A 112,784-nucleotide genomic window follows, 5' to 3' on the forward strand; every position below is an offset into this window, starting at 1 on the left:
TGTGTGTTTAAAAGGCAGAGGTCAATGTCCAACACAGCTGTTGAATTCAAAGCACACTGAAGAGGTCCAGTGGCTCAGAAGAGAGAGGAAATACAAATGCCAGAGGGTTTTTTTTCTCCCTTTTGTGGAATCCATTAATTTCTTGCAATGATATGAAAATGCAGAATGTAATGCAGGTTTTTCTGTTTTTTTAAAATGCAGACATAATGATGGGACAATGAAGCAATTTCCTCATACAGTTTTTAATATTTCCATCACATGTGCAACACAAAAAAGACGAGGTCTGCCAAATACAGAACTCCATATTTGTACAATACATTTTTTTTTTTTAATAACATCAGCGATTACCGTCCCTTTTGCTGCAGGAGATGGTGCTTTCCTGTAAACTGTGTACGAACAATTCTCAATCAAAAGGTCAAAACATTAAAGATTTATACAAAAGTGCATCTCAGGGTCAATGAATGCAAAACATTTACATGACAGAACTGTTTTCAGGATTTTTTTTTTTCCAATGACGCCGCCACAACGGCTTCCAGCTTGAGCAAAAAGCAATGGGACACTGCGAAGCAACAAGAGGAGTACTGTGGGCACTCGCCAGGAGGGCCGGGGACCGACTTTAGTCACTACTGTCCCCGAGACTGACCCCAAAATTGTGTTCAGTCCTAATGGCACCGACTCTCACCGCAAAAAAAAGTAAAAACAAAAACAAAATATGCAGAGATAACAAAACATAGAGAATTATTTTTTCTTTTTCTTTTTTTTCCAGTCATCTCCAGGCTTCAACGAGCAGTAAACATTAACAACAGAAATGTACAAGTTGAGTCAGTGGGCTGGAGATTTCCCTAATGCTCTCGGAGCCACGCGGGAGCTTCACGCTTCTGTTCACGAGCCAACCAGAGGAACTAGCCTTTTCCAAATCTGTGTCACTGCGTTTGCATATATCAGCATCCTGTCCTGTTTTCCTGTTTCCTATATCAACCCTCCCCACCCCCGGGCCTCTTTCATCCCCCCACCTCCCTCCCTCTCCTGAACTCGGGCTGTGCAGATTAGTCGCAACTGCCGTTGTCAGCTGGTCCTCCAACGGACCGACGGACGGATGGACGGACACGCGGACAGGAGCTCAGCCGCTGCTGGTGAATCAAGCTCTCCGTACAATCATGATTGACCGTGTCAGGCTACAGACTGACGCGCGGCGCCGTGGGAGTGACGCTGATGAAAAGAGTCCTCCTGACAATACGCTCAGGTTCCTGCGGCTCTCTGCACTCTCAGAGGCACCCTGTTTCTCCTTTCCCCCCTTTGATTCCCATCTGCTCTGACTGACAGTCATTGATCTTTTTTCTTTTTGTTTGTTTTTTTCCCCCCGTCTTCCTCCTTTTGGGACAGAGATTTCTGGAGCTGTACATTGGCAAATACTGTATAAGATTGCAATATAGCTGTGGTTAAGCAAACACGTAAAGAATTCTATGTACAAACAAGTTGGCTTTTCGTATACTTTTGAAATAATGGTCTGTAAAGAACGGAGGGAGAGGGTCCTTTAATGTTCTTTTCCCCCCGTTTCTTTGATTTTTTTCCCCCCTTTTGCTTTGCTTCTCTTTTTTCTTGCCGTTGGTGGGGTTCCTTGTGGCGTGACTGAATCAAAAGTTCAGTGCAAGACGGTCAGTGGCGAGCTCCACCGACGGTAATTGGTGGCCAGATATTATTCTCTGCATCATGGGATCCTTGTTCTCGGCCGCAGGCGCTGATCTTGCCCACGTTAGCTGCTGTGCTGAGTCAACGTGTGGTTCTGGAGGGACACAAAAAAAAAAAAAAAAAAAACAGGAGGGGAAACATTAGGCGAGCGTACAACAAATGCATCTTTTATGTGTCTTTGTTGTTGACTAAAAAGGAAGTTTCATACCATGGATAAAAAAAATAAAAATAAATGAGCTACACCTTGGAATGTACCCACAGGACGGAAAGGTCTGATTCACGTGTGGCCTTTTGATTATCCTGGCATTTGAACATTATTTATGGTCGGATGTCATTATCCACATCCAGTCAACTGAGCCTGAATGTAACACAAAGGCAAAAGACCGCAAGCTGATAGCGTCCAGTCCCTGGGAAACCCGGCAGCTCGAGCGGCCCGGTCGAGACAAATCAATGACACAACTGGGCCGCTGACAGCCTCAAGAAACAAAAGAAAACATTTTTCCCCCCTTGCCGATTAGCTACCTGCATTCATTGAAGGTCCGGCTAACGCACCCTCGGTGTGTGCTGAATTCCTTTGATTATGTGTCGCCGTTGCGAGCGTGCATCAGAGTCTAATTTGCCGTGACAGGATAACAAGCTGACAACATCGCTGCGTTCTGGCCGCATCTCCCACAATTTAAGCATGCGCGCGCGCGCGCACACACACACACACACACACACACACACACACACGCAGGACGCAGAGAGTGGTTGTAGTGGGGCAGCTGTGCCAGGTTCTTTAAAGGGAGTGTGGACCAGGGGGTGTGTAACTGGTGTCCCTGGTGGGCTGAATCCAGGTCATCTTTTGAAGTGACTGCTAATCCCTTTAATGCAAACTACATGCCCCACTTGCTGCGCTCTGTTTAAAACGCGGCCTTGGACTCTGCAAACTGGCATGGACTAGACACACCTGTCACAGGCGCCTCGCTTTGCTTTGCATGCACGCATAAACACAAGCAGAGTGCACAAACACACATGCGCACATTTGGTGGTGGTCGAAGCACAAACTGAAATATTGTTTTACCCGACCTGACCCTTTTGTTTCTTGTCTTCTTTGCAGCTAAATGAGAGGGTTCACTCAGAATGGATTTATTTCACCACTTTGCAGACAGAGACTGGTGGCATTTTCCAATCCATGTGATGGTTCTGGAGGCAACTGCTCTGACCCAATGGACACCTACTGGTGACACCAGATATCTGCCAACCACGTGTGCGGTTACATCCAAGTCTCTGCACTCAACGACAAGTTTTTAGCCAAACATCCAGTGAATATTCCTCGTCACAGAGTTGTGAGCATGTGATCATGTGACCACTGGCATGTTTGACAAGTTTACAATGTACCAGAACTTCCTGTAATGTGCAGTTGTGACTGGAAGGCACCCTGGCGGAGGCTTCCAGACACTTGGATGGCAGCACACATGCAGCCTGATGTCAGATATGTTCTCTTCTGTTCTTTGAGCATGAGGCCAAAATATGCTTGAATTTCTTCCTGCTTTCTCTCCGTTCAGCCTCGTCACAGCCTGAATGGGAAATGTGCTGCGCAGCAATTTAGTTTGGCTTTCTTTTTTTTCAATTCCGGGGCAACTGTCCCCTTTGACTTTTGACGTTTGACAAATGAAACGAGACCTCGGGTGATCTGGAATGATTACTGCAACCTGAGCGAGAAGGTTTACCAAAGCAGTCACCTTGAGTGCTGCCGCTCCCTGGGGCCGGCCGAGCGGGAGCTAAAAAGGCCGGCGTTACTCCCCCAACCCGGCGTTTATTCCCTCCCTCTTCACCCCTTTTTCAGCTGCCTCCACATAAAGCGTTTAAACACCTCGACAGCTTTCCTTTCGGCTAGGACGATTACTTTCCGACAGGTGGGGTAATAAGCTGTTTGACGGGGAGCAGGAGTGTGACCCCTGGAAGGGTTAGCGCGGGCCCCGCTCCCCCTTCGCTTTCCATTCTTTTTTTTTTCTTTTTTTTTTAAAGAGGCGGCCCTGGACAGCTCCACTGCATCGCCTCGCTCCTCTCCTGCTGAAATAAAGCCCCTTTAAGTGAGTCTGGGAGGAGACTCCCCACGGGACGCTCCCTCCCTCCCTCCCCCTCCTGCCGCTCTCCCTCTCCCTTACCCCGCCTCACCTCTCCCCACCCCGCCAGTCCCTCCTACTACCCCCCCGGTGAAGACATCCTTGGCGTTGCTGCGGAGGGACAGGAGCGCGGCAACCTTATTAATGAATGCGGCCCATTACCCGTCAGCCTGGCTCCTCGGCGACTCCCAGAAGCCCCTGCAGTACGTGACTTCAAATGGCAGGATATTGACACGAGGAGAGCAAAGCACCTAGGACTGTGTGAGCATGTGTGTGTGTGTGTGTGTGTGTGTGTGTGTGTGTGTGTGTGTGTGTGTGTGGAAGAGAGAAACACAGAGGAAAAATTTGTGCTCAACTGTGTGTGCACGCCTTTGTGTGAGTGCACCAGCAACGTTAAGGTGAGTGTGAGAGAATGTGTGTGTGTGTGTGTCTGCGCACGTGTGTGTGTGTGACTGCAGACCCCAAAGGAATGTAGCTCTTTGGATATAATGTAGGGCTCGTAACAGCTATTAGAGGGGAAAATAACCCCTCTGGGGAACAGCTCCCCCCCACCGCATGTCCCAGCTCTGTCTGACACACACACACACACACACACACACACACACACACACACACACACACACACATACATACACACACACACACACACTGCATTCTACCTTTCTTCCTTAAACATGCCAGGAGTTTTCTCACCGAGGGCTTTTCTCAAGGACGGTGTTAAACGACTTCGGCGGCTGTGGCAGCCATGCAGACTAAAGGAAAATAGAGGGAGAGGCAGGGGGGGTAAGAGGGATGGAGGGAGGGTGGGGGAGGTGGGCAGGTGGGGGTGGTGTGTCAGAAGAAAATGAAACTGATACCTTTATCTCTGTGGATATTGAACTCAGCAGAGTAGCTATAAACTGTTCTGTGTGCGAGTGCGCAGGGTGGGAAGGGAGGGTGGTGGTGGTGGTGGGGCTGAAATTCACTTTCCAATCTTCATCCTTGTCAAGGATTTTTTTTTTCTCCCCCCGAAGTAGCTTCTGCAGCGGTGCTGAAAGTTAAATACCTGCAGCTCACCAACAGCAAACGTCGTATTAGTCGAGAAACGCACAAAGCGGCTCGTCGACAAGGAAGCGGCCGGAGTAGCCGGCGGTCCGGCGAGCACGACGCTGACTATGGTGTCACTCCGCAATCACTTCCATTTAGGATCAGGTGCCCGTCCGCTCAGCTCTCATCCCGCCTTCCATTTCCTTCTCTTCTCTCCGACCCTTAATTCCCCCGCCTGTCCCTTCGACCCCCTGCTGGCCGCACTGGCCTGTTGCAGGGCCCCAGCAGCTAGCAGGTAAACCGTAGCAGTCAATTCTTCACTAAATTCAATTTCGCCCTGATCAATAATGCGCACCCACTTCTCCTTTATGAAGACGTGCTGCACCGGCTCGGAGCGAGCCTTCTTCCCCCGGCTGCTGTTCTCCGACTGGCTCCGCGCCACTGTTAAACCGCCGCTTTCATCTGATTACATCACCCCACTGCAACGCCCTGAGGGGTAGCGGGAGAGGGGCGGAGGGGGCGGGGAGCCATCCGGCAGGGGTTCTTGTGTACCCATGCAAACAGGTGCAACACGTCTCGGGAAGGGAGCGCTGCAGCGGAGAGGTGGAGGGTGCAGGAGGGAGAAATAGGGAGTGAAATGTGGCGGCAGCAGAGACGAGGGGAGCTGCGCGGCGGCCAGGGAGTTGATTTATTAACTAATCATTCTTTGCGGCCGTTCGCCGTCGCTCCAGTCTCCATCGATAAGCACCCAGCCTCCGGTGAAGCAACGGAGGTGCATCTCTTGCGTCAGCCCCACCAAAGAAAGGCCGACGGACCGGCAGACACGTCTCCCGCCTTTCATCTGATCCCGCCGCATTAAAAAGGCGATCTCGGCGCATTTGCCGACGTGGCGGAGCAACGGCCGCGGAGCCTAATCGCAACGCTAACAACGCTTGATTAGCATAATGTTAATACCTGCCGAGCACATGTTAGATATTAAGTCCAAGGTGTCCGCTCGTCTTTTTACCTGCGGTTATCCCGCATGTAACATTAAAACCCCGGTTTTATTGAGTGGTTACGGGGCTGATTGAGCAATAATGACTTTTTAAGCCTCTTTTCAAGGCCCCTCAAACAAACAAAGCAGAGAGCAACAGCGAGCGGACCGGCGCGCACTCTGCCTTTCAGCTCTGCGCAAGATTAGCTGCAGCTTTAGGCAAAACCAGGAAGATGTTGAGGTTACATATATTTATGATAATCATGAGCACAAGTCAGTAGCGAGGCAAAAGTGAAATTAATCCGTTACGCATAAAAAATGTAATGGATTACTCAAATGAGAAACTTTTTTTTGGCTTCAGAGACAAGGCGCTCAAGGGTTTGGTTAGGTGGATATTTCTAAACCTATTGCTGCAGTTGATGAAAGCAATGATCAAAACGTCCAAAGGAATGCTCACAACACATCCCTCTCAACTCCGAACGCGAGAATAATCTGTCTTTGTTCAGTTTCTGTCTCCAGGTGCGCGGCTGAGTCTGCGGGGCTGCATCTGGAGCGCAAAAACCACAGAGACCTGATGCGTAGCTGCGCTCATCACTCAAGAATTTAATTAACGCATCACAGAATGCCATCAAACAACGCACAAAACAAAGAGTCTGCCGTGTTTTTGTCTCCTCTCTCCTCGGCCCAAAAAACCAAATGGAAATGGAATATAATTTTTACCCCGTCCCTCCCCCCGTCCCCTCCGGACGGGGTAAGAACGGATGAACGCTGGACGACAGTCAATAGCGTTGCCACGGTGCAACATGGGCTTTTGTTGGAACTCGCCACCATGTGTTTTCCTTTCAGAGCAAACTGCCGCGGAGGAAGACTAAAGTGCTGCAGCGAGCCTTGATGTTCGCTGGTGTGTCGAGCCTTGGTCTGGTATTGACTCGCTTCCCCCCAGTGCATTTCCTACTGTGGACTGGTCCACTGAGGTGGTAATTCTTTCTTGCTCTGACCTCAGGCCAGGCTTACCGCCGGCTAGTTTAGCCGACGAGGAAGCACAATCAGAATGAATAAATAAATAAATAAATAAATAACAGGTCGTTTGGCATTCTTCACAGTCATCACTTACGGGGCCACGGGGAGGCTTGACCCCAAAACGCTGCTGTTGCCACAATTGGCCACCCGGTTTCCTTAGTAACAGACCGTCTTATTTGAAGCCAGGTGCCGGGGGACACACGGTCATAGAGCGATGGCACCAAGCTACGCTAGAGTTGACGACGACGACGACAGCAGCAGCAACACCAACAGCAAATCTCAGATCTCATATATTGTCTTGCAAGCGCATTATTTTATGTTTGGCTTATTTTCACAGTGTAAAAATGAAAGAAAAATCCATAATGTGAAAGGCTTTGATGAAACGTCTCACTACCTCAACCTGGCGTATTCTTCTGAGGTGTAAGCGGAGATGTCGGAGCACCCTTTTTTGTGGGCTGGTGCTTTGTAGCTCCAAATGATACTCATTACCCTGTCTAAGTAGACAAGTGAATGGTGCTCGAAACACACTATGCAGCGATCCCGCTGTTTGACTGAGGTAGCAAAACAACTGCACAACTGCTGTGTTATTATGGGGCCTCATTAAGTGAGGAGAGAGCAGAAGACGGTGAGAGGCAGAGTGGGAAGGCAATAGCGAGAGGGCCAGCGAGGGGGAGGGCCGGGGAGGGAGCAGGAGGGGAGGGAGGAGAAGAAAAAAAACAACAACAGCACAAGAGAGCGATACAAACTGTATTCTGAGGCGATGGCAACACACACGCGCCTTTCCAGCCAAAATGAAGACTATGACTAAAGAACCCAATTAAGGGCTTTCTTAGGGGAGCCATCTTGGGAGGGGGATGGGTCTTCCTGGGACATGAGCCCTGGGCTACATCCTCTAATTAGACAGTGCGAGGGGGGAGGATCTCTGCCTGTCACTGGGAGGGAGATGGGGTCCATGGGGTTCCACATGTCAGTCCCAGAAACAAAACACAATTACTCTCACATTTAACCACTTCAGTCGGGGACAGACTTTGACTGGGGACGCCGCACAGTGGTCCTACACCCCCGCTCCCCACCCCCACAGCGCTGTAAGATCTGCTACCTTGCACGGCGTTTGTGTCTTTTGAAGACTAAATTTTCCTCCCACCCCAGCCTCCTCTTGCCGTCAAAACTTTAGCATCGTTTCAAGGTGAGAAATCACACTGCAATGTTTTCCGATGTCCCACTTGATTGCACATCTTTCTTGCACCAGCTATGATGTCATGGATAGAATCATTAAACCCAAAGGAGTTCAGATACACTCTGGCCCAATCTGCCATCCTTAATCTAGCTGTAAAAACTCACAAATGAAGAATGAAAATGAATCTTAAACACAACCAGGGTCAGGAGTGAGCAGATCTGAGGGACAGAACATGTGCGATGTTTTGGCGATAAAGCCAGAGAGGCCAGACTGAGTTGGGTTGGATGTGTACAGAGGAGGGGCAGTGAATATATTGCTCAAGGAAGATCATAGAGGAGATTTCTGGATGTAGTCATAGAGGACAGGAAGTCAGTTGGTGTGAGAGTCAAATGGAGAAGAACATAGAAAAGAAGAAGGAAAGTAAAGAAGAAGTTGTTTTATTGTCTAACTGAAAGCAGAGACATCTCATACTGACCCTTTAAGAAATAGCACACTGGTCCTGCAATTTAACTATGTCAATTGGCATTCAAAACAAACCTGAGAACCTGAGAAAAAATATTCAGAAAAATATTCACCACACGCAGTAAATTAAATTCCTAGTGGGAAAAAAAATCCTGAGAAGCGCTTAAAATGGCATTTTATCAAAGTTGTGGAAAAGTCACCAGCGAGAAAGTAAAGGAGACATATTTGAGCGCAGAGATCCGCCGACGGATTCGAGCAACAATACGCAACGCATCTCCTCTTTGTTTGGATTTAACTTTCCCTGGTGGCGCAACACAGTAAGAAGAAGACAAAAAAAAAAGCAGCTCAAAGGCTTCTGGGAGTTTTTGTCATGTCTCCCTCCAGACCCTCTGTTTGTATGCACATATCAGACCCTGGGAGAGGCAGACACAAAGCAAATACATAGGGCGCGCGTACACGCACACACACACACACACACACACAAACACACACACAAACACACACACACACACACACACACACACACACACACACACACACACACAGATGTATGGAGACACACACTCGTGCTCAGTGAGAAAGAGACTATCCTCCCAGGATCATTAGGTCTGTCATGCTGTCTAATTCTGATCCACCTACAAAAACTAGAACAGCACTAGCGCGATACATCTCAAGTCATCTGAAGCTGTTTGTGTCCCCGTTTACAGTGTGTACTTACAGTGTTGAACGCAATTATAAATAAGCTTAAATATTAATGATGGCGCCTTACAAGCGCTTCACTCCCCCCTCCCTTCTTTTTTTTCTCCACCTAATTCATTGTTCTTTTATTTTGTAGCGCGGCTTTTGGAGACGGTGACAGAATCGCAGCACCTGGGGTGATGAAGAAGAAAACAAGTTGTCATATGAAAGGCAAAAAAATATACGTACACAACTTTCAAAAGCGTGAGGAGCTGTCACACTTGGCAGATCAAGACATCCGGAGAACATGAGGGCCCCCTGGGGACGAGCACATGAAGCACCGCTTTTTGTGCGACACTTTAGGGACACGGGGCAGTTGGGGCGTTTCTGGGGGCATGTTTTAAAATTCACAAGAAAAAAAGAAAAGAAAAGAGGGAAAGGGTTGGAGGTGGGGGTGGTGGTTGTGGTGGGGGGCGCAGGAGAGGAACTTGCAGTGAACCAGGTCTCTCCGCTGCAGCAGAGTGAACAGCGGCAAGATTCCACGAAAAGGAAAGACGGATTTTCATCTGAAATAATTGTGCATCAAATCTGCAGATTTTCACGCACGGGTTGACGTCATTAATATGCATTACTTTTGCAAGCGTTTCACCCATTTCAGCCTCCATCCCCTCCCTCCCTCCATCCGACTGTCCACTCGCAGCCCTCCCCGTTTCCTGTCAGAGACCGACGGCACGGCGCACGGCGCTATTTACACCTGCTGACCGTGAAGCCAATAAATATGCTTAATTAAAACACTGGAATTGGTCACAGCTTGGCTATAATGGCCATCACACGGGGAGAGAAGAATCTCATTTGTGTGGGGAAGCAGAACAAGATGCAGATGTGCTCTTGTCACTTTCAGCACTCATTAAGGCCAGCCAGCTCCGGCTCCGTCTTTGAAGGAATCCTTTTAAAAGGCGCTCCAATTAAGGCACGTGTCCTGCGGGCGTCTGCCACCGCCGCCGCCGCAGAGTCGTACAGTACCACAAATCTCGCGCTCCTCATAACCGGAGCGACACACGACTTACAATCCCGTGTCACTTTCAAGGCGCGATAATGAAACAGGAAGATTGAAAGGGGAGAGAGTGAGAGAGGGAGAGAGAGAGAGAGAGAGAGAGAGAGAGAGAGAGAGAGAGGGAGAAGAAACACGACAGCTCAGCGAGGGAATCTGGAATGGGAAAATGTCATCTTTGCCGTAGTTTAACTTCAATCTCATTGTCTAGTCTTGGGAGGACGAGGCGGGAATCGCTGGGAGAGGAGCCTCTGATTGCAGAACGCTGCTGCGCCGGAGGAGCTGAACTTGTGCGTTTCTTCCCAGTTGAAGTGCACTCAGAGAAATGTCAGATTTAAGCTGTGGCTAATACTGCACGTCCATCAGTTAATGAATCTGGCTAATTAATCCAGCCCGGCAGTGTCGCGCGCCGCTCAGCTCCTCCACAAGCTACTGTATGTGGAGCCGGGGATGAAAGTTTATTAGGAAGTTTTTTTTTTCCATTGCAGCGAGGCCTTCAGCTGCAAACCTGGAGAAATTCTTTGGTTTTCACGTGAGGGCAGAGCTCCTTTTGAAAAAATGACAGGACTCTGAATCATGTAAATCCATGTCTCCTTGTTGCTGGAGGGCTGGGCAAAAGTTGAGGGTCAGTGCAAATGCTGTTCAGTCAGTCAGTCAGTCAGTCAGTCAGCCAGCCAGCCAGCCAGCCAGCCTGCCTGCCAGCCAGCCTGCCTGCCTGCCTGCCTGCCTGCCTGGCCTTCCCATCAACACCTCATGAAATAGCTAGTCTTTGTTCCATATTTTAATGGGGTGAGGGAGAGGCGAAGGGTGGAGGCTGCGTGTGATTGCGGATGCAAAGTCCTCTGGAGAGTTTTTGAGGGGGAATGGTGGTCCGGGCTTCTTCTCGGCACCTATTTATTTATTTATTTATTTACTTATTTACTTATTTACTTATTTACTTATTTATCTATTTATTTTTTTCCCAGTGTCACTGAAAGAAATGGAGTAGGAGAGACGAAGAGTTGGGGGAAAAGCAAGAAAGATTATTTTCTTTTGGAATCTGGATTCTGGGGCACACAGGCCCAGGAGTCAGTCAATCTGGCCAGTCTGAGGGGGGCGGCCCAGGCAGGGGGTCCTGGGAGGGCTGATTAGACGGATGCTCTCCCATCATCCATCTCGACAGGCTGGCGAAAATTGGCTAGCCCCTCGCAGGGTAGAGTTCACGGGGGGAAGCCGGCGGGGGGAGGACGCCGAGTGGTGCGCTGGATACCTGTCACAGCCTTTGGTCTGTTTCAGGGTCTCAGCAGCAAATTAATAAAATATCCTTCCTGCTTCCCTTTGCCTGCCGCGGCAGCTCTCCCTCTCGCCGCACCTTCTCCCAGCTTGCACTGGCCCTTTGACCCGTCCGACTACTGTGAGAGATGAGGAGCCCAGGCAGCCTGCGAGTGGGCCGGAGCGTCAGGGAGAGGACGGTGCGGCGTGTGTGTGTGTGTGTGGTGGTGGGGGGGGGTGCGGGGTGAGGGGTGGAGGGGGCAAACTCAAAACTGGACAGCCAGAGACCGAGAGAGGGCCTGTTCTCCCCTCGCCGCTGGAAGACGGCTCCACTTCAGACAGACTGACAAACGACTGACCCGTGTCAGGGAGACATTTTGAAGTGCGATGCATGGGAAATGGCAAACAGACAACAACTAGTAAAAAACAAACAAAAAAAACACAAAGAGTTTGATGCAAGGAAGCTAAACTCACTCGTATAAAAGGGGAATTAATGGTGCTTTGTCACAAGCTGGAGTTCAGAAGAGGTGTGTGTGTGTGTGTGTGTGTGTGTGTGTGTGTGTGTGTGTGGGGGGGGGGGGGGTCAACAAAATAAAAACACTGCAAAATATTTAACAGCTCGAGCACAGCCACACGCGGCCGTCTACACTATTGATGATCTCGAAGTGAAAGTGTGTTTGTTCTAACTTCATGAATCCAAATGTCTGTTGGTGTCTGTCGTGTCTGTTTTCCACGTTTGGCAGCGGTACGAGTGCGGCAGAGATTGTGGTAATTACTGGAGATGTCTGAAAAATCAAATATTAACAAGCAGAAACATTGTTGCATTGTTCCAAAAAGTAAAAAAAAATATTAAAAAAAACAGCCTGGCCTGGACAAGGTCAAGATCTCATCTTCCTAAAATCAACTCAAACTTGTTGAAAGTTTGAGTTGGCTACTGTGTTAACACACTACAGGGATGTGTTTTTCACCCAATACAAACTACATGTGTGTTTTGAGTCAGTGCAAGCCAGCACGCCTCTACAGCAGTGGCACAGGTTGAGTATAATAACCGCGTTATCCCCTGAGCTCATTCCTGTTCTCCTACCACAAACCCACTTTCACAAGAAAGTGACACAGGTCTTTCATGTTCTCCTCTTGTCTCTTTACACATGGTGTAATACAATATAATCACGCATGAAATAATACCCCCGGGAGGCAGGGATCACATCCCTCCCCCACCACAAAAAAAGGGTTATAGGACAGAAAAGCAGGATAACATCCTCAGGTTATCTGAGATTGTTTGCAGGAACCTGCAACAACATGGACTGTGCGGAGAAGCAGCGCTACCAGAGACAGGAGAAACATGATAAATCAGAGGCCTTGGCATGAATAAAAAGACCCGTGTTGGCTTTGGTGGAGTGCGAGGCTTACTAAATAACCTTCTCTGTGGTGGAGCAACGGCCTGATGGATTATTTTATTCATGGCTGCGCTGCTCAAATGACCAGCAGATAATGATCCAGCTCACCTTCCTCCTGGCAGGCACACGCCTCTGTGTTTACAACCTGAATCTCAATATGAAAATCGTTGCTGATCAATGGCACGGCCGAGCCCCGGACGCTTCCACTGGCTCCCCGTTAGCACGCAATGCAGCTAATCTGCGTTGCCCCCTCCAACCTGAAGGATGCGGTCAGGAGCTGGCGGTCGCTCTCGCTGCTTTAAGGTGCATTAAAAACAATTTGAGTGATTGGATTGTGTGCTGTGGTTATGAACTACTCGAGCCGCACGTATTATTCAGTTTCAGGAGGCAATAGAGAGGGAGATCTGGATATGAGAGGTGCACAGTGGACCCCCCACCGCCAAAAAAAACCCAAAAAAGAAAGACGCGGAGCGGCTTGAAAACACCATGCGGTAAAATAATATAATACAGTCGGTTTCATTTTTTTTAGGTCCCCCTAAGGAGCGGAGAGAGAGATTGCTAGAAAATGGATTATCTCTGTAACATTGCGAGTTCATAAGTCCAACGACTAACTTTGTTGAAGGGCAGATACGGCATCCCAGAGGACAGAGCTCATATTTAGCCATGAGGCCTCCTTTGTGATTAGGAGGGAAGTTGCAGGCATATTGACTCAACTGTGTTTTTGCCTCGGCACTGCATGTAATTACCTCTTCAAAAACGAACATTCCACTAATCCCCTAATTCCAGATATTTTAGTGCTCGGCTGGTCTAATAAGCAAATCAAATCATATCTGCACATCACAAATGAGCTTTGGAAAATGCACTGAAATAATTCCTTCTGAGTCTCTCATCCCAGCTGGGATGGAGGGGACGGAGCCGGAGTGAGCCGAGCGCTGTTTAGTGTTTGTTAAGCTGTCATGTGTGATTAGCCGCTGCGCTTTCCGCTGGCGGCCTCACCCCTCCCTTCCTCCGCCCTCCCCTCCCCTGCCCTCCCCTCCCTGCCCGAGGCTCACCTGTAGCTCCGTCTGGAAGAAAAACTTCTGTGGGCACTGCGAGCAGTCGTAGATCTTATCCTCCTGGCCGTGGGCAGAGAAGATGTGCTGCTGGAGCTTATTGGCTTGGACAAACACTGCTCGCACAGAGAGGGGACAAGGAGAGAAGCGAGGGAAGACGTCAGTCCAAAAGACTTTCAGAAGTTCAGTATGAAGAGAGAGAGAGAGAGAGAGAGAGAGAGAGAGAGAGAGAGAGAGAGAGAGAGAGAGTGAGAGAGAGTGAGAGAGAGAGAGAGGAGAAAATAATGCTTGTGTCAATTTCTTTTCATCGCTGACCGGACTAAATGAGGAGTGGGTGGGTAGATGGGGGAGGAAGTGGAGGGGGTGGGGGATTGGGGACTGGCCTTTTTTTGTTTTTCATTAAGGGAACAAAAAGCAGGAGAGTAATTGCGTTTGCCTGCCTGAATGAAAATTAAAGATGGAGCAAGTCAAATGGCAAGTAAAATGACTTAATTACAAACAAATGAAAACACCTTCAAATCAAAGATATTGTTATGAGAAATATAATTGAGAAAAGGAAAAACAAAACAAGACAACAACAACAACAACAACAACAACAACAACAACAAGGCAATTTAGACGTTAACCGGGAAAGTAGAGTGGTCACATCCGTGGCACGGGAGTGAGCAAATACATAATGTTTTGGGAATAATGATGCTCCTTATTTAGCGCCACCGTGGGGACAACCAGCCAGGAAATAAACAACCACACACTAAAAAAAATTTGGCATGGCTTCAAGTGCAAAACATGGCCTCCATTAGTCTACATAGCTAATTATATTGACAAAATAAATATTCATGGGGTTGCGCTAGTTATTCATGCAGGCGCATCACATTCGCCGTCATATAATAAACACACAAGTTGCTGGCACTTAAAACATATACCCTACGTTTGTGCTTTAATTAAGCCATAGTCCACGCTGGAAAAGCTAAGGGGGAAGGCAATTGTGTGTGCACCTCGGGTTGGTGTCGGCGAGCGTGTGCGCACCAGTGTGTGTGTGTGTGTGTGTGGGCATTCTCCAAGGAGCACTTCAAACGTGCCGTTTGTTATCCCAGACCCTTGTGCTTTAAGGATGGCTGCCTAATCTCAAAGGTCTGGATGCTTCGGAATAAAAAAAAAAAAAAAGTTAGTGTGTGAGGCCTTCATTTGAATTTCTTACAACTCAAAATAACTTTTCTTCTAATTCGCGCACCGCCGGGCCACGAGGCGAGAAGGGAGGCGGGGGGGAGGGGTGGAGGGAGGAAAGGGGAGAGGGAGAGGAGGGGGAGAGCGCAGCCACAAAAGGTGAGGTTGTCTGTCTGCGACGGTTTTGGCTAAGGGGTGGAGGGGGTGAGGGGTGTGGGGGTGGGCGGGGCCGGCGAAAGCCCCCGTGACGGAGACTCTGCTGCATTAGCGCGTCCCAATTTGAGCTCACCTGGGAGAGCCGTTATTAATTATTGAGCCGCGTACGCTGGAGACAATGCCTGCTGCATTGAATGTCACACTCCTGACCTGGGAAATGAAAGTTTAGATTCAAAGCAGAAGTGCAGCGGCGGCGGCGGCGGCGGCGGCGGCAACGCGCCTGCCCTGCTAATGTCGGGAGGTGGGGGCAGGCGGCGGGGTGGTGGTGGTGGAGGGTGACAGCTGTCTCCGGAAGCACGGCAGCATGTTAACTAGAGATGAACAAACCTCCTCTAATGAACAAACAACAACTCCATGGTCCATTTCTGAAACTAATGACCACAACGAGGCGAGGACAAACATAATTTCAGATAGATGGCTCGGCATTACGCTCCGTTACGACACATTTAGCCTGAAGGTTAAGGCCCCGGCGATCATGCGCATTAGCGCCCTCCGTTACGCTCCGGAAAAAAGGGACGACAATTTTCTTTGGGAGAAATAAAGGAGGGGGGAGCTCATCAACAATGGCTCCGATCCTCGCGGGCTGTTGTGTCTGCACGCGCTGTACGGAAGCAGGTCACTGCAGCCGCGGGAAGCCAGTCATTATGTCTTTTGCTCGAGGAGGAAAAAGTCAATACAGCAAAAATAAAAATGGATTTGAGACTTGGGGGGGCCGTGGAATAATGTACAGTAGGGCCAAACACAAATGGGATGTCAGGTTGACCGTTTCTCTCTGTTTACACGTGTTATCTGCCGCTCCGGCGGGAAGCACGCGCACCTTTAATAAGAGACGCATTTATCAGTTTACTGGCCCTGATATTCATTGATATGCAAGTGAGTGGTGATTTAAAGTGCCAAGGCCTAAAATGCACTAATGGCACCTGCAGGTCTCTTATAAGGACGATAAATAATGGATGAACATTTAAGTCATTTGAATAGAAGCTCAGGAACCTTTTAGCTAATTCATCTACTTGGACATTTTAAAGGGACGGGGTGATATTTATGAGGGCTGCGGATGATTCAGTGCCGGCTTATGTCAGGATTCTAAATCTGATTTTTTAGCCGCTTCTTCTATATGAAGCGGGCAACATGTGCCGGAGGATGCTGGAGGACGCTAGCTTGATATTTGCCGGGACGAGCCATTTATAGTGCGCGCGGGTGCAATGTCCGTTTAGCGGAGGGACGGCGGCTCCGGGAGGGTTAGAATGAGGACACAGAGAAGCCGGCTAAGAAATAATCCAAAACCACATCCAAACAGGATCAGTGGCTGGCCATTGTGTCCCTCCCTGCTGAGACGGAGGGAGAAAAAAGGGTGGAGGGGGCGGAGGTGGAGGGCTGGCGCGGCAGAGGGGAAGGGGAAGGAGGGGCAGGAAGAACTTTGCGGAGTTTGTTGGCTGGCGAGCGCGAGGAGCGGCGAGCGGAGCGCTGAGCTCTGTGCTCGGGCGTCAGGGGTGTCAGGGCTGAGGGGGCTGTGGGGGCCAAGGTCTCCTCGCTGTGGGGGATATTAAGCCCTCTGATTAGATCTCAGGGGCCGCCCATGGCAGACGTCTCCTTTACTACGGGCCTCAGCTCATCTTTATTTTGGCAGGGTGGTGCTCTCTGCAGGCTGCACTGCACCAATACTAAGCTGTTTGTGCAGAGACAGAGAGAGAGAGAGAAAAAAAAAGTTTATCCCCCCTTCCCCCCTCCTTTCTGCTTTTCATTTATTCCACCGCAGCCCTACATGTGTCGGGTTTCGGCTTAATCCGAGCGATCACCACACAGAGGCCTGACCTGTGTCGGCGCGGCCAATGGGTTCAGGACACAGTGAGGTTTTATGCGGCATTATGCAAAATTCACCTTACGAATGTTTTGGAACAGTGTTGTGTGACTCCCTCCAGTGGGTGAACTCTGCACAATGGAGACAACTGCAGTCATTATTTCTTTAGCCTAGCGACACTGTTACAAAGTGTGTATGTGTATGTGTGTTAAAGCGCACAGTTCTTGAAATCAGCCTTTTGTGATGTCACAAAGGGCACGTTTGCGTCTCACAGTTAGGCCCAGCATTCCTCCCTCCTCCTCCCACTTTGAGCAGGAAGCTGACGAGGAATGTTTTTGTGTGTAGGCTGCGAACGAAGGGCAGACTGTAGTTTTCAGGAGATCTACAGAGGGGTTTTTTGGGGGGGGACAACTAATAGTACAAAAAGCTTCCCCACTAGTGTCTGAAAGATGAACATCTGGCCATGAGGGTGATAGAAAAAGTAGCAGTTCCAAAAAGAGTTTAGTAAAGTTCTTTAAAGCTGAGTTGATCCAGCAACCAGAAGGGTCGTGCGACCACTGTGCAGCAGCAGGGTCTCGGACCCACTGTGTGTTGTCGAGTCAGATTTCCCCCACACACGCTTGGCAGCCGCAGAGTGACGCCGACCGACGTGTCGACAACCGTCGCAGTCGGACCGCCGCGCTGGATTTGGTGCAAAACTGTCTGTTTCTTTTTCAACAGAGGGCTAAAAACACAGTTTGCTGGCAATCTGCGGCAAATTGGGTGACAGGCCTGCACTGCTGGAGTGCAGGATGAAAAGCAAAAGTGAAAAGAAAATGGGTGGAATATGGAACCTTTAAGCTGAAACCACAGCGAGCCAATTTTTTTTGACGAGGAAGTCAAACTTCTACCATGAGCAGCAGAGTGTAGCATGTAAACAAAAAGCCAATTAAACTGTATTTGCATGACTGTTGAGAGCATCCCGGAGTTTTATTTTTTTTTTTGGGGGGGGGGGGCAGGGGGGTTTGTACTTCACGCTGTGACATAAGTGAAAGGAAAACACATGCACGCACGCACGCACGCACGCACACACGCACAAACACATGCGCGCGGCACAACTTCCATCAGGCGCACTTTCTTCTGTTTTGTTTGTCTTAAGCACATATTCCCAATCACAATTTCCACACCAGCCCTCACTACAGCTCCTAAGGGTGCAGGCAGACACTTCTAGCTGCAGGCTCCCCCACTTCTGAAACCTGTCAAATCTGTCCTGGGAGAGTCAGCCTCCCTCTCATCATCCAGGGGCTTACGGACCTCTCTCCATTTACCCTCCCCTTCCCAGCACACTTCTCCCTTTCCTCCTCCTCTTCTCCACTTTCATCTCACATCCAAACTTGCCAGTCGCAACCTCCTCGGCTTCCTCCAAGTTTTGTCTCCTTTTCTCGTGTATTTTGTCTCCCCACAGCCGCCGTCTGCGACTCACCCCTCCCCAAAAAGAACCCCCAAACAAACAAAAAAACAAAACAAGCAAACAAAAAAACAAACATTTCCCCCGGCCTGTTTTGCGCTGCGCTCTGTGCTGCGCTCTGTGCTGCGCTCTGCGCTGCCTACGTTGTGGATTGAGGATAATCACGCACGTCAAAGAATGACAAGCCACACCGAGTTTCAGGTCGCGCGGGACGGATCAAAGCCAAACATCCAGTCATTATTTTAACAAAGAGCAACCTTGATAATGGAGGGCACTCGGTGACCTGGTGACTGTGGCCACCTAGTTTGATCAAACTTTAGCTTTAATGTTCACACTCACTATGTCTGTGAAGGCAATCCTTTTAACCTGGAAATTAAGTATTTGGAATAGTGCTGGCCGTGAGATATGAAGTCACTCATAATGATTAGATACTCGCAAAAAACAACGCTGGCTTTGGAAAAGTCCAAGTGTTTGGGAACCACCAATGCCCTAAATATCTTGTACTTGTACCTGATTACAATACCTGTCTGAATTAGCTATTTTTTCAATAGTGATTCTTGACAGAGATGTTGCACCATGACATTAAGTCACATCATGCAATTCTCTTTGGCATTTTCAATTTCATTATTAACGACCATTTCCCTCAAACCTTAGGCGTGTAACCATACAAAAGCTGTTTCTATTTAATTTCATATTACAAAACTTTGAGGCAGCAACAGAGTTTTAGCAGAAGTCATAAAAGAAACTTCTGCATCTCTCCTACATGCATCTAGGATGAGGCCCTGTTACATTAGGACAACTGACTGTATAAACATGATTGTGTCAGGATTATCAATTGCATTTTTTGCAACAAAAAAAAGAAGCACAAAACTCCTTGTATATCATTAAAAGCAATGAACCACAGTATGATGCAATATGGAACGAGGTCAGCGTGCTAATCTCAGACAACTTTGCCAACATTATATGTTTATGTATTTTCTATTCAGTTTCATCCACAGTTTTATCCTGCATGCCATTTAAAACTCCCTGTCGGTCTTTAAGAAACTGCACATATAGCCCTCCTGCAAAAACACTTGATTTTATCTTCCTGCTAAAACTGATGGTCCGTCGTATGTCTCTGACTGAAAGTGGGAAAGGTGCCTGTTCTCAGAGTGGGGGAACAACACTTGGTAGGGCGGTGTAGTCATCTCCCCCTTATGACATCACAAAGGGTGGATTTCAGGACCTCTGTGTTTCCGAAAATACTTTCAGAAAAGGGGTGCGAGCAAAGGAAAGTAAAGTAAAGGACGGACTCCTCACGCCTTAGGTATTCACTGACCAGACTTACTGTTGACATGCTGTAGCGTGAAAACCACTGCAAGGTAAATGTCGCAATACCCCCCCCCCCACCCCCTGCCCCCTCTTTGAGGTCATGCAAAAATCTTTTGCAAAAACACATTAATCTGGCACTGTGCATTAGCGGCTGGCTGATGTACCGCGTCTCCTTCCCCACTCTGTCCTGAGCTCAACTTGGGGAAATGTATTCAAGGACAGCTGTCAGCGCTGCGTCTCCCAGTCCCTCCCTTCCCTCCGAGGACGGCGGCCACAGCCTGCCTGTCCCCTCCGTCCCCAACAGAGGGAGGCCTTTCAGTCGGGCCGCGCTCCCCGCAGCCAGCCCGTGCCCCCCCGCCCCCCCACCACCACCACCGCAGTCCTTCACCCATCTGTCTGTCTGCTCTGCGCACACTGTCCTCAGGGTGTGCTCTGCACCTCCCTTCTCTCCCTCCATCCCTCCCTCCCTCCCTCCCAGCATCCTTCTCTCTCATGCGCCGTGATCGATATGGACGCGGTGGGAGAGGGGGGACCTGTCTGTCAAAGCCGGCGGAGGAAAATGAAGGCTCAGATGAAGGAGGCATGCTCTGTATATTAAATGGCCAGACCCCAGTGAGGGGCGGGAGGGGGCGACTCGGGCTGGGGATATATCAATAGGCCTCTGCTAAAAGAGAGATAAGGAAAAAAAAAAACAAAAAAAAAACAGCAAGGATAGACGAGGAGCAGAGCGGAGGGAAGGGGGGAAGAGCGGAGAAGCGAATAAAGAGGAGAAGCGCGAGGTGGAGGAGAGCGATCTCTGAGTTAATGACGTTAATTAATGTAATAACTACAGGAGACACCTCCCCTTCCCCACCCCTCCCCTCCGCACACCCCGATTGTGACAGTTGGATAAAAGGGGGTTGGTGTTGGGTGGGGGGGGCTTCGCTCAGGAAGTGCAAAAAAAATAGGGGAAATGAGCTGCGGACCTGAAAAAGTGCGAAGAGGAGTAAAGAGCTGAGAAGGAAGAAAGAGCGAAGAGCGGAAGTTAACGACTTTGCAGATTTCATTATAGAGATAGTTAACCCTGTTGACACTGAAGGAGGGCGCTATCCTCTCAGGAGGAGTCCGGTCCTTCCACCTCCACGCACAGAGACAGATGAGATCATTACAGCTATCAGCACCACTGCCATCCACAATTAGCACGTCTCCCTTTTCTCCCCCCTCCGCCCCGACGCCTCCAACCCCCACCCCCCCTCCTCCCCGCCGCTCACACTGTCGCCACCCACCCCACCCCCCTCCCCTTCATTTCACCACACTCCTTTGGCCTTGATTCCGAGCCAATTTGACTAAATAAAAAAAAGCCACATGCAGCAAACTATTCTCAGCTACAGCCCCGGCCGCTTGCTTGACCTTTCCCAACTCATTTAGAACTCATTTGGCTCTTTGTTTGGAAGAAAAAAAAAAGAATTGACACAGAAGCTGCTCCTCCGCCTGCTGAGAGAGGAAATTTATCCAAATTGTTGAAATTATAGATAAATAACAATGACAATGTACGAACCTGTGAAGCAGACTGGACACTTGAAGGTTCCTCCCATGCCCTCGAAGCTGTGCTCGATCAGATGGCACTGAAGCTTCGCAGGGGAGTCGAACGACTGACTGCAGAGCTTGCACTCGTGGTTCAGTCCTTCCTCTGCAGAGGGGAAACAATGAAAAGACAAAACACAAAGAATATCGTGAGAAGCAAAAAAAACCCAAAACAAAACAAATAAAAAAAACTGCCCAAACATGAACAACAAAGCCTCGTTCTGCCTCTTTTGTTCCTTAAATGAATTCTTTCATGTGAAAATTGGGCGACGACTTCTGCCTGCATCTTTCTTGACACAGGCGGGAAGCGGCGTGGCTCGCATGCGAATGGCAGAGCCTCGCACTGCACTTTGAACGTGGCGACTCTTATCATTTTGACGACCTTCGCAACAGAAGCAGCGGGTTCACGTCTGATTTGAGGGAGAATTCAGGGGGAGGGCGTCAGCTGGTGCGCTACTGAATCTCATGCAGGCAGCAGCCACAAAATTCACGCACGTATAAGAAAAATACAAGTACGAAAACCTCATTTTCTGTCTGCAAATCATCTGCTGAAGTCTCCAGTGCGGCGTCATAAAAGACAGAGGAGGGCAGAGTCCCAGCGGCTCCGACTTAGAATCCCCAACACGCCCATGTGCACGGGAGCGACTACAACCTCCGCTCAGGCCAGTGATGGCTTAAATAAATGGCATTTAGACTGCGGGGCCTGCGCACTCATTTGTTTGCAGCACAATGATGTGCTGACTCAGACTCACTCTCGGAGAGCGGGCCCGAGTCCAGCGTGTCGATAAAAGGCCTTTACGCTCTGCCGTGTGCTCCACCACGCTCCTGCCAAAGCCTGACATTAAGTCAGCCGCTGCGACAGAGAGAGGAGCCATCGCACCCAGGACACATCGAGAGGCTTCTGGGGCTGGACAAACGCCCTCCACGTAGGGAGAGGGGGACCGCAAGCTGAGTGTAGGCAAAAGTTGTAAAAATTCACTCCACCGACGTGGAAAAGAAGCAGAGTAATGTCAGCTTCTATCCAACCACCGAGCTCCAGAGGAAGGAGAAAATTCCACCTCTGACTCCTGTCCTCACTGATAACAGCACCTGAAGCCTGGTGTTTGCTCCGCCCAGTGAGAGCCAACTGCAGTTGCTTTGTTGCTTCCAAACAAAGCATTGGTTTCTGTAACTGATACTGGGATGAACAAAAAATATCAGTAAATGGTTTTAATAATGGACCATCAACAGGAATCTGTGACCATTCAACTTTGATCTAGTTCAGATATAATTTTCAGGAACTTGGAGAAACCAGGCAGCAGCAAACGGTTTTGGATAAACGATCCCAGCTCACGTCTTCCCAAACTGCCCCGACTCTGCGCATGTGCTGACGCCTGTCTTTCATTGCGGCTGACTTAACAAGAGAGCGTCTCTGTTTCAGCAGCCGCCGACTGACTGTGAGCATTTCTGACAACTGCAACTCCACGACCCCTGATATTTCCAGGAAGGCGAGAGGAATGGAAACATCCCCCGCTGTGCCAAAAGAAGCAGTCCAAGTGTATACATATTGAACTTTTTACCGCAACATACAACCACATGTGCTTTTACGATCCTCCTGAAACACTCTCAATGTGGCACGTAGGCTGAGGCGGGCCAGGGGTCTCACACTTATAGCATGAAAAACAAACTGCGACATGTGGTTCTGGTGCGACCCGACTCTCTGGTAAAGAAACGTTGCTCTAGTCCACTTGCAGCGGCGGCACCAACCTAAGCTGCACTCGACGACCACGGCTCTGACGGACGAGACGCAGCCTGGCGTGTCGTGCATCTGAGGGGGGCCGTGAAAGTGCGGCCGTGCACTAGGACCACTGAAGCCCCCCCCACTTTGATCACCGTACGGTTGCGCTGTCTGCACGAGGGCGCACGCTACGGCGGAGCCTGCTGCAAGGTTCACTGATCTCCTCTCCTGCCATATGTGCAGCCCTCGTTTGACCCCCAGTGCACAATGTTGTCCCTTTGGAGACCCGGTTTGCTTCATTATGCAGATAACTACGCACCTGCCTGACTGACCTTGCGAGCGTGCATGCGTGTGTTTATGTCTGTGAGCAGGTGCACGGAGGTGGGGGGTGGGGGTGGGGGTGGGGTGGGGTCGGGGGGGGAAGCCGAGGTTTAAATACAGCGGGCTTCAGATGTGTGTTGTGTTTTTTAAAATTATTATTATTTTTGCTAAACAAGGGCCGTTGAGAGTCGGAACACAACAGTGAAAGTTTCTCTACATGGATTGGCCAACATGTATTCTTCGCTGACTGTTCGAAAAAGTTGGTTGGTTTGTGTTGAAAAGTAAACATTCTCAAAAAAAACCCCATTAAATTAGAGTTTGACACCACAAAGCTGGATTGCAGAGACATTGTTTTTTAGATAGCAGGCAATAATGCATTAATGTGGAACTACTTTTCCGAGCCTGTGTGCGTTTTTTTTCATCCCCTCTTTCTCACATACTGCAAAGCTGCAACATTTCCTCTGGTGTGATGGCACGGCACACTGACTGTGAGAACAAGGGAGATTCGAGCCACAAAGGACTGAGAGTCATTGTCACGTTTGTTGCAATTTGCGCAGGTTTATGCAGGAGCTGCCTTTCAGCATACGGTTTAGTGGCACCTAATGGTAAGATACATGTACTGTGCCATTTCTGCTGTGAGGCCTGCGTTGCACAACCAAAGGCTTCTTGCAAAAGTCAGACCCTTGTGTCGACTTACAGGTGTAGTTTTGTAGAACGAGAATCAACTATGTCATATATTTCCATTTAAAAAAAACTTTCTTTAGCAGCTTGTTAAAGTCAAGCGTTGAGTCGACTGGATGTTGATCTCATGTCTTCTTCCTGCATTTTAAAGGCACAGTGTGCAAGAACATCTAATGGTAATAAAGCAGATCACAATCAGTGTTAATGTTAATCCGTGTTCGGATGTCACACTCGATCTCACACCTTTCATGTACCAGCTGTGACATCAAGGTCAAAATCGCAAAAACAATGACTGGCTCGTTAATAAGCATATAAAAGGTTATTATCTGTTAATGAAAGAATATTTTTGTTGCGTCTTTATCTAAGCGAAAACATTAAAGCACTCTGCATTTTCATTTCATTTCATGCCAAATGTTCCGCACTGGGCCTTTAAATTGGATACCTTGCTTTTTTTTTGCCCTTATCACGTCATCTATGAATGGTGTTTAAACTCCACTGTATGTCATTACGCCACATGATTTATTGATTAACGCACAAGCCGGCGCTGGCACAGCGCTGGGTTATTAAGGGGCGCGGGGGCTGGGGGGAGGGGCTACGAGGAGCGCGACAAAGATTTCAGCGATGATGAGTAAATCACGCTCCGCCATCCGCTGCTAATGCAGCCGGCGCAGGCGCTGGGCTGGCGTTCAGCTGGGTAACGGGGGTTGAATCGGGGCTGGCACTCTGTTTTTTAGCAAGAGCCAAGGGAGGAAGTCGGCTCACTCGCCCCTGTAGCCGCCTCATTGGGCTGAGGTCACTTCCTGTCGCTCCCCCTGCCCCTTCCAGGCGGCTGCCCAATCAGCAGGGCCCTGCGTGAGCCCACACCCCTCTCCATGCACCGAGCAGACTTCTGGATATAGTTACAGGGCCACGGGGGACTGTCAGCTCCCTCCCTCCCTGCCTCCCTGCCTCCCTCTGCCCCTCCCCTACCCGCTCCTCCCTCCTCCCCGACTACGTCTCCCAAGTGCTCGCCGCTGCCACCACCCTGTCCCTGTGCTCTCCTAAGAAAATCTTTTAGATGAGAACTGCTCCTGTGCCTGCTCCCTCTAAGCATCCATGACACCGGCATAGTAAGCCCATCTGCATATCCACAGGGCCTTGCGTTCCTGTGGCTCATGGTTTATGTATTTCACAGCTCCTTAAAACACAAACGCCTAATATCTCTCCCATGTGGAGGACAGGAGGGAGGGGAGACGAAGAGAGAGGCAGGAAACCAGTCTCAGAAAGAATGGTCTTTATTTCTCGGCGCTGTTTACTTTTTCATCCGAGCTGAAGTTCATATGCCGTTTCAGGTTGTTTGGGGCGCTGGGGCCTGCAGGTCTGGCTCGTGTGGGTTTGCAGACTCTTTATATTGTGACGACGCAGCCGCTAATGCACGTTAACTTGGTTATACTGAAGGCACTTGGTAAGCTGACTCGTACTTTCATACAGAATTCGATGGAGACGTTTCGGGTTTCTGTGAGTTTTAATGCACAGCAATCGACAGCCGGCCTGCTTTTCAACTCAATTGCAGATTTTTTCCCACCTCCCAAATTAGAAAGAATAAAAAAGAAAATGTTTAAATAGTCAGGTGCACTTCCATCAGGTGGTTGTCGTCACATCGTCAGCATGTGCTAGATCATAACTCAGTCCTTTATTTTCTTGACCAATATGCACATTTGTAGTGTGTTAGGTGCGTCACAAATCTTTTTTTTGCTTCTTAAAATTACTTCGAAATATGCAAAATATAAAGATGAGACCCCAGCAGTGAGGATGGTGCTACAGTAGCTTAACAGAATTAGCTTTTGAAGAAGCGCAGGTAGCTTTTATTGCAATGCTTCATTAAAGAAATCACCACCATCACTGTCTTCTGCACTATTTAAACAACTAAGCTGAGGGGCACTTTAAACTTGGCAAAAGAAGAAAAGAAATCAGGTTCACTTTCAGTGTTTGGCTTTAGACAAGAAAAATCTGATACTTAGATTTACACTCCTCTCTGGGGCATAGTGAATGGTTCTCTGAAGCTCGCTCTTGGAGGGACCCTTGCCGCTTAGGCAGTGAAAGCGGCACACTTTCACAAATGATATTAAGGACATCAATCAAGGCACTTCTTACCCGCAAGTAATGAATAAACAAGAGAAAGGAAAAAAAAATACTGAGAATATCGTGTGGGCACAAATTTCGGTTTGTGTGCAAGAAGGCGTAGACGCAGATGGCATTGAAATTGAGGCCGGTCCAGTCAAAATAGAATGAAAGTTTCCTACCTGCCCCACATTGCCACAAACACACAAATACCTGCTCGGGGGCATGTCATTTATGAGGGCTTTCACCTTTAGTAAGAATCTGCTTTCTGCTCCGCCATCTGCTTGGCAAAATTTAGCAAGATTTGGGAGTTATATGTTAATAAAGCAAGAGAAGATGGTTTTCAGTGGACTTATTACCGAGTGCAATCCACTGCGGGATTGCGGATGGCAGCAGAGTAGACAGCTTCAGGCCTGTAAACAGTAGGTGGGTTTACTTCTCTCTTCTCTCTGCGGGAACTATCCATTAACAGATAATGGGGGGGAAATCAGAGTGATTAAGGCCCAGGGAATTATGGGTGAATACAAATTGACTCCACCTCCGTGTGGTGCGCTCTCTTGAGGTAGAAGCACTGATCATAAGGAACAAACTCATTTCAAAAGTACTATAAGGGCCATTAAGAAGGTTGTGGCGGGCGGGGGTAGGAAAGTGGTAGGTGGGAGCGCAAAGGGATGGACTCCCCCCGGACCAAAACTGATTGGAGAACGAGTGCCTGGGGGGAACATTCCTCATATCTATTTCCTGTCTCCACAGCTTGAGAAGGACAGAGTGAATCAAGTGAAAAATGTATATTAAAAAAAAAAAAAAAAAAAAAATTAAAGTACTAAATTTAATCATTGCACCTTGAAAAATTCACCCCATTCTATCAAACTCTTAACACATTACACTAATAGTTATAAAAACGTAGCGCTGCGAGTGCTCGGCTAATAAAATCAAAGCGACCGGGAAGCCACCACAGCATGGGAGGAGCAGATTTACTCCGGCTCGCCTGTTGGGAGGTGGGGGAATGTTGAAAGAATATTCTGTGTCTGCAGGAGAAAAAAGTGCACGAGAGGGAGATAAGCTAGCGGAGGTAGCGCAGCCCTCATGTCAGGGCTCCGAGATCAGCACTTGCCGTTTGCCAACTTCCACCGGGAGGAGGAGGATCGAGGCGAGATTGTCGGCTGTGACATGTCAGCGGCGGTGATGCCCGTTCCCAGCAAGAGCAAAGGATTCTGGGGGAATGCGTCTCTGGGAGATTGTCAGCCCTGATGCATAGCAATAGCAGCTCTTTGGAGGTGCTAATCAGAGCCGCGGCCGGGCTCATGCTAGGATCAGCCACTCAGCGCCTACATTAAGCGCCTCATAGCTCCCCTGGCTACTGGGCCAGAGGTGCAAACAGCAACCTGACAGGTTTTTGTGTCGAGATAAACATGCGTAACGCCTGAATGGATTTAACAAAAGGTTAGGCCAACTAGAACACCTTTTTTGGGAGTTTTCAAAACAAGGGGGACAAAAGCATAAGGGCGACGCTTCTATCCTCAGAATAAAGGCGGCGTGTTGTTTCCACTTGAGTTACTTGCCAAAAAGCCCCCCGCACATGTTTGAATGAAAAAAAAAATGAAAAACACAGAAAATTTGCAACTCTGCACCAGAAAAGAAGGAAACAGAGCAAGTTCATGGAGGCAGACTTTAGACCTGGTTGTGTGAACATGAAGGCGACAGCCCTTTATGTATCATTCATGTGATGCATTTACAAGCAAACAAACTTGGCTTTGAAGACCATTTTACAATGGCCATTTATTGAATCTTTATATATATGTTGAAATGTCTCTTTCTAAATGTAGTTTCTTTTCATAAATAGGTACAAAAACAACTGCACACTCACACTTTATACTGTGTGCCAAAACAGGAATAAAATAAGTTGTGAAAATATTTTTGCATCAAGTTCAACAGCTCTAAAATATTGTGGAATATTTACTACTTGTCCCACATCTGACCTCATGTACAGTATATTCTGTATTCAAGATGCAACTGTGCAGGTCGGAGAGCAGCTGGAAGAAGCCTAGTAAGAATTAACAGGATCTGTGGATGATTGTTCCATTTTGACTTTGGCCACACTGGCAGTCTTGGTCAAATGGACTGTGTGTAGGTCAAAGAGGCAGTGAACAGAAACAAGATGGAGCTGAGTTCTTGTTAAGGAATGATGTGTAGACGCTGCAGCTACAGGCAGGTATGGAGGTCCACTGGGGACAAACAGTGCAGGTTGCTGGGATGAATTGTATGGGAGCGCCGGACCCCCCCTCCCCACCTCCTCCCGCAGCCACACAAACACCATTCAGTGCCTGTAAATGACTGTAAACATGCCTAATTTTTTGTAAGAAGGAAGTAAAGGTCAAGAGACTCTGTCCTGACTACTTATTGGTCTGAACAAAAGAAAATAAGAGTCATTTCTGGGATTATGTTACAGCTGATGTGTTAAAAACACACACACACACACACACACACACACACACACACACACACACACATACGAACGCACACACAACAAAAAAGACAAACACAGAAGCAGGAAATAAAACGGGCGGAGAAAAACCTTGTGGCAAAAAAAGGAGGAGAAGAGATGAAATGAGGTGTGAATCTAACTGGAATCTCTTTCAAGTCTCAATAGAATAAGTGGCCTGAATGTAAAAAGTTAATTACGGACGCATGCCCGGCTTTTTTTCCTCCCTTTCCTTCTTCCTCTCAGGCCTCACTCTGGCATTGTCAGGCTGAGGTATGCGGCTCTATGGGGTCTGCGGTCCACACAAAGGATCAGGGAAGGCGAGCGATGTGGAGAGGCCCCTCGGCTGAGCTCACGGCATGGAACACTGTACAATTAGCCAGCCCGGCGTTCTGTCGGCTTATAATTATCAGTGCTTGCCTTAATTGACTCCCTTAGCCTGCTTGCAGAGGGACCCCCCGCCCCCTCCACCTCTACCCCCCCCCCCACCCCACCCCACCCCCGACACCCCTCTCCTTCCTCCCCTGCTTGGCGCAGGCCGCCGAGTGCCACGGCGGGCTCTCCAAAGTCATTTAGAAAAGCGCTCATATTTTCGAGACAAAAAAGGGGAACATTTGGTGAGAGAGAATTCATCATCAGGTGTCTAGAGGTTTTCCTTAATAGAAAAGCTGGGTCCCACTGAGCGCGCTCCGTGTAGCGGCCAGCCACGCATGCTCAGGACCAGCAAGCCGCCAATCGCAGCGGGGCAGCGAGACATTAGCATAATTTTATATAACACAGGCACCCGCACTGGAAATTTAATACATCTCAGCAAATACGAGACAGGCATTTTGCATAATTTTTTTTCTTCTCTCTCTCTCTCTCTCTCTCTCTCTCCCTGCCGTTCTGCACCTAGCTCGCCTTCCTCCGTCTGTCTCGCCGTCCGTCGCCGCTCCGCGTCTCGTCTTCCGTCTCCACTGGCCTCCCTCCTTCCCTCTCGCTGCCACTTTCCTCATGTCCCCCCCACCCCCGCCCCCACCCGAGCACCCCTCCTCTCCAACACAGCCATCCCTCTCTTCGCCCCATGGTGCTGCTCTCACTAGGAGAGGGGAAGTTCATTACCTCAGCTAAATCAGAATTAGTCCCTTCATTTTGACGGGGCGAACTTCATTAGAAAGGCCCTTCCTTAATCCAGCGGGGAGAACTGATGAATCTACATGGGGGCAATAATTTGCTTCACACAGCACATTCAGCCACTTCCTCCACACTATTTCCCCCTTCCCTTTTTCTTCTCGCCCTCTGTCTGTCTGCTTTTATGTACTTACAGTTGCATTTTTATTGGATCTTGAGAGGAGAAAAAAAATGTGAGAAAGGAAAACACCTGCATATAATTAACTAATAACAGCAAAAGGAGGTTAAAAAAATGAGTTATGTTGCTTGGAATGTCTATAATATAGCATTGGAAAAAAAAAATCTTCCCAGGCTTCAGGGGCTCTGGAGCAGCCACACAGAAGACTGAGGTGACTATTCTTTAAGCTCTGACAGCACCATGAATATGTCTTGTGTTTTAAGGCACCAAAAAAGCTGAAAAAGAAAGAAATGCACTGGGAGGAATCATTTGTTGCATCTGAAACAATAAAACTCCCTCTAAAAAAAGCACTTCTGGCTTTGGGTATATCGCCGAACCCTACAAAATACATAGTTTTGCAAGTTTTATTGATCTCTGTATTTTAAAGCGGCTACTGCCGCCGCGGCTCAGAGTTAAGCGGAGAGCGAGGAGATGAATGAGGACAGACGGCCCCTGACTGGCGAACCACAGTGCCTGGTGTCAAACAGATGTGCAGCTTGGCAGCTCGGCTCCCCCAGAAAGACGGAGGCCCACGGGTTCCGGGGTGGCGTTCGAGAACCTGCTGCCCTTGCTCGTCCCCGCCGCCACCCCTCCTCACCCCCCTTAGTCCTACCTCCCCGACTCCCCACGCGCCCCCCCCCCCCCCTCCCCCTGCGCCCCCTCCCTCATCACCTCTACACAGGGGTCCCCTGACTGGTAATCTTGTCCCTCGAATGTGAAATCTCCGACAGCGATGCTCCGCGCTTTTACCCCCTGCATCTGCGGCTGATGGGTAAATTGGAATGGCGCGCCCTGCTGGCGCCGGGAGCTCCGAACAGACAGCGGCACACACGCGGGGAGACACACACACACACACACACACACACACACACACACACACACACACACACACGCTGTGGCACCCCTCACGCGCTCCCTCTAATGCAGTGGACATGCACTCTCTCCCCGAGCTGCAATATCCATGCACGGACACACGTTCCACAGGCACACGTGGGAACAAACACACGCCTGTCGTGCACACGTGCGCGCGCACAGAGCTTCAGGTAAACCGCAAACGCCGCCTCATATGCAAGGGCACAGAGAGAGAGACGCAAGGCAAGTGTTTTCTGAGCGTGATCTGTTTGCCCTCATCTGGATAAATATTGAATATCTTATAAGTAAACAGACGGCAGGAACCGAGTCAATATATGTTCAAATTTCCAATGTGCATCATGCGCAATCGCTCAGCTTGGGGCTGTGCGCGAGGAAAAAAAAAACAAAACAACAAAAAAACAAACCGACTGACTTCTGGTGCCGCAGTTCCTGTTATGAGTGCAATATAGGACACGGCGCATTACAATGAGCAACTGTGAGCAAAGGAAAGGCAAAGCTCGGGTAACGGCATGTAAAATAAAAACTGCCATCTGGGTGTTTTTCAGTAAGCACACTTTAAAACATTAATAAGATGCTTTCTGTTTTTTATGTGACCAGGCAACAGGGTGAGATTTCCCAGACGGCAGCTTTGGCTGCGCCGAGCTTTCACTCCGTCTATCTGTCTATTCTCCCCGCTCAGTCGACGCTGCTCCTCGGCAGCGCGCGGGAACGGTTGAGTCCACCCTGGAATGGCGGGGACGTCCTGGAACAGTCGATGGGACCTGGAGGGGCTAAAGATCACTGCTGAAGAAGCCACAGAGGCCTCGCTGTCAAAGGCAGTGCTTTCAAGGGGCCAGGGGTGAGAGGAAGCCAGAGGGAGAGAGTCGGAGACATGACATACATTTCATTACACTTAAACCAACTGTGGGTTCAACTCCGAGCCCTGGATTTCCAGTGGCGTCTCAGAGGATGGAGTAAGTGGAGGTATGAGAGAGGGCTTCTCACAAAGAACACAATGGGTAGGTGGACAAAGGCGGGCGGCTGGACTAATTGCTCGGGGGCTTGCAGGAAGATTTTTTTTTCCTCTCCGCGTCTGTTTCAAGCTCAATTTGGAGGCGCGCTTCATTCTAGTGGACGTTAAATGCCTGAAATTTTAATCTCTTTTAGTCCAGCGGCAATTACAGAGGACCTCATAATTAAGACTTGAGGAAAAAATAATTAATTTCTGCTACATATATGTTTTTTTCCCCCTCGGTACAGTTGCAGAAGAGTTGCAGACCGCGTTGCTCCTGCTGCTTTTCCTGGATTTGCGAAAGGCGGGCACGGTGTCACAAGAGCCTCCTCCCTGCTCTCCTCCTCAGCCCCAGCCTTCACCAACAACTCGCGTTAATTTCTGCCGTAAGCGCAAACCTCAGATGGGCCTGAGAGAGAGAGAGGGGCGGGGGGGGGGGCAAACAGTGCTCATCCCAGACGTGCACCAGAGTGGTCTCCCCTGGTCCTGCAGAAAGACCGCTTGTCCATTAAGACTGTCAGAGGATGCTCTCGGAAACAAGAGGCAGCATCTTGCGTGTGGGGTGGGGGGAGGGGGGAGAGGCGCTAGCGTGCTGAAGTGGAGGGCTGGGCTGAGGTGAAAGGAGAGCCGGCTGAGCGAGGAGGAGCGCCAGGGCCCATCTTGCAGGGAGGGACGTGCCGCCGCATTCTCCTGCCGTCCCTGCGACACTATGGAAAACATGATTCGCCGTCTAACTTACTTTGCTCCTCAAAGAAATGTCTCTTTGAAATTCCTGGGAGTGTTATTAAAGGGGCTATAGAATTACAAAACACTATTATTACCGCTCGCTTGGGGGTAGCCCTCGCTCATTAAGCTTCAAAGATGTCTTAGGTTTTGATTATGCCATCCGCCACGTTCTCTCGTAACAGTGACAAACTCCCGCTATTTTGTTGCCAATCTTCTTCCAGCTGTCACATCATTTACAAAAGATCACAAAAAGGAGAGAAAAAAAACCTTCAAACACACTTGTGATATGCCTTCAAATTCACCAGACATCACTTGATTCCCCCGCTGGATTCGCAGGATTAACTTGAGGAGGAAAACGTCTCGCATTTCCTAACTGGTTGCCGCGTCTGACATCAGAGCGCACGAGATTGCGGCGTACTGGTATTGTCCAGGGGAGGGAACCCTCACTCGAACCGTCAGCGCGTCTCCAATTGGGACGGAGATGATTAAAACGCACCACGGCTGTGACTGACAGACTCCCCGCCGCTTTGTGGAAGATGACATGTCTCCGAGTCACACCGAAAAAAGCGACTCCTCTAATTTTAACTCCCGACGCCGACGCCGACCCCCTCTGTCAAAACTCCACCCCGCCCCTGCGAGAAAAAACATACTAAAAAAAACAACAACACAAAACCCAAAACTCCCAGCCATGCTGAGATTCTTAGCCACAATAAAGGTGATAACAACTAAACAGAGAAATAAGTTTAAAAACAACAACAGGGAGGGTGGAGACGAGGGGTGGTGGTGGTGGTGGGTGGTGGTGGGGGGGTAGCGGTGTAGGGGGGGAGGGTGAGAAGGCGCGAGTTCCCTCAGGTGCGCGCAAACAGCAGGAACCTGTGAGCCTGTGACAACACCTTCAAACATTTCTGTTACTTTCACAGAAATATCTGATGCTGAAGCTCCAACGTGATGCTTCCGCAGCCGCCTCGCCTCGTCCCAGCGCACATTCCACTTGGCAAGTTCTTGGTTACCGAACAGAAGCAGGAGGAGAAGAAGAAGAAGGAGGGAGGAGGGTGGGAGGGTGGGGGGGAGCATCCTCCTCACGGACTGTGTTTGACATTTGTCATGACAGGAATACAGTGAGGGGAGAGGAGAAAAGACAAGTCGAGGGCAGGGAGGGGAAGCGGGAAAATGGAGGAGTGGTGATCGATGCGAGAAAGAAAAAAAAAATTGAGGTTCGGTGCAATTTTAGTTTTAGGAGGTTTTTTGTGTGTGTGTGTTTGTGTTCACGGTAAGCAGGACAAAAGGATGGGGGTTCTCTCCTCGTCGCACACTGCGGTGAGCTCGGGGTTGCGCACTAAATGATTCACGCGCACACACAAAAAAACGGAACCTTTTACATTGGCGTCAGCAATTCAGCCGGGCGCCCTTGTGGGGGAATTCTTTTTTTTGTGTGTTTTTATTGAAGTCTGCGCCGAGCGCGCCCAAAAGCTCTGACAGGGGGCCCCCGAGGGCGCTTGTCTTCACCTCCAAATCATAAGATGGAGAGACGAGGCTCCCTCTGTGCTCTCAATTATACCCCTCAACACCCCCCGCTTCCACCCACACTCACACACACACACAGACACGGGCACGCTCGCACAAACTCTGCCCTCCCCGCCCCAAAAAATAAAACAGAGGCAGAGAAGAAAAGCCTTCGGTAATGCCGTCCCGGCGGAGGGCTCCGTGTGGCTCTGCACTGCTGGAACAGCTGACAGGCTCAATGCGGCGGGTCCATTTCCCTGCGGCCTGTCAGAGTTGGTGCTACAGCATGACGGTTAGCGCGCCTCTGGGGACGCGCCTCCCCTTGCTCGCCCCTACGTAGCCCCTCACATGACAGGGTCCCCCTCCCCCACCCCCAGCCTCCCCGTGACCCATGGCGGCGGCGCGGCTCTGCCCCAATTACCGGCGGCGAATAGGTTGCACCTCGGGGTGACGCGGCCCCTCTCATGTCCCTTTACCTCTCCCCGTCTCCCTAGCGAGCGAGGGAGCGAGGGGGTGGGGAGTGGGGGGCCGGGGAGCCATCTCGGGCTCCCTGGCACCACTCCGAGGTGACTGTGCTGCGGCCAAATGGAGGGATGGCGGCGGATGCAGGAGAGGGGGCCGGGGGGGTTAGCACGGGTGGCGCAAGGAGGGCTTTTTTTCTTTTTTCGGGAGGGGCGTAATTTAATCGGAGGGCACAGCTGCATAAACAGGGGTATTGAGGAATTTTGTGTGGGCTTGATGGAATTGACTTTGCATGAATGGCCCCCTCTTCCCCTTCCCCCCAAAATGGGCCATTTTCCACATGTCTCCGAGAATATGACAACCTCTCCAAAGCCCAAAGCTGGAAGTGGAAGACCAGCCAGGGGGAAGCTTCGTTCTTTTTCCCGAGCTGTGAAATTCTCTTTCTCCTCTCCTGTAACCTCTTCCTCCTCCCCCTCCTCCTCCACCCTTCGCCCCCTTCCTCCATCTCTCCGGCCGTCTTGGCTGAAGACCTCATCCAAGCCCCGCTGCCTGACCTGTCAAAAGCAGCCCCCGTCCTCTGGAAAAAGCCAGAAACAAAATAAACCAACAACTGCTGGCAGGGTCAGAGGGCAGCCGCTCCTGGTGCACTGACTCTTGGCGGGCTCCTCCGATTGGTGTAAAGGGCAGTGAGTAAAAGAGAATCTTTTCAAAGTGAAACCTCCAACTGATGGCTTAGAGCTCTACACCCCACAGTTTGTTTCACTCGCTGCTGTCAGGAGTCCCCCCCCCCCCCCCCCCTTCTTTTTCTTGCCCGGGCCATTTGGAAGGATTAGAAAAAGTGGAGGGGAAGAGAAAACCCGACTGGGCAGCTCGTGTGTGTAACTGGAAGCGTCTGACTGATGGCTCGGCGACCCCTCGGAGAGTGATAAACCTTTGACCTTGACGGCCCCCCGCGGTGACCCCTGACCTCTGGCTTTGTGCCATAGACTCGGTGGGAAAGGTGCAGGCGGGAGAGTGACCACACCCCCACTGTCCAGACAGAAATCTCCCTCATCTGACCTGCCCAGGCAGGAGATCTGGACGATGCACGGGGAAAATATATCACCAGGCAGAGGCACAACAGCTGGTGCTGTGAGTAAATGAGTTTGTGCAGCGCAGCATACAGTTATACTTATTGTAACTCACAGTACTCTCTAAATACTGCTGCTGATATGTATATATGTGTGTTTGTGTATGTATATATGTATGTATATGTATACACACACACACACACACACACACACACACACACACACACACACACACACACACATACTGTATATATATGGAGCTCAAATGGAAAAAAAACTCCCCAGAACTTGTAGGCTGCAAATGTGAGCTGAGAAAGACATTCTGTGTGAAACGAGACACACTATTAGAAACACAAGTATGGATGTCATTAAAGGAGAGGCGTGCGCTGAGACGAGGCACAGTGACACATCAAGCGGCCGTGTTTTATTTCTTCTTTTCTTCCTCTCTTTGTTTCACAGTGGGCACAAGCTCCCAAGGTCGCGTCAGTCTGCGCCAGTCTTTCTAGCAGATCCCATTTCCTCTCCCTAGGCACTTCCCTCATGTTGTTGGCCCAGTGATTCAGTGCCTTGCATTAAGAGCAATTCACCTGCCTCCAGCGTCCCGCCGGCACGGGTCCCCTGGGGAAACCAGGTAGAGCATTAAAAAAAAAAAAAAAATTCCACATATGGTAAAAAGTCGAGCAGCTCGCAGGCAGCTGAGTGTCTGCTGTGGGGATAGAAGCTCCTAAAAGGCCCAGCTGGTACTTGGAAAAGGGCTTCTGCATTACTACACCTCAGTGTCGGTTTGGGCTCCCCTTTGGAAAAGTGTTGGCCAGCGCACATGACCAGCCATTTTAGATTTCTCCCTCTACCCTCCCTCATCCCTCGCTCCCTCCCGCCTTCCAACCGGTTCTGTATCCAATTGAACATTTGGTCCTCCACTGCTGGTTAATCAAATTCCTCCATCTGGCCCCCCTATCCCTGTGGAACACAAAAGGTGCAGCCTGAGCTCGGGTCCAAGTGCATATTGGGAGGGTGGAAGGGGGAGGAGGGGCGTGGGGGGAAGTGGTGGTGGTGGGCGCTGCAGACAGGGACTGCCTACCTAACTTACACAGCCCAGTCAACTAGACCAGGTAGGGGGAGAGCTCGGGCCAGGCCTGATGGTTTTGGGCAACCCAGGAACAGCTTGGGACTAAGTATCAGAGCCCTGCTGTTCGTGCCGAGCTCAGGGACAGCAGCAGGTTCAAGTGACAGTAGGAGGGTTTTACGAGCTAATACCTTCACACACATCATAGACTGCAAAATAGAGTGAAGGCTAAATACTGACGCCAACAGCAGTGGCGCAGCCCTGCCCTGACTCTGACGGTATTTATTCTCTGTGGCAGCAGAGGGCAGTGCACCCGGAGAACGCTGCCCAGCAACAGAGGCAATGCAAAGAAATGTGAAGCGATGCATTTTTTTTTGCCCCAAAAAAAAAAAAAAAAGGATGCAGAAACTGCTGGCTGTCTTCTAACGAGACTTTCTTGGGTTCAAAGTAGCCGCGTGTCAGGAACTAAGCAGCGCCTAAGCCGGCGCTCTGATCAAAAAGAGCTATCTTAAGATCTCACACAAAGCCAGCATGATCTTTTTATCCCCCAGAGAGGCAGCGTAGCCTTCGCAAAATATCTCCTTAACTACATATTTATTTGAAGAAGAACCTCTCAAAAAGCAGTGCCGACGCGGAAAGTTTAACCGGATCTAAAGAGCAGCCGCCTCGACCAAAGCGCTCGTCACACCACTGCGACACATCCAGGTTGATCACGTCGCCTCTCCGCTCCGGCTCGGCGGGAAGGGGCTGGAGGTGAGGCGAAGTAGGGGACACGCACTCAGGCAAACACATGGCACCCTCAAGTGCTCGCTCCAGCCGTCTGCAGTATCTATTGTATGATTTCTATTCATGTCCGACCATCCTTCCCCCTGCCAGGTGGCAAAACATGTGTCAATAATTAAACTGCTTTTACATAACAGGATACGGGAACACAATGCAATTTGCTCCCCATATTTCATTGGGCCTTTATGAAAGCACATGAGAGAGTGTAATTAATCAAACCACTGGAATATGTGAACGGCAATTTCCACTTAATGGCACTTACAGGGATTGGGTCCCTTAAGCACTACGTTCTGTCTAGCAAACGAGCGGGATTCATTTTCATCTTCATGGTTCAGACAATAAAAACTGACGCGGATGTTTAACAACGCCCCATTTGGAATCGGGAGATGTCAGAAACGGCGCGTGACTCGATTCCTGCCGCTTGTTCTCCGGCTTTGAAAAGATGCCAGGACTGTGATGGGCACAGCTGAAGTTTAAAATAACGGCCTCGATACTCTGGTTGTATTGTGTTGGACGGGACATTACAGTTCTCGCCCTGATGGTCGCAGTGTTTTCACACGGAAACGACCAATGCTGTGATACAATAGAATTGCTTTCCAATGCGCTTCCACTGGGTCGCACCATTTTACCTCTTTGAAACGCCAGATGCAGACGTTTGTCTGAATTGTTGGAGACAAACAAAAAAACAGAAAAGTTTCTAAGCCTGAACTTTGGAAAATTAATTTCTTTTAATGATCTTGATTTGACCTCAAACCTGAGTGCATGTTCTGGATTCACCTAACCACAGGAGGCAAACCACCTCCCTAGCCAGGGACAGGAAGGGGGATCGTTCTCTGCTTTTAGTGGCTTTCTGAGAGAAGATGGTCCTAGTCTAAATGGCACCCATGTCCCTAAAAGTGTTTCTCTCTCACCCACCTCTCCTTTTTTTCCCCCTCTGCCTCTCCAAAGACTCCTCTAAGTGCAGCATCTTGTTTCAGTAATTCAGCCAGGGCAGAGACAGTGGAGAGAGAGAAGTAATCGATTTCTCTCTCATTTGGTTCCTCCTAGACTTGCAGCAAAGCCTCTTGGGGAGTTCTGGACTATTGGACAGGACAATGTTATGGGAAAGAGTGTCACTGCGTTTAAGGTCATCGTTACACCGAGGTTTCATTTTGAGTGCATTTTTATTGGTGTAACGGAAGAAAGCAGACAAGCAAACAAACAAACAAATAAATAAATAAAAGGCAGCTGCCATTTCCAGGATGGCAGACATCAAGATACGCCCTGCCTTTTTATATCAGCAGCGCCGCTGTGAGAGACGGAGAAAAACCAAGCACTGCGGCAATCTGATCCACTGTGGAGAGACTCTCTGAAAAACTGCTGCTAAGTACAAAGCTTTTAGTAAGGTCCATAGGTAAACCCTGTGTCTATAAAAAGATGCCATTACTAAATAATTTAGAGGAAATGCCTTTACTGTATGATTACTGTTTCCCGTTTCACGGTTCATATCATCTTTCCCAAAGAAGGGATGACGAGAAAAAAGGGGAGTGCATGGAGAAACCAGCAAATTACATGACAGGCCGAATGGTACCTTTCTATTTAAAGGCCCGGTGTGTAACATTGACAGAGTCATATTGGTATGAAATGGAACTGAAGAAAAAAACAACAAAAAGATGAGTTCACAAAAGCTAAAATAGCTACAGTGTCTTTGTTGGTGAGTATGTGGTTTATGTAAGCTGCATGAATAGGTGGTGGTATTGTGCACAGCGTGTCAACAGTGTCCCTGACAGTGGATCTACTCAGGGTTTTCTGATTCTACACTTACATTACGATGGGGTGGAGCAGAGATCAATTAAATTGTTGCAGTTTGGTTTCTCACCATGAGATGTCGCCAAACCTTTCACATTGAGCCTTTAACTTAACTGTGACAGATGTTAAATGTTTTTTTCCTCAATTAAACCTGAATTCCTGTCACTAATTGGAATAATTTGTATAACTGTAACTCACCCTAAAATTAAATAGATTTTTCTAATCAGTTTCTCGTGCAGATATTTGCCAAACTAATCATCTTGCAATCAAGACATTTGGCCCTCTACTGCCGGTGGTGCTCGAGGTATGATCCCAGTGCTCGAGGTGCGATCTTAGATATTCTGTGTGTCACAGTTTGTCCCCATCAACAGGTCTCACCTCAGGTGTAGCCATTTTCTAACTCGGTTTTTCTTCTGCATTTCGGCCCTTGGCGGCTTTCTAATAATTCGTTGACCGCTTCAACTCCAACACCGGCCTGCTAAATTCTTAATAAAAGACGGTAACTCTTGGGCTGAGCGCCCATTCATTTACATCTGATTGAGACAGCCTCGCACAAAAAACTATAAATAAAAAATGGAAGGCGACTACAGCCGCAAAGTTTGACATGTAATATTATAAAAAAAAGGAGGGTGGGGCAAAGGCTGACATCTCGCTTGTCATTAAAGGTGCGACAGCCGCAATACAAACAAGAAAAAAGAATCTATCTATTGTTTATTACCCCCTCAGGCTTTTTACCCAGAGGGCAGAATAAGAGAGGGAGGGGCAGAGGTCAGCGCAATTACCATTCCCTCCCTCCTTCCAGTCAGACAGTGCTAGGACATGCATTGGCAAATTCCACGGCAGCATCGTATATCACATTAGCATAAAGCCCCACAGAGCTAACCTTTGTTCAATTCCATTTGATTCTAAGAGAGGAAAACAGGCTCGCTGACAGCCTCATCCGCCCTCAGTGTTTCGCGAGTTCACTTGTTTGTCTTTCAGGCTTGTGACTGCTCTTGCTAAAGATGTGCTATTCCAAAAATAAAGCGCCAGGGGACGTGGGGGATCATTGAATCATCCTGGGTAGAATATCACATCATCTGGAGAGCTTCAAGGTTCAGGCTCAAGCTATGTCTTAGGAAAAAAATACAACAACCAAAACCCCCCCAAAAAACAGTTTTGGAAAGAACAGCTCAACGTATGTGTGCAGAGTCTACCGGTAATTTAAAATTGTGCCCTCATGCTTTTGCCGGCACTCTGATCTTAACAAGCGCATTATCTATTTTTTCTTTTTTTTTTTTCTAAGTGGCCGTGGCCTTGTTTTATATATTTCACAAGCGCTCTCCATTTTGGCTTCTGTTGGCAAACAACAAAGAGGCAACATTTTGCAGCATCAGTACACCCTAATATGCCCGTTCACTGGAAATGACAACACTATTGTTATCAGAATGAGAAATACTCTTATGGAGAAGAGAGGGGTTTAACGTCTACAGTCATGCTTAAAACAAATGGGTTCGGCTAGCTGTTTTTTTTTTTTTATTGCAAGTAGAGGCGGGGAAGCGTAAACACGTTGTAAGCAGACAGAGGAAGAAAGACAGGGAACAGAGAATAATAAAAAACAAAAATAAAAACCAACATAGAACGACCAAAGAGCAAACAGAAGTGGAATTAAGAGGCAGAAAGAAAAAGGAACAGACAGAAAAGAAGGAAGAATTAAAGAAAGAATGGAAAAGAACGACGGAAAGAAAGAAAGAAAAAGAGGTCTGCGAATTTCCCCTTCCTCCCAGGAGACCTCCCTTGATGCCAAGCATTCATCATCCAGCCTCTAATATCAGTTATTCTGTGGCTCCTCTGCTTACAGCAGAATTAATTTCTGCTTTAATTACTCTCATCGGCGGAATGCTGATGAAGGAGAGGGACGAGGCATTCTGGGACTCGGGCCTCATTCCACCGCTTTAATTTGAATGAATTCCACCCGGACACGCTGGCAAACAACTGGCAGCCGAGCCCCGGGAGCCACTGTGGGACTGCGCAGAAGAGCGGCAGCCATGGCCCCCACCAACCTAGCTGCTACCTAGTGTGTTCGCGCTTCCGCCTGTGTGTGTTATGTGGAGCACGTTGATTGCACGGGAGGCTGAGCGCACGCTTCGGAAACGGAGGGAGGAAAAAACACACACAGAGGACGTAGAGAAAGAGGGAAAAAATGGATAGTTGCATTGAACGATGAGCGTGTGTGTGTGTGTGTGTCTTGTTTGTGCATGTGTCTGGAGAGCGCCTGTTTGGACTGTTAAATTTACACAGAGGTATGTCCGGGGTTTAGAGAGCAGCATGCATGTGCGGAGGGAGGCTGCGAGTTTTTACAAACAGAGGCTGCGAGGATGGTACGCGTGCGTTGGTTTGAGAGCAAAGATCATTAATAGTTAATTTGATTATTCCAGATACGACACGTCACATTCCCAAACAAACCCCCTCAGCCCGTGTGACAGCCAAGAACTGGTAGCCAGGGGTAAAAAAAACAGCGTGGCGAACGAGGAGCGGCGCGCCGGAATGGTGACAAAAAGGGCAGGGAGGTGTTCGCGTGTTGGTGAGGCGGCGGCGGAAGAGCAAAGAGATAATTAACTTTACTCCGGGCCAGCTTGCTAGCTACAGAATGCAGCATATTGGGTAAAGATTGTGATTGATTGTGCGGGTCTGCCATACCGATTCGTTTGATTAAATGCAACCATGGGTTCCTTTTCCAGGCGCTAATGAAGCAGCAATTTGAAACTGAGAGACCGGAGGAGGCTGAGCCAGGCTGCGTTCAGCACCGCACGGTCTGCCTGTGTTCGCGTGGGGCTTTGAAACGGGAGCAAGAGGTAAGCAGGTTTTTTAAGCGTGTGTGCGTGTGTGTATGTGTGTGTGTGTTTTAAATCCAGTGTTAGTATAAACTGAAATAAACTAAAAATATTCAGATAGCCAATAATTACGTGTTATGGCGGGGAAACATTTACTCTGAACATGATAAAAGCCCTTCCATCCATTCAGTGGCTCTTTTGAACTGTTTTTCCCCTTCGTCTCCTTCGGTTCTACGGTCCGAGCCATCCCTCCTCCGGCTCAGCGGAGGGCAGGGAGGCAGGTGGGCGTGACCTCCACTGACCCTGAAACCTCTGGACAGGTGGGCGGCGGCCTGCGTGCGCCGTCCATTTTGGCAGCAGCCCACTTCCCTTGTCCCCCCTTCATTCCCCCCTCCTCCCCCCCGACGGGGAAGCTCAGGCCATGATGAGCAGCTGGGTCGCAAACACTAAGCACATTAATATCGTCTTAATGATAATAATCATTATGGCATAAGCACCTTCCCCAAAGTGGGAGTGTGCCAGAGTCGCGTCGTCGTTAAGGTAAAAAAAAAAAAAAAAAGGACGGGGGGGGGGGGGGGGATGAAACGACTCTTTTAATGGGCAACAACTTACAGCCACCAGGATAATGCAAACGCGCTAATGTAATAATGTGATAATGAGATACGCCGAAGACATCAGGGAGAGCAGGAAACTGGATGAAAACCAGCGTGGAGGAATAAATAAGTCCTGCACTCGGAGGTGAGGCAGCGGCGGCGGCGGGGGGGAGGGGGGTTTGGGGGGGCTGACACAGCTACCTCGCATTATCGCCGCCGACAGGAAGAGGAAAGTTTTAGCGGAACTAGCGCAGCCCTTGGCCTCCTTCTGCCTCCGAAGCCGTTAGGTGCCGCGCACGCACCTGGCTTAATACGACTGTCAGTATTCACCTATCACAGGCCATTATCTGTCTCATCCGCCTTCATTATTGAAGCTAATGATCTGTTGTCCTCGCCGGCTCCCCGTTGAAGGAGCGCTACATTAAAAGTCTCTTACTAACTTAATTAGTAATTATAAATGTTAAAGATTAATCAGAGAGTGAGTGGCTTAAGGTCTACGTCTCCAGGCGGCAGCGGGACAAATGGGGAGACAAAGAGGCCACGTCGCTTTTCGTGTTCACATTCCGATGTCGCGCTGGAAATGAAGCACGACACATGAAAACAGCGCGAGTGTGACATTTTTTTTTTTATCCTCCTTCTCCCCACCTCCTACTAATTAACGTCTGGCTGCTTCTGTAATCGCGTGTGTGCGTGCGTGGGGGTAGAAAGGACACGCTGAACTGTTTTCCAGCTACCTCACTTGGAAAAAGTAACCCCGCTCGCGTGCGTGCAACCCTGGATTATCAAGTCGTTGCTCAGGACGCAACATTCCTCATGAAGAAAATTGACGCCCGTCTATAATCAGAAGCGGCGTCGTGGATCTGAGGCTGTAACAGGGATCCACATTTAATACGGAAACCTCTGATGCACGCGGTGCTCCACATCATCTCTTTCTAACAAGATAGAAATAGATCCCCTTAATTAAATCCTGTGTGTACACTAATTCCTCGCTAAATCTGCACCTCTCTGACAATTCCACATCAGCAACGCCGCGCACTCCAGTAAACATATAAGCACTGATAGCGACATTAAACCTTCATAACTAATAAAGCTTTCATCCCCGGAGTTCCTGTGTGATTTCCATTAATGTGGGAGGGAACCGCCCGGGACCATCTCCCTGTTTTCCGGAGCATGTTGACACTCAAGCCGAAGGGGGGTTGGGGAGAGGTCGGTGTTCCTCCGTGCCAGAAAAAAACAAGGAGGAAATAAAGGCATGCTGAGTTGCAGGATGGCGAGTGGTGGTGGTGGTGGTGGTGGTGGGGGGCAAACTACACTTTAGTCTGAACAAAATGTGCCGCTTTCAACTGGTCATTTAAACCATTTCATTGAAGGCTCTGGTGACTTTTTTTTCAAACTGGGTTTGATGGAGGGAAAATTTTTCCTTCCAATTCCTCCATAATGCCAGTATCGTTTTACTCAAGTGTGTGGAAGACGTGGCACTTCCAATTTTTCTTGGAACAGCCGCATTAACATCATGTTTTTGGGCAAAACATCCAGTGTAGCCTTCAAGACACCTGAGCTCTGGCCAGGCTTTCAGGTCGCAGCAGCCTGTCAACTGACTGGCCAGACTTGCATGAACGCAGCTTCTGTCTGGGAGGCTACGGTGAATATTTGGCCTGAAATCTGAAGTGTGCTAACCTTGTTGTTTCAAGACAAAGTGCACGACTTCAGTTCCTGTCTATTGTGCAGAGTCCATGCTTTCAATATGCTTCCACTGGGTTGCAATTTTTAATTTTTTTTTTACCTCTGTGAAACTTCAGATGCAGAAACGAGGATGTGAAAATGTGACTGGAGCCTCCACTCAAATCAGGGTTTGCGGTATTCTATCCCTTTTACTTGATTTTAAACATTACCATTATGGTAATCTTACTACCAACAGGAGGAAACACTCTGCACCATCTAACAGCGTGTTGGGTGTCTTCACCCTCTTCTTTTGTCAGAGGAGAAATGGCGGCACTGAAGACACACAGGATGAGGTGATGGCGGGTGGGACAGCGGGGGCGGGGGAGCTGGCTGGTGGCCCGCAGCACCTGAAACCTATTAGAGAGCTTTGGAACATTCCACAGGGTTCTTCCACTTTGGCCGTGGGGCATTGTAAAGGTCCCAACCGAGAGTGTCGGTACGACTCAGGCGCCGACAAACAAGTGGCAAAGCGCAGTGTTGCAGCAGGACTAGATTACCTCTCCAGAGGTGGCAAAAGTATTCAGATTCTGTAAAGGTAAAAATACTGATTCAACTACTTTACTCAAGTACAGTTAAGAAAGAACAGGTTCTGAAATGCACTTTTTGCCATTAATGAAACAGTTCACTCATTGATCATTTTGCAAAAATCAACTCAACTGACCAAAGATCATAGCTCATAATTCATATCTTTTAAACACAAATTTAACAAGCATGTTTTTTCAATGTAAAGAGTAGAATTTGATATTGGTGTACAAATGTGTGGAGCAAAAGTAAAAAGTCGTTACAAAAAGTGCAGATGCCTGAAAAATCGACTTAAGTACAGTAACAAAGTATTTGTACTTTGTACATTTTGTTCAGACAAAGTATTTGTACTTTGTTACTTCCCACCTCTGCCCCGCTCTCACCTGCGTCATCCGACCTGACATGTAAAGCTCGGCGGCCCTGACGTTTCATTCTTTCTTTTCTCCTCCACACCTGCTGCATACGAGCGGTGCTTTGTCGCCGCAAAGGCCCGTTCCACTCTGCTCTGATTGAAACGTTTACCGCTGGCGAGGCGGGCTCAACTTTTATCAACTTTTCATCAAATGGCTCGCCATCTGGACTTAAAACAGCGGGAGGCCCAATAGTGCGCTGACACTAAAAAACAAACAGGCATAAACACACGCAAGCCGCTGCCAAAATTCTTGGAGTTAGCCTTATCTTGTCCACAATGTGCGCTGTGTATATGTGTTTTAGTGCTATCAAGGCCCATCTCTTTTTGGCTTGGCCGAGCGTCCGCGGCGCCTCAGCGTTGCGCTCACTGGGTTTAGCTCTATGGGTGTCTGCGGCCTCTCCTCTGGCCGCCCGTGTCCATTTGCTCTGCGGGTATGGCAGGCCTGGGCTGACAGATGGCCGCCCCTCTCCATTCCGCTCCAGAGTAACACAGTAACTGGTTTTTCCTCCGCCGTTGACCTTGCCACAGCCAGCCAGCAATCCAGGCTGGCACTCGGCCTGTTGAACAGGAGGGTAATGAAGTCCAGCGCTGCTCACATGATTATTAAGGCTTTGACACTGGGGGGCCTTTCAGAAGCCCTACACCCCTCCCCTCACCCTCCCCTATCTGCCATTGGTGCAGCCAAAGTTCGAGGAGGATAGTCATTCGTTACACAGTACTTTGGAAAACCACCGTCGTGCGCCGTAAAGAGAGCTACAACTCTTTGAAATCTTCAGGTTTTTTTGGGGGAGGGGTGGGGGGGCGCTCAATTTGTGATTCTTTGCAATGCGTGCCAGCGAAGTGTACTTAGCGACAGTTTCACAGACATCAGTGAAACTCTCTCACGGCGAGCAGAGAGCCGCTACACAAAGTTGGATCACATCTGTCACCTTAGCGCCGGTGCTGACAGCCACTAAAGGCGGCGCCTGGCCTGCAGCAGCAGTAGCAGCAGCAGCAGCAGCAGCAGCAGCAGCAGCGGCGGCAGCAGCGCCACTTTGCTCTCGCTGCGATTCCCCTCACCACAAGCTTCTCAAGGCACGTTCGGAACCCAGGTCCCCTCAGGCCCCGGGCTGGGATTTGAGAGGTGTGGGTTGCAGCTCTGACCTTTACTGAGGCAGGACTGTCTGTTTGCACTTCACCCATATACGCCCCCCCGCCCCCCCAAAAGTGCTAAGCAACCCCTACAGAACAGGGGTGCGCGTGCACCCACGGCCTCGGTGACATCTCCGAGGCCGCGGGGAGGCGGAGTAAAGCAGAGGTTAATTCTGATCATCCAGTATTTATGGGCTTCGCTTTAGAACAAGGGTTGGCATTAACACTCTAAAGGAGACACTGCTGCTGTAAATCAATAAAACATAGGCAAGAAGCACAGCAAGAGTCCCACCTTTATTCAGGTCAACCCAGAACCAAACTAGACTTTCATGGATTTCGCAGATAAGATATAAACAGCTATAAGGCCTGATTCCATAGAACTTTTTTGGGGAAAGATTTCTTAGTAATTTGAAACTCGCCCTTATTCACATTAAAGTTAGTTTGGGTTTATAAAGTTAAGTTAGGTTCATTTCATATTGGGTCAGACTTAAAATTCCATTGATTTTTCAGTGCGACACAGCTGCTGTGTGTCACTGTCACATCTTCATGACTGTAAAAATCCCCAAAAGCTGACTTGTCTGCAATACATCACGTTGCCAAAAAACAGTGTAAATGTAAATAAAATAGCAATTTGTTTGACTTCCAAGCAACATTGCCATGAGTGGTAGTGTGCAAATGTTGCCTAGCAACAGCAGAGGCCCTGCCCTTCTTTATTTCATCTAGCTGTTGATGGAACCACGCCTGATTCGTTTTTTTTAATTTATTAACCTTTCCAGTGTTTGAATTAAATCCACTCACAATCAGGAACACGCCTTTCCGCTGATGTCGGTTGAACGCAGATAACTTTACGTATACGAGTTGTACATAAGACCGACTGGTTTGGAACTGCAAAGTAAATCAGTGGCGTTCAGTCTACCATGGCGAAGGAATTCACCTCACAGCGGCACAGCGACATCCGGCCACCGATTCCAGTGTGGCGAGAGGCAGCGAGTGTTGTGTGGAGTTTGTACAAGCTGGCCGTATGAACTGAGAGCATCAGATATTTTCTCACATGTTGGCCTAGTCTGTGAAGTGTGGGGGGAAATGTCAGGAAAATCAATAGATAAGGACCACATCAGACCAAGCTTGTCTGGCCCAGCAACAGAGCATCCCCATGGTGATGTCAATTACCTCTGCTTTACAACAAAAACACCAGGAAGAGCAAAACAGCCTTTGCAACGCTGTAAAACTTTTAATGCAGTCTGCTGGTTACATTGAGGAATTTGTAAGAAACTTCCTTTTGTTTTTCTCCTCTCTCTCTCTCTCTCTCTCTCTCTCTCTCTCTCTCTCTCTCTCTGTCTCTCTCTCCACCCCACCATGCATCCAGACAGGCAGGTAGGTGACTCTGTGAATGTGAAAGCCTTATTGATAGCTCCTTCCGCAGCTCACTCTGTTTTCTATTCTCCTCATGGACGCCACATTAGTCAGGGAGAGGTATAATATAACGAGCAGTAAAGTGTGCATAATTGCATATTAGCAGCAGCACACTTGGCTGCACGGGAGGTGACTGCACTAACGAACAGAGAGGCGTTATTAATCACCAATTAATAAAAGCAGGCAGATATCACAGTATAGGGCACGCCTGGGTTCCTTTGTTTCCACTGGCTGGTCCGAGCCTGTTCCCTTATTTATTTCATAAGATTGATCCCGTTCCTGCACCGTGCTGTCTATTGAGTCCCGACTCTGATCTCGCTTCCCCCAGGAGTCAAATGAGGGCTGTTTGGCTATGTTTGTTAACAGATTACATGTGTATGCGCTCCATGAAAGCGAGGGAACACCATCAGACGCAATCAGTGGCGGCTGCATGAAAAGAAATGACATGTCACGAAAAACACTCCCTTAATACAGAGTCAAATGTGTCAGCGCCATTGTGTAATGGCCATACACTGGCCAGTTGCTTCATGGGCACATAAAAGCAGGATGGGTCCGAGAGACTGCGACCAATAGAGAGGAAACAACACAAGGTTTTCGCTTCAAACACTGTTACAGTTGGGCCTCCTGTCTGTTCCCCCTGTTAACGGCCAAATCAAGCGCGCTTTTGCCAGGTTGGAGCGCAGTTAATATGAAAATGTGACAGCTAAATATTGAGAGGAAAGCAGAGAGTGGACCGAGCGCTGGGGGAAAGGAGGGGGAGGAGGAACCAGGGAGCTAAAGGCTCTCCTCTCTGTAACGGCCCACAGTGCCTGCTTCACACTGAGCGGCCAGCTGTACAGCAAATGTGCCTTTCCCTCTCCGCCCCCGAACCTTTCCACCCCTCCGGCGCCTCCCCCCCTCCGCCTGGGCCGACCAGGCCACCGGCTCCTGTCTGTGAGTGGGGGCTCCTCCCCGACTTGGCTTGGAGCTCAGTGCTGTCACCAACCCAGAAATCTGTAGAGGTGACCCCCAAAAAGACTTTTCCCCGGGATGTTTTTTAGTCTGCTTTATTTACAATTGTCCTTCCGAGCGCTGCCACCTTGGCGGCGATGCGGCCACCTGGAATGGACAGGAGCGGCGGGATGAGGACGGGATCGAAAGCAGATAGGACAGAAAAGCACAAAACCTCTTTCACCTTTTAAAACCCTTTAAGGGAGAGGCTTTGCTTTTAAAACGTGTCAGGGCTCGGAAAATCCACACAGGGACATTTGAAACAGTGCGATAAATGGGCCAAACTTGCCCCCCATCAGGCTCCAAATGTCATAGTTTACAGTTGGGGTCAAAGTGAAGCAATGGGGTGGCATGACGGCATGCTGACAAAACCAAAGAGCCTTTTGTGTCACTGAAAGACCTTCAAAGGCCCGCTCAGAATAAAAATAACTGAAAAACAGAAAAGGAAAACAGTTGACTTGCAATGCAATGGAAATGACCCCCCCCCCCCTCCCCCATTGCAATTCCAATTCAGATTGAGACGGCGAGTTGATCTGGAGGACAGAACGGCTTTTAATCTGAAAGACAAATAGAAAGGGAAGGTTTGATAGTGACTGCAGCAGCTGAAAGCTGTATAAATCTGCGTGTCTCTGGAGAAAAATCGGACACCCTCAATTCTGTAAGTGAGCCATGCCAAAAAAACTCCAAACTAAAGAGTGGCCAGCTGTCTTCTGGCCTGCTATTAAATTGCTCCTTGGATGGTGGTGATATCATTTTTTTCTCCATAGGAGTATCACACCAGGTCCCCAAACAGAGCGACCAGCTGTACAGCAAATGTGTACTGATCCATCTGGGCCCTAGCAGGCAGCGGCCTCCATCTTAAAACACGCGTGGCCGTTCGCACAGGCGGTCGCGGCCATCCTGCACCCGCGGCACACCTCCCTCGCTTTTTATTCAACCTCCAGCATCAGAGCGTCTGGGCCCCAGACTCACGCCTCGCGCCTGAACCGGGAGCACTGTTGTTTCGAGTATGATGACGGGACGCAAACGTGCGCTACCTGACAGGACGGGATGAAGGTGGAGGCTGATGGCCTTTGGTTGAGGGAAACTATTGTGTTACAAATGCAACCAATACGGACTCGTCTGAGCGAGGGAGGTTCGGGATTTGTTGTTCGATACACTTAGCACCATGGTTATGTCATGGCACATCACTATATATAGAGTTATCAGTGTGAACTGACACCCTGGAGCGGGGCACGGATGAAAACAACACCCCTATGAATCCAGCGTCTGCTCCATTACCTACGCTAATAACGCTGACAGCTGAGCGGAGATGACCCCAGCCCCCTGTTTCCTCTCTCCTGTGCAGATGGTCATTAAAAGGAGAAAGCGTCCTTTTTTGCAGTAGAGAAGGTATTTAGTGCAACAAAATTTTTTTTTTTTACAAAATTTGGAACCAAATTGGCTTTGTGGTGATTACACGCAAGACTAGATTAAAGCTAATCCCCAATTTTTGAATGGGAAGATTTTTTAAGAAACAATAACAATCTCCAAATAAAAAGGAGTGACTTGATATACATGGTTTTTCAAGCTTTTTTATTTTTGCTTTGTTTTTTTTAGTTTTTTGGATCATCTCCCGCATCTGTGCAGCCGCATCTTAAAAACTTCATCTTCCTACCAAATTTTCATTAAAATAACTTTTGTTTTCGCCGCATTTTAGAGATCACAAAAGCAGATGCGTCAAACAGAAAGCGTTTAGAGGGGCCTGATGAGACCCGTGATCATGCAGAATACAAAATAATGGCATATCAGAGAAGTGAGACATCAGACAGTAACCCAATCACCTATCCTCCTGTTATCCTAAGCTGTCTGAATTCCACTATTATGGGCAAACTGTGCGCCTGTGAGGCTGACAGACATAAAATAACCGGTAGGGGGGTTTGTTTTCTACCCTCCCAGTGTGCACCGTGCCTGCCTTTGCGAGAGAAAGGACTAATGCTGGCATGGTACTGTATTAGGCACCCCCAGTAGAATAGTGGGTGAACAGATCGCAGAGATGAATACAAAATACACACCTACACACTTGCAGCTCGTCTCTCTCCTTTGCAAATACACCGAAGCATCAAAATCACAAATCACATGCCTCTGATTGTTTATGCACAAACAGTGGGGCCCTGATAGAATTGCCTACCGGTCCTGATAGAATTGCCCACCGTGTTTAAATTCACCTGCGCCTAGAAGCGTGTCCCAAACAGAGAGGCGGTCTGGTTCCAGATCAATGATTTTCTCTCCCACTGAAGACAACAGATAATGCAGTGTAATGAAAGAGCCGCCAAACAAGCTGAATAAATGAATGAATAAAGGAACGTGAGACCGGAATTCAGACACCATACTGCAGGCAAGAAAACCTGTTTTCCAATTGTCTGTTTCTCCACAAATTATTCTGCCTGCATACAAATGACAGCCCAGTGTGGCGGGTAGATTTTCTGCAGGACTCATAGTCGATGAAAATTATATCTTGCAAAGGAATCTTTTAAAGAAAACATCTGAAATTTGGAATGATTTTGAGGTTCGCAGTAAGAGAAATTGAAATATCTTTTGTTTTCAGACCTTTTGTCGAGTCTTTTAAAAAAATAGATTGCCTCCAGATCTCAGTCATCTGAACGCATTACTTATATGAAGAGACACAAACAAGCAAACATCATGTGCACAGTAGCAATGTGGACTTAATTCAAAATGGTTTAAAATTATGTTCCAATCTTCTAGAACAGGGTAAATTGTGTTTTACTATTGCAATATTATTCAGAATATGTCCGTTTCCTCACAAACTTGGGTTAAAGTTGAAAGTGTCTGTTCCACAAGCATGCACACATACTATTTTGCACATCTTGTATACATTCACATGCATGGGCAAATTAATATGGTGGTTCTACGAATGCACACAAGAAGGGATGCAGCTGATGGTCAAAAGATTTTTAAAAAATTAACCTATTCGGTGTTGTGATCCAGACACTTGTAAGCCTGAATGAGACAGGGTCAAATATTCAATTACACATACAACAAGATCCTTGCTTTTGAATCACCTTTAAAAAGGAGTGAAGAGTACTGTCTATCTGAAAGCCTTTCAAAACATGCTACATGAATGGCTATATGGATGTTAATGGCTGTTAATTGATGATATTATAGTGGCAATGGTCAAATGAAACATTTCCGTTATTATTGAAATCACACAGAGAGGTGCAACTGACTTCATCTATAATACACTGTGATTAAAAAAGGGAAATGTTGCTGAAAAAACGTATTCAAATAGTCCTGAGTTTGTGCCTCTGTTTGAGTATACATGTCCACCCGTAATGAATGGAATCAAAGAATTGTTTCCTACCCAGCATGTGATTGGCCACGTGAACTTGGATGTCCCATTCGCTGTAGAACACCATCTGACACTTGATGCACTGGTACGTCTTTTTCTGTAAATATGACATACAGACAGACAAAAGCGTTACATAGTATAGTCAACATTGGGTTGAGAAAAAAAACTATATTGACTGTTGCTTCAAATCAAGTCAACACTACCTCCTCAGTTTGTGACGGACTGGTTCTGGGCATGGGCGAAACTTGCGGCGTCTTGACCTGCCCGCCGTTGTTGTCCCCTGCCTGATCCCGGTGCACCGTCTGGACATGGTTCTGAAGCTCTGCCTCTGTCTCAAACTTCACGTTACAGCTCGAGCAGCGTGTCTTGGCCGCAGACGATGAGGACGTGGAGGACGATGAAGAGGACGAGGAGACGGCTTTGCCTTTGCCATCCCCAGGACTGAGTCTCTCGCCCTGGATCCACGCTCCTGTAATTGTTGCTGGAGTGGTGGCACCACCTTGCTGTTGCTGTCTCCCGCCGTTGACTGTCGGGCTGGAGCTTTTGGAGCCAGCCGCCGTCACGCAGGATGCGCAGAGACCGTAGGGGAGCCCGTTGATGTCCAGCTTCACCAATTCCTGCTTGGACCGGAAGTCTTTCAGACAGGAGGCGCACTTGAAGGGTTTTTGGATGTAGTGTTGACTGTGATGAATCTGGTGATTGATAGGGCTGCGGCCCATGGGTACGTTAGATGACATCGTAGTCTTTTGCATGTGAAAGGTACCATGGATCTTGAGCTCCAACGTGGAGGTGACTGTCTGCATGCACACTACACAACGGAAACCAGTCAGGGAGTTTCTGAGGTCAGGGTGCATTTGGCAATGCTCCAAGAAGTCCTCTTCACTCTGCAGTGGCATTTTACAAATGCGGCAGCTGCCTGTGTCAAGACTCTTACTATGAGTGACCTTGTGCTCAGTCAGAGTTAGCAAAGAGGGGAAGCGCTCCCCACAGATGGGACACATATAGTGTTTGACAGGCCCAAGGTGGGTCTGCATATGTTCCCTAAGTCCAGCCTCAGAGAAAAAGGTGCGGGAGCAGACATTGCACTTGTGGTTCCCCTTGATCATTTCAGCTTTTCTTTTGACCAATGCACTCTCGCCAGGCCGTATATTGTGGTCCCTCAACTGGTGGTTAGTAAGGAGTGACTCCATAGTGTAAGAAGCTCCACAGATGTCACACCCAAACATTGGTTCTGCGGTGTCTATCTCTTCTTCACTTCCATCGTGGCTATTATGGGACTCCACCACGGTCCCCCCTGCTGGCACTGGGCCGTGGCTGTTTGTTATTAGGCTTTGAATCTCAACATCTTCCTTTGGTTGGCCATCCCCGACGCTTATTGCGGCGCCGTTAGCGCCGCAGTTCTGTGACTTTCCGTCAAACACGCAGTGTTTCTCCCTCAAATGTTTCTCCAGAAGGACAATGGCATGAAAAGCCTTGCTACAGAAGCGACAGTTGTACTTCTTACTGTGTGTTGTGATGTGGCACTGCAGCTCCACCTCTGTGCCAAAAGATTCACCACAAAAAATGCAACGATGGGCACGCCCTTGATTTTCCAGGTGGCTGTGTTTGACGTGTAGCTGTAAGTCAGTCTCATGCCTGAAGTCCCAGTTGCAGGATGTGCAGCGGTACACCTTTTTCTCATTGCTATGCTTCACAGCCAGGTGGAGCTGGGTCGACACTTTGGAGTCAAAAACCTCTTGACACAGGGTGCAGCGAAAAAACACAAAAGTGTGCATGTCAAGTAGATGCTTCTGCAGGTCATCCACCGAGGTGAACTGTTTGTCACAGCTCTCACAGATGTAGTAGGTGGAGGTGATAGTGAAATGAATAGTCACGTGCTTCAAAAGGGACTCTTGGTTGGGAAACTCTTTGTTGCACTGTGGGCAGGTGAGCTGAGGCTGAAGACCATCCAGATGGGTTTTTAAGTGGGTCTGAAAAAGGTCCAAGTTGGTGTACTTGGCGCCACACTGGTTACATATGAACTCGCTGGCGTTCCGTGAGCCGACCTGCTTCAGCACGGCAGTTTGTTCCAAGGATATCGGAGACGAGGGGCTGAGAGTACGCAGCGATTTCTTTCCATTGTTGATGTAGTTTAGTGCCAGAGGAATGTTCTTGTGATTCTCCTTGATATGCTTGTTGAGCTTCAGAACACTGTTGAATATCGGGGAATTGGTGCAGTACGAACAGGAGTACACCTCCACAATTGGCTCCTTGGGAGTTACAGCCAGAGGAGAGTCGAAGCGAAGGCTTCCCCCATCACAGTGAGTCTGGCGAACGTGCTCCTCCAATGTAGCCTCTGTCAGGAACCCCATGAAGCACTGGGGGCAGAAGAAGGCGTTGCTCTCTTTGGCAACGGGGCTGGGAAACCCGTGGGAGCAACGGATATGTTCCTGGAGTGCATTGAGGTCACTCAGTACCTCAGGGCAGAAGTTACACTGTAGAAGGGCATCTGGCAAGCTTGCCAATAGAGCTGCGTGGTCTTCGGCGTTGTGGACCTGCTTGAGATGTTCATTGAGGTTGAGCAGAGAGGGCAGAATCTCCAAACAAAACTGACACGTGTGGGCCTGCTCCGGCTTGTCCAGGTGCATGGTTCGCAGGTGAATTTGCAGGACAGCCAAGCTGGAGAATACTTGCTTGTTGCAATAGATGCAACTGTATGAAACTTTAGGCTGCTTCGAGGAACGGCCTCCAATGTCACCGGCGTTCTGAGCAGCCCTCTTCCGTCTGCCCCGCGTCTTTGGCACAGGCGGCGCCGTCTCGACCATGGTGGAGCTATCGACAGAGAGGTTTGAATCAGGCGTGGTGCTGGAGACAGAGGTGTAGCCGACAGTCAGCAGGGAAGGGCTGTTACTGTGGTTACTCGATTCAGGGAGCTGGTGAATATCCATGTGAGCGTAGAGGTCCTCCACTGACAGGAAGTGCTCGGAGCAGATAGCACAGGTATGGCCTTTCCTGTCTCTGCTGTGCGCCTGGTCGATGTGAGTCAGCAGGGTGCCCTCGTCACTGAAGGGCTCATGGCAGTAGATGCACTGCAGGGTGGCACCCAGGCCTCCGTCCTCGGATGGAGAGCACTCAGGGTGGCACTCCACAATATGCCTCTGGAGGTCTTCTGGGACATCAAAGCCCTCCTCGCAGCGGCTACATTTGCGAGTTTCTTTCAGCTTCCATTCGTCTGCTCTGGAAAGGCTGGAGCCGCTGCCGTCTTTGCCCCTTTCATGCACTTGCATGTGGCCGTGGAGAGAGCTGGAGGAGAGGAAGCCTCGTCGGCACACAGGGCACTTGTGGGGTTTGTTGGAGGCGTGGGTTTTCATGTGGATCTTGAGGTGATCGCTGCGGGAGAAGGCCGAGTCGCACTCTCCACAGTGGTACTTCTTGTCGCCGGTGTGAAGCTTCACGTGCCGATCTCTGCTGCGCTTGTGTTTGAACAGGCGGCTGCAAAACGTGCAGCTGAAAGGCAGCTTGTCGCCGTGGCTCTGCTCGTGACGCTTGAGGAAGCTCAGACGGCTGAAGGACTTGTCGCAGAACTGGCACGGGTACGGCAAGCCGGGGACACCTTCTTCTTCTCCAAAGTCGTAGTCCTCGCAGTGTCCTGGAGAAGTCTGATCCTTGCTTGAGGGAGATGAAGCTGGCCAAGAACACGATGGGTCATCTTCAAGATCGGCACCGTCTGCAGAAGATGGCAAAAAAGGAGCAAAGAGAGGTATGAAGTGCAAGTCAAAGAGGAAAAAGGATAGACAATACTAGCATTCATTTTTTTCTACACATTTAAATAAAAAAGGTTGGCCTCTATGGTGATATTTGCCCATGAAATTAAAAGGTGTTGGATCATTAATACATATTGGAAACCTCTTCCGAACAGACAAACAACTCCCCTCCCTGGGTGTAATCTTAAAAACCCACACTAAAATATGCAATTTTAAGTACAATTAGGGGAGAGAATGAGTGGAAATACTTTTACCACAATTAACCTTGTATGTGGCCACGTAATAGCATAACCCCACTGTGACTCAAAGCGCAATCTCTTTGACATTTAAAGCCAATGTGAGACAGTTTGCGTACTTTAGGTTCTGCACTCGGCGTGAGGTAAATTAGAACGTCTGTATTCATCTTGAACAATTACAAGCATATTTTTGAAAAATAAGAGCCCTTGAAATAACCTTAACATTAGAAGGGAAAGAAGGGGAAAGGGTGGCGCAGTTCTCAAGAGTGAAAGAGAAGATTAAATGTGCAATTTAGGACTAAAGCAATGCACAGCCTTCAGGAACCTTGCGCCACAAAATATATGAGTTTAATGAAACATGGAACTATCAGGGCATCGCTCAACAGACCGATGTGAGAATAGAATAATACATGTATATATATTTTCTTATGTTTGTCTGTCTTTTGCCCGCAAACGGCCACGAGGCAATTGATACTGCATGGATGAATAGGCCAAGTTGTGGTGTGGAAGGGATGGAACAGGATGGGGAAAGCCATGTGAGCTGCTAAATCCCTCAACCCAAGGACAAGCAGGTGGCGAGAAAGCGCACAGGGCGACATTTTTGTTTTATAAATCGCTTTTAATGTGCCCCTCCTCAAATGGTTCCTTTGCTGACATTCCATTCCCCGGGTTCACTGTTCACTGATATGAAGGGAAAACACAGAGCGCCACTTTCCGCAAGTTCAAAAGGTGACGGACCACTTCTTCCCGCTGCCGAATTCTGAGTGCTGTGAACTTCCTTAACTAAATACAACGTAACGTAAACTCTTCAGAAAAAAAATTGTGTGTGTGTGTGTGTGGCGGGGGGAGAATCGGTGTCAAAAGGTCAGCACTTGGAGTGGGAAAAACAAAGGAAACTGAAAAGATTTATGAGAGGGATGAAGGAAAAGCACAAGATCTTTCCAGGATCCAGCCTCCGTGCTCTCCTACAGCTGACAAATCTAAGTTTCGCCCTCCCTCTCTCTCTGTCTCCCCCTCTCTCTCACTCCCCGCATTCTGTTGTTTTTGCTGGGAGATCTGCCCTTTGTCAGGATATCATGCCCTCTCTGAGCACTTACCCCCATCAGGGCCTATCTTCAGGAAACAGATGGGGTCGAAGGCCATTGCCTTGCCCCTCCAAACTGCTGAAAGCGGCACATTGAGATCCCACCTCCACACCGTGGCCCTCCCGGAAACCTCCCACCCCTGGCAAGGCGCCCACTCCGCGCACACATCTCACTCAAGGAGCGAAACCTTGCTTGATTTACTCGCTTTATTTCTCGTACGTGTCTCAACGCTCGCTTCTCTCCCTCTCTCTCTGCTGTGAGGGAGGATGGGTGACTCAGTGCTTTGCCCTCCTCCACAGAGGGGGTGGATCTGCCCTCTCTTACACTGCCTCCCAGGGTGCAGGAGAAGAAGACAGTACAAGAAGAATGACCCAAACCAATGCCTTACAGTCAAACATATTGGCTGTGAGACAATAGTATAAAACAAACAAATAAATGGGCTGGTGTACAAGGCTAAATTAAATTCTACGCTCTTAAATGAGGATGCCTTTGCCTTGAGACACTACTTGTTGTCAGAAAAAAAAAAACACTCCATTTTGACATTTGTATTATAACGCTTAATGTATATTACATCTTCTATGGCTTTACTCCAGCAAACACACCATACATAAAGTCATATCTGGGGGGGACACGTGGGAGTCATAGTTTGAGTGCAGCTGGCACATTTATATTGGGAAAAAGCTCTGTTAATATAGGGCTTGTGAAATATTAAAGACACTGCCATCGGATGATACAAGTACCACGTCATCAGAGTTGCACTGTGCCACATCTGTATTAATTGTCCTCTTCGCTAGACTTCTAGATGGTTTTTACCGATTAAAATCATCATTGATCTTTTTCATAAATGCTGTTTCTGAAATAATATTTTTTTATTTTCTTAAGGGCCCAGTGGGTAAGAATTAGTGGCATCTAGGGGTCAGAGAGCGCATCACAAACAATGTGAATGAAGACACAGCTGTGTTTATTTTTTTGTGATTTTATCTAACTTAAAACATACAAATCTATTTTTACTCCATTTTAAGTCAACAGACACATTTTATGTTTAATGTGGCAGACTGGGCATTTAAATTCAAATATTACTCAGTCAGCTAAAATGTTATATGATGTGTTGGTTTCCCTTTGCATTCCGTTCCATCGTATGAATGCATAGCACTAGTAAATAAAAACATGTGTTATTTATTCATACTGACTTCATTTAATTAATAATGAATATAGCAATGTAGTAAGTATTTCATTTCTTGCCAAAAGAGCCCCTTAGATGTTACACATCTGCCCATATAATTTGATTGCATTTTTTTTTATAACTCTAATGTAATGGTATTTGAACCAATCAAATATTTGAAGAAATCAAACACAGTTCAAAAAATATATGGGCGCGCACACACACACACACACACACACACACACACACACACACATACACACACCCACGACTGTCAAGACTGTTTGGGCCATTATTTAGCAGCAGTAGCCACATTCTGACATTTAAACTTCAATTTTGCAACAATAGTGTTGGTCTCTCTCTATTAAGGATACTGGTCTAGACGAGGATTATGCCATAAAGGGGCCCCTCAAATGGAGCAAAAATACTCACACACACACACATACACAAAGACCCACAATAAAACCAATGCACAAGTAAGCAACATGTTTTAGTGCAGACCACCGTGCACACATTGGACACACATACAGGCGCAACGGCCGAAACAAGTGTGTGAACAACTGGAGATGAAAGAGTGATCTTCCTCGGGAGACCTCATGAGGAAAGAGAAAGAGGGACTTGTTTTTTTTCCGACTTCACCCAGACAAGAAATGCCCAGGCCTCAGCAGCAGCCTGAGTAAATAAAAGAACGGGCCTTACTTCCCTGTCTCCCGGGCCGGGGGCCTGTGCACGCCAGTACTCTCTGTGTTGCTGCCAAAGGGGATGCTGGGGCCTGAAAAACTACACCCTGCAGCTGAAGGGCTGTCTTTGTTGGTCTGCCAAGGCCTTCCTGAGCATCCTCCAGCCAACAGCCTGTCACGTCCTGGGAGGAAGACCTCCATCTTAAGGCCTGTCCCTCTCTGGGAGTTCTGTCCCTACCCCCACCCGTTTTCTTTTTTAAATGTCTCCTATATGGAACAAAACAAGCTCATTTGAAGTGTCTCCAGAGGGCATGAGGGCATGGAGTGTGCCACGGTCATATTTGTTTATAAGATAGGCTGCAGCACATTGGAACTCTTATGATTTTTCCCTCCTAAGATTTACATAAAAAAAAAAAAAAAACTATGATGTGTGTTCAAGGTTAGAAAAATAGAACTGCAGCTGGATTAAATGATTTGAAAACGATCCGTTCAAACTTTTATTTGGGTGGTGTGCATGCCCGAGCAGCCACTAACAACCTTCCTCAAACATGCGAGCCTCAGTTTCCTCTGAGCCTGGCTGAACCGCTCTTTGTGCACCACTTCCTCTACGTTCATTTATAGCACCCTTTCCCAGAGCAAATACTCCTGTTCAAATAAGACTCTTGATGGTGAAACAGGTAAAGTCTGCAATTTTTTTTTTTTTACTTTTGTCAACAGAAGCATAACTTTTAGTGCCTTAGAGGAGCATTTTGATTTATACATTTAGAGATTTAAAGAACCACTGAGGTAAAAATAGATTTTTTTGGGGGTGAGAGAGGGTATTAATTTTACTGATGACAGGGATCCCTAAGGACAGTCACACATATGGTGGAAAATTTAATTTCTAAATCTTAAATAGAACGCATAGTTAAAATATGTTCATTTAGATTTGTATTCAATTACTGTTACTTTGTAGAAATTAATTCTTTATGAAATTTAGTTTCTCTCATGCATGCATATTTAAAATCAACTAATCAAGTATGTCATAAAAATGTCTTATCGAAATATGTTAAATATGAGACTATGCACAGAATACATAATAATCATTGTTGTATCCAGAAACATCCATCCATCCATTTTCAGTACCCGCTTCTTCCCGAGCTCAGGGCCACAGGGGTCTGCTGGAGCCTCTCCCAGCTGTCACAGGGTGAAGGCAGGGTGATACCCTGGACTAGTCGCCAGTTCATCGCAGGGCCGTACCCAGAAACATGTATGTGTTATAAGTAATAACTGACTAAATATTAAAATAAAAATATCAACACTTTAACAATTATGTTGTGTCACATAAAAACAGCAAAAACTTTGATTTATTTATTGCTTCAAAAATTTCCCATGCTGCTCTTTCAGATGTTTTTAATTAGGTAGTAAAAACAAATTTTGTCTAATATGATCCATCTTTTTAATCGTACTTTACAGAATCTAAAATTTCAAATGATTTAACTTTTAATTTGTTTTTGTTTTTCGGCCAGAAAATTATGTTTACCTGTCACAGAATTTAGCAAAACAACTTGTGAGACAGACTATTTGTATTTTTTTTCTATTCTGTCACCCGTACTCCTAGGCTGTTTGGAGGACCGTGGTGTTGGAATAAATCACTGATGGCTGCCTGCACCTTTGTGTTGGAGGTCCTGGAAGCCGTTCAAGATGGCTTATCACTGCCCGGCAGCAACTAGGTGCATCTCTCCTGTTTGGGGAGCCAAACTCTTATCCAGGTCCAGGACCTTATCTTATCAGAAAAGTGTTTGCACTATCAGTCATCTGCTGCCTCTCTGACAAACTCCACTTTGTTCAAAAGCCATTCTTGTGAAGCAAAGCATGGACACGCTTTCAAGCGCCAAACCTTATCTTCCAGCGTGTCGTGCCGGAGATCTGTACATAGCGGTTGTCATAAGAGACGTGTTTTGTGCGAGTGTATTTGTGGCACGTTGGGGATTGGGGGATTCAATGAATAAACAAAAAGCTGACAACTTGTCTGATGTAACACCCTGACCCCACTTCATATTCAGAACGCCTTTTTTTCCCCCCTTCTTTTTTTTTTTTTTTTTTTTACAGTTACTGGGAAAAGTAGTGAGCCTCTCCCACGAGATGCTGCATGTGTCATCTAAACGTTTTTCCTGTTGTGATGCCCAAATAGCAATGTGTGTCTGAACAACACGCTATCATGTACAGCCATGTTTGTGACACAGCCACTTAAGATCTAATAGAGGTGGTGCAGTGAGAGGGTTTTTTTTTGTATTAGCCTAGACTCCTGTCACCCTGACTGTCAGCTCTTTGAGACAATTTCCACTCAGATGGACAAACCATTCCTTTTATTCATTTATTTATTTACTTTTTTTTTTACAGGGATTGAAAGGACACTCTGGGACAGAGCCAGGCTGTGCTCATTAAAGTCCAAAGTCTGTTTTAATATTATTTAAAAATAGAAAAAAGGGTGATATTTGAGGTAGCTGTCAAGTTAAATAGCACTTGGCTAGACGTTGCTTTTTTGCACAAAACTGCTGATAAAGATACACTAGTATCTAAAGATGTTGTTTACTACTAAAGCCTTACACAGCAGTGTTTGGTGTGTGGGTGAGCGCTACGTTGTTTACACCCTGCCTCTCTCTCCCTTTTTCTTCTAAGCTCACACAATATGTTGTTTTTTTTCCACATCACTGAGAAATGTCATGCCCCCTCCCCCGTTACTACGGATCAATCAAACCCACTACGCTACAGCAAAAGAGGGAGGGACTGAGGAAGACCGGGACTGGGACTGAGATATACGAGGATGCTTCACCGATGCAGCGTGGTTAAATTGCTATGCAGCCTCAAGAAAAATAAATAAATAATAAGAGCCACAAATTATAATTGAAATCGTGAATACGAGTGTCAAAGGTGAAGCATAGCTCGGACTGTGATGAACGCCCATCAGCAACTGATGTGTGCACATGAGTGCACGCAGCAGCATGAGTGTCCATGTGTTTGTGTCGAGGTGAGTGGGAGGACAACGCTGAACGGTCGGTGTCAGAACAAACAAACAAACAAACAAACAAACAAACAAACAGTGACGTAATTTGTGCTGCAGTGGAAAAGTTGCACTGATGTATTGTAACACTACCAGTGAGATAAAGGGCTGACCCTTTCATTCCTTACATCACATTCCCTGAGCTGCTGGCTCATATGATGAGCTGACTGGCAATGTTGAATTCTATATATCTATATTTCTATGTTGACCTTATTTTGTCTCTTTCTGTCCTCAACAAAAACGCTTTTTGATTTATCATTTCCTTCTGCGAAAAATAGCATTTTTTAAATATAATGTTTTCACTGATTGTGTATCTTGTAAAGCCATTTCTATTTAAAAAAAAAAATGTGATCTCAAAATTCTCAGCATCTGCAAGAAAGAAAATTCCTCCCTGCCACTAAGTCAATAAATTCCAATCGGCATCATAAATGCTAATATTGCCCGGTGTAATGACAACCACACTATTGTTTACTATTGGTATTAAATCAAGTCGCGCTAATTCTACCTTCACTGAAAAAGAAACGGGATGATCAACAGATTAACTGGAAGCAGCAGCGAAGTGGCCTGACAGAGCTGCCACATTAACACACACTGACACACACTCAGACACACTCTGGAGGTGAAAGGCACCCTCGGCCCCCGCCGAAGCGAGATGAGGGTTTTTGTTTCGCACAGGGACTGACGCAAAGAGCTGGAACATCAAGCACTGTCCCGACTCTGCGGCCTGGGTGTCCATTATTCTGGTCCTCATGGCTCTGTCTCTCAACCATGGGGGGGAAACGGCAAACTGTCAACTACTTTGTCCACATTACCCACGTCCCCCAGCTCCGACAGGAGCACTTGGTCACTGTCCCAGAAATCACAGTGCCCCAGTGGCGTACAAGGAAAGTTAGACAAATGGAAGGCCAGAGAAGGAAAAGTAGGGCAGCCAGTCATCCTTTCAGTAGGGCTGTTTTTTTCTCTCCTTCCTTACCACGATAGTGGGAGACAATGAAAATTATTATCCATTACGTGCCGTGGATATCTGTCTCTGCGGCACTGATGTCACCAAGTAAAAGGCAAGACGCACGTGCGGTTTTTCAATTCCGAGAGAAAAACCTTCTTTAAATAACGCCAAGCGTATGCTTAAACACCGCCGTGCTACAAGCCATATTCACCAAGGTAGAGTTGGCCCAAGACCATTTAATGCGTCTTAATCATCCACAATAACGAAAGACGTCTGTCTCCGAGGTTAGCGAGGTCAGCGGCGCAATTAGCCGAGCAGAAGTACGCCTTTAATTCCATTTTTTTTTACCATTTCAGAAATATCACCAATGCTTTATTAGGCTTTTAAGAAATAATTATAACATTTATGGGAATGTTTTCCTCCGCCCTAAGTTGTGCGGCCTCGCTTCTGTGGGAGAGGCAAGTGTTAATCAATTTGTTGCTTTTAAATTAAAGACTTTTCCCTCCTCTTTCAAAAGAAAGAGCAAGGAATTCAGGAGAGGTTTTTGCCGCACTGACCAAAAGGTCAGAGAAGTTCAACTGAGGCATTTTCAAATGTATGTGTATGTTTTTTTTTTCTTATTTTAGTTCAACTTGACCTGATTCGAGGCCAGACAGAGAAATGACAATTCAAAGCATGAGCACTATGTCATTATCTCAAAATTGCAAACAGAATTTACTTGGATTATTGCATTATTTGAAATGATACCATCATTACTGGAATGTTTTTGAAATGTGTTTTTTTTTTTGTACAATATCTATTATTAATAGGCTTACAACCTGGGTGCAAGTGAAGCCGTGTGTGTTGGAGAGCAGTGGTTGTTGTGCACCGGTCGCCTGCGGAGCAAGACGGCTGCTGCTGTGTGGACTGGGTGGGACAGATGACCACTTCAGGTAGGCCAGAGCACAAACAGGAAGTAGGCCGTCCCCCAGGTCTTGGCCGGACCAGTGGCCACCGGGAGCCTCCCAGGGGGAGAGCGGTGGACGGCAATCTGTCCCCCAGCATGTCCCTTCACCGCCTGCCTCACTGCACTGGCTCTGAGGGAGCGCCAGGCATGGTGGCTCTGGGCTGTATGTGTGTGTGTGTGTGTGTGTGTGTGTGTGTGTGTGTGTTTGTCCTGCTCCCTCAACGCTGCGGCAGCCCAGGCGCAGGACCCAGTGGACTGCCTGCTAAAGCCAGTCACTCAGTCAGCCGCAGTGAGAGACGCTGCAGCGTTTTTTGCTGCCGTAACTCGCCTGCGATTCAATTGTTTCCTCACTAGTTAACTTTGTTTCCCCTCCTCCTCTTCCTCCGCCTTCTCCTCCACTCCACGCGGTTACCGACGGAAATGTGATTTATGTGATCAGCTCGGGAGAGGGTGGGGGGGGGGGGGGGGACTGTTGTGTGTACAGAAATATGCTGTGCGGTTGCTTCATTAAAACAAGTTTGCTCGGCAAGTTTTCCACGGGCGGTATCCATTACTTACAACCAAGTGTGGCACACGGTAAATTTGGCGGGTGGGGAAAAAAATAAGAGGGGCCTTGTTCTTTTTTGATCAAACTACCTTATGGTGACCCATAAAGCCAGGGCCAGGCTTCAGCAGGGGGAAAAAGAGAGCTAAAGCTAAAGCAGAGACTCTGGGATCTACCCTGAACACACTGAATATTTCACAAATGGACAGTTAGTTTGCCAAATGCCCATAAAAAGACTCATATAAACACTTCCTTTCTTCTTTTGGCAGGAGATGCTGAAAATCACATCCATATGGACAAACAAGCCTGCCACTTTTTGGACTAGCCTTAGCGTTAGCAGCTAGCAGAGGAGGCTGACCCAGCCTCTTGACCCGTGGCCTTGGGGCTCCCCTGATTAATACGCTGCGGCTCGATTTTGATATCTCCTCAGTGCCAGCCCGGCTTGTCAGTAGTAGAACAACAGGAGACGGCTCAGGAGGGAGAAGAAAACATGCATCTCGGAGAGGAGAGCAGGAGGGGAGGAAAAACAAGCCTCAACTCAAGCAAGACGGTGTATTTTCATGCATCCCTGTCTTAAATGTCAAGATTTCTTAACCCACTGTGACTGCGGCGCTGACACCTCTCCAAGGTTCAACAGAAACCGCATTCATTAATAATTAGCCTGGCTGTGAGGACACGGAGCAAAAAGCAAAAACGAGGGAACAAGCGAGACGGCTGAGATCTAAACTTCTGTCCTTTCCTCAGAGAGTCCTATTTCACCACAGGTTTTTTCCCCCCTCCCTTTTTTTTTCCATTCTTCTTCATTTCTTGTTTTTCTCGCGTGTTGGCCTGAATCCTGCAGGCGGCCCACGAACGAGTGCTGCAGACGTCGCATCAGCCTTACTACTGCCTCCTCTCCTTAATCATGGCTCTAATACCCTCCAGATGAATAAACATCTTCATCCCCTCTCTGCTCGAGCCAGAAGGCTCCACCAGTCTCCAATCCAAGAAAAAAGGCAGAGGGAAGGGGAGGAAGAGACGGAGCCTCGAAGAAGGAGCGCAGGAAAAGGATGACAGATGGAAGGGTGGATCAATGTCGAAATGAACCGACAGCAAAGTAACAAAGCCACGAAAGATTTTCCGGTTCTTCCCACAATTCGTCTGATCTATTTCCCCCTTGACACAATTATCACAGCACTGGCTAATTATTTTTTCTCCTTAAACTCATTTCTAATGGCAGGCTGTGTTGCCCCCCCACCCGGCCTCACCCCAACTTTTTTTTTTTCTTCTGTATGATCGAGTTTGTGAAGTGGAGGTTTTTTGTGAGCTGTTGTGCAACCTTGTCGCCTCAGACTGTGTCCACAAGCTGCACAGGAAGGGGGACGGGGGAGGAGGCGGGGACGGGGACGGGGGAGGAGTGTGTCAGTGAGTGTGTGTGTGTGCGTGTGCGTGTGTGTCCCTGGAGAATGAGCCAGGCCCCAGACCAGCACTTCCCTGGGCCAGCAATGTTGCCAGAATACTCACGACATGTGTGTACAGTATGTGAGCACAAATGGCAGACAGATTTCAGGGTTTGCTTTGTTCCCCCCCCCCATGCTTTTGTTTTGCACTGGTCTTCAGGCAGGCCCATCTTCATCGCCTAATACTAATAAGTGCAGGGACACACACACACACACACACACACACACACACACACACACAAGCGCGCTGACAGAATGAAGGAGTTCCTTCACTGCTCTGCAGCCTCATCTTCATTTGCAGCGCACGGCTGCAATAAGAGGCCCCGAGTAGAAGCAGACAAATGACCGCGGGGCATTTTACTTATTCATTCATCACTTCGCATCGATTTATTCCTGTTTATCTATTTAACAGCTGATAAAAGTTTCCCTTGGATTGTTGTTTTGCCGAAAGTTTTGCGTGATGGCTTACTTGGGGAAAAAAATTTTCAGGGTCAGACGGAAAAAAAAAATCTCCTGAAGATTATTGAACTCCGTCTCATCCCTCCTCATCCTCCGCATTTTTACTAGAGAATTCATCTGCAATTAGTATTTATGCTGGGCAATATCTTAATTTATATGATGACCATTTTTTTTTTTAGAGTTCACTCTTTGAGTATCTATGAATGTGCAGCAGCTCTGCTGCAGTAATGAGCATTCCTCTTCCTCCTACTATTTGTGCTAATCTGGCGCCGATCTCAACGTGCAGCTTACTGCGATGAGCGCGTTTGGAGGATCATCGCCGAGGCAGTGAGTGTATTAGTTCCCCAATATCAGTTATCACTGACAGCCTCATCCATATCAGCTAATTACTTTTTATTAGGCTCTTGTAGACGAGAGAACATCATCCTTTTATCTATACATGAGCGGAGAAACCGCGGCTGCACGCTTACTGTGAAGGTGCCGCAGCGTCACTTTATCACCAACGGAGAGATGACGCATGCCTCAGTACTAATAAAACCCAGGTTAGTCCTCCTCTTCCGTCATCCAGAATTATTTCGCTACCTTAAATACCAAAAGAATTACACCAAATGAGGTGGGTGACCTTTAATTACATTTGCCATGCAAATAAATTAAAAAGTCACGAAAGAGATGCTGTGAGATTAGAACTGCTGTCCTGATAGCAGCCGTATTAAACATTTAGCCAGAATACATGGAGCCAACCGCACCCTCCACCTCGTCTTCTGACCAGCCAACACATCCAGGTCAGAGCGGTCCATCCCCCGTCTTCTTCATCGGTATGTTTCCAGTGTTGTGGGGTCAGTGAGGTGACTGTCGTGCCCGCAGCTTTGGAACCAGGGAATATAATCCCACGCACTACGCATACAGTGGGGAGAAAATATGGGCACAGAGTTGGTGTGCGACCCCTGGGTAATTTGTAAAACATGAGCCATGGCGCCCGGGCACTTCGCTGGAGCTCAGGTTCGATGACTCAGTCACAGGTGCACCATGGGAGGATCCGTGCAGAGGAAGCGCAGCTCCCGCGGCAGCGCACGGCAGCCAGCGCCGGCGCTTTCTACGCACGCCTCTTTCTTTCTAGTTGCCTCGGCCGACGATATTTTTAGACGGCAGTGCCAATCTCGCGCCTTTTCAAGACTTGTATTTGTGCTCCGTAAGCAAAGGTTTCCCGAACGCCAGCAGCTCAGCCTTACGCTCATTTGCATACACATCCTTGAGCTCCAGATTTTTTATTTTTTTTGAAACATAATAGCGCAAACACAAGCGTGTGTGTTATGCACGCCCCAGCTCACACATGTTGCTTTAATAAGAAGTCTTGATTGGGATTCGGCAGACGCTGCGTCCCACGTGCACAGTCTCCGCTTTGCTGGGCCTCAGATAACCTTTATCCTATAGGGTTTAATTAATGTCAGCCAGTCTACTCTGCCTTCAGAAGGAAACGACTTATTCCTTCTGCCCTCATGAAGCCCAAATCCCTCTGTTTCACTGGTGAGGCCAGGCTGCCTTGTTTATCCCGACTACAGGTACAGCTCCCTATTAAGGCCGGTACTTGTTACAGGGAAAAGGTTGAATTATTTACCAACAGCGGAGGAGGAAGGAGGGAGGGAGCGAAGGAGGGAGGGAGAGCCTGGGAGGAAGAGGCAAAAGGAGGAGAGAATCTGAATCTTTTTTTAAGGTTATGAACCAGGCAAGATTAAGGATCAATGGAGATCAGACACAGGGACTGATGCTCAAGGAAAATGTCACCAATACATACAGTCAAGATAACATATGGTCATGCAAGCGCGGGAGAAAATTTTCTATGATGAAAAATGTAAATCAATCAACTTGTATTTTTGGTTTGTGTCTGCAAAACACGCTTAATTTCAAATATTTGTCACAAGCAAAAGCATGTTGTGTGGAAGAGAATCCAAGGGTGCCGGCACACACTCCTCACCCTGAGCAAACTGTCTGCATTCTATCTGCATCTCAGCCTCTGTGCACAATGCAACAAAACATACAGAAAACAAAAGGGAGCACAGAGGGGGAGAACGAAAAGACAGACCAAACAATAAACTCAACCACAAGAGAGAGAGTTTGACTTGTGTGTGTGCGCGCGTGCGTGCGTGTGTGTGTTAGTCGAGCAGGGAGACGGAAAAGCCAGAGGAGGACGGGGAGGAGATGAAGACAAATGCAGAGAGGGAGAGAGACAGAGGGCGGCTGAGGAACGAAAGACAGAAGGAGAAATCAAATTTGCAAGAACATAACAAAAAGCTGTATCTCCGACAAAAGAGAACACACAGGGGTATTTGTCTAGCTGTCTGCAGCAGCAGGATCCTCAGAAAGTTTATTAAACTAGAACCCTTCAAGAGAGGCAGCGAGTAGTAAACTATACTACTGGGGGAGGAAAAGGGAGAGGGAGAGGGAGAGGAACGGGAGTGAGTGCAGGGGGGATAAAAAGGGAGGGTTGGGGGGGTAAAAAAAAAAAAGCTAGCTTTTCAGCCTCCGTCTCTCAGAAATTCTTTTATTTCAGCCATGCATTAAGTAACCTCCCCACTGAGTTGTGCTCCCCTTCCTGGTGTGGATAAAGCCGTCCCTCGGGGGAGCCGCTGGTAATTTCCAGCTTCGCCAGAAACTCAGGTATTAGAAAAGACCGCTCGGGGACCTGCCACAATATACCTTCACAATTTCATACGCTGCGAGGGAAAAAAAAAAAAAAAAAAAGGAAAAAATGAGGGAGCCCCTCCCTCACTCCTTTCCTCCCTGCCTCCCGGCCCACCCCCACCCTTCCAGTAAAGCCCCCCGAGGGTCCCCAGTTCAAATTTCTGAAGAGCAGACAACGGGTGTATGTGCGGGGGGAGGGTGGTGCCGGGGGTGGGTTGGGGCGGGGGGGCTCGGGCCGGTGGGACCCCGGCACCAGCAATAGAAAATCCACTGAATGGAGGAGAAAAAAGCATTTCCTCTCTGGTCTGGCAGGAGTGCCTTTTTTCCCCTGGCTCCCACCAGAGGCTTTTTACAAAACATGTGTTGCTGACATGTTGACAGATTGCTCAGTGAAGTGTTAGGCGCATGCACACGGCTGGCCATTTAGGGGGACATGGCTTCCTACCCAACATCCTCTACCTGAGGCACCATGTTTTATACATCATCCTCTCCAACACCCGCCCCCCTCCAACACACCCCAAAGAAAAAGAGAGGAAACAATAAAAGGTAAGGGAGTCGCTTCCTTTTGTGAGGAACGCCGAATATCAGAGACAGCCCTGCGTATATTTGCTGCCTTAGCTGAACTGCGGCGGGCGGGGAGGAGCAGCGGAAGTGAGAGCGAGAGGGAGGGAAATGGTTCCAGGCAGGAAAGACGGAGATAAAGCGCAGGGGCGGAGGGGGCGCGGGAGAGAGAGACAGAGACAGAGCCGCGGGATGTGTGGTATGCTTATGTACAGCAGGTGAGCTTGTCAAACAAAGCAATGACCGAATAAAACTGAGAAAAAGGAAAAAGCCAAAGAGATCTCTTTGTCTCGCCGCGTCGACGCACGCGGGGACGGACGCAGTCGGATCAAAAGGCCGACTCCAACTTTGGCTTCCTATCGGCGTATCGACAGCGCGTGTCTTAATCGCCCTGCGGCTCCAAAAGTGCTGCCGTGGCAACAGGATGGAAATGGGGATCATAATGTATTCATGGTGCCGGCGACCTGGGGGCTGCGGAGCGGGCTCTCCGGGGACCGCACTTTACCCAGAGCCAGACGTGTCTGGGCAAAATCACTCCACACAAGACAGCAGCAGAATACTGAGGAGCCATGACAGGGGGGTTGGGGGAGGGGGAGAGGAAGGGGAGGAGTTAAAGCTGCGGGCAGAAAAGGAAGATGACAACAAATAATAATGATAAAGGGAGGTTAGTGCGTCAGGTGTAGCCATCCGCAAGCAGGTGTGTGTGTGTGTGTGTGTGTGTGAGTGTGTGTTGGGAGGGGGGGCACTGTGCAGGGTTGGAACTTCAGTAACACAAAAGAAGCAGGATTTGAGAAGAAGACTAATGGCCGGCTGTGATTGGTGCTAAGGGGCTCGCCGGAACGAGTGGCTCCACCTTGAGAAGCCGGATGCTGCTTGACCAGTTTAGGTGGTTGGCTGGGAAAATAAATTGCAGAGGAAATTGCTCCAGATCATCACGGCCACGAGGAGACACGGCCCTCTGGCCAGGGGCGAGGGTGGGCGGGACGGACGGACGGGCGGCTGGGCGAGTAAATGAACGGCGACGGAGAGGAGAGATTGATGGCCGACCAGATGGATGCTTCAGTCGGATCGAGGGACCGGCTATCTGTCACACCCCCACTCATCCCATCCTAGCAAAAAAAATAATAATAATAAAAGCATTGGGGACACTTCCTTCTGTTTTTTTTTCCCTGGCCGGGTGAAGCGACAGCGCTATCCACCCCCCCCACCCCCACTTCCCATCCTAATGATTGCTCCCTCCTCCGCGCACGCTCAGGCGCGTGCGTGCACGTAAACAGACCCTTATAAACTCTGACGCGCCAACAAAAAACGGCTCACATGCTCGCAAACAAACAAACATAAAGCTGGGGCCTGACCTGCTTCTCCGCAACAGGAGGGCAGCTACAACAGGCACCATGCCAGGTAAACATCCTCCAGCCTTGTGCTCTCGCTGCAGAGGGTAAAGCTCAAAGCTAAAAACACACTCCAAAATACGAGAAATAGTCAATTATATTTAGGGCTGGGAAGACATCCTTAGAATATATATCCCTCCTACACGGCCCTCCCACTGTGTTCGGTAGGAAGGGTGGGAAAAAAAAAACACACACACACACGAGGCAACTTTTGCCGCATTTCATATCGAGGCTTCTCCTGCGACGCTAACTCCTCACATCCAACCCCTCCACCCCACCCAGAGGTGAGAATTCAAATGCATTAAGTTTCTCAAATTGAGAGGATTCACCTGCAGTCCTGCCGCACTAACTATCCTCCCCACGTAGCGCGCCCTCCGGCGTTCAACCTAGGGCCACAGACGACTCCCTTGCTTCTCTTTCCTCCTTCCCTCTGGCTGACAGGTTCTTCGACTGCCCGAGCCCCGACGCCCACCCCTACGTTTTGAGATGTTGCGAGGAACAATCAAGGGGGAAGAGGAAAGGAGGCAAGCGGAGGAGTGATGTAGCGGGTCGGGACGAGGTGGTAAAGAAGAGGTGGAGAGAGAAAGGAGCACATCACAGCGTGTTCTTACAGAGGAGATGACCTCTGGCCATCCCGAGGCATCTGGTTTAGCCGGCTGTCTGGGTAAGCCGCGCGCACACCTAATGACTCTGGCGTGGACCACGTCCCATAGGTTTGTTTTTTGGGTTTTTTTTTTGTATCTTAGATTACAGACGGGGAATAACAATGGGCTGGTAAAACTAAAGGGCCTTGTGTCTGAAAGCTGGTGTCAGGCGAGAAACTTTGCACGAGGGCCGAAGGAACATTGAAGGCCGAGGTTCACAGTTGCTGAGAAGTTGCTGTGATTCTGCGGCATTTTGAGAGCACCCTTTGTGACATCACAGGGGGAATCACTTGGCTGTATTTTGCACACACAAAACTTTTTCACAGAGACCTGTTCATCCAAGGGACGGCTAGTTCCTTGCGCGTCATAAATAATTAACAGTGTATCATCTTCAGCTGAAGGTCACACGTGTCTATATCTCCAAGTTCCTCGCAGTGAGCAGTGGGGCAATGCTCAGACGTAGCTTCTAAACCAAGCCCTTCTCTCTCTCTCTCTCTCTCTCTCTCTCTCTCTCTCTCGCCACACGCTGCCACGGTGCTGCTGAACGGAGCTCAATCTACTTCTGTGGTGGAGATTAGTAATCATCTAGGGTCTTCATATTGATGGCCAGGCTCAGCTTGTTTGCATATTTACAGGCCTCAGAGCCTAGTCGCCTGAGGTGAGAAGCAAATTACATTTCTGCTCACCCCCACGCACGCACCTCCCTCACACACTTTCGATCTCTATCCTTACTTGTTTTGTTTTTTTTACCCAACCTCGTTTCTCTTAACATGCTGATCAGTCATCTTGAGGTAAGCATCCTTGCCCGCCCCGACTGCATCCGAACCGCGGCCTCATTTGGCTAACATCACCATAGTGTAATCTTGTTGGAGAGAGCAATCAGTTTACTTTGGAATTAGGCATTCTGTTGGCGGGTCCGGAGAGAGGGAAGGCTCACAGGGTTTAAAGGATGCAAACGAAAGCATGCTCTCCAGAATACAGTCTTGAGCCTGATTGGGCGATAACAACCCACACAGGCTCCATGTGAGAGTAATGAATGGCCAATGGGAGGGCTGAATAATAATGCAATTGGATTAAAATCCAATCACACGACGGTTCTGTCTGTTGACTTTGTTTGTGGGGTGTGTTCCACAAACCAAGTTCATGATGGGAGCGATGCATCACGGAGCGGCTGAAGGCACATAATGTCCTGATACATAGATTATCACTGTTTACCGCCGTTGCCCAGCCTCTCTCTTGACTGACAGCGCTCCTTGTGGGAATTTTTTTTTGTTGATCTGATTTGCTAATACGTGTCTCGCACGCAGAATAACCCTCGACAACGACGGGGGCGGGGGGAGCGGGGCCGCCGGCGAGCCGTCCGGCAAGGTTGGCCACCGCAGCGGGCGGCTCGGCGCTCAACTCAGGAACTTTTCAACATGGTGGCTTTATGACGCCGACTTGCACCAAAGCTGGCCCCGCGCCGCAGCACAATCCCAGCCGCTCGCTCGCTGGGAGGTCGTCTCTGAGGAGAGGCTCTCTGATCAGATCGACTGGCTCCTCCAGGATGATCGATCAGCCGAGGCAGGCTGGAGGTGGAATAGATTAGATGACCTTTACAATCTCGGCCATGTTGCCAACGTCCCCCTCCTCACCCTCCTCACACCCCCCCACCCTTCGCAGTACACTGCTCTTAGCATTACAAGGACCTCACTATATTAAGTGACAGAATGGCTTTGCTGTCAAACGCGCACCGTTCCCCCTGCTGGAGCGCCGTCCAGCTGGTGGCCTGGCGAGCCTGGAACAACACCCATCCTGCCCATAAAAGTGGAGTTTATGAACACCACCTTTCCGCCCCAAAAAGGGCAATTAGAAGCGAAAGGTACAGAGGCCTTTCCTTGGTGTGATATTTGAGAATTCGGTGTCCTCGTGGGTGGCTGCACTCCCCTCGTGGCGCGGCGCACAGCGGCTCCCAAGCCTAACACTGGCTCCCCCCCCCCAGCGCCCTGGCCAACAAAAACAACGCCAAGGAGGGTGAGGGGAGAGGGAAACGTTGAGCCGGTGATAGTGCAGCCCCACAGTTCCCCAAGCCACAGGATGCCGTCACAGCTGGCTCCGCTCCTTCCTGTGGGCTCACTCCACGGAGCAAAGCCTGCCGGGAGACATAAACCTGTCGAACTGGTCACTCTTTCCACCGCCCTCCACATCTTCCCTCCTTCCTTTCCTCCCATTACCGGCGAGTTTGGCACAAGCCATCTAAGGAAAAAGCCCTGTGGGGATCAATGTGCAGCACATTTCCACACGCGCACATAAGCAAAAATCCAATGACCTTTTCATTGTGCGGAATTGACGTGGCTCAAAAAAGAAAGAAAAAAAAAAAACCCGACTCCGTGGACGTTTTATTTTTTAGCCGCCCACGAACGAGGTGCGCGTTGAGCGGCCGGGTTTTCTTTGTCTCGCCGCCACGCCACACCGTGCCAAACTCCTGCCGTAAATTATCAGAGAAGAAAACACAACGGTAAAAGGCTCTTTGGCATCTGATACGCTAGTGCAGAGAGCTAATGGCAAGAGTGACTGTTCAACTTATGCATTTCGTATGGCAATTTATACAATCAAGAGGGTGCTTAACAATAACTAACCTGAACCCTGTTGCAGTGACTTCTGTCAAAAACAAAACAAAACAGCAGAACAACAAACAAAAAGACACGGAGACATTTCCAATTCCAATTTTAATTCCAATTATCGTCACAGACGATCAAAACCTGAAGCCCCACATCCACAAAGAAAACTGAGCCCTGAATGTCTATAAACTTTTTTTTAATACGTCTTTTTTTTTTTTTTTTGCCTCTTCTTGTGCCTAGTTACGTGTCTCTGTATCGGCTTCATCATTATTCTGGTGAGCAGTCCCACGTTTGAAAGAGAGGGAGAGGGAAAAAAAGAAAAAAAAAGAAAATCATTTGAATTCCGGGGACCCAGAGGAGGGCGAGCAAAACCCAGAGGTAAGATCCAAGCTCACTCTCCGTGCCCTTCCGTTGGCTGCATACCTGGTAAACATCTCCACAACCTCCTTGCTTTCAAAACACGTCAACCGATGCCTATGTACTTTAGACTGGCCGGCCATGCAGGAATTGAGACTTTATTTATTTTTTATTTTACTCTTTCCTGCCTCTCTCTACTGAGCCACAGCACATAGCCTGTCTGGCATTAATGATGTTGTTAATAAAATGCGGTGGGTCTGTGGGTGGATTTGCCTTGCAGGCCTGGTGCCTGTCCTTCCCAGAGATAAGCCCACTGCTGGCCTTATCTACCTCCCACAGCCCCACCCAGCAGTGCCGTGCACTGGACACACAACCAGTCAACTCATCACTGGCTAATTACCACCTCTGACTGCCTTACAAAGCAGGCCTGGACTCACTGCGCCGCCGCTGCCGCCGGTGAGACGGACTGCCCTACCTTGACTGTGCTCCTCCACCTCTTTGTCTTTTCATGCCTTTCCCTCATTCTGTGCATTTTCACGCTGTAATTCCTTTCTTCTCATGTCCGAGAGCTAGCTAGCCTTCAGTTTAGCCAACCGGGGATTCAAAGAGCATTCAGAGGGTGCTGGAGGTGTTACTTTTTAAACCGTCACTGAGAAGGGAATGTGCACGGGTGCAGCAGGGCAAAAACCGTCTTCAGCGGCAGGTCTGTGCATTCTGAAAAGGCCCTTAATGTCGTTCGTGTTACTGTTCCTCAATAAAGGCTTCTGCCATGTTTAAGCCGGAATCAGTTCAGTCTCACAGCTTCAGCAGGGCAGCTGAAGTCACTCGTGTTACTGAGGGAGGGAGCGGTTTCTTTTATTCAATTGTTTTCCACTTCCACGAGCGTGTGCCAAGGGGGAGGAAAGCGCCGGCTTAACACGCTCTGCAATTCAACACGGCCAGACGCAGTCCTATTAAGATTTAATGTGCCATTCTTCTGCTTATGCCGCTGCAAAAGACTCGCAGGCTGAGAGGCAAAGAGAGCGAACAAAGAGCAGGCAGAGCCGTGGCCGCCGAGAGACGAAGGCAGCGAGGAGAAGCCGACGCAGACGCGGCTGGGTCTCGGTCACAACACCGAGGCCGGACGCTACGGCGACGCTAATGACATGTCGTTTTGAATCGAGGTATTCGCTTTCGCTGGTCCCACATGCTCATTTTGGTTTGGTTTGTCCAAAGGACGTCAGATCAGATTTGGACAAACGGTCCGGAATGAATGTGGGATGAGCTTCAGCCAGCTTTTGCTAGCAATGCAGCATAAAATTCCTGTCCTATTTGCTGCTCATTGCTTGGGATTTGTCATTTACGACAACACCTGAACATCACACACGCAGAGCGACGGCAAATTGATTGCAGCCACAGCAACGGCGACCGCGTGACACAAACTCGGTAGTTCATCATAAAACTGTGTCAGTCTTAGTTTGGGTTTGTGCAGGAAAGGAAAAAAAAAACCCCGCCTGGCTGTCAGGTCAGGCTCGGTTACTCCTCTCTTAGACTGGATTTCACATAGAACCGCACGGCCTGAGCTTCACTCCGGCACACATCATCCCTCCTATTTTGCCTACCTACTTAAGAAAGAGGCCAAATGGAGGAAGCCTCGGCGTGCACGTGGCCTCTGGGGCGATGAATTATGTGTCGTCTAAAATGCAAAGTGCAAGCACGCAGGTGTTTCCAGGGAGCGTGTGTGAACCTACGTGCATTAATACGAGTCGGAATAAGTGTGCACGTGCCTCTGAGCGTGTGCGCGTGCGCGCACATACGCACACGCTCGCATGCTTTTGCATGCCTAAGCGGATGACTGATTGAGTAAACACAAATACATTGGGAAAAAAAGCGCGCTAGGTGGGGGGGGGGGGAGCGGGGGGGGGGGGGGGGTTGAGATCTGCAGCTCGGCTCTGCTGTCAATTCTGCCCTCAACATGCAAACACGAGGCGAGAGGGGGAAAACTGCCGGCATCCCGATTCCTATTTTTGATTGTTTTTAAATGCAGAAAATGCAGGCCTAGTCTGACAAAGACCAATAAATACTTTATACAGCGCATAATGTGTGCTGTGTGAAGCACAGGGGAGGAGGGGGAGAGGGCGTCCTCAGGAGGGCACACGCTTTGAATTCCTAATGACACTCCTGTTAGCGGCGCTGGCACTGTTGCGCGGGGAGGAAAAACGCGTCGGGATGCGGCGCCGTGGAGTCAAACACATACTTTAATACTCCCTTTCTCTGCCGTTCCCCACCATTCCATCCTCTGCCCCCCCATCCTCCCTACCTATGCGTCTTTGTCCCGCAGACGCTCGTGTAGGATGCAGCCCCCCCAACACGCGCAGGAAAAGGGCTGGAGCCCAATTCTGAGGGCTCACTCTAGCATGAGGTCTCTGTTCAGCGGCAGCGTCGTGCCAGAAGTAGCTATTCTCCCCTGACCGCCTCTCCGCTTTTCAAAGCCTTGTAATCAGTGTGCTGCTCTTTGTACCGGGATGTCGCAAGACGCCCCGGCAAAAAAAAAAAAAAAAAAAACACAGCAGACTTTCTGACGAACGGCAGTGGCTCAGTTTCGGCTAATCAGGTCTTGCTCATGTCGCGTTCCTCTTATGTGAGCCCTTTTGAAGCAAATAAAGTCTTTGCAGCCTGGCACATTCTTCTTGGCAGCCGCAAAGCAGCTGTTGGATCAATATACAAAGTTAGTTGAAAAGAAGTAGAAGAAGAAGTAGAAGAAGAGGAGGAAGAAAAAACAGAAAGCCAGCACAACCAATAAGGGCCTGTTGGAAACAGTTAGTAGAAAACAGGGGACTGCCAGGAGCCTGTTCACAGTCGAGGGTATTACTGAATGTTTCCATGCCGCTGACCCAGCGGCTGGATGTGAATGAATTTGAACAAAAAAGGTTGTAGTCGCGGGTGGAAAATGGAAACGCACACAGTATCGGTGCGTTTGGAGATTTGCGTGCCGGGGCTCCCTGCTGCAGGTCTCATATGAGCAGATTTCTCTAAACTATTCCTATCATATTGCCACCCACTGCATTGTTGGGATATCTTATTGTTTTTTCCACAGTATTAATATTTCATTTGTATTTTTCTCATAAATCTAAAATGTATTTTATTGAAGCTGAGTGCATTTTGCAGCGTCTACGGGGAAGGAAGAAGCAAGGGGTGGGGGGGTACGGGGGGTACGGGGGGGGGGGGCATCTACATAATATAAATCCATATATGGCCCAGTTATCTCCCTCTCTTTCTCCGTCGCAGCCTCCTCTGATTGATTCCTTTATCTGAGGGAAGCAGAAGACATGCTCTGTTTGCTCTCGCAGTGGCCGGCAGGAAAACAGAGAAAGACACTTATTAAAAAGGTCACCTCGCAGAGGGTTAAAATAGCAGGGCACGGATCCCTCTGAGGGGAGCGGCTGTGCCCCCGCCTCCCCCCTCCTCCAGTGAAGGACACAAGAAAAAGGTGTTGCTCAAGGGAGCCCCGACCCGTAATGAAAGAACGGCGGCCACCAGGCTCGCAGCCTGTGCGTGCAGTGCACGAGGTTATTCAAATACAGTCGGAGGCGGCGAGTGGCTGGGCCAGCGGCGGAAGGCAGCAATCCTCTGAATTAAACCCCGGGCTGGAAGTGTTATTTTTGTTGACAGAGTGGGCTAGCTTGTAAACAACGGGCGAAATGAACTGAGGAGGGCCGAGCAGCGTTCTTGCGCTCGGCCGCCCCCACTGGCTTCCTCGCTTCCTCGCCCGCGATCTCATATCTCACCTCGTCTCGTGCCAACTGAGAACAAAAGTCAAACTACGGAGGAGACGCCGTTTCCTCGTCGTCAGCGGCGGTGACGCGGCGGTGAGACAAAGCAGTGGTGAAGTGTTTTTTGGAAAGGAACAGCAGCGCCTTGCCCCCCCCCATCCTCTCCTCTCCTCTCCTCTGCCTGCTCCCCAGGGCCGCCCAAAGCCCTGTCGGCAGGATGCTGATCCCCGCACGGAAACCTGATCCGCAGCCATCCTGGAGCCGGAGGGGTGAGGGGGGGGGGGGCACTCTCCCCCCGCGGAGCCCCTCCGCTGCTGCTCCAGAGTTAAAGGGGTGCTCTGGGGGAACATTCCTCCAGCCCTGCCCCAGCCAGCCTCCTCTCGCTCTCTCAACTCTCGGGAGGAGCATTCTTCCAGCCCTGCCCCAGCCTTCACTGGGATCTCCAGGGGAGCATTCCTGAAGCCCTGCCCCAGCCCAAGACAGGCTCCCCGGGGACGCATTCCTTCAGCACTCTCTCCTTCCCTCTCCCCATCTCCGCTCCGGCTCCCTCCTCCTCCTCCCCCCTTTCTCTTTCCTTTTCTTTTTTTCCCCCCCTCTCAGACTCTCGCCTTCCTCTGCAGTCCGGCATTAGTGCAATCAATAGCTCCGATCGCATCAGGGACACGGGGCGATCCATACCCATGCGCTCCCTTAGCGCACTGCAGTGGTCACAGCTTAAGTGCATGGAAAGGTGTTATACCTCTGCCAGACAGGGGGGAGACAATGGCCGCCATTGATCGGGGTGACATGTAACATCTTTCTCTTTCCTCCCAGGCCGTCGGGCGTGGTCCACATGCAGCTAGTATCAGTTTAGACTTTATTAAGTCTGTTTTGTCTCACTCCTGCTGTGTTTTACTGCAGAGCGCAGACATAAAGCCTGAGCGAGGTCCAGAATGAGCACGGAGGGCTAGTGTGCATGTTTTCACCAGCAGGTCTGGTTCTGGTGAATTGTATTAGCTCGTGTAATAGCTGCAGGGTGGTTTAAAGAAAAGAAAAAGGTGAAGGTGGTGGTGGTGCGGGAGCAGGGGGGGTTCATTCTGACAACAACATTCTGTTTATGGATCATTTCCAGTCCAGTACAGCACCGCAATTTGTTTACCAAAATAAAACGTTTCACATTGTAAAAAGCGGGGAGTTTAGCAGGTGCTGCCGCTTGATTAGAAAAGGGCTCTAATAAAGGATCCATCTGTGAGCAGAGACTTGATGTAAGGCAGATTAATTGGTCATGGATGTCTACATAATGCCACACAGGAAATCTCCCATATTCCCAGCAAATACACAAACACACAGCAGCGTGTGCACACGCACACACACACACACACACACACACACACACACACACACACACACACACACACACACACACACACACACACACACACACACACACAGGCAAATTCAAAGTACTTAGTATGCCATCTAGAAGTTTCTTTTCTCCCACTGTGTTTGAATACTAATAGAGTGTTTCTGCACAATCACAATACCCTAATGGCAATTAGATTCTTTTGTTTAGTTTCCACAGGGGCTCTTATCCAAACTGCGTTTTTTTTTCCCATCATTGAGCAATTAAGAGTTATTTGTCCGTAAGATTGACATTTATAAAAGCCGGCTTTAATTATAGAGAAAAACTGTGCCTGACTCAGTCATGACCACATTACAAAGGCTCTGAACATGAAAAGGTCTGTCCCTGAATCGCATAATTGACTATTTCCAGATATCATTATACCAGAAAACATGACCATTTATTTTATTATAGGAGATATTTTTATTACACCCCGTCTGTGTATTTTATTCACGGAGCAATCACAAAACAGAATTCATATTCTGTCCACCTGTTTGATGAAATTGGGTGTTACGGTGAGAAGGGAAAGGTGGCAGCATATTCTGCACTTAGTTACCCTTAAACCAAGGCTGCTGTTGTTGGACGCCATAAATGTGAAAGAGAACAGCACATTGATTTTCACACCTTCCGTTGACTGAACGTCACTTTGAATTTGCACACACGAGCACACCGGAGCTGCACAAGAGTTAGAGAAAGGAAAAAAAACACATACACACAACTGCACGTGCAAAGTGAGTACAGCATTGAACACGACTGCATTCCCCTTTAAATGAGCACCAATCGCAGCATAGGGGAGCGCACGTATACGCGTGCATGCTAACAAATGCAGGATTTGTGTTGCGAGTCTGGCTTGCGGCGGCATAATGGAAAATCTTTGTAAAACTCTGGGGAAATCTGCCCCCATAACTTGTGGTTTGGCGATTGGGGGTTGCAAAAAAAATCTGAAATCAAACATTGCTCGGATGTAAACAAATTTTGGGGGGAGAAATGTGCTAGCTTTCTCCCAACCTCGCTGTGAATTTGGCTTCCTCGCTGCAACATAAACACAACCAGGATACTGCAGCGCGTTGCTGTTGTGTTGTCGTGGGCTGTTGGGGAGGCCAAAACTCTGCCCTAAACATTGGGAAATGTGTGTCGCATGCATGGTGGTCTTCACTACGGCCCCTTTAGGAAAAGGAGGACGGCACATGGAATCCTTCAGTTCACATCATTAGTCCTGTCTGCCACCTTGTCAGAGTATTTATAGCGCTATTCATCCATCAACAGGTCAATGACACAGTCCCTCCCCGCTATGTTGCTCCTGCGGCAGGTAGCTAGCAGTGGGACCGGCTGAGGGACCCTCCTGGAGCAAGGATGTGGCTCCTGCTCCGTGTTTGGACCCTGTAGCAGCGCCGAGGACTCTAGTGGAATGCCAAAATTAGCGCAGTGTGGATCGAATGCGCAAAGGGCTACGTGCTATAAAAGCTTATGCGCTAGTGCCTGGAGTGAACCGTCGTAAGGGCAAATGAAGGGCCACATGAAGAGCGAATGCAAGCAATGTGATGTGCGAGTGCTCTGTCTGCTGCCGGGTCTCCCAGAGTTGCTAGTCTGGAGTGGCGCTAACGCACCTAGCGCGGCGTGTTCTCGGGGCGAAGGCGCGCAGCGAGAGCGGGGAGTCAGGGAGGAGCTGAGTGGCAGAGTGTCGGGGAGGCTCGGTGGGCTGAGCGTTGTTTACCTGTCAGCTGGCATTGATTAATCTTGTGTTCGGTGAGATCGCTCAGCGACTCGAACACCTGCCGGCAGCTGTCGCAGCTGTGCAGCGCCGGCTCCTCGTCCTCCTCCTCTCCTTCGTCTCCTTCCTCGGGGGAGATCAGCCTCTTCCTCAGACGCCCGGTCTCACCATCCTCCGCCGGCCTCTCGAGGGCGCACTCTGGATCTGCCAAAGCCACAGGAAATGACAGCGCCACACAGTCAGAGGGGGCTGACCTGCACGCTGAGGTGCCACAGTTTCCTCAGGTTGACAATAAAATGGATTTCTCGAGTCTGGATTTAATAAAAACAATAATAAAAGCTGTAATAAAAATGCAGGTTCAATTTGGGCCTCTGTAACTCAACCTCTCATGCCACAACAGGGGTGTTGGGCAGGTGAGGGCCAGAGATATACAGGCACACAGAGGTGGCACAGTGCTCTCTCACAGACACACACACACACACACACACACACACACACACACACACACACACACACACACACACACACACACACACACAGATTCACCCAGACACAGATACACCCACACCCACACACACACACACACACACAGCGGTTATTAGAAATGGTTTTACCTTGTGTTTGCCCTGCTTCACCCAAGCAAAACTCCAGTATATGAAACTAGACTGATGGGAATATCAGTTGTTAATAAATCCTGGATTGCAGTTTTGGCTCGACCAAAGGAAAAAAAGAGAAAAAAAAAGGAAGAAATTCTACCAGTGAGGGCAGAATTGCATCAGTCAGAAGTCTATCCAAGGAGACGGGGGCTTGCCATATTACCCAGACATCTAGGCCACGGCCGAGGATGTATGGCACATTTCATCGCAGGGCACACGAGGCTGAGATTGGTGTGCGTTAAGGGCTGTCGTCACGACACACTTCCCTAAATTATTCAGCCTTGCTCGCAGGCAGCCGCGGGTCGCGCACATCAATATTCTTCTATCCATCTGCAGTTTTGTCTCCGCTTGGCTTTGTGCTGCAGCAGCGCCAGGGCTGGGCCATTGAGTACCTTTAACCCAGACAGGGAATCATATATATTTTTTTTTTTAAATAAATAAATAAATAAATAAATAAATAAATAGATAAAAAAATAAAACACAGGGTCGATCTCATGGCGATACGATATTCGGCCAACAAATCAAATGCTGGATTGCGCTGCTTGGCGGGAAAGAAAGCTAAGCATACTTCATGCCCGCAGCCCCCTTTCCTCCCTCGCTGTGACCGGCACACCTCTCAATAAGACTGATTTACGGGACGCCCAATCAAAAGATGGCGTCGCCCTGGTATCAGCACCACTCTCGCCTTCCATCGGCAGCCATTTTAAGCAAGCGCTCCCTGAAAGTTTGCGCTTGTTGTTGCAAAGACGAGGCCTGTTGCTGCTTTTATTCCCATTTTATTTACTCCAAAGAAATCCCAGACACCAACTGCATACACATACTATACATGTGTGTACACACACACACACACACACACACACACACACATATATATATAAATATATATATATATATATATATATATATATATATATATATATATATATATATATATATAAATATATATATATATATATATATATATATATATATACAGCCATTTTCAAAAATCCCTTTGTAGGGTGTCTGCAATTCCTCCAGGAAAGGCATTCCAGAACTCATCAAGGCCACCCAGGATTTTTTCCTTTCCCCCACTTTGCGCCAAGTATTGATGTAACATCACACCCTCCATTGTCCTTCCCTCTTGGCGACTGAGGCTCTCGGAACATGCCCTCTAAAAATATCAGCACTGTGGTCCCCGGTGGGACCATGCAGAACAGAACAGAAGGTGTTTCAAGAAAATGAAAATCCCAGCCCAATCCGCACAGATGCAGGCCTTTCTTGCTCTGGGGGAAACACTTCTGACTGAGGCCAAAAGCCACACAATATAGACTTATGATTCATCCGCACACCACCACCGAGTCCACAGCATGCGGTGAAATGTCGAGCGCTTTGTTTCTTATTTTACAGGGGTGCCCGTGGAGGAGGTTAGGACTTTGATGTCATGCCTTGGCCTTTTTGAATCATTAATTTTTCTAATATCTCATCTCAGAGAAAACAAGTGGCTATATTTAACCATCTTATTATTCAAGTAAATATATGGGAGACATCGAACAGAATTGGGATTATATCCTGAGCTGCAGTTTGAGTCATTGCAGTTGTTTTTAGTTTTTTTCTTTGGTAACTCCAATGATCTACGATTCCAATAAAGGACACTTCAGAGGAAATGGAAGCATTGTGTCCTGGCTGATTTGACTTCCTCCCCGTCGTTTCCTCGCTTTCCCGTCGACAACTTTCAGCCGTGACTTCCAGAGAATTTCGAGGCGGGTCAGCACTCCCGGTCGAGCCGAATGACCTGCGGTGCACCGCTGCGACGCACTTCTCCAAGTGTAAACTCTTGGGCGGTTGGGGGTTTAGGGGCGAGGGGGATCGGGTAAGCAATAGGTTGCAGTGGGTGGTGGGAGGGGTTTGACACGACAAGGTCACGTCCAGCCCTGGGATTAGAAGCGGCACGTCAATACTGAGGTTCCTGTGCCTCTGGGCCTCATACAGTAATCCATCAGATCAGGACATCCTCTTCCAGGAGCTTCTACAGGCTGGACAGCAGATCAATACCGGCATGCTTGGAAATCCTGACAATCAGAGGAGGAATACGGGGAGCAGATTTGTGGCGTATCAGAATTCTTATTTATTTATTTGGATTTTAATGATCATCCTTTTTTTCCCCTTAGCACCCTTAATTTTCTTAATCAGCTCGACAATGTTGGCGCAGGAGGCTAAGACGAGCTTGATGACTCATTGACAGCTGATCCATATTCTGATAAGGTCAGCTCCAAGCAAGATGATCATAACTGGCGTTGGCAAATTATTCATGTGGGGAATATCATAAAGATCCGGCTGAGAGACTTTTGAGGCACAATTTTCAATCTCTCTGCTCGGCGACAAACTAATAAAAAGTGAAAATCTGGATGGTGATTGACGTCTAAGAGTCGTGTAATATCGGAGAGTCCCGGACCATCCGTCATACTGTACACACTCTTAATCTCTTCCGGTGCCCAGTGACATTTACCACGCCACAACTTATATCTTGTGAGTCCCCTGGACCCCCCAACCCGTCCACCCTTATGTTATTGAATATTTCTGCCCTTAAATATTTATGACCTTTTAATTGATATTCTTTTCTATGCTCCATTAGCCCCACCAGGGACCCCGTGAAGCCCGGGCTCGTCCCCCCACTGTCTGGGCCACACACTGAGACAGGTGGGGACACTGACCATGGGGGGAGAAGGGAAGGGAAGGCATCAATGCCCAGGAAAACACAGAGGAAAAGGAATAGAAACAAAAGAAGAAGGCTGCATAAGCTGCAAAACCATAAAAAAAACTGAAAAGTTTACTCTCACTGCGAACCCTGCAGCTTTAAGTTCAACCCCAGTTTAGAGACTAAACTGTGCCAAAGCCCAAGGCTTTTACTTCCTTTACAGCAACACGTGATGGATGGCAGCATTTTGTGCTGAATTTCAATCAAAAACAGCCCCAAAAGCACAAGAAAAATTAAAACCTCCAAAGGCACGGCTTTCACTTGCCTGTAGATACATAATGCCGAGCTCCATTAGAGTCGAGCTCCAGTCTGTCTTTGTGCATTGAGAGACCTCGGCGTGGAAAACATCATTACCAGCTCGCCCATCTCCTCATTTCCCCGTCATTTCCCAGAGACCACGATCCTATGATGCCCCCTCCCCTGCAACCCGCCCTACAACCACCCACCCCCAAGTTTCAAATTAAGAATTTATTTTAACCAGCGAGCAGCTTCTGTCGACACATGTCGGCGGGCCTGATCAAAGGTGAGTATGTTCCTTTATCAGAGTGAGGGCGGCTGTCAGAAATAGGAGGACATTAAGATTGAATAACCTTCACACGGTTGCCGGCACCTCATTATTTAAAAATCTGAAACTTTTTTGCCGAGCCCTCTCCATATATAGGTCACGCAACATTCTAATGCCACATGTGCCTCCCAGTGTATCCTCCTCTGTGTGGCTGGGATTTGGGGGCGCTCCGCTCAGACAGCCACTGATGCCCCATCATTAAAAAAATGTCACGATGCAGCGACGAGGCTGTGAACTTGACACTTGCCAGATTGTTAACGATCTTCGAGAATTTGGCATGCGTGGGGGAGGGGGCGCAGCTTGATTCATCTGCAACGACAACACCCCCCACCGCCCTGCGGATTCCTATTTAGGATTAATTGCATTTTAAAATTTTGATGTATATAAATTGAAAAGACACGTTTGTCGACGGCCATTGCCTTTAAAGGTGAAAATCAGCTCAAAGTGCCACGCTGACAGAAAAAGAAAATGTTTTTTTACCTCGTAGTATATGTTACCAAAAAAACAGCAACAGTGGGGGAGGGGGTCATGTGATGCATTTTATGAAAATTTTATGATGCGTGCCGGAGATGGGAGATATAAAGCGGCGCAGACAGTGAGAAAAGGTTCCAAACAATTAGAAAGGTGCGGGAAGCACAAAGTGCGAAGACGTGAAACACAGACGGCAGCGCGAGAAGGCAGCGCAACACATAATCACAGGTACACACGCGGCATCAGCCACCGCTAAAGGGCGCGCGGAAAAAAAAAAAGAAAGAAGGAAAAGTATGAACACACGGAGAAGAATGGAAATCAAAGCGGCTGAACGAGGAACAACATCTGAAAACGCCCCCCCACCCAAGCCCCTCCCTCCCAGGGAGTGATAATATTGAACGGAGCGCCTTCGCGATGCCATTAGTGCAGCGTAACATCAAAGGAAATGAATAATAGAGGGTATGATTTTCTTGCGGTGGCGGAGTGAAGGAGTCCCATCCTCTCTCTCTCTCTCTCTCTCTCTCTCTCTCTCTCTCTCTCTCTCTCTCTCTCTCTCTCTCTCTCTCTCTCTCTCTCTCTCTCTCTCTCTCTCTCTCTCTCTCTCTCTCTCTCTCTCTCTCTCTCTCTCTCTCTCTCTCTCTCTCTCTCTCTCTGGTGGCGAGCCCTGCAGTGCGCTGATGCACGGGGCGGCCGCAGCTGAGTCACAGGCTCGGCGCCGCTACGCTAGCTAGCTGGCTGGCGCACGCAACAGCGACGGGGGCCACCCAGACGCCCACCCCCCCCACCACCACCCCGATTCCAACTCCCCAACCCCCCCACGCCATCCGCCACCCCCTTTAGATCTTGCTAACGCTTCTGTTTGCCCCGGTCCGCTCCACTTTGACTGAGCCTGACACCCTCTGTGTGTGTGTGTGTGAGAGAGAGAGAGAGAGAGAGAGAGAGAGAGAGAGAGAGGGAAGAAGGGAAAAAAAACATCATAGCCGAGAGCGAAAAATAAAAGGAGGAAGAAAAAAGGGTTGTGTATAAGAGAGCAGGAAAAGAGAGAGAGAGAGAGAGAATGGAGCATGTGGTTATAATTACACACAGGCAGCACAGTGGTGAAGCCAAGCTGCACATCTTAGGGCTGCTTGGCACTTTCTGTGTCGAAAGGCACGCCGCCTCATTAAATCTCAGATTTCATAGCGCCGCCGCCGCCGCCGCTGTTCCTCACGCTACGTATAATAACGTCTGTCTTTCAGAGGCCCTCTTTTGTTAGCGTCTCTCCTTTGCCATTGCAACGTATCAAACATGAATGAGGAGCGCTGCGCGGCTGTGCGGCGTTGCGGCGTTGCGGCGTTGCGGCGGGCGAGCAGAGTTGCGGAGCAGCTCGAGAGGAGGTCCACTCGTACGGCTGATCGCGACGCCCTCTCTGGCATCTCAGGAGCACCGAATGGCCTTTTTTTATGCTTGCGTCCATCACGGTGACTGATTTCTTTGAGCGGGCGGCTTTTCAATTTTGACAAAAGCGCTCGTTTTGGACCACGGCCGGTTTCTGCCAACGGCCGAAGAATTCACGGCGGCGGCGCTGACGGGCGAAGGAGCAAAAAAAAAATAAAAAACTCCCCGCGTAGCCGGCTCGCTCTCCCGATGACCGTTCATTCGTCAGTGCCGCGTCCTGACGAGGGGGGGTTGAAAAAAACAAATCAGTCAGATGAAGTCAAATGAGGAAAGTGAGAAATTAATTTGTGCACCCTCCTGATTTCACCGCAGGCAGACATCGATCATGCGGCGGCTGTCTCCTCTCGCTCCAGAGAGAAAGGTGGTTGTGGGGGGGTGTTGTGGGGTGGGAGGGGGGGGGATGCGTGCGTGCGTGCGTGTGAGGCGGTCGCCCTAATCAGGCGCAGTCATTAGCCCCACTCTGACTCTGGGTGACGGGAGGTCTCCGAGGCAAGTCTGCCTTTTGTGCCCGGCCCTCCATCCCCTGAGCCTGGGGAGGGGGAAGGAGTGTGTGGAGTGTGTGTGTGTGTGTGTGTGTGTGTGTGTGTGTGTGTGTGTGTGTGTGTGTGTGTGTGGTGGTGGTGGGGGGGGGTTTGGCGGGGCTGAGGAGGCAGCTTCTCTTGGCGGAACCACACACTGATGGCCGCCGACGCACATTACCGCTGCGGCAGGATGAATGTCGCTCTTATCTGCCCCTGTGACAAAATCTTAAAGCTCTGGGAACGGCAGAAATTTTTAACGCCCCCCCCCCCACAACACACACACACACACCCCAGCCACCAGCACCAGCACAACCACCCACACTTCACCCAGTCAGGCAGCTGCAGGGAAAACGCTGGACTAGCGCGGCAGCACCCCGGCTCCCCGGCCTGCTGGGCCCAAACCGTCTATATCGGGTTTAAAATAACCACGCCTGAGACTTAACCTTTTCCAGAGACAAATGAAATGAAAATATACAGCGCAGCGCATCAGGGGCAGGCTTCATTCATCGGGGGCTTACTGCAAGCCTGACCTGAATTACCGCTCTGCTCCTGGAGGGCCACTGTGAATGGCACACGTGGAGACAGGACACATTCATCTGGGCACCTCTATTCTACATCACACAGGCGGCTGGGAGACAAAGAGTCACGGGCCTGGGGTTGGGAGTTGCAGGAGGGGCGGTGTGGAGGCGGGGGGTAAAAGGTAGGGACGCACAGAAACACAGGGAGAACTTTTGCGCACTGCTGGAAGTCAGACAGAGGGACTCAGACAAACACGTGCAGCCGTGCAGAATTAGCAAGTTGACAAGCGGCGAAAAACAAAACTGGGCATTTTCTCTCCGCAGGTCACGCCATACGCAAGGAGATTGCACACACACACACACACACACACACACACACACACACACACACACACACACACACACACACACACACACACACACACACACACACAATCCACTCTCCAGCTGAAAATGATGAAATATGAAGTGGAGCATTACCGCTTGGAATGGCAGTCTGCCCGGGACTGTGCTGGTCTTCTGTCACATTGTCTTCTACTGCCAGAAAAGGGAGAAAAGGGGGTGGGGGGGTGGGGGGGTGGGGGGGGGGGGGAGAGAGGAGAAGAAACAGTTAACGGTGAAAAAACAAGTTGGACGCATTGAAATTTCCCTCGCTTTCATTATTTACTTTTGAGATTTTCTGTATGGAAACTCCAGGAGATTTCAAGAGCCCTCGACAGCCCGAGCCGCGGTTTGGGTACCCGCACAAGCCTTTCATATGTATGAGGTCTGGCGACGAGGCAAACAACCACCCACGTAAATAACATATTGGACTGGGTAATGACTCGATGAATTATGAAGGCCTCCCGTGGAACCTCCTTCGCCAACATCAACGCTGACCGCGTCTGGAACACCTTGATGAATCGCCGAGACGCTTGTAGCGCCTTGGTGAGCGGAAATTAGAAGATTTGTATATGGCCACATGAATATGGACCTTCATCACCGCCGACTGTGATCCCAGCTTAAAATGCCCAGACACGCGCTTAACCCTCGGACGTGTTGTAAAATTCAAAGGAAACGACAGAAAAGTGCCGTACTGGTGACAAAACAGCGACGACCCGACGCGGCTGCTCATTAGCTTGCGTGCTAACCAAGTCCTCTTCTGACTTTTTTGACAAAATACATTTAGAAGAAACTAAACAAACACAAAACAAAAAAAACCCTACTTCTGTTTAGTAAAAAGGCAAGAACCTTTTACTCTGCTTTTTTTTCCCGTGGAACTGGCGAGACGAGAGTTCCTTGTGGCATGTCAAGCACAAGAAATGAAATGGATTTTAACAGCGGGAGGAGAACAAAAGACTCTCCCACCTGTTCCATGTAAAATGAGGGTCTCACTGAGGACTTCTTACGCCTCTGCGTTTCCACCCCTGCAGTTGAAATGCATTCTCCATTATGTCTTTTCTTTCTAGCCTTTCATTTTCTTGGGCAAAGAGGAAAAGGGGGAGGGGAGTCTGACAGGACCTCCCAGCAGGGGAGCGCGACGGCGGCGGCTGCCAAAGCAGAAGCCGGCGCACTTTTAAAGTCGTGCAAAATATCCTGTACTTTGCATAATTAAGGTAGGATCCTATGGTGGCAGAAGCCTTTTCCCCCGGGGGGAGCGTGAGTCCGTGTCAAGCGGGGTGTCAAACCTCAGCGAAAAAAATGAAGAGGCAACGTCGAGCGGCGACGGCAGGATGATGGAGCGGCTCCTTTTTTGCGCAGCGGGTCCGGACGCAAAAAGTGAATTGCAGTGGAGGGGGAACAAAAAAAAAAAAAAAAAAGGGGGAAAAGCGAACGAAAACACACCTCGTTCGAAGGCCTCCGTTTTATTGAAAACGTAGGAGGCGCGTTTAGGAATATTTCCCCTCAGTGACAATTCTGACTTGCGAGTGAAAAACCTAAGATAAACAAATGTTTGCGGGCCTGGCAATTAATTAGCAAAATTAATTAAAAGTGATGAAAAGTGATAGCTGGACGCCACGGCGGTGGATCCCAGGGAGGCTCCTCCACTTCCTACTCCTTTCCCCCCCGCCCGAGCAGAAACCTTGTCCTGCTGAAGGAGGCCTCAGTGACTGACGCCCTGAGAGTTTAATGAGTTTCTCCGGCGCTGCGGAGCGCCTTGCATCTCCGATCATTTAAATAGGCTAGGGATAGGGGGTCTTAATAAATCCCCCACGGTTCCATCAGCGATTGTTGGTGGGAGCCGGAGTTTTTGTTTTGATTACTGTCCCTGTTGGTGAGACGGGGGAGTTCAGGCAGAAAATTCCCCATCTTCCACGGACGCCAGAACTTAAACATTTTTACGCCGTCCGGGCAGCTGTCGCGTCGCCACGGTGAGCCGATTAAAAGTTTTCTTTGACATTTGAAGTAAACACCTTTCCGTCGTGGCGCAAAAGAAGGAAAAAAAATCTTTTTTCATTTCGCCCGTCTGCCGGGTAATTAATAGGCGGCGACTTGGAGCGATCAGAGGAGAGGTGAGGCGCCAGGTGAGGGCGACTCGGCTGATGTTTTTTCTTTTTTTTTCAGGCATTTGATGGAGAGCCTCGGCGCGGAAACAAAGGGAGCGGACGCTTTTTAATTAACTGCCCTCCAAAGCTGCTGATCACATCACCTAATGGATACAACTTTAACTGAATGTTACTCTGTCCACACGCTTGTTAATTCGTCACCGCTATCAGTTAATTAATGTTTGACATGGTACAGTGTATCACTCAGCCGGTGACAAACTGTAATCAACGCTGCGAGGTTTGGCAGAGCCAATAAGAGAGACGCACACATGGGACCGTTTTCTGAACGGCCCCTTTGATTTTTGATTTTTTTTTTTCAAATAGTGGAGTAGGGGTGGGGGTGGGGTGGGAGAAAAAAATCAAAACAAAGAAAAAAACAAAAACAAGTAGCGCAGCGTTAAATATCACAAATTAAAGACTGGCGGAGACGAGCTTCAGACTGGACACTTCAAACAGAAAGGGGATAAAACACATTTGAGAAAACTTTTGAGAAAAAGCCAACCAAGCAAATGACCGGCGCACGCGAGGCCTGTGATGCATCACACCTGCACGGCCCGGCTTGTGATTTTCACAAGCCCAAATTAGCCAAGCGCAGTCATTTTTTAATGATCCTTCATCCACTTCCTTCTGTTCAAACACACATTCGCAAAAAAAGACTGAAAGGTTTCTCTGCTCTTTCCCAGCGGCTCATATTTGTGTGTGTGTGTGTGTGTGTGTGTGTGTGTGTGCACGGTCTGAGCATTTCTCAGACTTGGGGAGGAAAAAAAAAAAAAGCCCTGAGTGTGTTCCTGGATATGCGTGACTCATCTGCTTGGTTACAGCCAGCTTGGACGATACAGTGACGAACACAATGGCTGTGTAATCCGCCCTGACTGACCGGGAAGGAGACGCTCGCCACAGGGACTACAACTCAATTTAGCTCAGGTCAAGAGGTCAACCCTCCTCAATTAGGGCTGGGGGACGGAGGGAGGGGGGAGGAGGGAGGGGTGGTGGACACACAGCGCACATGAATAAGTTTCTTAATGAGCATTATTTGAGCTGGTGATTAGTGTCATAAATAGTTTGCAATAGGAGAGTGCATTAATCGCGTTGCGTAATATTTTGTAATCCATGCGCATTGCCGCGACCTGTACGCAAATCATACTGCGCGATTGGAGGGGTGGGGGTGGAGGGGGGCATAAAACAGAAGCTGGGAATCAATAGGCTCGTTATCCAGCGGCAGCAAAAAATATATATATATATATTTTTTTTTTAGCGACGACCAAATATTTGAGCCACTCCGGCGAGTTTGGAGAGAATGCAAATGAGCCGAGCGGCGCATCAATGGCGATGTTGGTGGGAATCAATCGTCGCCTCTTCAGCGCCCGTTCACCCAACCACCCAAGAGCAACAAAAATAACAAAAAAAAAAACGCTCTTTCTCCATGTGGCAGGCCAATCCACGACAACAAGAGAGAGACACATGCCACGGAGAGAAGAAGAGATATCGGCCAGCTCCCGCGACACTTAGCACAACACGCTGAGCCGCATGTCAAGAGCAATGACAGCCGCGCTAATGGGATTTTTTTCCACTTTTTTCTTTCTTTCTTTCTTTCTTTCTTTCCACAGCTCCGTCATAAGTTTGCTTAATGGTATCGCAAACCATATTTTCGTTTGTCACGTTTGTGTCACGTTCTGAACATGTTAGTGGGTGCTGTGCCACACATAATTAATTGCTACCGGAATAGGATGGATCCAGGAGCAAGAGTTTGTAAACAATTTCACAAGTGAGGCAGGGAAAAACAGGGCAGGATGAAGTTTGGTCAAAAGAAAAAGAATTTTGAACATTAAAAAAAAAAAGGAAAAGGTGTGGTGAGTTTTTTTTTTCTTCTTCTTCTAAGATCACAAATGTAGCTGTTAATTGTTCCGCAGGCCTTTCATGAGCAGAGGGCATTATTTGTCTGTCTTTGTTCTCATAAAAAAAATTTGAAATAAAAATTGCACCACAAAAAAAACAACAAAAAAACAATTAAAATCTTTTTTTGAATAAACAATTAGCAATGTTTTTTACCACAGTAAATTAGACACAGAAATTGTACCACAGGTGGCATCGGTGTCAGTGTCGCAATTGCCTGAAATAAATAAAACAAACTTAAATTTTCACCGGAATTTCGCAGATTTTCCAAACGCAGCAATTCTGCGAGCGGTGCGCCGCACTTGAACTTCCAAAACATTTCCATCCTTGCGCAGCCAAGGAAAGCCCCAGGCTGAGGCCGCACAGTGGCAGATCTCATCTCCTCTAAAAGCATCAAATATTTAAAGTGTACATGACACAGTGCTGATTTCACGACAGCCGCCCCACTTGAAGTAAATGGCGCAGAAAATCTATTTATATATGCAGATGACAGGTGTGGAACACTCGGGCTCGGCCAATGAAACGCGCCGGGGGCTTCGGGGGCTTTGAGAGAGTCATTTGTGCTCCAGATGAAAATATCAAGCCCGGCCTTGCATTATCCAGGAAGTGCGCGGCGAGGACGAGGCGACGTGGCAGCCTTTGCACGCAGCGACGGCAGTGGCAGATTCCTCCTCCGCCGCTCGCCACTGACGGAGCGCGTGTGCTGGCCTGGAGCGTCTGCGCGCATCAAAACAATATTACAATGTGCCTGCCCACAGTCACAGGAAACGCGGACGGCTTCGGGATTGAGTAAATGTCAGCGGCTGAGGGCGACGTGTTTGCATATAAGCGAATGATGTATGGTGTCGTCCTGTGCCATTTATTCCCCCAAGCAATAATGTAGCCCTATCTGTCTCTCAGACTTAATTGAAACGGGACTTGTAATGTTGCCCTTTTCCTCGATGGGACCAAAAACATAACCTCTGACTCCCAAAAGCAGCCAATACCGAGGAAGCAGGTGTGCGCTCGCGCCCGCGCGCATGTGCATGTGTGTGTGTGTGTTGTGCCAACTGTCACCGAAATCTTTATTTTTTTTTCCACTCTCCTCTTCACTGCAATCGAAAATGCTATGCCAGCGCTGCCAGCGCCGTGCACACTTCTGTTTGTTTTCCCTTTCCTGCAGAACAAAGTGTTCTTTCTTCACGTGGACCAGCAACAAAAAAAAGGTTTTTAAAGGCATGGAAGCCCACACTGACCACTGCCTCAAATCAGCCGAGGACGAGCTATAAAAACGAAACCTGAACTCTGCTGCAACCGCAGCCTCATCAGCAATAAGATGGAGGTGCGAGCTCACACGCTCGCACGCATGCATTTGAAAATACAGAGACTTGAAAAAAATGCACATATTTACAGATTCTAATTTTGAGCAGGATTTAAACGTACTTGTCTACATGTGTGTGTGTGTGTGTGTGTGTGTGTGTGTGTGTGTGTGTGTGTGTGTGTGCAAAGGGAAACAACATTCCCCTGTCTCTTCCAAGCCACTGTCAAGACTAGAGTGTCAGGCAGGCGTGGAAAAAAAATGACAAGGAGAAGTTATTGTGGACATCTGTATAAGTGCATCTCAGTCCCTGAGGAAGGAGAAAGACAAAGAACAATAAATAACATCTGCCTGGCCTTCCTTTGCACCAATTCAAAAAAGGGAAACATCTATGACGTGTGTGCATTTCTGCTCCATTCCAGCCGTGGCCATGAAGACATAAGGTCCAGTCGTTGTTTTGCTTTCTTTTTTCCCTCCTTTCCAATTTCAATTTCAGTGACAACAACAAAACACTGTGTCATTACTACCTGTTCATTTGCATGCTGATTCGCTCTCTCTCTCCTTCCCTCTCCTCCCTTCCCCTACCGTACACACAGATGTACACAAATCTTGACAGATGTTGCTCTGAATGCATGCGCACACACACACACACACACACACACACACACACACACACACACACACACACACACACACACACACACACACACACACACACACACTTGTAGAATGTAGGCATGCTGGCAGGAGACTGTGATGTCTACGTTATGCGTCTTCTGAGGACATTAATCATCAGGACATGTCACATCATCATCAGCGTATCAGGAAACAAGTCCACGCTTATCCAGTGTGAGAAAACAGGAAATCTATGCAAATAGGAGGCTTTAGCTGCATTTATAGATACAGCAAAAGAAATGTGAAATTTTATTTTGCTTTTTTAAGACGTTCATGCGCTCACATCTGCAATCTCTCCCAGGTATTGATTTAAAATGGTGGCTGGGTGAATGTGCTACCGCAGACCATGTAATCTTCCTTTGAGATGAAGACTTCCGAGAAGGGAAAAAGGGGAGAGAGGAAAAGGGGTCCAGAGACCACAAGCTGGGAATGTGAAATTGTGGACAATTATTTGCTGAGCAAAATACAATGCCTGCCAGATGAACTGGAGCTCAACCTCCAAAAGCCAGCAATACCCCCCCCCCCACACACACACACACACACACACAAAAAACCACTGAAATGCGAGAGGAGAGAAGTGTGTGTGTGTGTGTGTGTGTGTGTGTGTGTGTGTGTGTGTGGTTTAAGTCTATGAGTGTGCATGTGCAAGTGCACAGAAGTATGTTGCTGTCTCTATTTTTCTCTGCCTCCCTTCTTCGCAAACGCAAGATCAAGTTACTACCAGACCAATTGTAAATATATATATATATATATACATATATTTATGTACGTGTACAGATTGTTTGCTAGCTAGATAGACAGATATATTTTACAAAATAAAAGAAGGACAAGTAAGGGGAACAAAAAGAAAACAACAACTTTAATTGCCACGCAGTGATTTCCTTTCCTTTTCCTTTATGGAAAGACGACACAATAATAAACGCCCACATTCCAGATCTTGGGTTCTAAAATTAAGAAAAATAAAATCCAGATGCTTTTTAACTATTTGGTCTCCAATTTGCACAATTCTCTTAAAAATACTCTCTACACTGTTGCACACACCTATATATATATACATGCCCACCACCTCCACCACCATATAAAATGTTTCCTCCTTTACTTCTCAGACAGAAAGGGGGGGCTGGAGTCACGTGACTCTGCGCCCCATTCCATCAGACGGCTCAAGTTGCGACCAGGAGCGTCTTTAACGCAGCCAGATGTGCGCTGAGCGTCGCGCCGCAGCACCGTCGCTCAGGAAAACACACACACACACACACACACACACACACACACACACACACACACACACACACACACACAGAGTAAATTCAATAATAAAATAAATAAATTAATAAATAAATAAATATTACTAAAATTAGTCTTTTCCCCGTTCGTGCACTTCACCGAACGAGACGTGATGTAGCAGACGGACTGACTGCTGTTATGTTGTTTTCATTCCCCCCCCCCCCCTCCCTCTCCTAAAATGCCAAACAAACACGAGACAGTCGATCTCAGGCGCAGCACAAACAGGAAGAAACAGCACAAACGCGAGAAAAATGTCCAAGAGGTGACGGAGAGGACAGTCAACATCTCAAGTTCACTTCGAGCTCGTCCGGGTTTGACATGAGCTTTTAAAAAAAATAATAATAATAATACGGTGCGATGGTGGGAAATAAAAGAGGGAAAAATCATTCTCAGAGCCATCCAGATTGAAAAGGGGGTCTCATCACTTACCTTTCAGTGATCTTGGCTTAGCTTGCTTGCGGCGCGACATCCTACAGCGGAGAAAACACGCTGAAGTTGCTCAGTTTCTGTCTGTGAATTCGCGTAAAAGACGGCGGAGCCTGTCGAAATGTCTCGGAGCAAAGTCGCGGCTGCCTGTCTACCATTACACAGAGATGCAACTTAACTCCCGTCTTAGCGCCGTCTCAACGCGAGTTTGTTTTTTTTTTGTTTTTTTCTTCCCCTCTGGTTTTTTTTCCCCCCCTCGCGTTATTTATTTATTTATTTTTTTGCTCTTATTTTGTGATGAGTAGGTGGACGCTGATAAAATCCAATTAGCCCGATCGGTGCGGGCGACTCGTTCCGGCGGTGCTGGCTACTATCGGGAAAAGTGTGAGAATGTAGTAGATCCCGTCATGCGCTTCCATTTTCCGGGAAGACGCACACGCGTGCGGGCATGGTGCTCGTTTTTACGGCTAAAAGCGCAATATTCGCCTCTCGCCTCAAATGCATCCGCGTGAGAAAGACATCGGCAAAGCGCCTCCTGCGAGAGTGCAGCAGGGGAGAAAAAACAAAAAAAATGCAACAAAACCCCGTAAAGGAGGAAAAAACCGAAAATGACACTTTTTCACTTCATATCCACCTAACAGCATCAAAACTATCCTCCGACTCTTCCCTTTTCCCACCGCAGTCAGCTAATCATGAATTAGGTGCGGAATCTGATCTAAGTCTACGTCTAAATTGCCCTTAAAAAGAGGATGAAGAAGCAGAGAGAAGATGGAAGCTCCCCTCCTCATCACAAACCTGCAAGGTCTTGGACTGCGCTGTCGCTCCGGTAGTCCACATAATAATGGAAAATGGAAGCAAGGCCCCCAAAGCCATCAGGATGGCTCCAGAGGGGGCCCCTACCCCGCAGGGACTCGCTCTGTACGTAATCACTGAGGAAATCATTGTCAGCCTGCCTGCACTCACACACAGACAGAGAGGCATGATTAAAATCCGAGGGATCGCGGCAAGATGCGGAGCGCTGGATCTGCTGGTTCCCCGGATCCGGAGTGGAAGTCTACAGCCGGAGTCGGCTCTGCTCACCCTGGCGTCTCCTCTCCGCCTCAGCTCGCCGTCGGGCCACATCTCCGTCTACGGCAGACGGACTGGTCCCCCTTCTGGTGGAAGTGGTTAAGCAGCGGAGAGACACTTTTCTCGCAGCGCGGCGGCTCCTGACATATAGGCTCCATGCAATGACACGCGCGCTTATTTTGGGACGGATCGCTTTGTTAGATAGTTGATGAGCGTGACGTTTTGATTTCACCACCTTTTTTTTCTAACACTGTTCCCAATATTAAACTCTGCTTATTGGTAACTGATCAAGAATATTTCAGTAAAAAGGAAATTTCAATATATATATATTTTTAAAATTCAATATAATTTCACATCACTGTGATATTATTTCTCGCTTGTGATTTACAAATTTTTAAATTGATGGCATAGTTTTCCTGATACGAAACATTTTTTGGCCGCATGAAACAAGATTTTATTCAACCGGACGAGTGCTTTTAGTTTAAAATCTCCCTTCTTTCTTTCTTTCTTTCTTTCTTTCTTTCTTTCTCTTGATGGTGCATGGCACGTCTACCTCGGCATGCATGTCCAGGCCCCACGTTGCCCCTGCCATGTGAAAATGAGATCCAGAGAGGAGTCCTGCAGCGGGCTTCTCACTCTGCACTCTGCCCCCCTCCACAGCCTGAAGGTAGTCTATTCCAGGGGCCCTCAATCAAAAAATATAATACTGAAAAGAATCACAGACATGCAAACGCTTATTTTCCCGCCCTCGCCTCCCGCCTTTACACTTCCTCCCCGACTGATTTACAGACATAAATGTAAGAAGTAGCCAATCCCCCACCCCCCCCCCTTTCACTTTTTTTTCTCCCGGCCTCACTCCCCAGGAGGCAGAGAAACAGTCGATAGGGCAATTCTCAAATATAGCCTGGTGTAGGAGAAGAAAATTAACAACAACCTTTGATAGCCTTTTACGCTCTCGGAAAAACTTTGTTGGAGAAAATTTCCTTTAAAAGTTAACTGTATAACTATAAAAGTTAATGATGTGAGTACATAATAAGGTCGCTCCTGCTCTATAGGGTATTCCCATCCTTTACTTTGGAGTTCATAATGAGGCCATATACTGTTACAGACATCTAAGGTAATCACCCAGCACAAAGTCATGTAAATGTAATGGAAAATTCAGAGCAGCAGCACATGCATTAGCTGTCATTATCAGACTCTTATTTTGAAGAGGACTTATTTATTTATTTATTTATCTATCTATCTATTTTTTTTTTTTTTTTTTTTTTTTTTTTTTACCTATTCATTTATATGCGTCTCCAGTGCTTAATCAGTGCAAAGATGCCAAACCCAGACATAATAAGTGGGACTTATGACCTAGATATCATTCCTGGAATCTTCAGTGTTCTCAATTTGTATTGTGTAATTTTATTTTATTTTATTTCATATATATATATATATATATATTTGTAACTCTGCTCCCTTTTGTTTTTCAAATAAATTTCCCCACCCACACGCTGCCAGAAAGCGTCTGCGCGAGATGAATAAAACAAAGTGTGACACAGATTGACGTGAAGCTCTTTGGTAAATTCAAAGCCCTCGCAGACGACACTAAAGTTGGTAAACACACACGTATGAAACGTCTATTTGTAGGTGTCAGGGAATCTGTCAGGAGGTCTCAGCCGCGTTAAAAACTTCAATCTCAACGACGCTCCCAGGAACCCCAACACCCCCCCGGTCTCGGCGCTCTGTCAGGCGGCTCTCCCAAAGTTTCACCACCTTACCCCCTCCCCCCCACCACCCCCAGCCTCCACCTGTACCTCTGGAATGCTCTCTCGAACACAAACAAACAGTGCTCTTCAGTCCTCCAGGGCTCTTTGCTACTTTCATTAGCGACAAAGTATCTGGGAAAAGGCCCGACGACTCGGTGCATGCACCGTTCAGTCTCTGGATTACAGTATACGCTCTTCCTCAGAAGTCGTCTTTTTGGAGGAAAACCTCTGGTGGGGGATGTTGCTCAAGATGCCCCAAAAACCGCCTGACACGGCTCATCCTTCAGGGACGTCTTTATAAATATGGAAAGAAGAGTCATGGATACATTTTTTTTGGTCTTAAAGCAGAATAGCTAATATGAACCTTAAAAAAATAATAATAATAATAAAAAAAGAAAATTCAACAGCAAAATGTTTTTGTTTCAAGCCTCATCTCTGAGGGTGAGGGAAAGAGGAGTCAAACAAAGAAAAATAAAGAACATAATACAAAACAATTCCAGGCAGAACAACAACAACTACAAAAGAAAATCAATAGGATTCTGCAAAATGAAACAATTGGTCTATCTTCTTTCACCAGCATAATTGAACTTTCATGTGCTGCCATCAAAAAAAAAAATTGTATTCTGTAACTAGCTTGTCCCCGCTTGTCCTCTCCGGTGATCAAACCCTCCGAAATTCTCTCTAAACGCTCACAGATGCCGTCTGCTCGGATCAGTTGAGCTTCCAGCCGCACCGTTTGTAGTAAAACTGAGCAGTTAAGTGGAGACTTTTTTTTTTCACCCCCTCCCTCACTACCTCCCCGCCGTCGCCCATAGCTTTCCCCTCACAAGTCGAGATGCCACAGCAAGACTATGCGTGCCGCAGCATAGCAGATTTCACTCTGCCTCTCGGTGGGTTGTAACGCTCCCCAGCGGAACGCGCAGCCCCAGGGCGGCGGGGGCCCTTCGAGCGCTTCACGCTGACCGGCGGCCCCTCGCTCACCTCCCATCCGCTTGGCTCGCTCTTCACAGCGTCCTAAAAAAAAAAAAAAAAAAAACAGAACGCAAAACTCTGAAAGTCGGAGAGAAAGTTGCGATCCCAGTGAAGTATCTCCTGTAGAAATAATAATCACTGAAGGCTATTTAGTAGAATACTCCCGCAAATGGTGAAAAACGGCGGCTTAAAAGCACAGTCGGTCAATTATGCTCGTTAGAGGAGAGGCTGACACGTAGACATGCATGTGCACCGTCCACGCACGCATTTACACACACCGCACACACTTGACTTGCCTCATTAAAACCCATCCAGCTCCTAGAACTCAGAGATGTGAATGTTTCCCTGGAGGAGCGGGGCACGTTCATTTTGAGAAAGGCAGAAGATTCAACTTTTTTTTCCCTCCCCACCCTCGCTTGCTTATAATTACAGAGATTGCTGGAATGCATGACCCTGAGAATAAGGCTGAGTCCTGGGAGAGAGTCCACTGGAAGCATCACCATCTCCAGTCTGACTCTCCCCAGTCGAATGCCACCCACACCAGGCATGAGTGAGGTCGAGGCAGTGCCCCCTCACCACGGGAGCGTTCCTCCGGGACTTAGGGAACTCTGCTCCAACGAGCCCAACTCCTTAGGCTAAGAAATAAACGAAAAACAAAAAGTCAAAATGGCGATTGAGTGGGGGAGAAAAAAAACAAATGAATTTGCTGCAAACTGATTGGAAGAAAAATACAACAACGTGGAAGGCTAACAATCAAAGTTGGCAGGCAAGAGTGAGGGCAGCTTTGCAATTTTGCTGTTTTCCACATTATTGGGCAATTAAATTCTGTAGAAAAAACATGGGGGCACCGTTCACTTTTCCTAAAAGATCCAAAACAATTCAGTGATGACTGAGCGACAACCTCCGTGTCTAGACATGCGATGCAAATGAAGGGATGTGGACAAAGTAAAGAGAATTTGGAGTGACTGGCTTTGTCGACAGTGACCTTCCAGCTGGATATCCGCAGCTTCCATCTTCCCAAGCCAAGGAGCCCTGTGGAGCAACTCCCAAACCGGGTCATTAGCGCAGTGGTGTCACCAGACAGCAGATCACGGGCCAGAGAGGGAGCAAGAGGGAGGCTACTGGCACCGCAGTGGCTGCTGTGCGCTTTGACATTCAGGGCTGGCTGATCTATGGGGCTGGGGAGACAGTGCCCTTGCTCTGGGTCTTGGTGAGGAGAAGGTTCCTGGCAGGTTTCCTCTCTTCACTTACTCCATCACGAGAGCCGAGGTCACAAGATGGTAGATTCGCGTCGCCCTCGGTGGCAGCGCTACGACCCTCGGCTAACCGGGCCTTGTCACGATAGCATGGATCGTTTGCACAGAGAGACCTGGTGCTAAAGTTCTCCTGACGCCGTCAGCTACCCAGCAGGGAGCGTGATGAAGTTTCTTGAAGAGAAGGTCTAAACTCAAGCTGTATCCCTAATTGCATGTTTCTACTTAAGTGCTTGAATGCGCCAAACTCACTTTGCTTTGCAGTCTTAGACTCATGGGACGTGTGAGGCCATTTCTCTTTCTATTACTGCTTTTTAAATAACAGATTGCAAACAAAGAGTGACAGCAGAAAAAAAAAAAATTTGCTGCACCCTCCACCCCTAAACTGAATGCATACCACATTGCCTCATCATAATGTACCATCTTAGCTATATAGTGTTGGCTAGTTAGCACTTAGTAGATTCTAATTTTAGCCAGCATGCAAATTTTATGACCATTTATATTAAGCTGTTTCTTTCAAATGCATTTTAATGCAAACACACTCGTTATTTGAAGCATTAAATGAGGAGTGTGCAATTTGGGACAACCCATCTTTCACCAGCGCGGGCAACATCTATAATGTTCAGACTTAACAGCTCATGGACCGCACCTTTATTCTCCAAGACCAACTTTAAATTGCTAGTCATGACAATAACCTCCACCAAGATGTGTTATTGGCACAAGGAATAGCATTTAGCCACAACGGGACGGCCTCATAGTGTGATCAAAAATCATTCTAGGGGTTTTATGTCCTTCTTAAATGGCTTTGACCTCCACAGCCCAGTCTCCGGCAAATGGTGACCACTATGAACATGCCAAGAAAGAGGATCCCCTGGGGGCACTACCGCGAGCCAAGACGAACATAAAAATCTCCCGGTGAAGGATGGACACTTTCCACTTGGCACCGGCACATAAGATGAAAGGGAGAGATAGCAAAACCTTTCAACACTTCCTCTATTTTTTTCCTCCTTCCTTTGCTGAATGAGAGTGATTTTTTTCTTCTCGCTCATTACCTCTGTCTCATTAGGAGTTCTTCTGTGCAAGATGAAACCAGGCCTCGTCACCTCACAATGTGCTCGTAGTTAACTGAGCTGCAGCATGCCGGAGTGTTGCTACTAAGCTTCTCATCATAGCGAACCGTGGTGCAAATGTATGAATACTGGCATCAGCAGCCTGTCTGCTATGTTTTAGACACAAAAATATTGCATATTGCAGCCTGTTGAGGTTTTTCTTTCTACACACACGCCTAACGTCGGGTGGTCTTAGAGGCCAGAATGAAAACACCTGGCCATGGCGGCTGTAACAAATCTGTAAGAGGTAACTGTGCTCTTTCTGACATCACAAAGGGCTGGTTTTAAGGCAATGTTTTGGTGCAGAGCATCTGAGACTGAGATTGGAAGGGATTTTCCAAAAGATCAGAATTATTGCATGAAAGCATGTTTGTTTTTTTTGGCATCACATGGAACCTTTAGAAATATAAAGCGAGCCAAATCAAAGTGAAGCAATCAGCAGCGCTGACTCCTCAGCAGATTCAATCTGAAGAGAAACACACACACCCGAACTTTGTAAATCAGACAGCAGACAGAGAGCAAAACTTGCGGTGGCCTCAACTTAACTGAGCGTAATGGGCCCTTGTGTGTTTTCACTAATGCGAGCGATTGCATAGTCAATGACTCTGGCACGGATGAAATCTTTGTTACTCTCTCGCAGAAGTAATGAGCTGCAGTGCAAATTAAGAGCAACCATCTTCTCATCAGCATGTCCAATTTACTCGGAGATCGTCCCTGGAAAATAGGCGGCCGCGTGGAATAACGGCTGAGCCTGCGGTTGTGTGGAGGCATGTGAGTTTGAAAAAAAAAAAAGTGTGGGGGTGTGTGTATGGTGATGGTGGTGATGGTGGGTGGGGGGGCTCTGAAGGATTACACGAACCCTGACTCCCAGGCCGTGCACACATTATTCATCTCTCCACCTTCCCAATACTTATTCTTCTCACCTTCATCACTCCCACCCGCCCGCCTCGCCTGCCACCTCCTATCCCCGCTCCCCAGGTGGATCCCCCACCCCCCCACCCCCCATCCCCATCCCCTTCCCTGACAGTTGCATAAGCCCCAAGAACCTCTCTCCGGACCCTGGTGGTGGGAGCTGGGAGTTGAGATGGTGTTAATTAAAAGAAAAGGTTAACACACATGGGGCAGGAAGGAGGCACGTTCAGGAGGGTCCCCTGGCAGAGCAGCTGCTCACTGTTTCCTCCCCTGGACGACCCCCTCAACCCCCCCACCACCACCACCACCACCACCACCACCACCCTCCCGGGAAAGGGAGCAGCGACCGGGTGACTGGGGACACCAGAATGAGGGAGTGGCTGGGCCGTAAAGGATGGAGGAGCTCTGACCCCGGTGTGAAGGTGGTGCAGCCAGGGTGGTGGTGGTGGTGGAGGTTGGGGGGGGGGGGTTCTAGCGGCAGCGAGTGGTTCCACTCACCTGTCCAGCGATTCCCTGGGCGGGCCCCTTGGTCTGGAGCTGATTAGTGTGTCCCAGAGAAGGTCTCACCTCCCCCGAGCGACGCCCACACGCACGGCGCGCCTTCGTTAGGCGGCGGGACTCGTGCCAGGGCCCATTTAGAGGAGCGCGTCAAGACAGGTGAGGAGAAGCAGACGAGGAGTGGGATGGCGGGGGGGAGGGAGGGGGAGGAGGAGGCGGTGGAGCGGCCCAGTGGTGATCGGAGAAAAAGTCAAGCTGGACGGCGGAGACAGGGCGGGGAAGGTGTTGCGTGCGAGGGGGGGTGGGGGTGGAGGAGGCTGGTGGGGGTGGGGCTGGGGGGTGATGGGGGGGTGTCTACCAGTCAGGATGCTCCCGCACAGCTGTTGTGTTTCTGACGGCGCTGCGCGTGACGCACTGTCGACGGCGCGAGGTCATTAAATAATGATAAATTATCGCTTCGCGTTGCTCAAATGTGTTGCATTACTTTTGGGGAAGCCTATTCATCGGGGGGAGCCGTTGGCCTACTTTAGGGGAGCGGGGGGAAAAAAAAAGGTGTTCCCACATTGGCTGGGAATAAGTGATGAATGGACCGCACTTAGCAACAAAAGTGTAAAGATTAATTTGTTTCAGTAAAATTAAAATGCAAAGCAAACTTAGTTTTGGGGTGGTGGAGGTAAGACCAGGCAGTGTGAATCTCCAATTTAACCAATGCTTTTTTTTTTTTATATGTTTTGAGGGGCTTGAACAATGGATCCCACCCCCAGCTGTGCCATCTTAGGTCAATACGTAGCGATGATCAAACACAGTGCCCTGATTGCCACTTTAATTAATACCAATAAATACTCGCGAGCTTTTAAGACAAACAAGAGGGAGTGAAACAGTTTTCAGTTCCTTCCCCCCACCAAACAAGCCGAGATAATTAAACATCTATCCTGAGAGAAGAAGTGCTCCCACCGGATGCATGTTTGGTTTAAGGATTTGCTCGGTGGTTTGACTCGCCAGGGACTCTCCATTTGAGTCTCAAGGTTTTATATCTCTAACAAGGCTTTAATTGCCAAGGTAACAGACCACCTGATTAGGTCTGACAATGAATCTGTTTTATCTGCGGGCGCTGAGCGAAGAGAATAGGCTGGAGGGAGGCGAGGGGGAATATTCAAATTCCACCATCAGCGAGAGGTGTATTGATGCTGGATTTAAAGGCAAAAGATAAGAAACCCCGGAGATGTTATTTTTAAATTCAACATATTGTATGGTCACGCACCTTAGGCAGAAACTTGCCTCAAAATGTTTTTTGGTTGTCCCCCCCCCCTTTTACTGCGTGTCAGCTATGGAGACGCAGGGAAGATCCAAACTCTGCCGAGAGCGCAGAGGGGGCGGCGCTCAAAGCCTGGGGTCCCATGCCATGTGCCCTCCTTATTGTAACGAGAGCATTCCTCCCCTCAAACTCTGACTGGCGAGCGCGTCGGGGTTATTCTTCGCAGGAGACGAGCGGCGGTGGAAAAACTCGGTGTTGAAGTCCCATCTCTCCTGTCAGAGGGCTGACACGGGCCACCCGGGGACGCCGGGCCTTCGGTGCACCGAGTCTGGACACTGGCCTAGTTTCCCCTCCCCTTCCGCACAACCGGCCAATCCCCCTACCCTCTTACCGCTCCTGAAGCATCCCACCTACAAATACCGCTCAGCCGCCTCATCTCATCTGTTCTTCGCTGTCAGCACGACCTCGGCCAACTGCCCACCTGCCGCCCCTCCGGCACGTCCTTTCATCCTGACAATGTGATATTTTTGACGCTGATTTTTTTAATTCTCTTTTTGTGTTCATGCCAATTAAAACACATTTCAAAAATAGAAAACATATTGAATGTAAAGTCAGGAGCAACAATTGGATAGTTAGAAATGCATTTCTCCTTTTTTAAAATGGTATATATTAGACCAAACTGAAGATAAGTATGTGCATACATCCAAGTCGTGCAGCAGTTGAATTTTTTGAAGTTTCAAAGTCCTCAGGTGGTTTTTGAGGACATCAGTCTAAGACTGCATTCACACCAAACCACCTCATTTTAACCTTATGGCACCAGTTTTCTGACCCGTAATGGTCCCACTTGCTCTGTTGGTATTGATGACCGGGACATGTGACTGGCAACCATAGTGTGAAATGGACTGTGGCTATGGAGCTGCCCATCACTTTTCGATCGTGCCCCCCTGTGTCTTCGTCGTCCCTGGGCTATGATCAATTTCAACCAAAGGTTCCACATCAGGTATAAATTTACTTAACGATGTTTAATCCTGTCAGGGAACTCCCGAGAAACGCATATTCGATCTGCATATTATTAAGTGTTTTCTAAAACACAAATCACAGTTCTGGAAAGTAGCCCTTTGTGATGTCACAGAGGTTCACTGACATGTCTTCCATGCTATTGATTTCTAAGCAGGTGTTTGCCCTGCCCTCCCCCTGTCAGCTTTGGGTATATCAGTTTTCAAACACAGCAGGTTAAACAAAGCATGACAAATTCAGAGGACGTACAAAACCTTGAGGGAGGCTGTAAAGAGAGGGCTAAATATGCTGCTTCATATGCTTTCTTTTTAAATGAATCGTGTGAAACGACTTCACTGTACTCTGGGATGGAAAACAAATGAGTAAGTATCGGAGCCTGAAGCAAGATTGAGGTTACTAGGGTTTTTTAAGTTTGAAAATAACAATATTAAAAATGTAGCAACATTTGTTTTTGTGATTTGAGAGAAAAGGAAGAAGAAGACGAAGAAGAAGAAAGGTCCCTGCAGACATGAGTGAGAGTCCTTTTCTTTCACTCAACTGGAAAAGTGTTGTGAGTGTCTGCGTTTGACTGACAGCAGCTGGTGAGCGACGCCCCTGTAGGACGAGCGAACCTGTTGTCAACCCGGGACGTCAAATCTCACTGTTTTTTTTCTTCTTCTCGTCCCTCTGTGTATCACTCAGTTGCACTCGCTACCCTTTAACATCTACGCGCGACGCTCAAAGCCTTCCCCTTAGTGCTGGCGCGCCGCACGAACAGACTTTGCCGCAGTGCCTGTAGTGATGTGCCACAAACTCTTTCAACTCACAAACATTTTAAACATCGGTTGTAAAAATTTAAAAAAGTGCAGTCACCCCGGCTGGTTGCAGACTGTCTGGAGACCACAGGTCAGGTTTTGCATCAAGGGAATACCTGGGGGATGAGGAAGAAGAAGATGAAGGCACATTAGTGGTCGTATGTACAACGGATGATGTAGAGAAAATTTGCTTGGTGCAGTCAACCCGACCTCTCCTGAGGAGGAGGAGGAGGAGGAGGAGGAGCAGAGGGGAGACGCTGTGCAGCACCTGGGGACCAGATCTTCATCGCTGCATCTGCTCAGGGACACTGACTGGAGGATAAATCTACATGATGCATGTGTATTTTTTCTATCAACACAGATAATGGCTTTCCAAACTCTGCACAGGAAGGAAAAGCCAGAGAATTTAACCCAGGACCTTCACGCTCTGAGGCAACAATTCTAAGTTCTACAACACTCTACATCAGATGTGCAGCGTTTGCAGCACTGGGAATAAGATAGAGCTCTAGGAACACTCTGAGAGTAAACAAATTTAGCCCATAGCATGCAAACTATGGGCGTGCACAGAGTGAGCTTAGCAGCATCGCTATGCTGCTGCTGCTGCGGCAGGTCAATTATCCAAAGCACATATGCAGAATTATCTGGTATTCTTTTATATTTCGTGCTGTAGGAAATATAGATACAGACCAGGGGTGGGCCAACTTTCATGCTCAAGTGGCCACATTTGAATTTTTAAGACTGAAATGTAATTAAAACCAATTTCCCTTTCCAGACTTTATCATTACATTTCTACATTTTCTAAAATTAATAAAAAGCCATCTCACCGGGAGAACTCCTGGTCACCCCATCGTACCTCACACTGCATCCTCTCAAACCATAAAGCTCATTTTAAGTTTCTCGGGAATTAGAGCACATCCAGTTTGATCTGAGGTGGACTTTTGTGCAAAAGCTAGAACAAGATCATTCAATGCTGTGCTCCATCCAGATAAATTAAAGTGTGAGAAATTTTGCAGATGCAATTTGTCTCGTGCAAGCTGTTGTCAGCGTGGAAAAAAAGAATCCATAAAAAGGAGGGGAAAAAAATTCTATTTTGAATGGAACGTTTACTAATCAGTGCCGTATGTCTGCTCTTCAGTGCATCCCCCGCGAGACGAGAGACCATTTTCCGCTGTTGTGTGTATTAAAGTCTCATTATGCAACAACATCGCTCTTGGCACCATTAGTATTCATTGTCAAATATTGCTGCAAAAAAAAGCCTGGTAATATCACTGTTGACTATTTTCCTGGTTGCTGTGCCACTCCAGCATTTTGGCTTCTTTCTCTTTTTTTCCTGTCCAGGATCACAGGGGTCTGTTTTTTTCAAAGCTTCCACATTTCAAAGGCGCTCCTGTATACAAATGACTCATCTCGCCGAGCCCAAAACAACATTCAAAGCCTCTGTCATGTGAACACGCCGTACGTGTCACTTCACGAAATTCAACCTGACGTGAAGCGCCAACTCTTGCACCTCGCATCACGCGGCGCCAACACGGCTATGGAAATTTTCCGTGTCGGGGCGTCTCTGTCTCCCTGCCTCTTCCTCTCGCTGGCAGGTGTAAATGGTGCAAGTTTCTGTCTTGTTCAACACCCGTGCTATTTTGATGTGATGGCAATCCCTTTGCCAGACCAATAACACCCTCACACCAACACTATTCTTTCATGCTGTCTGCTTTATTCTCATTCTTGAGGGGAGGAGGGTGGGGGGTGGAGTGAACCCTCCAGAGATGCATAGTGTGCCTCTTAATTTCCCCGGGGATGCAGCCAGGAAACATACACTAGTGATTTTCCAGGGATGAAACACATGGAAAACATCGGAATGGGATACATCCCGATATCTAGCGCTGCCGGGTCGGATAACCGGTTAAGTGGGTGCCGTAACTTGTCACAAGTCCACCTTTTTTTCTTTTTTTTTTCTTTTTTTTGAATCCCCTCCTCTTTGTTTGTCTCCCATCCGTAGTTTTGTCTTTCCAGGCCCGGCGAGTGGAATTGTTATGAGGAGCGACGCACCGAGCCAACATGCAGCCAGTCAGTGCAGCATAGTAAGAGGGAATCCCAGGAGACCCCGTGGCCCGGCGGGTTTGGTTTGTACACCCGTCACACACTTCTGAGGGGTGACGTGCATCACTGCTCCACTGAGGGAGAGCCTCTGCCATGTTTACTGTCATGTTCCAAGGTATGCTGCGTGGCTTCAAACACATCAAACGCATCTACAGGAATACTGATATTGGGAATGCCGTGGGGAGGCCCCAAGAAGGGTGCAGACACACTCCTGAAAAACGCACACACACTCACGTGACTGCGCGCTCAGAAATGGCGCCAAAATAAATCCACATTTCCCAAAATTACGTGAAAAAAATTGCAGCTTCTTGAGTACACGCTTCTGCACATGAGTCTCCTCCCTCATGCCTGCATGTCTGGATCTAAATTTGCCAAAATGTAATTTCTGCACACAGCTGTTTCCATAGTAACAATACCAACAGTGACACCTTGGATGTGAAAGGACAGGATATAGTCAGGGGATTTCTCTTTGTTCAGCTAGCAAGAGCTGAGTGCAGCTAAAATTTTATAAAATGTCTGCAGAGTGACAAAAAAAAATCTGTGGTGTAAATAATAAAAATAAGAACAAAAACAAATCTAGATTGTTTCTTTTCTAACTAATCTTAGATGCAATAGCCACTTCCAACTTGTTGACTGTCACAATCGTGCAAACAGCTGTGCTGAGGTTGCGGCCTCTTATTCAGGCACTTAAAAGTTCATTCAAACTTCCAGATTAGCTTGGCCAGAATTCTGTTTGTTATAATCCGCATAACCATTCTTGTGTTTCTCAGATGTCAAGCTTTTCACCCACGACAGCCAATGGACTCCAACATAAAAAGCCCCCTAAAGAAGAAAACACGACTCTATGTGTGGTCCACCTCATGTGCACCAGTCGTGTCCATGTGGCTTTCATGAGTATGACGAGTTAGTTTTCCTGCTTCTGAACTTGTGGTCACGAGAGCGGGATGAAAGTATCAAATGGCAATAAGGCCACGGTGGATATTTTGACTAAAAATGTTGCGTCAACGTCACAGTTTTGAGAGAAATTAGACTGCAGGGTCTTCCAGCTACTCTCATGTCACCACATGGGCACCACGGAACATGTTAAGTAATGTTTTTCATCTGTTAATGGTGGCTGGAGTCCACGGCGACAGGAGAACTCTCCTGGATGTGATTGCTTAAATCTGTGAAACTCCACAGTGGTTGCAAGGTTTAGAATATGCCGGCAGTGTCTCTCCTCTGGCAACAAGAGGGTGAGTCAAGTTGGGGAAATTTCTTTCTGTGAACTACCACTTTAACTTATATAGTGACCTAGCTCGGAAAAGATGAGCAGTGCACAACATCTGTTTCACCACTTGAGCGTTAGTAACATGTAAACAAACTTTCTGTACAAGCTAACACAGTTGCAAGGAGGCTACAGTGGATTTTTTTTGTAAAGCCACAGTGAGCTGACAAATTAGGCCGCCTCATCTTCCAGACACTTGGATGACATCACATCAGTGGTAGAGAGGTGATGTCTTGTCTGTTTTTCTGCCGTTTCTTGTTATAATAGCAAGGTCCCAGGCCACGTTAGCCTTCCATTTGGTGGAATTCTTCCACTCAATGAAACTTCAGGACAGTTGTGTGGCTCACAACATGTCACCCCAGTCTCAGTCGACACCAGGGCCAAGCGGTAAGTGGGTGAGAGTTCGACTTAATTTACGAGAGGTTAGTCGAGACCAATTTGACTAGCAAAGCGCCACCGCCCTCCCAGCGTGCTGTTTGTACTGCTGACGAGAGCTGAGTTGTTTGCTGCGCCTCTAGGCGTGAGGATGAGGGGGAGCAGCCTGCCGCTCCTGCCTGGCTCAGGGGGAGGTTGGACTGGATTAGACGGCTGACAGCTGGGCCACATCTCTGGAGGCGCGGGGCAGAGAGGCCCCCTGTCTGCCTGCCTCTGCACCAAGTGTCAATTTGAGCATGAAGGGAGGATGGAGCGAGCCAAAGAGTAAGTAAGTGAGCGAAGCGGGGTCCACTGGTAGCCCCGTGTGGTTTGACATCAGTGGTGCATGGGCCGTACACACCGTTAGGCATCAGGAAACACAATGTTTATTTAGTGACTTCGAGGGTGGGGTGGCAAAAAAAAGAGAAAACGTGTGAACGGTCGGACAGATGGACGGGCGGACGGGCACACTGACTACAAAGCGTTCATACACGGCTGCAGCTCGTGACCTCCCAAGTGTGGGTGGTGACGTTCGTAGTTGCTGCTGTGGTGTCGGCAGCGCACAAAACAGGTGCCACAACCGCTACCATCACCGCCTTTTCACTCCAGAACAGGAAAGCGTCGGCATTAACTGCGCTTGTTTTATGATCAAAGCAAATCTTTTTTCCCTCCACTCTCAGAATCAAAGCTCGCCCATAACGCAGAAATGGCGGCGGAGCAAGTGCGCCTCGGGTGGCATCCTGTACAATTATGCGCAATCAACGCCGACAAACCCCTTCAAAATCAACACACACCTACTCGATGATTTTTAATGATGGTATGTGTAATTAAACGTGACTTGTCGGAGCAGCCACAACGACTTCCAGCCTCAGCATTGACTTCCAGAGGAGATTCCTTGATAAAATACTCGATGGCAGCGTGCACAACAGCTAGCATATAATTTAGTCAAGCGGCCGCGGTGGTAATAAGAAGAATGTTGCCATATGAGGCTTTTCTATAATAGGTTTCCTCTACCCCTGAGAGACTGCTTTGTGTGTTTCCTGCACCGAGACTTGGCTATCGCTGGGACGTGGGATGTGGGCCGGAGTCGACTTTATTAGCTGGTGATGTTCTAATGTGATTTATTTTTATAAATGAGAGTGGGGTGGGAATGCGAGTGGGGGTGGAGGCCAGTATGTAAATATGGACCCTCATTAAAACACCAGCACCACACAACATTATCTCCCGCGCACATTAACGAGGTGCAGCCATGTCTGCCAACTAATGACAATGTAATGATCAGAGCCTCCTTGATAAAGTCATCAGAAGCCATGACATTTACTTGTCCATCGTATTAGGCGGAAGCGCCACCCAAACACTGCAGGTGAGCTGCAGGTTTGCTCCTCATGAATTCGTCCATTAGAGCAACTCAGAAGTGATTAAAACTTTGAGTGTGGTGTGCAGACCAGGGACCGGCGCGAAAACAAACAAATTACCATACCTTCACTTTCGACACAGCCTTGGAAATTCAGTTTTTGCTCAGTCCTGTGCACATTAAAGGGATAGTTCACCCACAAAATGACTTGATGCCACCCATTTATTACCGACGTGTTTGAAGTTTTATGCAAGGAAAGAATTTCACCCAAATGAATCTTTTTCCTAAATTGACATCACAGAAACAATACTGCAGTAATTTCAGTGCTGAATCACTATATATTAAGTAACCTTGACAACAGCACATCATAATTTTAATTTAGCTCTCTCCATTTGGATTCGTTTACAATGAACATCAGAATCAAATGATCTGATTTATTGTGAC

At 48.3% G+C, this 112,784-nt stretch overlaps 1 protein-coding gene across 3 annotated transcripts; it reads right to left on the minus strand.

The window, feature by feature from the left end:
- Positions 1–223: 223 nt before the first annotated feature.
- On the minus strand, positions 224–97,501 carry LOC142885210 (zinc finger protein 521-like). Of its 3 annotated transcripts, XM_076021453.1 has the most exons (10): positions 97,378–97,501; positions 96,586–96,626; positions 88,963–89,016; positions 81,581–81,781; positions 52,422–55,924; positions 52,231–52,315; positions 51,837–51,869; positions 21,358–21,489; positions 13,885–14,000; positions 224–1,783 (listed from the first exon to the last, which is right to left on the minus strand). In XM_076021453.1, the coding sequence occupies exons 2-10, from the start codon at positions 96,623–96,625 to the stop codon at positions 1,754–1,756; spliced, it is 4,194 nt and encodes a 1,397-aa protein (XP_075877568.1). In that variant the 5' UTR covers position 96,626; positions 97,378–97,501; the 3' UTR covers positions 224–1,753. The 3 variants fall into 3 exon arrangements, with proteins under 3 accessions (XP_075877568.1, XP_075877570.1, XP_075877569.1); XM_076021455.1 differs by lacking the exons at positions 81,581–81,781; positions 97,378–97,501 and having other exon boundaries at positions 96,586–96,794; XM_076021454.1 differs by lacking the exons at positions 51,837–51,869; positions 97,378–97,501 and having other exon boundaries at positions 96,586–96,794.
- Between the last annotated feature and the right edge of the window lie 15,283 nt (positions 97,502–112,784).

The sequence above is a fragment of the Nelusetta ayraudi genome, unplaced genomic scaffold (genome assembly GCF_046127955.1).
Source record: "Nelusetta ayraudi isolate G7.1 ecotype Tasmania unplaced genomic scaffold, CSIRO-AGI_Nayr_v1 ptg000011l, whole genome shotgun sequence".
In the NCBI taxonomy this organism is placed as follows: Eukaryota; Metazoa; Chordata; class Actinopteri; order Tetraodontiformes; family Monacanthidae; genus Nelusetta; species Nelusetta ayraudi.

Excerpts from the sequence above, each read along its gene's own strand:
- LOC142885210 (XM_076021453.1), bottom strand. The coding sequence starts at position 96,625 with ATGTCGCGCCGCAAGCAAGCTAAGCCAAGATCACTGAAAG. Across the intron at positions 89,017-96,585 it reads TAAGCCAAGATCACTGAAAG|AAGACAATGTGACAGAAGAC; the intron begins GTAAGTGATGAG and ends TTCTGGCAGTAG. Across the intron at positions 52,316-52,421 it reads GTCCGTCACAAACTGAGGAG|AAAAAGACGTACCAGTGCAT; the intron begins GTAGTGTTGACT and ends TCATATTTACAG.